At 34.7% G+C, this 144,179-nt stretch overlaps 12 protein-coding genes across 18 annotated transcripts in view; 5 read left to right on the forward strand and 7 right to left on the reverse strand.

Moving 5' to 3' along the window:
* The first annotated feature begins 5,603 nt into the window (after positions 1-5,603).
* LOC101899744 (synaptic vesicle glycoprotein 2B) lies at positions 5,604-10,540 on the forward strand. Its single transcript, XM_059122397.1, has 7 exons — positions 5,604-5,826; positions 5,995-6,319; positions 8,971-9,349; positions 9,411-9,737; positions 9,809-9,950; positions 10,014-10,170; positions 10,246-10,540. The coding sequence occupies exons 1-7, from the start codon at positions 5,733-5,735 to the stop codon at positions 10,451-10,453; spliced, it is 1,632 nt and encodes a 543-aa protein (XP_058978380.1). The 5' UTR covers positions 5,604-5,732; the 3' UTR covers positions 10,454-10,540.
* A 4,084-nt stretch (positions 10,541-14,624) lies between these two features.
* On the reverse strand, positions 14,625-15,097 carry LOC101899917 (peptidyl-prolyl cis-trans isomerase-like). The gene has a single exon (XM_059122399.1). It carries the CDS (start codon positions 14,979-14,981, stop codon positions 14,667-14,669), a length of 315 nt encoding a protein of 104 aa, XP_058978382.1. The 5' UTR covers positions 14,982-15,097; the 3' UTR covers positions 14,625-14,666.
* A 60-nt stretch (positions 15,098-15,157) lies between these two features.
* LOC101898665 (peptidyl-prolyl cis-trans isomerase) lies at positions 15,158-33,390 on the reverse strand. 3 transcript variants are annotated; one of them, XM_020036897.2, is made up of 2 exons: positions 32,973-33,387; positions 15,158-15,667 (listed from the first exon to the last, which is right to left on the reverse strand). In XM_020036897.2, exons 1-2 carry the CDS (start codon positions 33,189-33,191, stop codon positions 15,239-15,241), a joined length of 648 nt encoding a protein of 215 aa, XP_019892456.1. In that variant the 5' UTR covers positions 33,192-33,387; the 3' UTR covers positions 15,158-15,238. The 3 variants fall into 3 exon arrangements, with proteins under 3 accessions (XP_019892456.1, XP_058978381.1, XP_005183997.1); XM_059122398.1 differs by lacking the exon at positions 15,158-15,667 and adding an exon at positions 15,780-16,350 and having other exon boundaries at positions 32,973-33,390; XM_005183940.4 differs by lacking the exon at positions 15,158-15,667 and adding an exon at positions 20,973-21,931 and having other exon boundaries at positions 32,973-33,299.
* LOC131802322 (peptidyl-prolyl cis-trans isomerase A-like) lies at positions 21,946-22,985 on the reverse strand. The gene has a single exon (XM_059122400.1). The coding sequence runs from the start codon at positions 22,639-22,641 to the stop codon at positions 22,315-22,317; it is 327 nt and encodes a 108-aa protein (XP_058978383.1). The 5' UTR covers positions 22,642-22,985; the 3' UTR covers positions 21,946-22,314.
* Positions 33,391-36,047: 2,657 nt separating the features above from the next.
* Positions 36,048-42,027, forward strand: LOC101898954 (hypothetical protein). Its single transcript, XM_005183942.4, has 3 exons — positions 36,048-37,181; positions 37,253-37,478; positions 40,531-42,027. The coding sequence occupies exons 1-3, from the start codon at positions 36,737-36,739 to the stop codon at positions 40,616-40,618; spliced, it is 759 nt and encodes a 252-aa protein (XP_005183999.2). The 5' UTR covers positions 36,048-36,736; the 3' UTR covers positions 40,619-42,027.
* Positions 42,028-43,230: 1,203 nt separating this feature from the next.
* Positions 43,231-56,939, forward strand: LOC101900604 (cell division cycle and apoptosis regulator protein 1). Its single transcript, XM_005183952.4, has 11 exons — positions 43,231-44,462; positions 44,684-45,187; positions 48,308-48,950; positions 49,653-49,758; positions 49,831-50,090; positions 52,964-53,146; positions 53,226-53,830; positions 53,898-54,076; positions 55,280-55,518; positions 55,577-55,680; positions 55,738-56,939. The coding sequence occupies exons 1-11, from the start codon at positions 43,366-43,368 to the stop codon at positions 56,654-56,656; spliced, it is 4,839 nt and encodes a 1,612-aa protein (XP_005184009.2). The 5' UTR covers positions 43,231-43,365; the 3' UTR covers positions 56,657-56,939.
* A 1,516-nt stretch (positions 56,940-58,455) lies between these two features.
* LOC109613649 (band 7 protein AGAP004871-like) lies at positions 58,456-63,781 on the forward strand. Its single transcript, XM_059122533.1, has 6 exons — positions 58,456-58,459; positions 59,458-59,656; positions 59,714-60,082; positions 63,160-63,325; positions 63,386-63,506; positions 63,633-63,781. Exons 1-6 carry the CDS (start codon positions 58,456-58,458, stop codon positions 63,764-63,766), a joined length of 993 nt encoding a protein of 330 aa, XP_058978516.1. The 3' UTR covers positions 63,767-63,781.
* A 20-nt stretch (positions 63,782-63,801) lies between these two features.
* Positions 63,802-70,068, reverse strand: LOC105262168 (uncharacterized). The gene is made up of 2 exons (XM_011296440.3): positions 68,736-70,068; positions 63,802-64,692 (listed from the first exon to the last, which is right to left on the reverse strand). The coding sequence occupies exons 1-2, from the start codon at positions 70,041-70,043 to the stop codon at positions 64,225-64,227; spliced, it is 1,776 nt and encodes a 591-aa protein (XP_011294742.3). The 5' UTR covers positions 70,044-70,068; the 3' UTR covers positions 63,802-64,224.
* Positions 70,069-74,868: 4,800 nt separating this feature from the next.
* Positions 74,869-97,643, reverse strand: LOC101900512 (aminoacylase-1). 2 transcript variants are annotated; one of them, XM_059122401.1, is made up of 7 exons: positions 97,486-97,635; positions 96,886-96,995; positions 85,806-86,150; positions 82,159-82,305; positions 81,810-82,093; positions 79,600-79,736; positions 79,141-79,531 (listed from the first exon to the last, which is right to left on the reverse strand). In XM_059122401.1, exons 2-7 carry the CDS (start codon positions 96,968-96,970, stop codon positions 79,327-79,329), a joined length of 1,203 nt encoding a protein of 400 aa, XP_058978384.1. In that variant the 5' UTR covers positions 96,971-96,995; positions 97,486-97,635; the 3' UTR covers positions 79,141-79,326. The 2 variants fall into 2 exon arrangements, with proteins under 2 accessions (XP_058978385.1, XP_058978384.1); XM_059122402.1 differs by lacking the exons at positions 79,141-79,531; positions 79,600-79,736; positions 81,810-82,093; positions 82,159-82,305; positions 85,806-86,150 and adding exons at positions 74,869-75,154; positions 75,223-75,640; positions 75,706-76,200 and having other exon boundaries at positions 97,486-97,643.
* A 15,680-nt stretch (positions 97,644-113,323) lies between these two features.
* On the forward strand, positions 113,324-116,791 carry LOC101900051 (aminoacylase-1). Its single transcript, XM_059122243.1, has 6 exons — positions 113,324-113,470; positions 113,551-113,895; positions 114,941-115,087; positions 115,140-115,423; positions 116,327-116,463; positions 116,539-116,791. Exons 1-6 carry the CDS (start codon positions 113,386-113,388, stop codon positions 116,741-116,743), a joined length of 1,203 nt encoding a protein of 400 aa, XP_058978226.1. The 5' UTR covers positions 113,324-113,385; the 3' UTR covers positions 116,744-116,791.
* A 3,292-nt stretch (positions 116,792-120,083) lies between these two features.
* LOC131802354 (uncharacterized) lies at positions 120,084-120,461 on the reverse strand. The gene has a single exon (XM_059122534.1). It carries the CDS (start codon positions 120,459-120,461, stop codon positions 120,084-120,086), a length of 378 nt encoding a protein of 125 aa, XP_058978517.1.
* A 341-nt stretch (positions 120,462-120,802) lies between these two features.
* The window catches only part of LOC101899765 (plasma membrane calcium-transporting ATPase 1), a 55,314-nt gene continuing 31,937 nt past the window's right edge, over positions 120,803-144,179 (reverse strand). For 2 of the 4 annotated variants that reach the window (XM_059122405.1, XM_059122406.1), the window contains exons 2-14: positions 136,712-136,877; positions 136,169-136,363; positions 135,802-136,088; positions 135,528-135,738; positions 128,998-129,407; positions 127,467-127,709; positions 127,167-127,408; positions 126,649-127,093; positions 126,483-126,570; positions 122,055-122,368; positions 121,788-121,986; positions 121,497-121,708; positions 120,803-121,412 (exon numbers count right to left, since the gene is read on the reverse strand). In XM_059122405.1, coding sequence (XP_058978388.1) covers positions 121,248-121,412; positions 121,497-121,708; positions 121,788-121,986; positions 122,055-122,368; positions 126,483-126,570; positions 126,649-127,093; positions 127,167-127,408; positions 127,467-127,709; positions 128,998-129,407; positions 135,528-135,738; positions 135,802-136,088; positions 136,169-136,363; positions 136,712-136,868 — 3,168 coding nt within the window. In that variant the 5' untranslated portion in view covers positions 136,869-136,877 and the 3' untranslated portion in view covers positions 120,803-121,247. The remainder of the gene's footprint in view (positions 121,413-121,496; positions 121,709-121,787; positions 121,987-122,054; positions 122,369-126,482; positions 126,571-126,648; positions 127,094-127,166; positions 127,409-127,466; positions 127,710-128,997; positions 129,408-135,527; positions 135,739-135,801; positions 136,089-136,168; positions 136,364-136,711; positions 136,878-144,179) is intronic. The other 2 variants (XM_059122407.1, XM_059122408.1) reach the window with 2 other exon arrangements.

Consider the following 144,179-nt stretch of genomic DNA (forward strand, 5'->3'; position numbering starts at 1 on the left):
TGTGCACCAAATGGCCAATATCATTCCAAATGACCTGAATTTTGGCACATCCGACCGAATTCAGTCTAGAAGCAAGTACATCAAATTTGGTGAAAATCGGTTCAGATATAGCTATAGCTGCCATATATATGTTTCATCCGATTTGGTGTTTAGGTCCCTCACATTCGTAATATGAACCCCACAAGAATGATATTTGGTACCAGATATCAGATACAGCCCAGAAATACCTCTACCAAATTTTGTCAAGATCGATTCAGATATAGCTATAGCTCCCATATATATCTTCACCCGATTTTGGGGTAAATTGTGACCAAATGGCCAATATCATCCCAAATAACCTGAATTTTTGCACATCCGACTGAATTAAGTCTAGAAGTGAGGACATCAAATTTGGTGAAAATCGGTTAAGATATAACTATAGCTGCCATATATATGTTTCATCCGATTTGGTGTTTAGGTCCCTCACATTCGTAATATGCATCGCACAATAATGATATTTGCTACCAGATATCAGATACAGCCAAGAAATACCTCTACCAAATTTTATCAAGATCGGTTCAGATTTGGATATAGGTCCCATATATATCTTCAAACGATTTCAGGTTAATTGTGCACCAAATGGCCAATATCAGTTCAAATGACCTGATTTTTGTCACATCCGATCAAATTCAGGCTAGAAGCAAGTACATCAAATTTGGTGAAAATCGATTCAGATATAGCCATAGCTGTCATATATATGTTTCATCCGATTTGGTGTTTAGGTCCCTCACATTCGTAACATGAACCCCACAAGAATGATATTTGGTACCAGATATCAGATACAGCCCAGAAATACCTCTGGCAAATTTTATCAAGATCGATTAAGATTTGGATATAGCTCCCATATATATCTTCAACCGATTTCGGGGTAAATTGTGCACCAAATGGCCAATATCAGTCCAAATGACCTGCATTTTGGCACATCCGACCGAATTAAGTCTAGAAGTGAGAACATTAAATTTGGAGGAAATAGGTTCAGATATAGCTATAGCTCCCAATATATGTTTCATCCGATTTGGTGTTTAAGTCGTCCCTCACATTCGTGATATGCATTCGACAACAGTGATATTTGGTAGCAGATATCTTATGGAGCTCGGAAAGACCTTTGCCAAATTTTATCGAGATCGTGTAAGATTTGGATATAGCTCCCATAAATATCCTTAATCCGATTTTAGGTTCATTGTGCAAATAATGACTAAATCAGCCTAAATGGAGTGAATTTCGGGACGCACGTTTTCGTCTGGTGGAACTCGGCTCCGATATATATTTTTTTAATATTATTCCCTTTCGAAGTAATATCATGTACTCTATAGCAATGTTATTTGGTATAAAATATAAAAATGTCCCGTCAAATTTAGTGAAAATCGATTCAGAATCGGATATGCCTCTCATATATTAGTTCCCTCTGAAACCAAGTTATAACTGCTCTAAAGCCAAAGGTTGATAGGTGGTATGATCTACATCAAATAAAATCTTTTGTCATGGGAGCTCTACTAAATATGCATAGTGGTGTAGGGTATCATATAGTCGGCCCCGCCCGACTTTTGACTTTTCCTTACTGTTTTTTTTTTTTTTTTTTGTTATGTCAAAAATTTTTGGCACTTAGTGCTAACTATCTGTCCACAAAAAATGTTTCAGGCTACCAAAACCACACGTTGAAAAAAGCATGTGCTATATTTTTGCTCCATAGTATATTATTCATAAATTCTGGAGAAAAATGGATCACTGTCTCTCTTATCTTGGGCTGTGAGATTTAACACGAAATCTCGAAAAAAATGATTGCTCATATACGCGAATATACCATGGAAGAAACATGCTAAGAAGAAATACAATTGATAAAGATAACAAGAAGATAACGTCTTTGTAACGCGATAAACAGATCTCAGCCATAAATGACGACAACAGATGAACGTTTCTTTAAAAAAAAGTAATAAAACAATTTTATCTACGGTCTCAATGCCTTTCAACACATTAAAAAGCATCAAAATCTTTTTAAAACAGCGGCATCTGTTGGTAAATAGTAATAGCATGATATGTAAAAAAACTCTACATAGACACCTGCATATCAATTTATTTGTTGTCAGTGTTAATCATGATATTACTATGCTACACTAGAGGACACTAAGAGTAAATAACATAACGTATTAATGCCATGTTCACATCCTTAGATCATTTGCTGCCTTAGCAGGCGTTTACACATTCTGCAGTATTTTTCAAAGACAGTAAATGTTGACAAATGTTGATATTCCATATAAATATTACAAAAATAAGTCAAACATTAAAAAGATAAATGGGAAAAATTTAAAGGCGAAATGGGAAACATTTTGAAAATTTTAAATTTGTTTAAAACTAAAAAATGATAGCAATTTAAACGTAGATTTTTTAAAACGAGAATTAGGAAACGTTTTTTTTTTCAAGTGCCAACGGAACATGGATTTTTCGGAAATATATTTTTTCAAGGGTCTACAAAACCTGAATTTTTTTTAAATAGTGTCTCATCAAGGACCAGCAAAACGTGAATTTTTCAAAATGCTATTTGTCCAGCGCCTACAAAACCTGGATTTTAATAAGAATATTTTTTAAGGAATCAGTAAAACCAGGATTCAAAACATATGTTTTATTTAAGGTTCTACAAAATGTATTTTTTGGGAATAACTATTCAAAAAAATCGAAAGAAATAAATTCTCTTCGAAGGCTGTTTCCAGCGCCTGCAAAACCTGGATTTTAATAAGAATATTTTTTAAGGAATCAGTAGAACGAGGATTCAAAAAAATATGTTTTTTAAGGTTCTACAAAATGTATTTTTTTGGGAATAACTTTTCAAAAAAAATAGTAGAACCATGGCAAAATCATGGTAGAATCAAGAAGCCAACTTTTTGCATTTTCTGTAACTGAGCTTGTCAAATACAATCGTTCAAATGAACTGTCACAACAAAAAGACTTGTTTATTTACATTTATAAACTATTCAAATATTCATTTAATTTTATGAAATGAATTGTTTGTGGCAAATATTCAAAATAGTTAAAGGTATTACATAGTCTGTTCCATCCACAAATTGAGAATTTTATTCCGGATATCGTCCTTTTTTATCCTGATTAAATTATATTAAATTAATTTTATATATATTTTGTTAGTTAACGTGTACTTCCTGTGACATGGGGTCCCGAAGATTCCCAAATTGCACGTTTTTTTCTTAATTATTTCTAAACATTGATTCGCATAGTCTGTAGTGGACATAACTTCGTTAGCTGCTTCAAAATAAATACTAATATTTGCATCAGGTCTTCGACAGGTGGGAAATGGAGCAATATCGACCCGCTTCTTTGGTCTTCAAATTTCATAGGTCCCAATATTTCTACTAACAAAAGATTGGATATGAAGAACGGATAGAACGGACCACGTGTCTTAACAATAAATTCATACAGGTATCTGCATAAACTCGTATAGTATTGCTTCGTTGCGTAATTTTAGTGAAGCTGCGGGCGGCAGGTGCATCCTTCTTTTTATGCAGGGGACTTGCTCTTGGCATTCCAAGAATTGGTGCACTATCCTATTTTCTACGGCTTGGTTCTGTTCTAGAAAGTTAATGTCATTCCTCATCATGAAGACTAAGGTTGGGAATACATAACGCGCTTACTTGGCGGGCTTAAGTCATCTGTTGGCTTCTTCGAAAATGAACAAAGGAGCAAAATCGAACTAAATCAACCTAAAACTACTTTGCCAGCCTCTGAATTAAGCCAGCCAAATAAGCGCTTTATGTATTCCCAGCTTTCGATCGATCTGAATTCTATAGAGTTATAGATGTTCCTGTTGGGCGATCATCTGTAAATTCCATTACCAATTGTTGGTCTCATTCCTAAACACGATGCCAAGATCTTTCATTGCCATATCCTTAAGGTGAGAATACATAAAACGCTCTTTTGACTGACTAAAGTCAACGGCTGGCTTCTTCGGAAAAGAATAAAGGTGCGTAGGGCCAAAATCGAACTATGTCAAACTAAAACTCGGAATAATAGATAAACAGTTTTACATCCGCCAAGTGTCTTCCTCACTTCCGGAACTGCCTCCGACAGTCGTAGATCCTTTTTTTGGCTTTTTACAGTGCATAGCCCACGCGTCGTCAGAAATCAAATATATCATACAGGATGATTCCGAAGTATTTTATCTTATCGGAAGTTCCAATTAGTGAATTTTAAACCTTGATCGTAGGAATGTATTTCCGGACGCTCGTTTCTGTAGACTGTGATTTGCCTTTGTAAGGCGCACTTTTCACCATAGGATTAAAGGTGAGGATACATAAAACGCGTTTTTGACTGGCATAAGTCTTCGGCATATAAGGATAATTGAGCGTAGGATTAACAAGTATTAATTATGGTCCGAATTTGAGCTAAGTAAACCTAAAGTTCGTTTATTCTTTTACGAAGAAGCCAGTTTTATGTATTCTCACCATAAGTCCGCATTTATTGAAGTGCATCCATGTACTCTTTCAGTCTTCTGCCGATACTACTTCTTGGGCTTATATTTTAGTTTTCTGTTTTAGATTATATTTTTCCTTGATAGATTGAGAATATGGGAAAATCTCAAAATATTTGGTTGGAAATTATTGTAAATTTCATTCCAGTTGTACGCCCATATTTAAGGATGGACTACGACACATAAATCGGAAAATGAAGGGATATCAAATAAAGAAATTGTAATCGTACTATTGCATGATTTCATGTCTAATCTCTTTTATTTTTGATTGATCGGTAGTGTGGTTGACGCGAAGAAAACTCCTCTCCTTTATTTTTAACCTTTATAGGGAATCGTAAGCAAATATAACTAAGATTCGCAACTGCACCTTAACCTTTAAATCTGATTATTTGGGTTTGATGTTTATTTTAAGAAATTTCGAAGAGATAAACTTTTTTTCCTAAAAACGTGCCAGACATGGTGGGCAAACATTATTTTCGGTTTTCTCGATGTCTGAAGATAAAGGTTTAGTGATCTGTTTACTAGTAACCAAAAATAGCGAGCGACACATTAAAAACAAGATTTTGTTAAAAATAATAGTTATTTAATCCCTGCAACAAACAATAACTATCTGAATCGGCCCGCATTGTAGAATATATAAATAAATTGTCTAAGGTCCAATATATGTCTCGAAATAGGTTTTCTTAAGATAAGGTATTATTTTTTTTCTTCTTTTGGACTTGGCAACAGAGTTATGACGGGTCCAAACAACAAACGAAAAACACTTGTTTTCCCATCATGTAATCTGATGTAATCTCATGTTTTTTGTGCAAAAATAACTTGATTACTGTCTGTTCTCTTGTCTAATTATTTACCTGGGACTTAGCAGGCCCCATAAAACCTTCACAAAAAGGTTTATATACGTTCCGTCTAATAACGGGGGCCTGTAAAGGCAAATCCGAGAAAAACACTTCAATAAAAAAAAACGACGAGATAATCAAGGGGAACGCTGCTACCTGTGTGGTTTGGTTGCGCCACCACAATGACAGACGCTGGACAGAAACTATAAAATGTTTGAAGCGCTTGAAAAGCTTTCACACTTCTCATCGGTGATCATTCCAAGGGCAATGTAGTGAAAGTGGTGGCGCATTAGAAAAAAAAAACAAAAAGAAATTCTCCTCGAAGACTGCAAAAACGAGATCAAGCTTTAGAAAAAAATTCAAATTCCAAAAATCTCAAAATGGATAAATCGGAAACTAAAATGGAGAAAAAGGAGCCTACTAAGGTGGAGGCCACAAAAGTTGCCACCATTGATGAGGCCTTAGAGAAAACTCGTGAGTTTGAAAATAATCATTAATCTGTGCCAGAACTGCAAGAATGTAAAAGTTTTTTTTCCAATTTTCCCCTTATGAAAATTGCAAAACTATTAGATTCTTGCCTGTTCTGAAACATGCCCATGTTATCTAAAATCCTGTCCTAATATCCGGTTTTACTTTCTGCAGATTTTGGCAAATTCAATACCCAAATTATTGTCTTCTCTGGTGCGGTATTGAACAATGTCATCTTGGAATCGGTTGGCATGAGTTTTGCCCTGCCCGTGGTGTCGTGTGACCTCGACTTATCCTACCAAGAACAGGGCATATTGGGCGCCATATGTTTTCTGGGCATTATAATTAGTTCACATTTTTGGGGTCTGCTGGCGGACACCATGGGTCGTAAACGTATTATGCAGCCAACTTTGTTCCTGGGATTTGCCGTAACTTTGATTTCCAGTTTTTCGGTTAATTTTACAATGATGGTGATTCTGCGGTTTTTGAATGGCATATTGTAAGTATATGAGATCGCAGACATATATTTTGATTCGTAAGTTTATTGAGAACAAAATTTGATTCATTCGATTTGGGGCAAGGAAGGGATTGTGGTGACCTAATGGGAAATTTTTATCAATGACATCCAGTCGTAGTCTTTAAAAATTTATTGAGAACAAACAAAAATTGATTGGTGTCCAGACTAGATTATCCTGCAGAGAAAAGGATTGATGTTGATACGGCCAAAACCTGCCTAATCGAAAAAACCGTTTAGAAACAATAGATCTCTTTGGACCGAAACCGTTTCAGGACATTTAAAGTCGATCTAACGATGTCCGTCTGTCTGGCTGCTGCGCACGATAACTCTCGAAAGGAGTATCAAATTTGATCCAAACTTGGTACATCGTAATATTATTGTCAAACTAAGATTGAGTTCGTAGATGGGCAGTATCGGTGCACTCCTTCTGGTACCTCCACCCCCCCCCCCCCCCCACAAAATATGAACATTTGCAAAGAAAATAATTTAATGCACAGAAAGGGAAAGGATAATCCAATTTCGCTCCAACTTTGCAAATCCTAATATTTGCATCAGTGCTAGGTCAGGTGCGAAAATGAACAATATCGGACCCTCCCCCACAAAGGGTCAAAATTGTAAATAATTATAACTTTTCTAAAATATGATGTAAGTGTCCTATTGTCTTGAAATTACACACATCACAATATTTTTATTAACCCAAGGTCTGGTGTGAAGATGGAATATATCAGTCCACTCCTTCTGGTACCTCCCCCACAAAGGGTAAAAATTTTGAATATTCATGGAGCTCATAAAACACGAAATTAACATCCGATTCCGATTTGGCACATGTCAATACTTTCATAAACACAAGATCTGTTATGAAGATGGTATAGATCGAACCATTTCTTCTGATACCTCCCCCACAAAGGGTAATAGTTTTGAATAACCAAAACGATTATAAAAACGGAAATAAGCATCAGATTCTCTTCAAATTACACACATCTCATTATTTATCTGGTACCTCCCCCGCAAAGAGTCAACATTTGGAGTAATCATGAAGCTCATAAAAAGCGAAAATAACATCCGATTCCATTAAGTCTTGGTAAATCTCAATATTTCCATAAATACAAGATCTGTTATAAAGATGGTAGAGATCGGATAATTTCTTCTGGTACCTCCCCCACAAAGGGTCGAAGTTTTGAATAACCAAAACGATTATAAAATCCGAAATTAGCATCTGGTTCTTTTCAAATTACACCCATCACAATATTTTTATTAACCCAACGTCTGGTGTGCAGATGGAATATATCGGTCCACTCCTTCGTGTACCTCTCCCACAAAGATTTAAAATTTTGAGTAGCCATGAAGCAGAAAAAAACCGAAAACAACATCCGATTCCATCGGTACATCTCAATATTTCCATCAACACAAGATCTGTTAAAAAAAGATGTTAGAGATGGGAACATTTCTTCTGGTACCTCTCCCACAAAGGGTCCAAGTTTTGAATAACCAAAACGATTATAAAATCCGAAATAGGCTTATAAAACACGAAATTAACATCCGATTCCATTTAGACTTAGTACATCTCAATATTTCCATAAATACAAGATCTGTTATACAGATGGTAGAGATTGGACCATTTCTTCGGGTACTTCTCCCACAATGGGTCGAAGTTTTGAATAACCAAAACGGTTATAAAATCCGACAACTTGTATCGTTTCTTTTTTTATTAAGAACAAAAATTGATCTGACATTAATTCGAAATTGAGATCCGGTCTAAGTTATAGTTCTGAAAAAATTTTAAACATATATACACGTGGTTAACCTCTTAATTCTACCATGGTAACCACCTTAATATAATGCATGTACAGTGCCAAATTGGAGTATTTATCCGGAAAGAAAAATGTGCTTTTTGGCAAATCAAATTCCAGACACCAAAAATAGACTTGCTTACGATAACTTGCAGCGTTTCTTTTTATTGAGAACAAAAATTGATCTTTGCTGATATTTGACCCATGAGCTTTTAAGAGCTTTTTTTCAGATTGCCCATAAATATCCTCCTTGGCAAACCATAAATCACATACATATCCTTCTAGGCAAACCATAAACCTCTTGCCTTGAAAATTGGCCTCAAAAGTCCCCTCAATTGTTGCTTCTCGTAGATAATTATTTCTGTCCACCTGTCTGATTTATGGAACAACCATGGTGTGATTCCAGTTGTACCCTGATGAAATACCTCAATGGTGAAATGCAAATTTTTATTTAAATAAAGCCAAATCTCTTCTAAAGCGACCGTTTACCTCAATTATTAGGCTAACAAAGATAAGGCGAGCAACTCGAGGCGACTTAGAGTCTCTGTCTAAAAATAATTCAAACAATGACAATTTAGAGTCTTCCGTAAAGCATGTAGCACACAAAGATTAAAATATAAAAGTTTATGTCTGCCAAATCTGTGGTGGCATCTTCTTTAATAGAGAATTAGGGGGGATTTGCTCCACGATCACAATTATGTCTAATTAAAAAGTAAAGCCAGATTACTGCTTCGCGTTTTGTAGGTAAACATCTGTACGGCGTCATTTTTTGGATACCCATGTCTCTTATCATCCAAATTCTAATTCTCTAAAATATTTTATTTCTCGCTTTCTTTTTTTCAGTATATCCGGTAGTTCTGCTACCATTTATGCCTATGTGGGAGAATTTCACTGCGAGAAACATCGTAATCGGGCTGTGCTTTATGGATCTTTTATTGCAGCCTTTAGTGCGATTTTCTTCCCCTTGATTGCATGGGTATTCATCAATCAAGAATGGCAGTTTGAGGTGCCCCTGCTGGGCATAACCTATAGACCATGGCGTTTATTTTTCATAGTTTGTGGGCTATCGGGTCTGGTGTGTGGTATTATTTTCCACTATTTGCCGGAGAGTCCCAAATATCTGTTGGGCGCCAATAGGCATGATGAAGCCCTGGACGTGCTGCGCTATATGCACAAGAAAAATACGCAGTCAAATAAAAAACTACAAAATGAGAGCTTTGAGGTAAGTTCTTCCCGGAGAAGTTTTTTTTGTAGAATTTAATAAAAATTATCCTTTTTTTTAGATTACCACATTACTACCGGACCTGGCCGATGTCCCAGCTGTGGATACGCAGACCAAAACAAATGACAAGAAATCTCTAACCTCAATATGTCGGGTGATATGGAATCAAACAGCACCTCTGTTTATGAGTCAGCACATACGCAAAACTGTTCTCTCCTCCGCCATTTTATTCACCACATTTTTCACCGCCCATGGAGTGTATATGTGGTTCCCCTATATTCTCAATAACATTAATTTATATGTGGCCAAATACGATGAACCGAAAAGGCTTTGTGATATTTTAAGATTTGCCCAATCCTCGAATTTTACTTTAGATGGAGACGCAGAGGTAAGGATTTGGTTTGGCTTTTATTTTTTACAGATTTTTTATAGCTACGTTTTCCCTCTCCTTATTCACAGTTTCCAGTAGCTGAGAAAATTTGTGTCACCAAACTGGAAATTGATACCTATAAACATACCCTATCGCTGGAATTTATCTATGTTGGTCTTCTACTTCTGGTCATATATGCCAACCGCAGATTTAACCGCATTCCCATTCTGTGTATGTATTACATCTAAAATATCCTGAAAAAAATTAATTCTAATATTCCTTTTCTTCTTGTAGTTATTGTCCTAACCGTTTGCGGACTATGTGGAATCCTGAGCCTATTGGTCGAAGACCCCATGGTATCGATTTATCTATTTTTAATAATGCTGTGTTCCGGCCTGGGAACAAATGTCATGAATGCCATTGTGGTGGATATTTTTCCCACCAGTTTGAGGTGAGTTTCAATTTCCCCTGTTTAAAATTTATTGAGAACAAAAATTTATTGTTTTCCGTTTTTTTTTCCCTTCAGAGCCATGGCTGTTTGCATATCCCTAATGGTTGGACGCATTGGCAGTGTTACGGGTAGTAATGTGCTGGGTGCCCTCATCGAGACTCATTGTGAAGAGGCCCTTTACAGTTCATCAATAGCCCTGGTGGTGGCAGCTATTTTGGCCTTGCTAATGCCAAAAGCTGCATCTGAAAAGAAGAAAAAAATAAATGTTGAAGAAGCTAATTAGAATATTTATTGTTTATAAATTATTTTCGTATTTATTATTTTATATTTATTTATTTTTAAATAAACGAGTTCGACTCATAAAAATCAATCAATTCTACTTCGGCCTATTTATCAGCAACAGATATGCAATTGGGAATTTTCAATGTGTATCATGAATTATGACGTTTCATGCTAGGTTATAACAAGTAAGGCATGGGACTGGCTGAACTTATCGAAAGCTCCTCGTTTTGTCCAATAAAATTGGAACGATCTGGCCTAGATAAAAGAGACTGCCATTTCTCACCAGGCATATAGTTTAACAGCATGATCTGACAAGGGAATGAACGTGGCGAGCTTCGTCGGTGCCGATTCTAGAATCGGGGAACTGAGATTGGAGATCAACTGTTTGGTAGAGAAGCATAAGGACAAATAGAGTTTGTAATACGGGGAGTGTTTCCACATTCGAATCGATACAAGTAAATTATGGGCAACAGTAAAATCAGTCTCCAATCCAGGGAAAAGAGATGATAGGACCCCAACCAGGTTTAACGATATTATGGTAACTAATCCGAAGAGGTCTAACGATTATTATGCCCTCCATGGAGGGTATATTAACTTTGTCATTTCATTTGTAACTCCTCGAAATACTCATGTCATACCCAACAAGGTATATCTTCCTGAGCAGCGTAAAATTCTAAGACGATTTAGCCCTGCCTGTCCATCGGTCTGTCCGTCCGTCTGTTGTAATCACGATAGAGTCAAAACGAATAAAGATGGGAAGCCAAAATTTTGCACAGATCAGTCTTTTGTCTGCAGACGAAGTCGAATTGTCTGCAGACGAAGATTGTTCCATGATATAGTATAGCCACCATATAACGGTACCTCCCCCAATATTGGGTATTTTGATGATTGTAGCCAAATTTGTCTGAATATCCACAAACGGAGTTCCTTCTAAATACTTCACCCCTTGGAAGAGTATTTTCTATATAGGTCCGCGATATCGTATATCACCCATATGACGGCACCTCCTTATAATCGGTATTTTGACATATTAGCTACATTTTTCCAATGGAATAGTCTAAAAATCCATATTAGACGTTTTTTTTAATCAGGTCCAGGTTTTTAGGTTCACCATATCGTATAGCCCATATACAACGGTAACTCCCGATATTCGATATTTTGACGATTTTAGGGACATTATTTATCGGAGTTGTTTCAAATTTAGAGTTCGTAATGGGAACTACAGTCTATGACAGAAAATTGTCTATGAAAGTCCAGGTCTTCATATAGCCCCGACATAACAGTATCTGTCTATATTCGATATTTTAATGATTTTAGCGACATAATTCATCGAAATTGTTTCAAATTTCATATTTGGAGTTCGTAGTGGGAACTACAGTCTATGACAGAAAATAGCCTAGGTCATCGTATTGGCCCCATATATCAGTGCCTCCCTATATTCGGTATTTTGACGATTTTAGGTACAACATTCACCGAAATTGTTTGAAATTTAGTATTTAAAGTTCCTAATAGGTACTACTGCCTGTGACAGAAAATAGTTTATGCAGGTCCAGGTCTTCCCTATATTCGGCATATTAATGATGATGCTACATTATTACCAGTTTTTTTTTCAAGTTTCGTATAAAAAAAATGTAATGGCTTATGCCAAAAGTTGCCTATGCAGGTCCACGTCTTCCTATAGACCCCAATATAACGGCTATATTCGATTTATATAAGATTTTAACAGATGTTTAAACCGATTTTTTTTTTTTTTTAATTTCCAAATTCAATCCAAATGACGGAGGGTATTCAAAGTTCGACCCGGCAGAACATACTGCTTTTTCACCTGTTCAATTTACTTTTCATTTTTATGCACAATTTTCCTCTTCTCCGTCCTTACAGTTGACCCCAATCACTGACGACAAAGGTCTTCGAAGTTTTACATTTTCGGGAATTTATTGAGAACAAACATTGATTCGTAAAATTTTTTGTACCATCCGCTGACACTATCCCCGTAAGGTTACCTATAAAATTAATTAAACGCATTTTTTTAACTAATTTTTATTTACTATAAACAATTTCTTACTTTTCTTCATTAAAGTTGTCTTCGTTGCCGATTTACTAACCACTAATTCGAGTATATTGAAAATATGTGATCCCTCAACGACTTTCAATTCATTTCAGTTTGTCGATGAATTTTTATTGAGAACAAAAATTGATTTCTTTTAATTTTTTATAATCCAAACTGACATTCCAGCCCCAAATAGTCCTGCCTACAACTCGCCACCTATAAAAAAATTTAATATATATTATTTTAAAAATTATTTCTCATTTTAATTTTTATAGAAGGTTTTCCACTTCTTCTTCTTCGCAGTTGACCCCAATCACTGATGGCAATGGTCTTCGACGTTTTACCCCTTGGAGAATTTATTGAGAGCAAAAATTGATTCGTAAGATTTTTTGCTTCAGCCGCCAGCGACCCTGCTTCCGTAAGGTTACCTAGAAAGTGATTAAATACATATTTTTAACAAATTTTTATTTGTATAAAAATTTCTTTCTCTACTTCCTTAAAATTTGACCAACCAATTGAGGTATATTAAAAATATTTGATTCCTAACCACCAATTGGGGTATATTGAAAATATCTGATTCATCAACGATAAAGATTTCCTAGCCAGTTTGTCGATGAATATTTATTGAGAACAAAAATTGATTTCCTCAATCCATCCATCCATCTGGCCACCTATAAATATTTTAAATATATATTATTTTAAAATTTATCTCTGATTTTTATAGACGATTTTTCACTTCTTCTTCCTCACAGTTGACCCCAATCACTGATGTCAATGGTCTTCGACGTTTTACCCCTTTGAGAATTTATTTAGAACAAAAATTGATTCCTAAGATTTTTTTATACCAGCTGCTAGTGACCCTGCCTCTGTAAAGTTGCCTATAAAGTGATTAAATACATATTTTTAACAAATTTTTATTTGTATAAAAACTTCTTACTCAAATACTTAAAGTTGACCAATGGTTTTCGTGGTTCCTGCCGATTTACTACCCACCAATTGGGGTATATTGAAAATATCTGATTCCTCAACGATAAAGATTTCCTTTCCAGTTTGACGATGAATATTTATTGAGAACAAAAATTGATTTCTTTTAATTTTTAATAATCCAGACTGACATTCCACCCTCAAATTGTCCTGCCTGCAACTCGCCACCTATAAATAAATTAATTATATATTATTTTAAAATTTATTTCTCAATTTTATTTTTATAGACAATTTTCTTCTTCTTCTTCCATAGTTGACCCCAATCACTGATGTCAATGGTCTTCGACGCTTTACCCCTTTGAGAATTTATTGAGAACAAAAATTGATTCCTAAGATTTTTTTATACCAGCTGCTAGTGACCCTCCTTTGTAATGTTACCTAGAAAATGATTAAATACATATTTTTAAAAAAAATTTTATTTGTATAAAAACTTCTTACTCTAATCCTTAAAGTTGACCAATGGTTTTCGTGGGTTATATCGATTTACTAACCACCAATTGAGGTATATTGAAAATATCAGATTCCTCAACGATAAAGATTTCCTAGCCAGTTTGGCGATGAATATTTATTGAGTACAAAAATTGATTTCTTCAATCCATCCATCCATCTGGCCACCTATAACCAAATTAAATATATATTATTTTAAAATTTATCTCTCATTTTTATAGAAGTTTTTCCACTTCTTCTTCCTCAAGTTGACCACAATCACTGATGTCAATGGTCTTCGACATTTTACCCCTTTAAGAATTTATTGAGAACAAAAATTGATTCGTAAGATTTTTTATACCAACTGCTAGTGACACTGCCTCTGTAAAGTTCCCTATAAAGTGATTACATACATATTTTTAGCCAATTTTGATTTAATGCAAAAATTTTCTCACTCTACTTCCTTAAAGTTGACCTATTGTTTTCCTGATTTTTGCCGATTTACTCCCCGAACTCAAGTATATCGTAAATATCTAACTCCCCGACGACTCAAAGACTTCCAAGCTAGTTTGTCGATGGATATTTATTGAGAACAAAAATTGATTTCTTAATTTTTTTTTATTGCCCAGAATGGCAGATTCCAGCTCGAAATAGCCCTGCCTGCAAATAGCCACCTGTAAATAAATTAAATATATAATTCTTGTCAAATCTGTTTCTCATTTTTATTTGTATCAAAAAACTCTCTTCTGTTTTCTTACAGCTGACCACAATCACTGATGACAATGGTCTTCGAGGTTTTACCCGATTGACTACCCATCGATTCGATTTTCTTGACAATATCCAAACCCTCAACGACATGGCCAAAGACGACATGACGATTATCCAACCATGTGGTTTTCACAGTTGTCACAAAAAACTGAGAGCCATTTGTATTGGGTCCTGAGTTGGCCATTGACAAAGTGCCGGCCTCGGTGTGTTTTAAAATGAAGTTTTCATCGTCAAATTTGGCGCCATAAATCGATTTGCCACCGGTACCATTGTGGGCGGTAAAATCACCACCTTGACACATGAAATTTGGTATAACCCTATGAAAGGTGGAACCTTTGTAGCCATAGCCTTTTTCTCCCGTACACAGGGCCCGGAAATTCTCCGAAGTCTTGGGCACAACATCAACACGCAGCTGGAAATGGGAAGCAAAGCATAAAATGAAACAAAAAATTCCATGGGATAGTGTTTATTTTTTTTTTGGTAATACTTTTTTTATTTTAAAATCTGTAACAATTAATTTTTATATTTTCAACAATATCTAACATTTTAATTTTCAAACTATTTCATTTCCCCACAGTCCGCAATAATGATTTCCTTCATGGGACGACCCTCTGGACAGCCATAGGATTCAATTTTCTTCACAACATCCATACCTTGTATGACCTGGCCGAATACCACATGTTGGCCATCCAGCCAGGGAGTTTTCACGGTGCAAATAAAAAATTGCGACCCATTGGTGTTGGGACCAGCATTGGCCATGGACAATACCCCGGGACAGGTGTGCTTAAGTTTGAAGTTTTCATCCTTGAATGTGGTGCCATAAATCGATTTGCCACCAGTACCATCATTTTTGGTAAAATCACCACCCTGGCACATGAAATTCGGTATGACACGATGGAAGGAACAGCCCTTGTAGCCGAAACCTTTTTTACCCGTACATAGTTGGCGAAAATTCTCGGCGGTCTTGGGCACCACATCTTTGCGTAACTGGAAATGTGTTCAAGGTGTTAGTAAAATACCAAAAAACTAAAAAACAATTTGCCAAGCCTGGAAAGCTTTTCTAATTTAAATGCAAAAAATGGATGAAATCAAAACTGGGTTAGTGAGATTTAATGGAAACCAGCCATCAAGATTTTCCACAACTTTATTTTTTATTGAAAAATGCAAATGAAGTCAATGTCAACAAGGGTAATGATAAAAAAATAACATCTCTCGTTGCTCTCTTTCTCTCTCTCCTTCGCTCATTTAATTTCACCACAATCCTGAATGACCACCTTCTTGCTCGGCTTGCCCGAATCACTGCCAAAACTTTCGATCTTCTTTACCACATCCATGCCCTCGATCACACTGCCAAATACCACATGCTTGCCGTTCAGCCATTCCGTTTTTGCGGTGCATATAAAGAATTGCGAACCGTTGGTATTTGCCCCGGCATTTGCCATGGAGAGAATACCGGGACCGGTGTGCTTCAATTGGAAATTCTCATCGGGAAAGCACTCACCATATATCGACTTGCCACCGGTTCCATTGTGACGCGTAAAATCGCCACCCTGGCACATAAATCTGGGTATAATGCGATGAAACACCGAACCCTTATACCCAAATCCCTTTTCGCCAGTGCAGAGGGCACGAAAGTTTTCACATGTTTTGGGCACAATATCTGAGCGTAGCTGCAAGGAAAAACAGATTTTTTTTTTGGAGAAAAATATTAATATTTGTATTTTTTTCCAGATCAGGTGAACACGGGAGGGGCACATTGGAGAACATCAAAACAGGGGATTATTACATGGAACACAGTTACGAAAAAAATGGATTTTTAACATCCAATTATTAAGTGAAAATGTCTGCATCGGACATACTTTGTGTGACTGCGATTAGGTTAAGTTAAATTCATTTTAGTAGTACTTAAAGAAAAAAATTTTAAATAAAATCAGAATTATCTACACCCAAACGAAGCGGCAGTGTTTCTCTTGTCATTTTTACAATTACACCCTAACGAAGCGGTAGTGTTTCTCTCCTCATTTTTACATCGGGTCCTTCGAGCCGAATAGAGAATTGAATTTACACCCTAACGAAGCGGTAGTTTTTTCTTCTTGCCTTTACATTTGCTCCTCGAAGTCGGATAGAGAATTTTTGCATTAGGTTCTTCGAGGCGAAGAGAGAATCGAATCTACATCCTAACGAAGCGGTAGTGTTTCTCTACTCGTCTTCACATTTAGTCTTTCAAGCCGGATAGAGAATCGAATCTACACCCGAATGAAGCGGTAGTGTTTCTCTCCTCATTTTACATTGGGATTTTCGAGTCGAAAAGAGAATTGAACTCACACCCTAACGAAGTGGTAGTGTTTTCTTTCCGTCTTTACATTTGGTCCTTTAAGTCGAATAGAGAATTTTTACATTGGGTTCTTCGAGCCGAATAAAGAATTGAATTTACACCCTAACGAAGTGGTATTTTTGCTGTTCTCATTTTTTACATTTGGTCCTTCGAGCCGTATAGAGAATCTCAGCTACAACCAAACGAAATGGTAGTGTTTCTCTTGACATTTTTACAACCACAAAACCCCTTAAAAGGTCTATGGATAAGTACCAGCTGTTGGGTATGGCAGTCTTATGGAAAGGCAGGTATCACTTCCTGGAAGAGGCTGTTCTTCGCCAGGAAAAGCCTACCTTTTGCTCGATTAAAAGACTTCCTTCTACCAGCTGCTGTTTATGGCAAAATCATTCAAAAACATTTAATAAAATAAAAACCTTATGTTCGGCCGGCCTCTATAGACGATTGTAAACTTCAAGGATTGTCATCTACCAAATCTTCTTAAATAACAAATTTGAAACACAATCGTGGGTAAATGTGACTTGGATTATCAAAATACCGAATATCGGTGGATATCATTATATGTGCGCTATAGGAAAACGTGGACATATATATTCAATGTTCTACCGCCGGAGCTAGAACCCATTATGAACTTCAAATATATGTTTTAAGACAATTCCGTGGGAAAACGTGCCAAAATTTTTCAAAATACCCAACATCGGGAGGTACCTTTATATGGTAGCTATACAAAAACGTGGACCTATACATACAATGTTTCGCCACCGGATCTAGAACCTATTATGACCTACAAATACCCATTTTTAGACAATTCGGTGAAAAAATCTGGCGAAAATCATAAAAATACCAAATATAGGGAGATACTGTTATATGGCGGCTATATCAAAACGTGGACCTATACATACAATGTTTCGCCACCGGATCTAGAACCTATTATGACCTACAAATACCAAATTTTAGACAAATCGGTGGAAAAAATGTGGCGAAAATCATAAAAATACCAAATATCGGAAGGTACCGTTATATGGTGGCTACATCAAAACATGGACCGATATATCTCATTTTCAATACCAATCATCCTAGACACAATACAAATTTTTCTGCCAAATTTTGAAGCTCTAAGTCAAATAATGTGGACTGTATCGTGATTTAAGGAGACAGACAGACGGGCATCGTTAAATCAACTTAGGACTTTATGCTGATTATGAATATATATACCACCTGTTTAAGGTTGAGGGTATAAAAATTAAATCAAATCTTCATCAAAAAAATGTCTGCGTTTTGGCTTGAAGTAAAATAGAAATGTTTACGCCTGAAAGTATGCTTCAATAATTCTTCATCGTTGAAAAACAAAAAATATTCTTATAGAAAAGTTTCCACATAGTGGTAAGGATATTATGTCTTTGTGCATTTGTTTGTAACATGGAATCGACCGTGGCATCAGAATAAATGCCCAATATTATCGCGAAAATATTCTGAAGGGTGCATTGAAGCCATGGGCATTTTGACCGCAGACCTTGGACATTCCAACAGAACTTAGCACCATTGCACTCAGCACGTGCCACCCAAGAATGGTTACAAAATGATGTCCCTCACTTCATTTCCAGCCCACAATGGTCACCAAAATCTCCGGACACCAAGCCGTTGGACTCTTGTATCTGGAGTATTTAGGAAAGCAAGGATGACACTAAAAAAATACCAAAGTGTCGATCAACTCAAGCAAGTGCTTCACCGGGAATGGGCCAAAATACCACAGAGAGCAACATTCGGGCAGTGTGCGACGGTTTCATTGGCCGTTTGAAGGCCATAATTCGTGTCAAAGGTGACCAATTCGAACAAATCTAAATTTATTCTAAAAGTTGATGCTATTTCCGACATTTTTTGCTTTCATTCAATGAAATTAAACAAAAAAAATGTAAAAATTATCGCGTTTGACTTTGTTGCAGTTTCTTTTTTTATATCACCCTTAAAGCCAAATGTTGATAGGTGGTGGTATGATCTACTTAAAATAAATTATTTTGTTACGGGACCTCTACTAAATATACCTTGTTGTTGTGGGGTATCATATAGTTAGCCCCGCCCGACTTTTGACATTTCCTTACTGGTTTTGATAAAAAAATTTATTTTGAAATATTTTCTTTTTTGAAAACAAATTTTTTTTTAAATATTTTTTTAAAGTTTTTTGAAATATTTTTTTTTAAATTTTTTTCTTGAAATATTTTTTTTCAATTTTTTTTGGAAATGTTTTTTTTTTTTTAATATTTTCTTTTTTTAAAACATTTTTTTAATTTTTTTAGATACTTTGGATTTTTTTGAAATATTTCTTTTTTTTTTTTGTTTTGAAATAGTAATTAAATCCTAATAATGACATTTTCGCATCGAAAGTTTTCAAGCCAATACCGAGTCTTTAACAAGTCCACACGTGTCGTCGTTGTCTTGGTAGTTTACAAATATTCCTATTAATAAACCGCGACAATATCTTAATTATTAATCTTGGGAATTTATTACAAACGTAGAAACACACACACTCACCCCGAGGCAAGTGTTTGGCCTAATTAAAATTCAATTTGAATCAATTGAGTTGTGGAAGAAACCCCCACAGACGATATACAGACAACCCAGGAATACACAAGGTGTTAAGAATAAAAAAGTAAAAAGCTGTAAATTCGGCCGGGTCGAACATTAAATACCCTCCACCCCATTTGAACGAATTTGGCAATTTTCAAAAACATAAAATCCGTTAAAAATTCTGTTAAAATCTTAAAAATAGCGAATGTACTATTGTCATAAACCATTACAATATTCAAATGGGAAACTCGAATAAAAAAAATCGGTGAATAATGTACCTATATATGGGGGCTATACGAAGACGTGGACCTGCACAGACAATTTTCCGTCATAGGCTGTAGTACCAATTGCTAACTTCAAATACCAAATTTGAAACATTTACGGTGCATAAAGTTACTTAATTCGCCAAAATATAGAAAATTGGGAGGTACCATTATATGGGGGCTATACGAAGATGTGGACCTGCACAAACAATTTTCTGTCATAGGCTATAGTATTAATTACGAACTTTAAATAGCAATTTTGAAAAAAATCGGGTGAATAATATGGCTTAAATCAACAAAATATCCAAAAAATGGAGGTATCCTTATATGGGGGCTATACAAAGACGTGGACCTGCACAGACAATTTTCTGTCATAGGCTGTAGTACCTATAATGAACTGCAAATACCAAATTTGAAACCATTCCGGTGAATAATGTCACTAAAATCATCAAAATATTGAATATAGGGAGGTACTGTTATATGGGGGCTATACGAAGACATGGACCTGCAAAGAAAATTTTCTGTCATAGGCTGTAGTATCCATTACGAACTTCAAACACCAAATTTGAAACAATTCCGGTAAATAATGTCGCTAAAATCATCAAAATACCGAATATCGGGAGGTACTGTTGTATGGGGGCTATACGAAGACGTGAACCTACACGAACAATTTTCTGTCATAGGCTGTAGTATTAAATACGAACTTCAAATACCAATTTTGAAACAATTCCGGTGAATAATGTAGCTAAAATCATCAAAATACCGAAAATAGGGAGGTTCAATTATATGGGAGCTACACGAAGACGTGGACCTACATGACCCATTTTCAATACCAAAAGTCCTGCAGACCTAATACACATTTGAGTAAAATTTCATCAACCTACTGCATTTTGTTCGGAAGCTAAAGTGACTTCCACAGACGGATAGACGTACGGACATCGTTAAATCGACATCGAATTGTACAAAACGGAGTGACAAACTTAGGGCATAAAAAGCATATCACAAAAAGAAAAACACCAACAAAGCTTGTTCGTTTTTTTTGGACAGGAAAAAAAGTAGAATGTTTTATTTTTGTAAAATAATAAAAAAAAGAATTTCCTTTTTTTCGCGGGGAATTATTATTAAGAGAACATTTTGTTTGTTTTTTTTTTTTTAATATAATTATTATACTTTAAGCATATTTCATTTCATTAAATTGATAATTTTGTTAGAATTTTTTGGGTTGTGAAAGGAATGAGAGATGTGTTGAGGTGGTGGGTATTGGTGTTGTGGGGCAAGCATTTTCAAGGGATTTTTTTGATTTGATTTTCTTGGCGTATTGGAAATGCCATGTAATATACAATATCCATGCATTTCAATCCCGCGCTTGCTCCTCTCCTCAGCAGCTCTGTTCTCTATCTCTCGGCCGGCTGGCCACCAACCACCTACAACACTTCAAAAGGTTTTGTTTATTTTTGTTCTTAGAGAATTTTAAATGCTTCTTCCTTTTGTTGTATTCATCAAATCTTCTGCTTCTCTTTTCTTAAAATTACAATTATTAAAATATAGTTGTTGTTGTTGTTGTGTGTTGCTATTGTTGTTGTTGTTACACAAATTGCATTGCCATCGAATGCAGTTCTGTGCAGCAGCAGCAGTATGTGTGAGGGGGGCAGGCTGTGAAGATGTTTACAAAGCACCACAATCGGCTACAACGATCTTCTTGCTGGTCTTGCCCGACTGAGAACCATAGGATTCGATTTGTTTGACAACATCCATACCATCGACAACCTGGCCGAAAACAACGTGCTTGTTATCCAACCAAGCGGTCTTGACGGTACAAATGAAGAACTGGGAGCCGTTGGTGTTGGCGCCAGCATTGGCCATGGACAAGATGCCGGGGCCGGTGTGCTTTAGGGTGAAGTTTTCATCGGCGAACTTGTTGCCATAGATGGATTTACCGCCAGTGCCGTTGTGGTTTGTGAAATCACCGCCTTGGCACATGAAGTTGGGAATGACACGATGGAAACAGGATCCCTTGTAACCGAAACCCTTTTCGCCGGTGCAGAGAGCACGGAAATTCTCAGCGGTCTTGGGAACAACATCGCTACGGAGCTGTAAGGGAATAAACACATGGATGGACCACAGAAAAAGACATGATTAGATGGTTTTTGGTGTATGAGGTATGGGTATGGTATGTATATGTGTGATGTGAATTAATTACGGAAAGGAGGGATGGATACCAGTGGAGGGGGGTTAGTTTTGTTAACACAAACACACATTTTTACAAAAACTAAACTACTATCTTTCATAAAACAATAGCCAAGGAATTTTCAAAGTAATTCTTGCTTTACTTCCAACGAAAAAGCCTCCTCCAAAAATAATAAAGGTGGTGGTTCAAAATAGTTTTTCCATTCTTTTTATTCAAATTAATCAATCCATCTAACTAATTTATGATATGTACACCAGGAAAGTTCGCTTTTTTTTGTAGTATTCCCCTACACTTTCACATCACACTGACCACAATCGGCTATGACAACTTTCTTGCTCGGCGTACCATTACGCCGGCCCAATTCATCCATTTGTCTCACAACCTCCAAACCTTCAATGACTTTCCCAAACACCACATGACGACCGTCCAGCCATGGCGTTTTGGCCGTACATATAAAGAACTGCGATCCATTCGAATTGGGACCCGAATTTGCCATTGAGAGTATGCCGGGTCCTTCGTGTTTCAGGGTGAAATTTTCATCTTCAAATTTTGCGCCATATATCGACTTGCCACCGGTACCATTGTGAGCCGTAAAATCACCACCCTGACACATAAAATCGGGTATAATGCGATGAAATGTACAACCCTTGTAGCCGTATCCTTTTTCGCCCGTGCACAGGGCACGAAAATTTTCAACGGTTTTGGGTACAACATCACAACGCAACTGTGCATGACCACCACCAGAGCAGAAGACAGGTTGGGCGCGGAGGGTGGTGAGGAAGGATGGATGGAAGGAAGGAAGGAGAGGTAATGAAACAAAAAATAGTTGATTGTGGGCAACAAACAAAAAATCAATAACGATAAAATCTATCAATACTACTACAACAAAACAAATACTACTACTAATTGATATGTATATAAGTCTGTGTATGTGTGTGTGTGCATAAATTATTTGCCCAGGACTGTGGGTGGGTGGAGATTAAGAACAAGGATAAAACCAAACAAAGCAAATTGGCAATGGTGAATTTCTAAAAATTTATCGAAAATAAAAACTTGAATTTTTCAAAACCAAAAAAAAAAAAAAAAATTGGAGATTTTTTACGAAACGTAAAAAAAACGTAGAAAATGTTTTGAATGTTTTTCGAAACAATTACAATGGTTGTAAATTATGGAAAAAATAGTTTGGAATGTCGCGAAAATCATCAAAATACCAAATATAGGGAGGGAGGTACCATTATATAGAGGCTATACGAAGACGTGGACCTACACAGACAATTTTCTGTCACAGGCTGTGGTATTCATTACCAAATTTGAAACAATTCCGTTGAATAATGTAGCTAAAATTATCAAAATACCGAAAGAAGAGAGGTACCATTATATGGGGGCTACACGAAGACGTGGACCTGGACAGCCAATTTTCTTCCTTAGGATGCAGTACCCATTACGAATTTTAAATTCCAAATTTGAAACAATTCCGTTGAATAATGTAGCTAAAATTATCAAAATACCGAATATCCGGAGGTACTGTTGTATGGGGGCTATACGAATACCTGGACCTGCACAGACAATTTTCTGTCATATGCTGCAGTATCCATTACGAACTTAAAATGCCAAATTTGAAACAATTCCGGTGAATAATGTTGCTAAAATCATCAAAATAGGAAATATCGGGAGGTACTGTTGTATGGGGGCTATACGAAGACGTGGACCTACACAGACAATTTTCTGTCATAGGCTGTAGTATCCATTGCGAACTTTAAATACCAAATTTGAAACAATTCAGTTGAATAATGTCGCTAAAATCGTCAAAATACCAAATATAGGGAGGTACTGTTGTATGGGGGCTATATGAAGACGTGGACCTACACAGACAATTTTCTGCCTTAGGCTGTAGTATTCATTACGAACTTCAAACACCAAATTTGAAACAATTCCGATGAATAATGTCGCTAAAATCATCAAAATACCAAATATTGGGAGGTGCTGTTGTATGGGGGCTATACGAATACGTGGACCTACACAGACAATTTTTGGCCTTAGGATACAGTATTCATTACGAACTTCAAATGTCAAATTTAAAACAATTCCGATGAATATTGTCGTTGAAATCATCAAAATACCGAATATCGGGAGGTATCATTATATGGGGGCTATACGAAGACGTGGACCTACATGGCCAATTTTCAATACCAGACATTATACGCATTTGAGTAAAATTTTATCAACCTTCTTCGTTTCGTTCGGAAGCTAGAGTGATTTCCACAGACGAAGCGACGGATCGACATACAATTTTATGCCAATCCCACGGCAGCGGGTTCTACGATACCGGATTGACCCGAAACAACAAGATTCCAGTTTCGGCCAGCGGCTGCCAACCCAGTATGTACATGTTTGTGTTTGTTTATTTTTCTGCATTGGGAGCAGCATATCCCGGAATGCTTGCTCCGGATTTTATTGGTCCGTGCCGGGATTGAGGAAAACCCCGGACCTTGGTTCTGCTCGGTTTGTCAGAACGTCATCCACCACAGATCTGTCTCGGTGCGATGTAATGGATGCAGAGAGTGGGTGCACTTCAAGAACTGTTCCGGATTAAGGCGTTTGCGAGACTACAGCGAAAGGGATTATGTTGCGACTTGCTGCAGTAACGTAGTCCCCAGCGAGTCCTCTTCTTCGTCGTCCTCGTCAGAGACGTCGTCGGAGTATGGCACTCCACCGCAGTCTCCAGAACAGCAACCAACACCGCAGCACCTAACGCCACATGTTGCTGTTCCAACTCCGGATTGTGCGTCATTCTTGCAATTCAATTGCAATGGACTTCGAGGCAAAATAAATGAGATAGTGGAATTTATGAGTCGGAGGAATATTAAGATCGCAGCGGTGCAGGAAACCAAGCTGAATGAAAATTGCAGCCTACAACGTTGTTATGGTTACAACGTACTAAGGAAGGATCGCACCAGAAGTGGAGGTGGGGGATTAGCGTTCCTGTTACACCATTCTGTTCAGTACAGACCTATCTCGCTTGAGCTAGTCTCTAGTGACCCATACATGGAATGTATGGGGGTAGCAGTCAAGTGCGGAACTGCCGAGGTAGAGGTGCTTAATGTGTATATCCCGCCGATTAATAGCTGTGAACCGCGTTATTTGCCTGATATTAGCCCATTATTGGTAGGCAATAACCGCCTGGTACTAGGGGACTTTAATGCCCACCATGAGTTGTGGCATTCCGTCCTAGGTAATGACCAGAGGGGATCAGCGCTGGCAGAGCAGATTGACTGCTCCACATTCTGCACGGTTAACGAGGATGCCCCCACCCGAATAAGAGGAGAGTGTCACAGTTCGCCAGACTTAACCATAGTGTCACCCGGTCTGATAAATGACGTGACTTGGCAACCCGTCATTTCTCTTGGCTCAGACCATCTCCCGATAATCGTCTCCATAAGCAGGTCGCCCGATTTCATAACCTCTGAACGCCGCACTTTCCTTAACCATAGGAAAGCTCACTGGCCAGAGTTCAGAGAATTCACCAACCGCCGCTTCAGAGAACTGCCCAACCCTTCTGATGTTCGGGTAGCAGAAAGGATTTTCCGAAACATCATCAGAGCTGCAGCCGCTCGCTATATACCTGCTGGTCGAATACCCGAGATAAGACCAAACTTCCCAGCAGAGGCAGCGGGAATAGCAAACGAGCGTGATGATCTCCGTCGTACCAACCCTACTGATCCTAGAATCAGTGATTTGACAGTGGAAGTCAACCGGTTGGTACAGGAGCATAAGAGGAAAAAGTGGCTAGATCATCTGAAGTGCTGCAACATTGGAACCGATATGAGTAAGCTGTGGGTAACGGTTAAGTCGCTCTCGAACCCTGGAAAAAAGGATGATAGGACCTCAGTCACTTTTAACGACGTAACGGTGACTGATCCGAAGAGGTGCGCGGAATATTTTAACCGACAATTTGTCGAGCACCCCGAGAGTGATAGGGCGAAGCGAAGAGTACTACGTCGTATCAGATCTCTTCCCGCCGAGGAGGAACCACCACAGTTTACGATGGGTGATGTTGCAAATGTCATCCGTAACGCTAAGTCATCCAAAGCGTTGGGCCCGGACGGAATCTCAATGGTAATGTTGAAGCAGCTGGATACGCCGGGAGTCGAGTACTTAACGAAAGTTCTCAACTTGTCGCTAGCCACCCACATAGTGCCCGAAACCTGGAAAATGGGCCGGGTGGTCCCGCTACTGAAGCCAGGCAAGGATGCCAGCAAAGGCGAATCGTACAGGCCGATTTCGCTCTTGTCGCCAGTAGCAAAGACTCTTGAGGCTTTACTCCTCCCCAGCATTAGAGGAAGCTATACAGTTGCCAACCACCAGCATGGATTCCGTCCACAACATAGTACCACAACAGCATTGCACGCCATTTCCTCACATATTAGTAGAGGACTAAACCAGAACAGGCCGTGTGACAGAACAGTGTTGGTAGCCCTTGACCTATCAAAGGCATTTGATACGGTCAATCATGCCACACTGTTTGAGGACGTACAGAGAACTACCCTCCGGCCAAGTTTGAAACGTTGGATAATCAACTATATGTGTGGACGCCAGTCGTACGTGGAATTCCGGAACAAGAAGTCCAAAGCCCGTAGAGTGAAACAGGGAGTTCCCCAAGGTGGGGTGATATCTCCGGAACTGTTTAACCTCTACCTTTCCGGAATTCCTCGCCCTCCAGACGGCATTGAGATCGTAACGTATGCGGATGATTGTACGATCATGGCGTCGGGTCCAGTGGTCGATGACATATGCGAAAGGTTGAACCCCTATCTCGCGGAGCTTGCCGCATACTTCCACGCGAGGAATATGAAAATATCCGCCACGAAATCAACGGCCACACTCTTTACCACATGGTCTGCGGAGATGAGAACACAGCTGAATGTTCAGGTCGAGGGGAATTTAATACCGACCACGAACTACCCCAAGATTCTTGGGGTAACGTTCGACAGCATGTTCAAGTCGTCCGCGCAAGCCACAGCTATCTGCGACAAGGTGAAAAGTAGGAACAAGGTCCTCAAGGCGCTAGCCGGCAGCTCTTGGGGTGCGGACAAAGAAACCTTGTTGACCTCTTATAACGCGATAGGTCGGTCTGTGGTCAACTATGCGGCTCCAGTGTGGTCTGCGAATACTAGTGCTACGCAGTGGAAGAATATCCAGACCTGCCAGAACGCTGCCCTGAGAACTGCGACAGGGTGCCTCCTCATGACACCAGTGGACCATCTACATGAGGAGGCGAAAGTCCTTCCCTTACGTCAGCATAATCATATGCTTTCGTTGCAGTACCTGCTTGGGTGTTACCGTGAGAGCCATCCTAACCATCATATGGTGGATAACTCTCCCCCACCCAGGCGTGTCAGGAAGGACATACATGATCTAGAGAGGGAGGTCCAGCGCTACAAGTGAGAACCTCTAGATCAAGAAGCCTATCAGGCAGGTCTGAGTGGCATTCACACCGATGCAGTCGCGGATGCTATTAGCAGTTATAAAGTGAATGCCGTCCTCGGAGTCCACCCCCCATCCATTGCAGCCGAAGAACGTCAGCTGCCTAGACAAACCAGGGTAGTTTTGGCGCAATTACGTTCAGGATGGTGTAGTCGCCTCAATTCATATTGGGCACGAATTGATGAAGATGTGCGTGACGCCTGCCCGGCGTGCGATACAGGCCCGCACAATACGCTACACCTTTTTAATTGCTCAGCCAAACCTACCCAACTCACTCCAGAGGATCTCTGGCTACAGCCCGTTAAAGTAGCCGAATTTCTAAACCTGGAGCTGGAACCAGATTAGCAGAACACAAACTCACACATGTACTACTGCTACAACAACAACAACAACAATTTTATGCTGTTGAAGAATATATATACCTTGTGGGATCTAAAATGCATATTTCGAGGTGTTACAAACGGCATGACAAACTTAATATACCCTCCATACTATGGTGGAGGGTATAAAAAAGAACAGAACCAAAAAATTTATATTGATAATTTACTAATCTATCGCACATCGTGCCACCAAACAGGTAATTCGTAGAAAAAAAATTGAAATGACTTTAATTATAACACACATACAAAAAAATAAAAATGAATCATTTCTTTCTACATCATTGTTTGCTAAATATTATTTCACATGCATATGTTTTTTTTTTTTAAATAGAGAATTTATAATAGTTATGACATCAGAGTGTGGTTGGTTGGTCTTGAATATTTCAAACAAGTTCTGTTTTGGTGGTGGTGCAGGAGGAGGAGGTGGAGAAGAGGTAGGAGAGGATTATTAAATCAACATTTTCAAAATGTTGATAATTTAAATAATATATTGAAACAATAAATTAATGTTCGACAATATTGATTGAAAATGTTAAATGTAATGTATGATGATGATTGCAGAAATCCATCAATCAATCGAAAGTCATTTTGTGCAATTTTTTAAAAAGGATATAGAGGGAGGGAGGACGACATGCATATGCTTGGTTGACAATGTCACATGTCCGCTTGGCCTTTTATATATCGTATACACATAAATTGTCCTGAGAATCAAACATTACTTCTTATGGCTTTCATATGTCCTCCCCCTCCAATAAAATTTTCAAATTCAATCGATTTCTGCTATTTATACGAGGGGACCTCAAAAGAAAAAATAGTTTCATTACGAAAAACCTAGTTTTGATCGGGGAGGGAGGGAGGTAGGGTAGAGGTCCGATACAAAATTGCCTAAAATTAATGCATAACTTGTCCAATTAGTAAGTCCAACGGCAGTTAAGGCAATTTGCCTCTGCTCGCATTTAATAATATCCACATGTCATACATATATATGTATATATAACGATATCAATGACATGTGTTGCCCTGCAGTTTTATCGTTGAACTTTGGGCTTTTCCATGGTTTATTATTTCGAAATTTATTATTGCGAAATAATGAGTAAGTAGGTGGCTAGCTAATCTGTCTGGCTGTCCGGCTGCCTGCCCACTGAGGTGGTGGTACTCACTGCCGTCTTACCACCCACATTGATTATATTCTGGGGCGAGTGATAAACAAATAGTTTCGTGTCACAATAAAATATTTAACAATCCTTTTTTTTGGTTTTTAAACATTTATAAGTTCAAATTGTAGGCGGCAAAGAACTGAATCTATAATTTGGCTACATTTATCTGGCTTTTTGGTTCGGTGGGGGTGTGGCGTCCCAACAATGGCATGACATTATTTACAACCTGGTAATTTGGTGCATTCAATAAAAAATGCTGTGAATATGTAACGAAATGTGACCTTTTCTAATGGTATTTAATATTTCATAAATTGGGGTTGCGAATTATTAATAATTCATAGTAATTTGCATTGGTGTTTAAAAGCTTTTTTTCGTACAGAAAAACAATTGTTTTTATATAAAAAAAAGTTTAAAACAATATTGAGAGCAAATATATTAAAATACTGCCCCCTTTTGCTTAGAAAACAGAAAAGATTACAAGTTTCTAAGTTGCCATGGGGGGCTGGGGTTGTGGCTGTGATTACTTATCAAACAAAACTAACAATTCTGGAAAAACAACCGCCAACTGATAATGCTGGAAGAAACAGCAAATGTTTCTATTATTACATTTTACACACGATTTGGAAAAGGTAACTGATAGCCAGTAAAAAAAAGTCAACCACCAATGGTTGGTTCATGATAAGAATTTGTTCCATATCAATAATAATAAATTGTTCCTTTGTAAAAAAATAAAGGGTAAATGAATACGCCGGTCGAATAGATTATGAAGAGATACCTCTAACTATAAATATAATATGGGAAGGTGAATGTAGCAATTGTTAAGTAAACAGTTTATAATAGGTCATCCATTAACCACCTGTTGGTTATTTTTTTATTGATAATTTTAATATACTGAAGAGTATTGAATTACAAATGTCATTATGTCTATAAAAACATAGATATGCACAATTGAGATCTAAATCAATACATAAACAAAATATGTATTCATTAAACTAAACAAGTTGATTGACATGTGGCCAGGCCACTTCATATCATTATTTACATTGCCATTGTGAATGGTATCTTCTATTGTATTGTAATGTAAACACATGCATAACGTTTAACGGAAAGAGAAGGGCGTTGAATAACTGACATTTATCTCACTAAACTCTCTTTCTCCCATAAAATGTACATTTCTTTCAATAAAACTAAAAATAATATTAATTGGTGATGAGGCCTCTTTTTCCATTTCCAAAAAGTAAGGTTTCTTAAACATAAAAATACCTTAAATTTACATTTCTTTTCCTGAAACCAAAAATAATAATAATTGGTGAGATGAGGCTGCACAACCTGTCTCCATCTCCAAAAAGTAGGCTTCTTCAACAAAAATACCAACTAAAAGTTTGAAAAAAAAATCGCTGAAAAGAAGTGTCGCTAAATCATGAAAATATCGAATATCGGGAGGTACCTTTATATGGCAACTATACAAAGACGTGGACCTGCACGGACAATTTTCTGTCATAGGCTGTGTTATCCACTACGAACTTCAAATACCAAATTTGAAACATTTACGGTGAAAAATGCCACCTAAATCAACAAAATACCGAAAATAGGAAGGTACCACTATATGGGGGCTATACCAAAACGTGGACCTACATGGCCCATTTTCAATATCACAAGTCCTGCAGGTATAATATACTTATGTATTGCTAAATCAACATAGAATTTTATGCTGATCAACAATATATAAACTTTGTGGGGTCTTAAATGTACATTTCGTGGCGTTACAAACAGAATGTCAAACTTAACATACCCTCCATACTATGGTAGAGGGTATAAAAAGGCAGGATACAGAGCCATTGTGCTTAACTACTGCGTTCCTGTTGTTGAAGCTACAGAGCAAAGGCTAAATAAATCTACCAAAGTCAGACGCCACAACTTTGCTCTCTTCCAGAACCTGCAAGAATCTACTTGTTTTGCATTTATTTCGACGTCATAAATGGAAAATCATTTATTCACTATTCAGTTGGGTCTTGCAGCAAATGCCTCAAACAAAATGTCATATGAAATGACAGCACAAAATGCCAATTTTTCCTCTCAAAATACCTATTTAAACTCTAAATTTATTGAAAAAAAAAACAAATCTTCATGGCCGCTTAATGTCTGATTATACCAAATTGGGTTATCCTCCATGTCTTACTCCAAAAAGTACTTAAAAAAAAAAAACTTCATTGAAAAAATTGAGTATTTGCCCCTGTCAAACACACCTCACATATGCACTCTATTTTCCCCTTTCATTTTAAGACAATTATTGTATTTGTTTTACACTTCCTTCTTTCTTATTTCCTCTACTTAAAATGATATGATTTTCCTTGATACTTCCTTATTCTTCTTTTAAGTGTTTTTTCATTCGTCTTTCTGGCAATTCGCCAGCCAGGCATTACATCCACTATTGTGAATGATGATTTTCTCTCACCACTCTCACAAGTCACGATTGAGTACAATAGGAATCCAATTGGATTAATATTAAAAACAAATCGTATGAGAAATATGCAATTAAAAGCAATAATAAATGACATATTCGTTAAGAAATGCAGAGATTAATTTCTCCACTTTTCTTTAGAATAGTTTTCAGCCGCCTTATGCCGTTGTGTATTACAACTCATGCGCTTAAACTCAAGGTCATCACTGGTCATTTGCTTGCTTCGGCATGTGTGCAAAAAAAAAAAAAAAACATGATCCAGGTACTTTTACTAAACCAATAAAACCACAGAAAACAGTGGTTCTTGTTTAAAATAAAATTTGCTTTGCAATCTCTACTCTGTTTAAACAAAGAATAAAATATAAACTTTTATCATAGAATACAAATACTCCAAAGAACAAAATGGAATATTCCAAAAAAGAAAAAGTATTAAGGCGGCGCTGCAACAGAAAACGCCGCTGAGGCGCGCGCACTCACACACACATGAATAGGTGAGAACAATAAACACATAGGCCAATAACACGAGGCGGGAACAAGAGAAGACAAAAAATACCAGCAGCAACTACTTGATTAAAATACAAGCAAGTTTTTTTTTTCGTTCATTCGCTCGTTCTTTTTTTCACTTCTTCAAACTTGAAAGTTATACTAATCAAAGCCTCTTACACGCCAACACTAAGGCAGAAAATACCTCCTCCTCGCAAACACATAATGACGCTAAATAGATAACATGACATCAACAATTTCCCGCCGCCGGCCGGCAAGCCTTCATCGAATGATTGATGTTGAGTGTGCCGAATTAAGTTATTTTTGACATGTTTTACTGTACCCCCAAAACAATCTTTAGAATCTCAAAGCAATGGGGTTCCTTTACTCTAAATAAGCAATACCAAAAAATAAAAAGCTGCCAAGAGATGTCCCCCATTGTCTGTCGTTTAATTCTCACGTTTTCTATTACAACGATATGTCATCGGTCGGTCGGTTGGTTGATTCGTTCGTTCACCAACACCACCCGGCGGCCATACCAACACATGCGCATCCTTGCTTTAATCATTTTTTTTTCTTCTTCCAACACCGACCCAGCCAGCCAGCACACATTCACATTTTACAACAAACACAGCGGCGTGTCGTTTGCAATTTTTGCTAACTGCAAGTTGGAATTCTTGCAGAAAAATATAAAATAAAAAACACTATGCTTCAGCCTAACCTCACTTTTTATCGCTGTATTTTGTTCTTTAACCACGAAACAACACACCATTGCAAGCAAATACTTGAAATTCCTTTTGCTATTCCATAAAACACATACGCACACACGCTCATACAAATAACACGCACTCACACATTTACTTCTCTATATCAAATTATTTTTCACTAAGATTTCTTTTGCAAAAAATGTCCTAATAATTAATGACAAAACTTTAATCGAAATTAAAGAAGGCAAACTAAAATGCATTAACTCTCTTACCTCCATAACAATGCGGCCCAAAGGTTGACCATCAGCGGTCATATCAAAGAAGACACGAGGTAAACCCATTTTGCTAGCGAAATTGCGTACACTGAGGAATCCAAATTGCAACTGAGCCGATTTGATTCCAGTTGTCAGCAACGAAAACGAAGCTGAGGAGTTGGTGCTGCCAGCTGTCATCTTGACGCATCGTGCCAGTGTTGCCCCTAGGAACGACATGTTTTCTGTTTCTTATTTACCTGTGTTTAAAGCGACAGCAAATATTTCGAATTGATTGAATTTTCCAATGATACTCTCTGCAAGTTCACGTGCAATGGGCCGGCGTTTTCAAATGCGTTACAGATTAGCGGTAGTTGTTTTTGGAAAAATTGCGTAAGAAAAGGCGGCAAGAGTTACCCACCGTTTAGTGAGTGTGTGTGGAGATTTTCCCCGGCAAAAATGACAAAATCCCTCAAAAGTTTGAGGGAATATGCGCACGTATGGCGTTTGACGTTGGGCGAATGTCGAAAAGCGTTCGAGCGTTTCAATTGACGCAATATGTGAAGTTTTTCTTTATTAAAGGATTTATAGCGAAGTTTATCATAAGAAAAATATGTTAGTACCAGAAAGCTAAGAGCTAAGAGTGTCCATTTTTAGAGGTTTGGAAAAGTGTTTTCGACAAAAATAGCAATATTTTTCAAACGGCTCAGCGTAGCACATGTATAGCATTTGAAGTTAGTTAAATATCGAAAAGCCGTGTGAAATCATAGACGGGAACGTTTTTCTATAGCCCCCATTTATCCATTTTAAGGGAATAGTCCCAAATTTGGTGTTTAGAATTTTTACCCGGGTCTACCTTCTGTTTATGTCCACGTTTTCCCATAAGCTCCATATGATGGTACCTCAGAATATTCAGTATTTTAATGTTTTTAACCACATTTGTCTACGGAATTGTTCCAAATATGGTATGGGAAACACAAAATATTTAACAATTGGTCTGTTCCAGAACCTGCAAGAATCTTCTAGTTTTGCAATTTTTTTCGATATTATAAAGGGAATCGGTTTTCGTAGTAAAAACTTTTACATTATTACAGTTCTGGAACGAACCAAATTCCAATAGCTAAAAATTGTCATTTTGGGCTTACGCTTGGTAGGAGGATTTCGAATTCGAATCAACTCTTAAAATATTAATATGTCAAATTTTTTTTAAAGTATTATTTTTTTCAAAAATATGTAATTTTTTATATGTTTTCTTATACGTCGCCAATTGGAGGTTCTTATGATATGCATTTTTTTTAACAATTTTAACGAATTTGAATATAATTTCATTCAAAATTTTCAATTTCAAAATGAATTTGACAGTTCATTGTCCCAGCAGCTGTGTCGATGCGACTACCTTTATTCTTTTACCATTGCGTTACGTATTGGTATGGTTCCGTAATAGCGATACAACCTTTTTTCCAACGGATTCTTTTGGTATTTTTAAAAAATAGAACTTTTTGAGCTTAACTCTAGTTTAGTAAAAACTCTTCCTTCCTCTTACCCTGAAAAAATTTTATTTAAAAATAATTAAATCAAAAATGTAATTTTATTAACAAAATTTTAAATTCATTAAATTAAATAAATAAATTTTAAGAAAAAAAAATAAATTTTTAGAAAAATCTCTAAATATATTAAATAATTTTAAACTTTTTAAAAAACTAGATTTTTTTTTAATTTTTAAAAAATTTAAAAAAAAATTATGAGAAAGTCCAGGTTCAAGACCCGGTTTAGATCCGAATCCGCTTACCTGATATAGACAAAATAGGTGTCGTTTGAAAGCTTATAAAAATACCTATCTGAGTGAAGGATAATGAAAATTTATTTTAAAAAATGTAAATTTTTAGTAAAATCTCTATTTTCATTAAAAAAATTTAAATTTTTTAAAAAATCTCGATTTATTTTTAAATTTTTAAACATTTAAAAAAAAATATAAGAAAGTCCGGGTTCAAGACCCGGTCTAGATTCGGATCCGCTTACCCGATATAGACAATGTAGGTATCGTTTGAAAGCTTATGAAAATACCTATCCGGCTGAAGGCTTATGAAAATACCTATCGAAGATGAGGTTACTTACTGCTGTTCGGAAATTATAGTCAAATAATCGATTTTTTTGGAAAAGTCGAAAAAGGCCCCATTATGGGGAGTGAACAAAAGTGATGCCAAATTATAGCTGACACCTTTCCAAAATGCTACAATTTTCAATTCTAAAGGTGACGGTACATAACCAGCTTGGCATCATAACTAGACATTTTAATGTCAGATAATTAGGGGAAACGACGACAGGATTCGAGTACGGCTCTGGCATCCCTTTATGTTACTCACACCTTAATTGTTGTATACGTATTTTAAGCTTTCAAACGATACTTATATTGTCTATATCGGGTAAGTGGACATTCGGTTCAAAATTCTGAGGTCTCGTGTCCGTCCCCTAGGAAAAAATGGATTTCCAGAATCAGGATAAAAAACTTACGTCTGGAAAAAACTTCGAAAAAATCTAAGAATTTTTACTAAACTAGAGTTGTTCTCTTAAGACTCCTTTACTTGGTTAAGTTAATCCTAAATTATTAAATCACCGGATTCGGCCATAGAAGAATCAAAAAGGTAAACCCCAAAATTTCATTTTTGTTTTATTCCTATTTATTCAATTTAAGATATTTGAGAACAAATTACAAAAATCAAAGCAAATTGTGAGCATACTTTAAAAGTTACAATTGCAGGGTTGCATATCTTTCATTTCCTTTGAAATTAATCTGCCATACATACTTCTTGTGTCATGAACAAAAAAACATAGGACAACGCAGCATATAAAAGTTGGTTTTTTTACCATTTTTTTAAGAACTGAAAACATTGCAGCGAAAAACAATGGTGCCCTTTAATTCTTGCCATTTACCGTTATTACATTAGATCTTAAATTCCGTTTTCCATCACATTCGCAATAAAATTCTTTGCATTCCTCTTCTCATACAAATTCGCGGCTGCTGCTGCTGTTTCTCTCTCTCTCTCTCCGTTTGCACTCTCTCACTCACACAGCCAAACATTCACACACAATCGGGAAAATTGAAAATTCAACCATTCTTGTAAGTTGTTAAGAGCAGCAGGTTTACACGAACATAAAATAAATAAGTTTATTGCCAATAAAAACTAAAGTTAAAATAAAATAATGAATAATAAAAGAACAGATGTAAAGTGATAAACATTGTGTGCGAACGGAGAATATTGATTACATTATTTGTTTTAACCTTCAACCTTCGGAGAAAAGAAAAAACAAGGAGAAGGTTTAGCTAATTGTTGTCCGTCTCAGGAGAACAAGGATAAGGGAAAATAACTCGGATTATTGTGAACGAAAAAAAACACAAGAAGAAAGAAAGTCGTTATTGTGAATGATTAGCTGAATAGTGATTTCTGTGGTTTCGTTTTATTGTTTTTTAATTCAACTGAAGTTATTTTTAAATGTTTTAATGAGAAGCAAAATAAAAGCAAATTGAATTATTTGTTATTGCTGTTGTGTGCTGTGTAACGAGAAAGACCATTAAAAGCAGCAACAACTACAAGAAGAACAAGTGTATTTACAAAATCTTCAAGAACAACAACAAAAACAACACAGGTGAAAAAGAATAATACAGGTGTTGGGTGGAAATACAAGAAAAATAACAAGAACAACAAAAAAAAAAAACACTACACAACGAAGAAAAAAAGATAATTACGTGGTGATAAAACAACAAAAACAGAAAAAATAAACACACAATGCCATCTTGTGGCGGACCTGTTTATCAGCCCACCACAGTCTCCTATGAGCCACGCTCAAGCAGTGGTAATGGCTCTGGAGGTGGCATGGGCTTTCTAGGACCGGCATCCTCAATGGGAGTTGATTCTCCATTGCGTATTTTTCGCAAACCCAAACCCCAAGTTGCTCTATTGCTGTTCGCATTGATTGCATTGGCTGCCGGTGTGGCCATGCTGGCCAGTGGCTATGTTGATTGGATAGAAGATCAGGAATATGTGCGACAATTAAAGGAGCAAACACCCCCCGTTAATGCCGTAGAAAATACCAAAACAGATAGTGGCGAACAACAAACGGAAGAATCTAGTACAAGTGAGACCCACGAGGCCGTCAATCCTTGTGTGGAAATTCCTTTGGGCATTATATTGGGCGGTGTGTTTATGACATGTTTGGGACTGGCGGCCATGGGTAAGTATAACTACGTGTGTGTGTACATGTTTTGTAAGTAAAGAAATGATTTTTCCTTTGTCATTCCGTAGGCGTTTATCTTAAAGTGGCCGATTGGCGTCGCAGCTGTGTGTGTCCTTGTCCCTTTTTCGACAAGAAACAATCGTTGGCCCGTCAATTACAATGTCAAAATGTGGATGGCGGTTGCGGCGGCCAAGGAATTATGGCCCTGAATCCATCTACAGATCCATTGGTCTCGCACACACAATACGCTCCCGTCTCCGAGCTGCCATCCTTGATGCCAGATAATAAAGATTGGTATGATAATGTGGTATTTGAAAAATATTAGTTAGAGCGCCATAGTCATAAGAGATGGGGTTTGTTTTTGTTTTTTACATTTTTGTGGTTGTTGTTGCTGTTGATGATGTTAAGAGAAAAGTTGCTGTGATTTGTTTTTTCTATAAATAAGGCTATGATTATTCATAAGAATGAGATATATGTAAAGATGTGGATACAACAAATCATTTTAATGGAATTCTGAAAGGGGAACTAGAGAAATAATGAAAATGGAGGTTTTCCTGACAATATTTAAATTGGAATTATATCTTTTTGATGGCATCGATATATAAATATACATGTATTTTAAATTTATGGCACACAATTTGCTATATTAGCAAAAAGTCTGTGTAAATGAATTCAAATTATTATAAAATTATATCTGCTTAGAATTTCTTTCGCAATGATTTAAAATGATTCAGCTCCATGGTATTATACAATGCGGTTATGCTGATGATTCAATTACATCTAATTTAAAGTGTTGATGTGAGCAACAAAGATCAAATCCGATGGCAAATATAAATTACTGGCAATGTTAAGGTCTATTCAGTTTTTTTTTTTTCAATTTCATCCCATACAATCAGAATATTTACCGCATCATATTGTAATTTTACAAAGAATTTAACTTGACGTTGTCTTCTACGAATGAGAGGTCTAAAGTCTTACTTTAGATGGAAGGCCTTTTTTAAATCAATTTAAATTTTAAGAAAATAAGTAAAATAGTATCGGTGGTTTTTGCCGACCCAGCCTTGAGCTGTGATTATTCAAACTGTTGACCCTTTATGGGGGGAAGTTGGGAAGCAGTTGGCCAATATTAACCACTACAATGTGTCAGATTTGGACTAAATCTTCTACTTCCAATACTTTATATGGGATATGTGCCAAGTCTTGGAAATTGTGGAAATATCTAAAACAGATAAAAAATTGGCATTGGGAAATTTGCAGGAAATCGAACATTTATGTCCAATTTTATGCGAAATCATAAATTGCGATAGAATAAATATTCATATCAGATTTCTGGTTAAGAGAAATATTTAGATATCGCAAGTTGTAAAGAATCGCCGATTTGTTTCGCAAGTTATGACAGATATAAGTATTGGAAATTTTGACCTTTTGTGGGTGAGGTACCAGAAGGGGTTGGCAGATAAATATCATCTTCACAACAGATCTTGCGTTAGCAAATATATTTGGATGTGTGAAATTTGAAGAGAGAATTCTGGAGGTACCAGAAGGAGTGTACCGATACATTCCATCTTCACAGCAGGCCTTGGGTTAGTAGAAATATTGTGAGAACTGGATGCTTATTTCGGATTTAATGAACGTTTTGTTCTTTCAAAACGTTGACCCTTTGTGCGGGAGGTACCAGAAGGAATTGTCCGATTTCCACCATCTTTATAACAATTCTTGTGTTGATGGAAATATTGGGATGTGCCAAGTCTGAATGAAATCGGATGTTAATTTCGTGTTTCATGAGCTTCATGAATATTCAATATGTTGACCCTTTGTGGGGGAGGTACCAGAAAAAATAGTCCGATCTCTTCCATCTTCACAGCAGATCTTGTGTTAGTAGAAATAATGGGATGTGTGAAATATGAAGAGAATCGGATGCTTATTTCAGATTTAATGAGCGTTTTGTTTTTCAAAATGATGAACCCTTTGTGGGGGAGGTACCCGAAGGAATGGTCCGATCTTTACCATCTTTATAACAAATCTGGTGGTGATGAAATTATTGAGATGTACCAAGTCTGAATGGTATCGAATGTTAATTTCGCGGGTTATGAGATCGAAGGATACTCAAAATTTTGACCCTTTGTGGGGGAGGTACCAGAAGGAGTGGAGAGATATATTCCATCTTCACACCAGACCTTGGGTAAATAAAAATACTGTAATTTGTGTCATTTGAAGAGAATCGGATGCTTATATCGGATTTTATGCTAGTTTTCGTTATTCAAGACTTTGACCCTTTGTGGGGGAGGTACCAAAAGGAATGGTTCGATCTCCACCTTCTTTGTAACAGATCTGGTGTTGATAGGAATATAGAGATGTACCAAGTCTGAATGGAATCGGATGTTAATTTCGGGTTTTATAAGTTCAAAATTTTGACCATTTACTGGGGAGGTACCATGAGGTATGGTCCGATCATTACCATATTCACAGCAGATCTTGTGTTAGTAGAATTAATGGGATGTGTGAAATACGAAGAGAACCGGATGCTTATTTTAGCTTTTATAATCGTTTTGGTTATTCAAAACTTTGACCCTTTGTAGGGGAGGTACTAGAAGGAATGGTCGGATCTTTACCATCTTTATAACATATTTTGTGTTGATAGAAATATTGAGTTGCGCCAAGTCTGAACGTAATCGGATGATCATTTTGGGTTTTATGAACTTCATGAAGATTCAAAATTTTTGAATTTTTGAGGACGAGGTACCAGAAGGTGTGAACCTATATATTCCATCTTCACGCCAGGACTTGCGTAAATAAAAATAATGAACTGTGTGTAATTTGAAGACAATCGAACACTTACATCACATTTTATAGGAGTTAGATTTATTCAAAATTTTGACACTTTGTGGGGGAGGTACTTGACGGAGTGGACCGATATTATCCATTTTCTCACCTGACCTAGAACTGATGCAAATATTAGGATTTGCAAAGTTGAAGAAAAATCGGATTATTCTTTCTATCTCTGTGCAGTAAAATATTTTCATTGAAAATTTCGACCTTTTGTGAGGGAGGTACCAGAAGGAGTGGATCGATATTGCTCAACTCCGACCTCGATCTATGTTTGACAATAATATTAGGATGTACCAAGTTTGGACCAAATCGGAGACTCCCATCGAGAGTTTGATTAAAAAAGATAAAATATTTTCAAAAATATTTCAAAAAAATATAAAATTTAATTTTTTTTAAATATATTAAATAATTTGTTGATATTTTTTTCAATATTTCTTTTGTTTATAGCTTTTAAATTCTTAAAGAGCATTTTTATTAAAAAAATTGATAATCTAAATTTTTTTCTCATTTTTTGTAGCCTCAGCAGTGCTGAAGAATCTGATCGCATGCTTGAACCAGATCCCCGAATTGTTTTACGTCCCATGGGTCGGGTTGAAGATGCCTAAAGGGACGGATGACTCGTAAAAAAATTACAAACGAATTGGGAGAGCTTGCAGATTTATAAAAACAAACGGCAACAACAAACTTAACGAAACAAAAACAACTTGCAAACAAAAGAAAACAAAAAACAATCAACACCAATTAAAGAAAAAAATAACAACAACAATGGCAACATAATATAATAGAAATTATAAGAATTTTTACTTTATTCGACAACTAAGGAATTCAAAATATTTAAGATTATATTTATTTATTTTTTTTTTGTTTAAAAATTTTTTATTTTATTTATTTTGTCTCAAAATCGAGAGAGATAAAAATGAACACAAATTATGAATATATTTCAAAACGAATTTATTCCTCAAAAATAATTATTATTTAAATAATCACAATTTTTTTTTTCAAAATTATTCATATAAAATATGAATTGCAAAATTTAAAAATTTTATTTAAATATTTATTCAAAATAACAATTACACATGTTCGATTAATATTCAGAAATATTAAGCCAACAATTATTTTGTTCAAAAATACACTAATATCTAAGTAAATAATTACAAAAAAATAATGTAATGTTACACTCACACATACACTTATTATCCTCTACACTGAAAAACAACAAACACACACACACAAATGAATCTCAATATTGTTGAAAATTCCACATTTGAAAAGATTATGTCTGAATTTATTTTTTCCTTTCTTCTATTTATGAAATAGGCTAAGATTAAGGGAAAGCATTTTTATTTTTTTTTTTTTTAATTTTTGACTGATAGTCTTCAATATTTTTTTAATAATTTTGTATGAAAACATTATGCTTTTGATAAGCTATAATCAGTTTTATATTTTACCATAATTTGAGGTTATGCTATGAGATTATTTTTTCTAGGTTAGATTTTTGAATATTTTAAGAATATTTTTTATATCTATTATTGTTTTCATTTTACACTTTAAACTGTATTTTTTAATATGTTGATGATTTCATTAAATCAAAAATAAAAAAGAAATAATTTTTTAAAAACATTTCCAAAACATAAACAACATGTACAAAAAAAGTTATATGGAAACTCCTGCTTTATATTTTCAAAATTTACACTCACTCACTGTTAGCTAATGACATTAAATTATTTTTGGCTAAAGGTTTTTTTGTACTTAAATAATAAAAAACAACAACAACAATATTGCTTGTACTACAACACCACTTGGTAGAATGTATGGCAGCATCAACGTTTAATGCAATACTAAGTATTTAAATAAATATAAATAAAAATTGTATTTAATTTTTTTTTCATTTTCTTATATTTTCTCTTAGCTGTACTATAGAAAAGAAGCCTAACACCATTTCTTAAATTCTTCTTTTTTGGTGGTCACTGTAATTGATTGCTAGTAGGGTGTCTTGATAATAACACAATAAAACTTTTTGTCCAATAAGCTTAGCAAATAATTTATTAATTTGTAACTTATTTCAAACTTTAAAAATAAATAATAAATAAAATATATAAAAGAGTTTCACTTTTCTCTTTGTTGAAAATTTGAGATAGGTAAGATATTGTGACTATATATTTTTAGTTTGTTTTAAAACATAAATCGTTCTGGTTGGAAAATTTTCCATTTAACGTATTTCTACAATTATTTTCTTTTAATATCTTAAGGAGTATGTAAACCAAACAAATTCACAATTATAAAAACTTTTAAATTGAATATTTGCATGAAAACTGCCTTGCAACATCATATTGGCAGCATTGGTGATTGGTAGCACTGCTTGCTTTATTCTGCTAACATGCGCGAGTTATCATTTTGCTGTGAATGTTTCTTGGTTATTTCATTTTAAAACTTCTCCGCGTACACATTGTTTGGGGAATATCCTTGATTTAGTTATTGAAATTATTATCCTCACTATTATTGGTAACATGGCACATAGACAAATGAAGATATAGACAACGAAAAGTTAGTTTTGTCTTTTTATCCAGGTGGCTCTCTTCATGTTTTGCATAGTCAACATGCTGACAACACGCGTTCAACCCACTCGACTTCGACAGCACATTTATCGTTTTTCAAGGATTTCGCTTGATTATTCCGGAATTTTTGGATGTCATCACGTACTTTTCACATTTCTTTTATTATGTAACAATTTTCATAGACAAATAAAATATTTGTTATTTTTAACATTTAAGAATTGAGTGACTTCAATATTTCCGCTCAAACCCCTGAAACGAATAGACGACATCTGCTAATCCGATTTTTTTTTTCGAAGATAAACGGTAAGAGCATTTCGTTGTCTTTATTTTCATTTGTCTATGGCACTGTTTCCTTTATTCTGCAAATTTTCATGAGTTATCATTTTTTGTGAATGTTTTCCTTTACTTCATTCCATACAGATAGGTGGCCTACTTGTTACTTTCGTGGATTTCCTTATTTTATGCGAAGAATAAATTATAAACATCATTATTTGCTCAATGTTTTAAAATCTACTTCGTTATTGGAAGCAATGAATTCCTGTTTGGCAGCACTGTTTCCTTAGCTTCTCAAACTTTCATGTGTTAACACCTTAGTGTGAATGTGACATTCCATGAACACACTGGGCATCATTTTTCGGTGAATTGCTACCTTTTGCAATAAAAATTGGCAGCACTGCAAAAAGTCGGCATTTTTTCGGCTGGTCACATAAAGAATTAATTATTTTTTCCATTAAAAGAGAATAAGTATTTTAAATAATTATTATTTGCAATTAAACAAGTGGAAACAAGAAACGAAAATGTCATTTGGTGGCCAATCAAATGCCTGGCAGCGCAACATGATGCAGGGGCATCCACAATCGACGAATTCCTTTCAACAATATGGTTTTCAGAACAATATGGCTTCTGCATTTCATGGAGGAGGAGGTGGTGGTGGCGGCGGAGGCGGTGGTGGCGGAGGAAATATGTACCCTAATTCAGGTGATGGAGGCATGGGAGGCGGTTCTGTACAATATCCCATACGAACTGGTTTAAATCCAGTTGCCTTTCAAGGTAGTGGTATGGGTGGAGGAGGCGGTGGTGGTGGTATGCAACAACAAAATCGCCACTATAATTCTATTGGAACAATCACCAAGATCAGCAATGATTGTGGTTTGGTCAACAACGAAGTGTTTTTCTATCGCAATGTGTGTAAAGGACCTGAACCAAAACTGGGAGATCGGGTGATATTCGAGGCCAGCTTTTCGAATAGTGGCCAATTCAAATGGAACGCCACCCAGATACAGTTGATGCCATCTAAACCGCCCATGATGAATCAAATGGATACCGGTTATGGTAGTCCGGGGCCGATGTCTAATGACTATCCTCGAGGAGGAGGAGGTGGTGGTCAAATGCAGAGACATCCCTCGCCCAAACGAATGCCGGCCCTATCACCCATTCGTCATGACCGTGGTGATCGTCGGGGTGGTGGTGGTGGTGTAGGAGAAAGAGATAGACATCGCCGTTCCTGGGATCGCGAAGATGATGAACACGAACGCAAAAGACGTCGTGATGACAGGGATCGCATCAGCCGAGATCGCAATAATTCACTTAATCGTGGCGGTGTTGGAGGAGGTGGTGTTGCTGCTAGAGAAAGAGATCGTGATGCGAGACGTAATGATCGAGAACGTGACAGAGATCAACATCATGAACGGGAACGTGAACGTGGCCGTGAAAGGGGAGAGCGAGGCGACAGGGTCGAGAGGGAACGTGAACGTGACCGTGATAAGGAGCGGGAAAAGGAACGTGAGAAGCCCCGTGATGCTGTGGAGAAGAATCAAAGTTTGGTGCCCAAGGGTGGCAGAACTCGGGCCTTACGCCGTTACATGATCCAAATACCTAAACATCTGTTGGCGCTGTAAGTTATGTTTTACATATTTTCCTTTTAAATAAAACTTAAGATGAAAGGGAGACCATTCAAATTTCGTTAGAAATTTAGGCCGTTCAATTTCCAATCATTTCCACAAATGGTGGCTACAGTTAAAGACCTGTTTTTATAATGCTCGTTTATTATAAATCCTACCTACTACCTATTTATGACTAATTATATATCTTCCCGTTTTCTCCCTCTATTTTTAGCAAATATGCCGATATACAAGCTCTGCGTAATCGTTATTCCTCACTTTATATACCATCGGACTTTTTCCATGCCAATGTCAAGTGGACTGAAACTTTTACACCCGACAATCCGTTCTCTTTGCGGCGTCCCTGCCAATTCCATTTAATGGATAAAAATGCTGAATCACCATTTGATCAAAATCAAGATGAACTAGAACCAGCCGATGCTGATTATGTCTATTCGGCCAAAGTCATGCTGCTATCGTTACCACCAATCGCTGAAATCTATAGGAAATGCTTTGAAAACAATGAAGAAGATTTGGATCATCAGCCGATACATTTGTCACGTATTGCTAGTTTTTTGGTTGGTTTGAAGGGTTCCAAAGAACCAATGGCCATTGGTGGGCCATGGTCACCATCATTGGATGGTGAAAATCCCGATACGGATCCATCCGTTTTGATACGTACAGCAATACGTACATGCAAAGCATTGACAAATATCGATTTGTCCAATTGTACGCAATGGTATGTATGAGGAAAGTTATATTTTTTAATTGGGTTTGACTTTCAAATGAATTTGGAATGATATGATTTACTTTTTTTATGTACCAACATAACTAGAGAGTTAGAGATTTTATAGAAGCAAGGATACTTTTTCAATACCAAACAAAAAAAAGATGAGGACAAACTATGAAAAGAAAAGAATTTCAAGGCAAATAATTTTCCAATTGAAATCGAGAAGATGTTGGTAGATTTTTTACAAGGCTGACTGAAACCATATCTCCAATATATGAAACAGCAATATATTATTATATCCTCAGCCATATGGCTAGGGATACAACCAATCAGCAATATATTTTTATACCCTCAGCTACATGGCCAGCTATACCCTCAGCCATATGGCTAGAGAGGGTATATATCATTTGATACGGCCAAAACGTGCCTCATCGAAATATCGATTTTAGACCCTAGGTTTCTTTGGACCAAATCCGTTTTATGACTTTTGGAGTCGATCTAGCGATGTCCGTCCATCTGTCTGGCTGGCTGGTGCGCACGATAACTCTCGAAGGCAGTATTCGATTTGATCCAAACGTGGTACATCGTAATATTGTTGTAATACTTAGATCGAGTTCGGAGATGGGCAATGATGGTCCACTCCTTCTGGTACCTTCCCCACAAAATGTTCAAAAAAATAAGGTAAGAGAAAGGATAATCTGATTTTGCTCCATCCTTGCAAATTCTAATATTTGCATCACTGCTAGGTCAGGTGCGAAAATGGACAATATCGGTCCACTCTATCAAGTACCTCCCCCACAAAGGGTCAACATTTTGAATAGTTATAAATCTTTTAAAATGTGATTTAAGTGTCCTATTTTCTTCAAATTACACACATCACAATATTTTTATTAACCCAAGGTCTGGTGTGAAGATGAAATCTATCGGTCCACTCCTTTTGGTACCTCTCCCACAAAGGGTCAACATTTTGAATATTCATGAAGCTCATAAAACACGAAATTAACATCCGATTCTATTTCGACTTGGCACATCTCAATATTTTCATCAACACAAGATCTGTTATAAAGATGGAAGAAATCGGACCATTCGTTCTGGTACCTCCCCCACAAAGGGCCAAAGTGTAGAATGACAAAAACCGTAATAAAATTAGAAATAAATATCCGATTCCCTTCATATTCTACACATCCCATTATTCCTACTAACATAAGATCTGCTGTGAAGATGGGATACAACGGTCCACTCCTTCTGGTGTTCCTTCTACATATGGTAAAAATTTGGAATATCCATGAAGCTCATAAAACACAAAATTAACATCCGATTCCATTCAGACTTGGCACTTCTCAATATTTCCATCAACACAAGATCTGTTATAAAGATGGTAGAGATCGGACAATTCGTTCTGGTACCTCCCCCACAAAGGGCCAAAGTGCAGAATAACAAAAACCGTAATAAAATTCGTAATAAGTATCCGGTTCCCTTCATATTCTACACATCCCATTATTCCTACTTACACAAGATCTGCTGTGAAGATGGGATATAACGGTCTACTCCTTCTGGTACCTCCCCCACAAAGGGTCAAAATTTTGAATATCCATGAAGCTCATAAAACACGAAATGAACATTCGATTCCTGTTATAAAGATGGTAGAGATCGGACCATTTTTTCTGGTACCTCCCCACATAGGGTTCAAGATTTTGAAAAACAAAACGCTCAAAGAAAGCGAAATAAGAATCTAACTCTCTCCAAACTTCACATGTCCAAATATTTTTGCTAACGCAGGATCTGTTGTGAATGTGATATGTACCTGCGAACCCCTTCGGGTACCTATTATAATTCCACATTTTCAAAAATTTGCACATATCTCTCATATAAAGTATAGGAAGTAGTCGATATAGTCCAAATCTGACAGATACGAAATGGTCTTTATTGGCCAACTGCTTCAGAACCTTGCCTAAAAAGGGTCAAGAGTTTGTATAATCATAACTCAAGGTTGGCAAAACCGATTGATACTACTTTACTTGTTATAACCAAATTCAACATAACCCCATATTTTTTGGTTTTGAGGTTATGTTACATCGTGTGGTTCATCTTCAAGACATAATTGAAATTTTTTGAACTAAGTTTTATCATTATCGTTTTTAAAAAGCTATTCAAAAATTGCTAAATTTTAAGGGTAATAATTTATTTTTTCTCAAAAAAAAAAAAAAAAAAAAAGAAAAATACCCAACATAACCTCACTTTGTTAGAGGTTAGATTTGACCTTCTCGATTTCAATGGGAAATTACAACGCCTGAATCTCACAAAACAAAATTGAATAGTATTTTTAATTCGCAAAATATTGGAAGTTAGTTATAGCCATTAGTTTTTAAGTTTAAATTTTTAGTTTCATTTTTCAAATCTTATCCATTTTTATTTAACCACAAAAAATTAATAAAACTTCACACTTCTTTTTCCAGCTAAGCTATGCACTTTTTTTGTACAAAAAAGTACAAAAAACTGAAATTCAATTTTTGATAATTAAAACAAATTTAAAACCAACTTTTCAAAACTATAGAATTTTTGCCTAGAGTTTGTGCCACATTCCTTATGATTTTTTTCTTTCTTTTTCCATGTTTGTTTACGCGACAAATTTGTACCAAAACTCTATATAAAAAAAATTCAAAAAAATATGTACCAATCAAAACGAAAATAAAACAAACCGACCGATCGATCGACGCAAATTCTTTGCAAACTCAAAACGAAAACACCAACTGCGTTGTATGTGGCTGTGGCTGACGTGATGGCAACTTGTGGGATGGTGGTGAATGCAACAACAATTACCTGGTCCCAAAAAAAAATTGCTGCTCTTGCTGCTGGTTGTCTCAACATCACACCTTCAATGGACCCCGGTTTTTCTGGATTCTCCTTTATGGCCTTGGTTCCCCGATGTTGCCGTGTATTGTGATTTCATTTTCTCGTTGTTCTGTTCTTCTAAACTCATCTACCTTAAACTATTCCGATTGCCGCCCCGATGATGATGCTGATGATGGTTCAACGTTGTTTTTGTTCTTCATTCCACAAATTTGAAACACGAACATTTTTGAAAATTACCTTACCTTCAACCTCCTGCTTCCGATTCCTGTGTGTTAGGTATCGTTTCATGGAAATCTACTATCATCGTTCCGAGTACAAGAACATGGAGAAAGGTGGACCGCCTCGTGTTGAAACTGTGGTTATATTCCTGCCCGATGTCCACTCATGTATGCCTTCGGTAGCTGAATATAATACCATTAGTGGCCTGTACAAGGCCACTGCTGAGAAAATCATTGCTCGACGTGCCACTGCGGCAAACAAGGCCATTGCTGCATCCGGTAATAATGCGGGTGACAAAAATCAATCCTCTGGAAAACCAGCTGAAGGAAACAATGCCGAACAGAATACAGGAGGCAGTGAAGAAGATGCTGCTGCTGCTGATGATGGTGATGATGATAATGGTGGGAATATGGAGGGTGATGGTGATTACAATGACGAAGATGCTGGGGCCAATGATGCCGGCGAAGGCGATGATGAAAACAACGTTGATGGCCAGGAAGCGGAAGAGGAGGAGGGTAATGAGCATCCGGATGATCAAGCCATGGACATGGATAATTCCGCTGTTGATGCTGCCGCCGATGGTGATGGTGATGACTACGACGAAGCCAACCACCCGGAGGATGGTGGTAACAACGATGATGATGCTGATGATGACATGGGCCACAATGAGGACCATGTCGCCGAGGCTGCTGACGAAAATGTAACTTAACCAAGATGGTGATGATATAGATAACGAATCAAAAGTCTCAATTGAATTGACACACTAGCCTAAGTTTTTGTTACATTTTACTTTCATTTTCTAGCCTCTAAAAGATCGAACCTCCAGAACTATTTTTTTCCAATTTTTCACAAGTCAGCGCTAAATAGTCTCTCGAGGACTTTTAGGTATTAACTTTCAAATTTAAAGAAAAACCGTCCGTCTTTTTTCCTCCTGCTCTCTTCAAGACCAAATTCAAAAAAAAAAATATTTCCAAAAAAAAAAGAAATCATAATTTTTATAACAAAATATATCTCAAAACTCATTACTGCCGGCATATAAGTAATTTTCCCTACCGCCAAACCCCCCTCTACTTGCTAAGTTTATTTAATTTTATTTCATTACTTGAGCCTCAAAGGCTCCCTTAACTCAAAATGGAATTTAGATTTTAATACTTTGTCCAACTGTTTTCTGTTTTCTTTCGGAAAACCCAAGAACGGCAGTGTAGTTATTTCAAACCAATTGTTGTTTTTTTTTTTGATTATTGTTGTTCTTGTTGGTTTGAAACAGAGTGTCGTTATTTATTTATTGTTTTATAGAAAAGAGAAGAAAAAATATCTTCATGTTGTTGTATGTTTTGTTGATGTTTTTTGAAAATTGGCTAATTGTTTTAATAACATGTCCATGTGTGCGTGTGTTTTACAGGAGGAACCCACCCCAGAGCCCACACATTATTCGTTGTTGGATTTGAAAAATATGAAGGTTCAAGAAATCAGAGATGAGCTTTTGGCCCGAGATTTATCGGATAAAGGTGGGTGGGGGGTTTCCCAAGTTACTAGAATTCTGTTCTTTATTTTTAATAACATTTTTTTCTCTCTTTCAGGTGTCCGCAACGTGGTCATGGCCCGCCTGGCCAAGGCCTTGAATACCGAAAAGAAGGAGGAAATCAAGGCCAACAATCGTGAGAAATTCCAAAAACAACAACATCAAAAGAATTCAGCCAAAAAATCAACAGCTGATGCCCAGCCGGACAAGGATTCATCGAAAAATGATGATAGCAAAACGGATTGGGCCGATGCCATTGATTTTGAGATGAGCGATATTGTTATATTGGATGAATATGATGCCAGCAAGAACCAGGAGGTAATTTTGCAAAAAAAAAAAAAAAAAATATTCAAAAATATCCATTTAAACCTTGTCCTAAGAGGAAATTCGAGGAAATTTTCTTTTTCTAGAGAAGACGTTCTTGGATAACATTCTGGGAGAAGATTTTGAAGAAATTATATCCAATAGCAACCTAGTAGGGGGGGCTTCTTGGAAGACTTCTATTTTGCTTTTCAAAATCTTGAACCTTATGTGGGGGAGGTACCAGAAGAAATGGTCCGATATATTCCCCCTTCACACCAGACCTTGGCTTCATAAAAATATTGTGATGTGTGTAATTTTAAGAGAACCGGATACTTATTTCGGATTTTATGATCGTTTTGATTATTCAAATTTTGCACCCTTTGTGGAGGAGGTACCAGAAGGTGTGGTCCGATCTCTACCATCTTTACGACAGATCTTGTGTTGATGGAAATATTGAGATGTACCAAGCCTGAATGGAATCGGATGTTAATTTCGCGTATTATGAGCCGGATGGATACTCAAAATGTTGGCCCTTTGTGGGAGAGGTACCAGAAGGAGTGGATCGATATATCCCATCTTGACACCAGACCTTCACTTAATAAAAATATTGTGATGTGTGTAATTTGAAGAGAACCGGATACTTATTTCGGATTTTATGATCGTCTTTGTTATTCAAAACTTTGACCCTTTGTAGGGGAGGTGCCAGAAGGTGTGGTCCGATCTCTACCATCTTTACGACAGATCTTGTGTTGATGGAAATATTGAGATGTACCAAGCCTGAATGGAATCGGATGTTAATTTCGCGTATTATGAGCCGGATGGATACTCAAAATGTTGGCCCTTTGTGGGAGAGGTACCAGAAGGAGTGGATCGATATATCCCATCTTGACACCAGACCTTCACTTAATAAAAATATTGTGATGTGTGTAATTTGAAGAGAACCGGATACTTATTTCGGATTTTATGATCGTCTTTGTTATTCAAAACTTTGACCCTTTGTAGGGGAGGTGCCAGAAGGAATGGTCCAATCTCTACCATATTTATGACAGATCTTGTGTTGATAGAAATATTGAAATGTACCAAGCCTGAATGGAATCGGGTGTTAATTTCGCGTATTATGAGCTGGATGGATACTCAAAATGTTGACCCTTTGTGGGAGAGGTACCAGAAGGTGTGGACCGATATATCCCATCTTCACACCAGACCTTGGCTAAATAAAAATATTGGGATGTGTGTAATCTGAAGAGAACCGGATGCTTATTTCGGATTTTATGATCGTTTTGATTATTCAAAACATTCATCCCTTTGTGGGGGAGGTACCAGAAGGAGTGGTCCGATCTCTACCATCTTTATAATAGATACTGTGTTGATGGAAATATTGAGATGTACCAAGTCTGAATGGCATCGGATGTTAATTTCGTCTTTTATGAGCTTCATGAATCTTCAAAACGTTGACTTTTTGTGGGGGGAAGTACCAGAAGGAATGGTCTGATCTCTACCATCTTTATAACAGATCTTGTGTTGATGGAAATATTGAGATGTACCAAGTCTAAATGGAGTCGGATGTTAATTTCGCGTATTATGAGCCGGATGGATACTCAAAATGTTGGCCCTTTGTGGGAGAGGTACCAGAAGGAGTGGATCGATATATCCCATCTTGACACCAGACCTTCACTTAATAAAAATATTGTGATGTGTGTAATTTGAAGAGAACCGGATACTTATTTCGGATTTTATGATCGTCTTTGTTATTCAAAACTTTGACCCTTTGTAGGGGAGGTGCCAGAAGGAATGGTCCAATCTCTACCATATTTATGACAGATCTTGTGTTGATGGAAATATTGAAATGTACCAAGCCTGAATGGAATCGGGTGTTAATTTCGCGTATTATGAGCTGGATGGATACTCAAAATGTTGACCCTTTGTGGGAGAGGTACCAGAAGGTGTGGACCGATATATCCCATCTTCACACCAGACCTTGGCTAAATAAAAATATTGGGATGTGTGTAATCTGAAGAGAACCGGATGCTTATTTCGGATTTTATGATCGTTTTGATTATTCAAAATTTTCACCCTTTGTGGGGGAGGTACCAGAAGGAATGCTCCGATCTCTACCACCTTTATGGCAGATCTTGTGTTGATGGAAATATTGAGATGTACCAAGTCAGAATGGATTCGGATGTTAATTTCGTGTTTTATGAATCTATCCATAGAAGGCCTCAAGGAGTTTCTACTCAAATGAGATCCTTTTAAGGGATTTCTCTCCGTAAAATGCCTACTTGAAGGGTCTGTGTCCATAGGAGACTTCTTTGGAGGACTTGTATGCACAGAAGACATATCCAAAGGACTTCTATCTATGGAAAATCCCCTTAGAGTGTTTCTAATCTGAGATGACCCTATAACCTCAGTAAACCCTATCCTGAGAAAAACTTTTTGAAGCGCTTCTACCCATAGAAAAGCACTTTGTGAGGTTTCTCTTCATAGATGCCTTTTGGGGGCTTCTATCCTTGTAAAATCCTATTTAAAAACTTCTATCTATTGAGGGCCGCCTTGAAGAACTTTAATCTTTAAGGTTTAAGTCCCTGCCATCTATCTACAGAAGACTTCCTCAAAGGGAGTTTCCCATGGAAAAGTTAAAAATCCTCAAAGTGTCGTCGTTTTAAATCTTCAAAAATATTTCCCAAAATTCTCTTTTTTATTCTGGTCTATGTTTTTTCTAGTCTTAAGACTTCTCAAAGGGGAATTCCCATGTTCAAAATTGCCTCTTTCAAACCTCAAAAAATATTCCTAAAAACCCGCATTTTTATTCTTATCCTTGATTTTTTAGCCTTATACATACCTTATCCCTTTTCCCCGATACTAATTTTTCCATATTTTTTTCATTTTAGGACAAGGAAATGTCCAGACGAGAAAAGGCCAAACTTATTCGCCGCTATACACTGCCATCAACCCCCCAAATTGTGGTGCATCCCAACAAATTGGCCAAGGGTGGTAGTTTTGATTGTGCCCTAATGACGCTGCAAGTTTTGATGGACTATCATCATGCCGATACCAAGGAGAGGATATTTGAGGTAAGTTCCATGAAAGGTCTTTTTAAAACATTGATTTTTCGAATTAAAATATCTCTCTTTTTTTTCCATCCTGTCCCAGTTGTCGCTGTTTGCCGAGCTCTTCAATGAAATGTTGATGCGTGACTTTGCCTTTAACATTTACAAAGAGATACACATTTACAATAGTAAGGAGCACAGCAATGAGGATAATGGCGAGCCAGCCAATGGAGAAGAAACCAAGACCGCAGATGGTGAACAAACTTCAGCTGATGCCAAAGCAGTTGGTGGTGGTGGTGAGAAGGAAAGCGAAAAATCCGATGACAGCAAGTCAAGAAAACGACGCACAAGTACCAAGGATGCCCAAGACGGTGACAAGTCCGAAAGACCACCACCCAAACGTCGCATGAGTACCATTGATGGCCGTGAATTGGCAATTGCCAGCGATGATAATAAGAAGTCACAAAGTCGTAACAGTGCCGGAGATGCGGACGACAACAAATCCTCATCTACGGAAAGTAACAAAAAAGTTGTGGTGGCCAAGCCACATTTACTCTTATCATTCCTCTATTTCGATTCCACACACTGTGGCTACATTTTCGAGCGTGACTTGGAAGATTTGTTTATGGTGTTGGGTTTGAATCTATCGCGATCACAAATCAAAAAAGTTTTGTCAAAAATTGGTAATCGTACGATGGTGCATTATCGGTAAGTTCGTAGAAGGGAAGAAATGATGGGTTTTAGTTTCAATAATTATTTTTGTTTTCCTTTGCAGCAAACTTACGGACAAAAAGGAATCGACCGATGCCTTGGCCAAAATTGAAGATGTCGATGACTTGGAGTTGGAGGAGTTGAAAGATATTGCCGCTGGCAATAATAAATATGAATTTGTATTTGCTGAGGCTCATCACGGCAATTATGCCATACCCATTGAGGGCGATGAGAATAATCAATGTAAGTTTTAAGGGGTTATTATACATAGAGGATGTTCTTAACTTCTACCGTAGTATAGACATAAAACTCTATGCCGATTTGGTGATGTCCGTCTGTCTGTGGAAATCACTTTAGATTCCGAACAAAATTAGGTAGGTTGATAGAATTTTACTCAAATGTATATTATGTCTGTAGGACCTTTGGTATTGAAAATGGGCCATATAGGTCCACGTTTTGGCATAGCCCCCATATAATGGTACCTCTCTATTTTCGGTATTCTCGTGATTTAAGCGACATTATTCACCGGAATTATTTTAAATTTGGTATTTAAAGTTCACAATGGATACCACAGCCTATGACAGAAAATTGTCCGTGCAGGTCGACGCCTTCGTATAGCCCCCATATAACTGTAACTCCCGATATTCGGTATTTTGATGATTTTAGCTACATTATTCACCGAAATTGTTTAAAATTTGGTATTTGAAGTTCATAATAAATACTACAGCCTAAGACAGAAAATTGTCCGAGCAGGTCCACGTCTTCGTATAGCCCCCATATGAAGTCAGCTCCCGATATTCGGTATTCTAATGATTTAAGCGACATTATTCACCTGAATTGTTTGAAATTTGGTATTTGAAGTTCGTAATGGATACCACAGCCTATCACAGAAAATTGTCCGTGCAGGTCGACGCCTTCGTATAGCCCCCATATAACTGTACCTCCCGAAATTCGGTATTTTAATGATTTAAGCGACATTATTCACCGGAAATGTTTCAAATTTGGTATTTGAAGTTCGTAATGGATACCATAGTCTATGACAGAATATTGTCTGTACAGGTCCACGTCTTCGTATAGCCCTCCCGATATTCAGTATTTTGATGATTTTTGCGACGTTATTCGCCGGAATTGTTTCAAACTTGGTATTTGATGTTCGCAATGTATACTACAGCCTATGGCAGAAAATTGTCGGTGTAGGTCCACGTCTTCGTATGGTCCTCAAATAAGGGTACCTCCCGATATTTGGTTTTTTGATGATTTTAGCGACATTTTTTACCGAAATTCTTTCAAGTTTGGTATTAGAAGTTCGTAATGTATACTACAGCCTATGACAGAAAATTGTCCGTGCAGGTCGATGACTTCGTATAGCCTCCAAATAATGGCACTTCCCGATTTTCGGCATTTTGATGATTTTAACAACATTATGTTTTGTTTTCCTCTTTCCAGCTGATCTAGTTCATTACAACGGTGCTGTCATCCATATTGGCAAATTGATGGAACAAATCAAACGTACGGAAAAAGAATTATCCGACACCGAAAAGCTATACAATGATCTAGTGAAAGAGCACAGCGATATGCAAAAGGAACATAGCAAGGCAAAATCCAAAATTAAGGATTTATTGGAAGATTCCAAGAGTTTGAGAAGGAAGTTGACCGATACAAACCAGGAACTTTATACCCTGACGGTAAGTAGGATCAGCATTTTTGAATTAGAATTGAGTTAAATTTTTCTTTTTGTTATAGCGTAAATATCGGGATCAAAACTCAACCCTTTTGTACATCTACACCCGGGTTGAGCCCTATTTCTCCAAGGACAAGGATAAGGAAAAAGATTCCAAAACTGAGAGGTAAAAGGAAGAATATTTTTATTGAGGATGGAGCTTATTTTGTTGTTTTTCTTTTAGCTCACACAAGGACAAGGATGACAAAAAGAAGGACGACAAAGATTCCGAAAAGGACAAACACAAGGATAAACATTCGGATAAGGACCACTCTAAAGAAAAATCCAAAGATAAAGATGGCGATAAGGAAAAGTCCTCTTCGAAATCCGAAAAATCCAAGGAAAAAACTAAGGAATCAGAAAAAGAAAAATGCAAGGATGATGGAAAGGAAAAGTCTGCAGTAAAAGAGGAAAAAGTTGAGGCCATGGAAACAGAGACCAGTGATGAAAAGTCTAAAGAAGAAGAAGTGATTAAAAAAGAAACCGACAAACCTGCAGTCAAAAAGGAAGCAGAAACTCCAAAAAAAGAGGCTGAAGAAAAGGAAGCACCCCCACCAACCAAAAAAGAGGTCGAAAAACCCAAAGAAGAAAAGAAAGTTGTCAAACCCCCTGTTGCTGCTGCTGCTCCTCCAACCAAAGACAATGAAACGGCGGCAAAGGAAGATAAAACCGATGTTAAGGAAGCTGTAACTTCGCAGGAAAAGGAAAAAGAAAAACCCAAGAAACCTGAGGTAGAAAAGAAAGAAACCACTGTGGCCAAAGCTGCGCCAGCAGCTGTGGCAAAAACTGCTCAACCTAGCAACACAACAAATGGGGCCAAGGCCACACCAAGCAAGCCAGCGACGGCGCCTGCTGCCAAGGCCACACCCGCCAAACCAGCAGCTGCTAAGACTCCTGTCACAAAGGCCACACCAGCCAAGACAGCTGGAGCCAACAAACCAGGAGCCGGCACACCCGCCAAACCTGCTGCCAAAACGACAACAACTCCCGCTAAACCAGCTGCTGGCGGCAACAAGGCCACACCCGGAAAAGTGAATCCTAATGCTAAGAAACCTGCAGGAACTGCAAATAAGAAACCAAACACAGATAATTCTCAGAAGTAAAAATGCAAATAAACTACGTCACATACACACCCCTAAGATTTCGCACTGATTGAATTGAGTTTTTGGAAAACTTGTAGCATTTTAGCCAACAACCCATAATTCTTACTTTTTCTCATTTAATGTGTACTAGTACCCCACTACATTTTACTTGCTCTCGGTGTAAAGAATTAACATGAAATATATTATTAATATTATTATTCATAGACAACAACAAAGAAAAAAAAGAACGTTTGAACAAATTTATTATATAAAATAAAAATATATAATATTATTAAAAATCTAACCACCTAAACAATTGTAATTCATAATTTGAAATGTGGCGATTAAGGAGGAGGGGGCAATTTATTGCAGAGAACCAGTTATACTTGATTTTTTGAGAAATGTGTCAAAGAAACAAAATTTTTCAAATAAGAAGAAGGTATTTTATTAACAAAAATTGATGATGTTTTTTTGTGGTACATATTGAGCATACAAATTTCTTTTGTTCAGACACTCACATTGAAATTCGATGTAGAACATTTCCTCCTTTGAAAGCATTCCCAAAGAATTAAGTAGTATGGGAGATTTTTACCTAAAATGGCAAAGTATTAGATTAGCGGTAAAAATTTTAATACATCTAATATTTAAATTTCGAAGGTGATTTTCTCAAAAACCATTAAACCTAGATAAATGGTTTGTTTTGAGATTTATGATGAAATTTTGTGTAGAATTTTTCTTGCTTTAACACTTTTTGCCTACAATGCAATTTTATGTTACTTTCAAGCATCAATACGAAAAAAGGTCAAGGACAAATTGATCCAAAAAAATAAGTAAATTTGTTTCATATATATTTTTTTATATACATTGGAAAAAGAGATTTATTTTCTTTGGTGACTTATGGTGAAATGTTGTATAGATTATTTCTTCCTTTGATACTTTATGCCTAAAATGAAATTTTATGTTACTTTCATGCGTCAACACGAAAAATGTCGAGGAAAATTTGATCCAAAAATGAGCAATTTTTTGTCACGTTTTTTCGCAACATTAATGGGTATATTTTCTCCATATACAATGGAAATGGGGATTTCTTTTCTCCGGTGACTTATAGTGAAATTTTGTGTAGAATATTTCTTCCTTTGACACTTTTTGATAAAAAACATAATTTTATGCTACTTTAATGCATATTCTCAGAAATGGTTGAGGAAGAATTGACCCAAAAAATTGGGAAATGTTTTCACGTTGATGCGTATATTTTCTTGATATACCATGTAAATAGACATTTCTTCTCTGAGGTGACTTGTAGTGAAATTTTGTGTAGAATATTTCTTCCTTTGACACTTTTTGCCTAAAATTAAATTTTATGCTTCTTATGCATAACCTCGAAAATATCGAGTAGGAATTGACCCAAAAATTGTGGAAATATTTTTACGTTTTTTCGGCAACGTTGATATGTGTATTTCTTTGATATACAATGGAAATAGATATTTCTTCTCTAAGATGACACATAGTAAAATTTTGTATAGAATATTTCTTCCTTTGACACTTTATGCCTAAAATGAAATTTTATGCTTCTTATGCATAACCTCAAAAAAGTCGAGGAAGAATTCACCCAAAAATGGTGGAAATTTTTTTTAGGTTTTTTGCATTTTGATGCGTATATTTTCTTGATGTACAATGGAAATAGAACATTTTTCTCTGAGGTGACTTATAGTGAAATTTTGTGTAGAACATTTCTTCTTTTGACAGTATTTGCCTAAAATTAAATTTTATGCGTCTTATGCATAACCTCAGAAAAAGTCGAGGAAGAATTCAACCAAAAAATGAGTAAATGTTTTCACATTTTTTTGGCACGTTGATGGGTATATTTTCTTGATATGCAATAGAAATAGACATTTCTTCTCTGAGGTGACTTATAGTGAAATTTTATGTAGAATATTTCTTCCTTTGTTACTTTTTGCCAAAAACATAATTTTATGCTACTTATATGCATAGCCTCACAAAAAGTCGAGAAAGAATTGACCAAAAAAAATGATGAAATGTTTTTACGTTTTTTCGGCAGGTTGATGCGTATATATCTTTGATATATAATGGAAATGGACATGTCTTCTCCAAGGTGACTTCTAGTGAAATTTTGTGTAGAATATTTCTTCCTTTGACACTTTTTGCCTAAAATTAAATTTTATGCTTCTTATAACCATAAACTCCAAAAAATCAAGTAAGAATTGACCCAAAAAATTTGGAAATATTTTTTACGTTTTTTTCGGCAAAATTGATGCTTATATTTCTTTGATATATAATGGAAATGGACATGTCTTCTCCAAGGTGACTTATAGTGAAATTTTGTGTAGAATATTTCATCCTTTGACACTTTTTACCTAAAATGCAATTTTATGTTACTTTTATGCATCAACACAAAAGGTTGAGGAAAATTTGATCCAAAAAAAGATGAAATATTTTTTAGGTTTTTATTTTTAAAATTGATGTGTATATTTTTTGATATACAGTGGAAGTGGGGATTTCTTTTCTCTTTTCAATACGATACGACAATATTTGTTTTTTTTAATTTGGCAATGTAAACTCAAATGAGTAAAAAGTTTTGAAAAGAAAAATTTGAATGTTTATCAAATTATTTGTTTCATTTTAAATCAAAATCATATAATCTATTTCTGGCCCAATAGATAGTGGTAAACTAAGCTGTGTATCACCATCTTTGGTATCATCCATCTTCCATTTACAAGGAGTAAAACCTGGAAATTTTTTCCGATATGAATCATGAAGTATTGCCGAATTCGCCAAAACCTCACATACGCTCCTGTAAGTAGGAAACTTCTCAGAAAGCAAGAAAAACTTTACTAATGTCTTCTTTTTTATAGCGGATACCACACCGATTCCTTCCGAAAATGCCATTGTATTTCTATCCTACATTTTGCTATACCTGACATTTCCCCTGTCCATATGGTTTTGTTTGCAATCGGTGGCCCATTTTCAAAGGATTGTCATCTTTCGTTTGGGAAGATTGAGGTAAGCGCTGAAATTGTACTACCCCTAATCGAAATTTGTAATTGCTTTGTTTTACAGAAAAGGTGGTGGTGTTCGTGGCCCCGGGCTGGTCTTCCTGTTGCCCTGCGTGGATGACTACATCAAAGTCGATTTGCGTACCCAGTCATTTGATGTTCCGCCCCAAGAAGTTTTGACCCGTGATTCGGTTACCATACAAGTGGATGCAGTGGTCTATTATAGCGTTCGCAATCCCTTGGATGCGGTCATACAAATCCGCAATGTCCATGAGTCGACAAAGCTTTTGGCCCAGACAACGCTACGTAACGTTGTGGGCACTAAGAATTTAATGGAATTACTGACGGCCAAGGAATCAATGTCACGTACAATTGGCATGATATTAGACGAGGCCACAGATCCATGGGGTGTTAAGGTGGAACGGGTGGAGATGTAAGTAGAAAACATATGGGTAATATAGCTTTTGGATGTTCCATTTTTTTGGTGAAAAACATAATTTTATGCTACTTTAATGCATAACCTCAGAAAAAGTCGAGGAAGAATTGCTCCAAAAAATGAGTCAATTTTTTCACGTTTTTTTTGTCAAAATTATTAGGTATTTTTTCTCGATATACAATGAAAATGGGGATTTCTTTTCTCCGGTGACTTATAGTGAAATTTTGTGTAGAATATTTCTTCCTTTGACACTTTCGGCCAAAAACATAATTTTATGCTCCTTTAATGCATAACCTCTGAAAAAGTCGAGGAAAAATTGACCCAAAAAATGAGAAATGTCTTTATGTTTTCGTCAAAATTGATGCGTATATTTTCATAATATACAATGTTAATAGACATTTTTTCTCTGAGGTGACTTATACTGAAATTTTGTGTAGAATATTTCTTCTTTTAACACTTTCCGATTAAAATTAAATTTTATGTTCTCATGCGTCAACAAGAAAAAAGTCGAGGAAGAATTGACCCAAAAAAAGGAGGAAATGTTTTCAGTTTTTTTTTGCACGTTGATGTGTATATTTTCTTGATATACAATGGAAATGGGGATTTCTGTTCTCCGGTGACTTATGGTGAAATTTTTCGTACAATATTTCTTCGTTTGACACTTTCTATCAAAAACTTAATTTTATGCTACTTTAATGCATAACCTAGAAAAAGCCGAGGAAGAATTGGCCCAAAAAATGAAGAAATATTTTCACAGTTTTTTTTGGGCAGGTTGATCCTTATATTTTCTTGATATACAATAGAAATTGACATTTCTTCTCTAAGGTGACTTATAGTCAAATTTTGTGTAGAATATTTCTTTCTTTGACACTTTTTGCCTAAATTGAAATTTTATGTTACTTTAATGCATAACCTCAGAAAAAGTCGGGAAAGAATTGACACAAAAATAGGAAATGCTTTCACTTTTTTTGGCATGTGGATGCGTATATTTTCTTGATATACAATGGGAATAGACATTTCTTCTCTGAGGTGACTTATAGTCAAATTTTGTGTAGAATATTTCTTCCTTTAACACTTTTCGACTAAAGTGAAATTTTATGTTACTTTCATGCGTCAACACGAAAAAGGTCGAGGAAATTTTGATCCAAAAATGAGTAATTTTTTCACGTTTTTTCGGCAACATTGATGCGTACATTTTCTCGATATACAATGGAAATGGGGATTTCTCTTCTCCAGTGACTTATGGTAAAATTTTGTGTAAAATATTTCTTTCTCTGACATTTTTTGCCTAAAATTAAATTTTATGTTACTTTAATGCATAACCTCAAAAAAATCGAGTAAGAATTGACCCAAAAAAGAGTAATTTTTTGTTACGTTTTTTCGGCAACATTGATGTGTATATTTCTTTGATATATAATGGAAATCGACATTTCCTCTCCAAGGTGACTTGTAGTGAAATTTTCTGTAGAATATTTCTTCCTTTGACACTTTTTATCAAAAACTTAATTTTATGCTACTTTAATACATAACCTCAAAAAAGTCGAGGAAGAATTGCTCCAAAAAATGAGTAAATTTTTTCACGTTTTTTTGTCAAAATTAATAGGTATTTTTTCTCTATATACAATGGAAATGGGGATTTCTTTTCTCCGGTGACTTATGGTGAAATTTTGCGTAGAATATTTCTTCCTCTGACATTTTTTGCCTAAAATGACATTTTATGTTATTTTCATGCATAACCTCAGAAAAAGTCGAGGAAGAATTGCTCCAAAAAATGAGTCAATTTTTTCGCGTTTTTTTTTGTCAAAATTGATGTGTATATTTTCGTGATATAGAATGGAAATTGGAATTTCCTTTCTCCGGTGACTTATAGTGAAATTTTGTGTAGAATATTTCTTCCTTTAACACTTTTTGCCTAAAATGAAATTTGAAGCTACTTTTATGCATTAACTCGAATCAAATATAAAAAAATTGATCAAAAATATTAGGAAATATTTCTATGTTTTCTTCGACAACATTAATGCATATATTTTCATGATACGCAATGAAAATAGAGACTTATTTCCGTTGATGACTTATAGTAAAATTTGATGGAGAACATTTTTGTCTTTGACATCATCCTCCTCAATTGATGCTTTGTAGGAGAAATTTGCATAAACTCACATAAGGTACGAGCTTTAACCCTAAAATGTGTTTTTAGTATATATGGATTTCTGGCGTTTAGATAAGCTTTAGGCTTTTAATGTCTTCTGGGACCATAGTAAAATTTCATGACAAATATATTTGTAAAATATTTTGACTTGCTACAATCACGTTTAAGGGGAGTTTTCAGCCATATTTTGAAATAAGGACCAAAAAAGATACCTTTGGTGGCTCCCTTGAGTGTTAAATAAGTCGACAAAACTGATCCTCGTATTGTTATCGGTAATATTGCCAAAGACACTATATACCTAAAATGCCAGGATTCCAAGGAATCTAAAATTCGGAAATTTCAAAAATTCTGAAAGATTTCAAGGGCGTTTAAAAAAATCTGCCTCTTTTTTTATTTTCTTTTGAAATTTTTTCTAATCTTCAATTTTTCAAAATTCCTCACCTGCCACTGTCTGATCCGTTAATTTGCAATTTTCCAGCAAGGATGTGCGCCTTCCCGTTGCCATGCAAAGGGCCATGGCTGCTGAGGCAGAGGCCTTGCGTGAGGCCAAGGCAAAAATTGTGGCTGCCGAGGGGGAGTTAAGTGCCTCGAGGGCCTTAAAAGAGGCCTCGGATGTAATGTCTTCCAATCCCATAACATTACAGGTATGGGTATATTTAGAGTTGCCATTATTCCTACTTCTGACCTACTGCTCTTCTTCTCTACTCCCTCCCTCCCTCCCCATCATTTTTTCAGTTACGTTATTTGCAAACTTTATCGAATATTTCAAGTGAACGAAATTCCACCATTATATTTCCATTTCCCATTGATTTGTTGTCGGTGGCGGGAGCCAACAATACAACAGCAACAACAACAACAACATTATGAACAATTTTTTTGTCCCACCAATATCAGCCCTCGAATTTTCGCCCCCCCTTTTTTGCAGTAAACAAATCCAGTTGCCCCGTGGCATGCAGAGAGCCATGGCCACGGAACGGGAAGCGGAACGTGAGGCCCAGGCAAAAATTGTGGCAGCCAATGGAGAACTGGAAGCCTCCCACAATCTTAGGGAAGCCTCCGATGTCATGCGTGGAAATCCCATGGCTTTGCAGGTAGGTTCCGATTTCAAATGATTAGAAGGGGCTGAAGGATCAATTTTCGAATCCTTGCAGCTGAGGTATTTGCAAACTTTGAACACCATTTCCAATGAGTACAACCATACGATCATATTTCCATTTCCCGTGGATGCGTTGAAAAGGATTTTGGGAAAATATCGGACCGTTGCTTTGGAGGGTAAGTTTGGTAACTAAAAATATGGAATGAAGGTCCTCCGTAGAGTTTCAGAAAATCTGTAAAGAAAAAATATTAAAAAAAATCCACGTCGGTTGCTACTTGAGATTTTTCTTTTATTTTTTTCAGACTACAAAGGATTGCTTTCGATTTATATGAAATTGAAAATTACACAGGGCATCACAAAAAACATTTACGGCGAAAATCCAGCAGATTATGAAAGTAGAGCCAAAAAAAAGAAGACATGTGTATTGGTGTTTTAAAAATTTATATCGGAATGTAAAAAAAAGGGGGAAAGTTCCCTCCTATTACACACTTTTGAAAATTTTCGGATTCGGAAGATTTCTCGGAGTGCGGGCACTTTAGGTATATAAAGTCGTTGGCAATGTTGCAGATAAAAATACGAGGATTATTTTTGTGGAAACTTTTAACCCTCAAGCGAGTCAAGAAAGGGGTCTTTTTGGTCCTTTTTTTAATATAGGTTAAAAAAACTCCCTTAATGTAGGTCTTAGAAAGTCACACGTGTCGCCTTTTTGAAACTCTACTTTCATAATTTTCTAGATTTTTTCCGCAATTATTGAAAATTTGAATTTTTTGGCACAGTGTTATCATCAAATTTTTTTAGGTTAGAATTAATATTTTTTCTTCCCCCGCATCGGGCGACGGAAGAATTCACAGTTTTGGCTGCATTATTTTCCCCATTTCTAGTGCTCCATCCCCCCTATGCCTCCACCTCATCCAGCACATCGGCATTGAGTTTCACCAGCAGCATATTGGCCATGGCTCTCTTGGGCAGGCGGGCCTTCTCCTTCGTCAAATATGTGGTCAGAGCACTGCATGTCCTCTTCACCGTCACCGACTGACCTATGCCAACGGCCAGCACGACTTTCATCAGGATATGTATTTCAGGGTCTTTAATTTGCATTTGCTGCCAATATTCCAAAATATTCGAAGAGTAGGGTAAACGAGGTGCACTTGCCAATTTTTCTAATTTTTGTCGGATGTTGAGACGGATTTCTTCAACAGTTGAATTTCTGGCTATCTGTGGTATTTCGGCTTCCAATATATTATAGGGATCTTCTTGGCGCCCAATTAATTTGGCATTATTTTGACTGTCATAATCATCGGAAATAAGTCTGGTATCGAATTCCAGAGTTTTCATCAGGTCTTGTATGGTCATGATGTGATCCTGAAAGAAAAAAAATGAGTATTCCAATGAGAAAATATTTAAAAAAAAAAATTATAAAAAAAAAACTTTTTTTATTTTTGAAAAAAAATTGTTTAAAAAAAATCTTTTTTTTTGGAAAATATTAAAAAAAAGCAAATTTTTTTGAAGAAAAATATTTAAAAATCCTTTTTGTATTTTTGTGGATTTTTTTAAATCCACGTTTTTTATTCCTATATTCTTTTGGAATTATTTTTTATAAAATTCACGTTTTATATTTTTTTTTGGAATTATTTTTTAAAAAATCCAAGTCCTTTGCTGTTCAAAAAATATTTTTTTAAAATATCCACGTCCTTTGCTGTTCAAAAAATATTTTTTTTTAAAAATCCACGTCTTTTGCTGTTCAAAAAATATTTTTTTAAAAATCCACGTCCTTTGCTTTTCAAAAAATATTTTTTAAAAAATACAAGTCTTTTGTGTTCAAAAAATATTTTTTAAAAAATCCACGTCTTTTTCATAAAATGTTTTTAAAAAATCCACGTCTTTTGCTGTTCAAAAATATTTTTTATAAAATCCACGGCTTCTATTTTTTGCAAAATATTTTTTTAAAAAATCCACTTTATCTATTTTTTGGAAAAAATATTTTTTAAAAAGTCTGCGTATTCTATTTTTTGAAAAAAATATTTTTTAAGAAGTCTGCGTATTCTATTTTTTGGAAAAAAATATTTTTTAAAAAGTCCGCGTATTCTATTTTTTGAAAAAAAAAAAATATTTTTTAAAAAATCCACGTTTTCTATTTTTTTTTGGAAAAGATATTTTTTAAAAAGTCCGCATGTTCTATTTTTTGAAAAAAAAAAAATATTTTTTAAAAAATCCACGTTTTCTATTTTTTTGAAAAAATATTTTTTAAAAAATCCGCGAATTCTATTTTTTGGAAAAATTATTTTTTAAACAATCCACGTTTTCTATTTTTTGGAAAAAATATTTTTTAAAAAATCCACGTTTTCTATTTTTTGAAAAAAAAAAATATTTTTTTAAAAATCCACGTCTTCTATTTTTTGGAAAAAATATTTTAAAAAAAAATCCACGTTTTCTATTTTTTGGAAAAAATATTTTTTTAAAAAATCCGCGTATTCTATTTTTTGGAAAAAATTATTTTTTTAAAATCCACGTTTTCTATTTAAAAAAAAAATTAAAAATCCAAGTCTTCTATTTTTTTGGAAAACATATTTTTTAAAAAATCCACAACATTTGCGGTTCAAAAAATATTTTTAAAAAATCCACGACATTTGCTGTTCAAAAAATTTTTTTAAAAAATCCACGACATTTGCTGTTCAAAAAATATTTTTAAAAAATCCACGACATTTGCTGTTCAAAAAATATTTTTTTTTTTTTAAAATCCACGTCTTTTGCTGTTCAAAAAATATTTTTTTTTTAAAAATCCATGTCCATTGTTGTTCAAAAAATATATTTTTTTAAAAAATCCACATTTTTTGCTGTTCAAAAAATATTTTTTAAAAAATCCACGTCTTTTGCTGTTGAAAAAATATTTTTTAAAAAATCCACGTCTTTTGCTGTTGAAAAAATATTTTTTTAAAAAATCCACGTCTTTTGCTGTTGAAAAAATATTTTTTAAAAAATCCACGTCTTTTGCTGTTCAAAAAAATATTTTTTAAAAAATCCACGTTCACGTCTTTTGCTGTTCAAAAAAATATTTTTTAAAAAATCCACGTTCACGTCTTTTGCTGTTCAAAAAATATTTTTTAAAAAATCCACGTTCACGTCTTTTGCTGTTCAAAAAATATATTTTTTTAAAAAATCCACGTCTTTTGCTATTGAAAAAATATTTTTTTTCAAAAAATCCACGTTTTTGCTGTTGAAAAAATATTTTTTTTTAAAATCCACGTCTTTTGCTGTTCAAAAAATATTTTTTAAAAAATCCAGGCCACGTCCTTTGCTGTTCAAAAAATATTTTTTTTAAAAAATCCAAGCCACGTCCTTTGCTGTTCAAAAAATATTTTTTAAAAAATCCACGTCTTTTGCTGTTCAAAAAATATTTTTTAAAAATTAACCAAAATTCCATTTTTTTAAAAGAAATCCACGTCTTTTGCTATTCAAAAATTATATTTTTTAAAATATCCACCAAAATTCCATTTTTTTTAAATTCACGTCTTTTGCTGTTAAAAAAATATTTTTTAAAACATCCACGTCTATTGCTGTTCAATAATATATTTTTTAAAAAATCCACGCTGTTCAAAAAATATATTTTTTAAAAAATCCACGCTGTTCAAAAAATATATTTTTTAAAAAATCCACGTCTTTTGCTGTGAAAAAATATTTTTTAAAAAATCCAAAAAATATTTTTTAAAAATTCCACGTCTTTTGCTGTTCAAAAAATATTTTTAAAAAAACCCACGTTTTCTACTGTTCAAAAAATATTTTTTAATAAATTCAAAAAATATTTTTAAAAAAACCCACGTTTTCTACTGTTCAAAAAATATTTTTTAATAAATTCAAAAAATATTTTTTAAAAATTCCACGTCTTTTGCTGTGAAAAAATATTTTTTAAAAAATCCAAAAAATATTTTTTAAAAATCCCACGTCTTTTGCTGTTGAAAAAATATTTTTTTAACAAAATCCACGTCTTTTGCTGTTCACAAAATATTTTTTTAACAAAATCCACGTCTTTTGCTGTTCACAAAATATTTTTTAAAAAATCCACGTCTTCTACTGTTCAAAAAATATTTTTTAAAAAATTCACGTCTTTTGCTGCACAAAAAATATTTTTTTTAAAAAATCCACGTCGTTTGCTGTTCAAAAAATATTTTTTTTTAAAAATCCACGTCCTTTGCTGTTCAACAAATATTTTTTTTAAAAATCCACGACATTTGCTGTTCAAAAAATATTTTTTTTAAAAAATCCACGTCTTTTGCTGTTCAAAAAATATTTTTTTAAAAAATCCACGTCTTTTGCTCTTGAAAAAATATATTTTTTTAAAAGATCCACGTCTTTTGCTCTTCAAAAAAATATTTTTTTAAAATTCCACGTCTTTTGCTGAACAATTTTTTTTAAAAAATCCACGTCTTTTGCTGTTCAAAAATATTTTTTATAAAATCCACGTCTTCTATTTTTTGCAAAATATTTTTTTAAAAAATCCACTTTTTCTATTTTTTGGAAAAAATATTTTTTAAAAAGTCTGCGTATTCTATTTTTTGAAAAAAATATTTTTTAAAAAGTCTGATTTCAAGTGGTCACAAGGGTGGGTTTTTAAAAAAACCCACGTTCTCTACTGTTCAAAAAATATATTTTTTAAAAAATCCACGTCTTTTGCTGTGAAAAAATATTTTTTAAAAAATCCAAAAAATATTTTTTAAAAATTCCACGTCTTTTGCTGTTCAAAAAATATTTTTAAAAAAACCCACGTTTTCTACTGTTCAAAAAATATTTTTTAATAAATTCAAAAAATATTTTTTAAAAATTCCACGTCTTTTGCTGTGAAAAAATATTTTTTAAAAAATCCAAAAAATATTTTTTAAAAATCCCACGTCTGTTGCTGTTGAAAAAATATTTTTTTAACAAAATCCACGTCTTTTGCTGTTCACAAAATATTTTTTAAAAATCCACGTCTTTTGCTGTTCAAAAAATATTTTAAAAAAAACCCACGTTTTCTACTGTTCAAAAAATATTTTTTAATAAATTCAAAAAATATTTTTTAAAAATTCCACATCTTTTGCTGTGAAAAAATATTTTTTAAAAAATCCAAAAAATATTTTTTAAAAATCCCACGTCTGTTGCTGTTGAAAAAATATTTTTTTAACAAAATCCACGTCTTTTGCTGTTCACAAAATATTTTTTAAAAATCCACGTCTTTTGCTGTTCAAAAAATATTTTTTAAAAAATCCACGTCTTTTGCTGTTCAAAAAATATTTTTTTAAAAAATCCACGTCTGTTGCTGTTGAAAATATATTTTTTAAAACATCCACGTCTTTTGCTGTTCAAAAAATATTTTTTTTAAATCTGTTGCTACTTTGGTTTTCTTCTGAAATTTTTTTTGTTTCAAAACTCACCACTGCCTGTTTCCTCCTCTCCTCACTGAAATATGGTGAATCCAAATGATTGAATCTTGGATCGAAATACAGTGCCGCATTAAATGCCTCATTATCCAGCAGGTTCTGTTTGACCTCCAGCACGGCCTCCAAAAGATGCATGGCATATTCATTGTCGGACATTTGTTTCAGTCTTGCCTCACACACCAACCAGTCGCGATAGAAGTCACCCACAATATACTGCTGCTGATGCTGCATCAGTTCCAACCACTCCTCCAGTGGCTGGTGAGTTTCCATGAAGAGCCCCAACCAATCCATTTTGCCACGATATTCGGTAACAATTTCGCTGTTTTCAATGAAATCCTTTAGAGATGCCACCATATCAAAGGTGGACTGCCAACGGCTGTCCGAATCCAGGCTGGGCACAAAGTTGTGATTTATGTCCTGTTGACGTATCTGCTGGATGGTGTGGCGACACTCGTTGAGATCACTTTCGATGGAGGTGAAAAATAATCGAGCCGCCAATTCGATAATGTAGGACCCTGAATAGACCACCGAAAGTAGGGGTTTTTCTAATGAATCCTCCATTTCTGCAAGGTACTCACTGCTCATCTCCTCCAGATCTTGCTGCAAAAGTTGTAAGGCTTTTAGAGCCTTGCCACGGCCATCACAGGTTAGGGCATATAATTGCCGGACATCAATTTCGTATTCCTTTAAGGATTTCAACAGTTCTTCCTTCATGAATTTCGGATTCCAACGTTGGCCTTTTTTCAACTCCACCGCACCAATACTGTGGCATATCAATTTATAGTTCTCCATAAATTGAACATGCAGGCCCATTACATTTCGACCTTGGCGACCAACCATGTCGACTTTGAGGCTCAGGAATTTTTTATGGAATTTCCCACGCAAATGAGACTTGACACGTAGTGACCAAAAGTCCAGGCCATCCAGGATATTTTCACTAGTCAACTGCAGAGAATACTCCTGCTGATAGGGTGCAATGAGTTTCTTGAAATACCGCTCATCATCCAATATCCTTAGGGGCAGATTTTTCACGGCAATCAAGCCCACACAACATTTTACGAATCCATTTTTAGTTAATCTGAAAACATTGTCATCCTTGGGCCGAGTCAGGGTATTTATGTGGACCTTGGCCGTTGGCAGATAGTCGCGGGTAAATTTGATATTATGCATGGTCTCATAGTGCCGCTTTATATTACCGATAACCAGACCGCACAGTTCCCGGCGACACAGCAGACATGTGGACTTATTGGTGTCCTTGTTGTAACTTACATAGTTTTCCTTTTTGAACAGAACCGGACGCATAGCTGGGCTCGAAAGTTTTCAGTTGGGCGCCGTTTAACAACTGAAACATCCCCCGGCAGTTGGTGAGGATTTCAAGGCAAATAATTCGCAATAAATTTAAGGGAAACTCACTCAATGACATTTGACTCAATTGAGCGAGCGAACTCAGATGAAGGGAGCATAAATGTTGGCCAATCAAATAATCGGGAATTTATTGCGTGTGGAAAAAAATAAGACAGCCGGATTTAGGCTCCGCCTTTTTTCTAAAGAAACTTGAATAAAACGTGATTTGAAAGATCCGAATAACTTTATTTAGTTTTAAATGGGTTTTAAAGTGGCAACCGATGTGAACTTTAAAAAAAAATTTTAAAAAAAAAAATTAAAAAAAAATTAAAAAAAATTAAAAATATATTTTGGGAAGAAATAACCGACGCAGATTTTTTTAAAATATTTTTTTACAAAAATAAGAGGCGTGGATTTAAAAAAATATATTTTGGCAAAAAATAACAGACGTGGATTTTTTAAAATTATTTTTTGAAATAAAGTGGATTTTTTTCAAATACATTTTTCAAAAAATTAAAAGACGTGGATTATTTAAAAAACACGTGGTTCTTTAAAAATATATTGTTCAATAAAAAAATAAAACACGTGGATTTAAAAAAATATATATTTTGGGAAGATATAACAGACGTGGATTAAAAAATATATATTTTGGGAAGAATTAACGGACGAGAATTTTATAAAAAAATATTTTCGGAAGAAATTATCGACACAATAATTTTTTTTAAAAAAATATTTTTTTTAAAAATTATTTTTTTAACAAAAATAAAAGACGTGGACTTTTTAAAAAATTATTTTGGGAAAAAACCGACGCAGATTTTTTTTTAAAAATTATTTCTCCACAAACATAAATGACGTGGATATTTAAAAAAATAAATAAAATAATACATAAAAAAAATAAAACACGTGGATTTTTTTAAAAAAAAATATTTTATAAAAAATGAACAGACGAGGGTTTTTTTAATGAATTTTTTATTTTTTTTTTTGGGATGAAAAAATCAACGCATATTTTCTTAAAAATTATTTTTCCACAAAAATATTTTTTATTTTTCAAAAAAAAAAAAAAAATATTTTTTGTTTTTCAAAAAAAAAAATATTTTTCGTTAAAAATAAAAAATGGATTTTTTAAAAATAATTTTTCTACAAAAATAAAAGACGTAGATTTTTTAAAAAAATATTTTATGAAAAACTAACAGACTAGGATTTTAAAAAAAAATATTTTATGAAGAACTAACAGACTAGGATTTTAAAAAAAAATATTGTGGGAAGAAAAAATCGACGCAGATTTTTTTTTAATATTTTTCTACAAAAATAGGAGACGTAGATTTTTCAAAAAAAAAAAAAAAAAAAAAAAAAACCGATAAATATAAAAAATGGATTTTTTAAAAATTATTCTTCCACAAAAATAAAAGCCGTGGATTTGTTTAAAAAATATTTTAAGAAGAAGTAACAGAAGAGGATTAAAAAAATATTTTGGAAAGAAAGTACAGATGTGGATTTTTAAAACAAATATTTTTCCACAAAAATTAAAGGCATGGATTTTTTATTTTTGTGCAAAAATATTTTTTTTTTAATCCATGTCTTTAATTTTTGTGGATTTAAAAAAATATTTTATGAAGAATTAACAGACGAGAATTTCTTAAAAAATATTTTGGCAAGAAATTACCGACTCAATAATTTTTTTTTGAAAAAAATATTCTATGGAAGGAAATATATATTTTGAAGGAAATAACAGACATGGATTTTTTTAAATTATTTTTCGATAAAAATAAATAAATGGATGTTTTTAAAAATTATTTTTCCACAAAAATAAAAAGCGTGTTTTTTTTTTAATTATTTTTCTACAAAAATAAAAGACATGGATTTTTTTAAAAATTATTTTTTCACAAAAATAAAAGGCGTGGGTTTTTTTAAATTATTTTTCTAAAAAAATAAAAGACATGGATTTTTTAAAAAATATTTTTTCACAAAAATAAAAGACGTGGACTTTTTAAAAAAATATTTTGGGAAGAAAAAACCGACACAGATTTTTTACAATATTTTTCTATAAAAAATAGAGACGAGGATTTTTCAAAAAATAAAAAAATGGATTTTTTAAATATTATTTCGACAAAAATAAAAGAGGTGGATTTTTTCAAGAAAATATTTTTTGAAGAAATAACGGACGAAGATTTTTTAAAAAAATAGCTTGCAAAGAAGTAGCAGCCACGGATTAAAAAAAAACAAGTAAAAAAGCTGTAAGTTCGGCCGACGTGGACCTGCATCATCAAAATACCGAATATAGGGAAGTACTATTATATGGGAGCTATACGATGACGTGGACTTGCACAGAAAATTATCTGTCTTAGGCTGTAATATCCATTACAAACTTCAAATACAAAATTTGAAACAATTCCGGCTAATAATGTCGCTAAAATCACCAAAATACCGAATATCGGCAGGTACCGATATATGGGGGGGTATATGCTATGGTGGAGGGTATAAAATATTTTGGGATGAAATAAAAGACGTGGATTTTTTAAAAAATATTTGATTTTTTTAAATATTATTTTTCCTCAAAAATAAAAGACGTGGGTTTTTTAAAAATTATTTTCCACCAAAAATTAAAGACGTGTTTTTTTAATTTTTTGGAAAAAATCAAAAAAATGTTTTTTTCACAATAATATTTTTTTATGAAAGGGCATAAAATTACCTCCCACCCTGCAATTATTGAAAAATAACTGGTGGGCGTTTTAAAACGACATGTACGTACCCTCGCCCATATTCAAATGTAGTAATAATTTAATCCTATTATTTGGTTTTTTTCGACAAAAGAATAACAGATGTAAAAGGCGTCAAAAAAGGTTTCATTTCATGTAACCGGATAATTATTCTGAACAAGACCGCCACCGTTTAAATTTCTCCCAATAAGGGTTGTTCCGACAGCATCAGTCATTCATGTCGTCATCTTTGTTGTCTGGTGGTAGTAAATTAGCAAATAATGCCCACAATCTGAATGCGTTTTGGAAATCCCACAATAACTTTGCCGTTTTGCCATATACCACCCGCCCCCAGGGACGTGAGCTTTGGGCGGAAGAGGAAAATTATTTTCTTTTTTTCACTCAATTCCATTGAAATGCTTGGCAATGGTTTGACGTCTTTGGAGTTGGGGGTGGGGGAGTGATATGTGATGTTTTGAGAAATGTCTTTTGAAGATATGAAGGGTTTTTATGGTTGGACCGGTAGCAGCAGGTGCCCTTCTTGAAGGTTTTTTTCGTGGTCTATTTTTTTGAAATAATCCATGCTTGAAATAAATTCTTGATGGACTTATATCTGAAGATCTTTTTGGAGGACTTTTCTCTGAAAAAGAATTTCTCTTCAACTCTCTGGAAAAAAGAGAAGAGCAGAGTCTAAAAAAACTTCCAGTCTTCGAGCAATACTGCTCGCGAGCAAGTTTCGCTACCGAGTAAATATGAGCAAATCTCTGCTCAGGTTTGAAGTAAATGAAGAAAATTAAAATAAAAAATTAAAAAAAAAAAAATAAAAAAATAGAAAAAAAATTAAAAAATAAAAAATTCGGCCGGACCGAACTTTGAATACCCTCCACCATTTGGAACAAATTTGGCAATTTTCCAAAAAAATAAAATCCGTTAAAAATTCTTTTAAAATAATAAAAATGCCGAATATAGTCCCGTTACATTAGGGTCTATATGACGACATGGACCTGCATAAGCCATTACAATAATCAAATGCGAAACTTGAAAAAAAAAAACATCGATGAATAATGTCGCTAAAATCATCAAAATACCGAATATCGGGAGGTACCGTTATATGGTGGCTATACGAAGACGTGGACCTGTACAGAAAATTTTCTGTCTTAGGCTATGATATCCATTACTAACTTCAAATACCAAATTTGAAACAATTCCGGTGAATAATGTCGCTAAAATCATGAAAATACCGAATATCGGGAGGTACCGTTATATGGGGGCTATACGAAGACGTGCACCTGTACAGACAATTTTTTGTCTTAGGCTGTAGTATCCATTACGAATTTCTAATATCAAATTTGCAACAATTCCGGTGAATAATGTCGCCAAAATCCTGAAAATACCGTATATCGGGAGGTACCTCTATATGGGGGCTATACGAAGTCGTGGACATGCTCAGACAATTTTCTGTCATAGGCTGTAGTATCCATTACGAACTTCAAATACCAAATTTGAAACAATTCCGGTGAAGAATGTCGCTAAAATCATCAAAATACCGAATATCGAGAGGTACCCTTATATGGGGGCTATAAGTAGACGTAGACCTGTACAGACAATTTTCTGCCAGAGGCTGTAGTATCCATTACGAACTCCAAATACCAAATTTGAAACAATTCCGGTGAAAAATGTAGCTAAAATCATCAAAATACCGAATATCGGGGGGTACCGTTATATGGGGTCTATACGAAGACGTGGACCTACAAGGCTCATTTTCAATACCATAATTCCTGCAGACATAATATACATTTGAGTAAAATTCTATCGACCTACTTCATTTCTTTCGGAAGCTAGAGTGATTTCCACAGACAGACAGATGCATAGACGGAAAAATCTCTCTCACTCTCTCTCTCTCCTCTACACTAGGTAGCCCTGCAATTCTCTTTTATTACAAAAACATGTTTACCTCCAAGGTCTTTCATTATTTCCCCATCCTTTATTTCCAGATAAATGTTGTCCAGATCCCAATTGTTGCCCCTTAACCTCCTCCAAACTTAACAAGAAGAACCAAACCAAAACGGAAAAGCGTGATATTGGTGTCTGAGAGTATTATTTCGGTAAAATAGTTTATTTCGGAATTTCTGGGAAAATTCTAAATTTGTTTTCTTCTTCAATCGAAATTAACAATTTAATAAATTCAATAAAATTTTGGTGTAGATTTCAATGCCGCGCAAATAGACATCAGCCTGGAGGTACTCATTGTGGTCATGCATAAGAATGGGAGTATTGGGCATGGGAGAAAATCCAATGGAGGGTATGCCAATGGCACGTAAAAATTGGCTATCTGTGCCGCCCGGGAAGACATGGGTCTCCAGAGATAAGTTCCTGAAATTTAAATATGGAGATTTATTAAAAAAAAAATCTTCCCAGAATTCCAAAAAACTCCTTCATACATTTCCTGAAAGGCTTTTTCAAAGGCCAGCCAATAGGGATTGCTGGCATCTGTCTTCGTTTTGGGAGCCGTATCAATTCTCACCAACCATTCCCATTCAATGCCACCACCAGCTTCCTCACACCATTGGCGTAATTGCTGCTCATATTCCTTTAGGTTCACATCCGTGGCAATGCGCATATCGAAACAGGCCTCCAGCATGGCTGGCACCACATTCGATTGGATGCCACCATTGACCATGGTCAAATTAATGGTGGTCACATCGCCCACATGTTTGGTGGGATCCTTGGCCAATATTGCCTCTTGGCCTTGACGATAGGTCATCAATTTATCCAAAAGATAATTGAATTTCTGGCCAGCAGTGTTTTGCAGAAGCAGTGAACCATGGCCTGCCGAGCCCTTGATTTTGAAGTTGATTTCTGAAAAAAAAAAAATAAGTTTTTAAATATTTCCAAAACTTCCGAATCCCCCCCCCCCCACTTACGCCACAAACTCCTCTCCGCATAGTAGGCCACATATCGCTCATCCTCTGTGGCCATACCCTCATCCAAAGCAAAACCCACCTTGAGTTCGCGAAACTCTTTACTTTTGACAAATTCCTGCAGACTCAATTCGCCACCAGTCTCTTCGTCCGGCACAAAAACCACATGGACCGTACGTTGCATTTTCTCATGGCTTTTCTTGAGTACCCTTAACGCAGCCAAATATTGGGCGCCAACACATTTCATATCTTGGGCGCCACGGCCATAAATTCGTCCCTCTTCATCCATGTGGCCGCCAAATGGTGGATGCGTCCATTTCTCTTCATAGACCGGCACAACATCCATGTGGGAGTTTAGCAGAATTGCTGGTAGCTCAGGTTTAGAACCCAACCAGGTTCCCACCAACACCGGTTTGGTACGGTCGCCATTGATGTGATGCACCTGATAGGGGATTTCAAGTTTTTCCAATTGCTGAGAGAGGAATTTTATGCAGGGCTCTGGAAAGAGAGAGAGAGAACAACGGAATTTTAAATAGAATCCGACTCTTATTTCGCATTTTTAGGGCGCTTTGTTATTAAAAAATTAAGCCCTATGTGGGGGAGGTACCAGAAGGTGTGGGCCAATATATCCTATCTTCACAGCAGATCTTGTGTTAGCAAAAAGAATGCGATGTGTGATATATGAAGAGAATCGGATGTTTATTTCGCTTCTTATGTGAGATATAATTATTCAAAATTTTGATCCTTTGTGGGGGAGGTACCAGAAGGTGTGGTTCGATCTCTACCATTGATAGAAATATTGAGATGTGCAAAGTTTGAATGGAATCGGATGTTAATTTCAGGTTTTATGAGCTTCATGGACATTCAAAATTGTGACCCCTTGTGGGGGAGGTACCAGAAGGAGTGGTCCGATATATCCCATCTTCACGGCAGATCTTGTGTTAGTAGAAATAATGGAATGCATTAAACTTAAAGAGAATCGGATGCTTCTTTCGGATTTTATGATCGTTTTGGTTATTCGAAACTTTGATCCTTTGTGTGGGAGGTACCAGCAGGTGTGGTCCGATCTCTACCATCTTCACAGCAAATCTTGTGTTAGTAGAAATAATGGAATGTGTGAAAAATAAAGAGAACCGGATGATTATTTCGGATTTTATAATCGTTTTGGTTATTCCAAACTTTGACCCTTTGTGTGGGAGGTAATAGAAGGAATGGTCTGATCACTACCATCTTCACAGCAGATCTTGTGTTAGTAGAAATAATGGGATGTGTGAAAAATTAAGAGAACCGGATGCTTATTTTGGATTTTATAATCGTTTTGATTATTCCGAACCGTTACCCTTTGTGGGGGAGGTACCAGAAGGAATGGTCCGATCTCTACCATTTTTCTAACAGATATTGTGTTAATGGAAATATTGACATGTGACAAGTTTGAATAGAATCGGAAGTTAATTACGCGTTTTATAAGCTTCATGAATGTTCAAAATTATGACCCTTTGTGTGAGAGGTACCAGCAGGAGTGGTCCGATCTCTACCATCTTCACGGCAGATCTTGTGTTAGTAGAAATAATGGGATGTGAGAAATTTGAAGAGAACCGGATGCTTATTTTGGATTTTATAATCGTTTTGGTTATTCCGAACATTTACCCTTTGTGTGAGAGGTACCAGAAGATGTGGTCCGATCTCTACCATTTTTCTTACAGATATTGTGTTAATGGAAATATTGAGACGTTGCAAGTTTCAATGGAATCGGATATTAATTTCGTGTTTTATTAGCTTCATGGATATTCGAAATTTGGACCCTTCGTGGTGGAGGCAGCAGAAGGTGTGGTCCGATCTCTACCATCTTCACAGCAGATCTTGTGTTAGTAGAAGTAGTGGGATGTGTGAAAAATGAAGATAACCGGATGCTTATTTCGGATTTTATAATTGTTTTGGTTATTCAAAACTTTGGCCCTTTGTGTGGGAGGTACCAGAAGATGTGGTCCGATCTCTACCATCTTCACAGCAGATCTTGTGTTAGTAGAAATAATGGAATGTGTGAAATATGAAGAGAGCCGGATACTTATTTCGGATTTTATAGTCGTTTTGGTTATTCCGAACATTTATCCTTTGTGTGGGAGGTACCAGAAGGTGTTGTCCGATCTCTACCATTTTTATAACAAATATTGTGTTAATATAAATATTGAACTGTGCCAAGTCTGAATGGAATCGGATGATAATTTCCGGTTTTATGAGCTTCGTGCATATTCAAAATTTTGACCCTTTGTGTGGGAGGTACCAGAAGGTGTGGTCCGATCTCTACCATTTTTATAACAGACATTGTGTTAATATAAATATTGAGATTTACAAAGTCTAAATGGAATCGGATGATAAATTCCGGTTTTATGAGCTTCGTGGATATTCAAAATTTTGACCCTTTGTAGGGGAGGTACTAGAAGGAGTGGACCGATCTCTACCATCTTCACACCAGACGTTGGGTTAATAAAAATATTGTTATGTGTGAGGTTTGAAGACAATCGGATTCTTATGTCACATATTATTGGACTTAAAATTATTCAAAATTTTGACCCTTTGTGGGGGAGGTACTTGATAGAGTGGACAGATATTTTCCATTTTCACACCTGACCTAGAACTGATGCAAAAATTAGGATTTGCCAATTTGGAGCAAAATCGGACGATCTTTTCTCTCTATGAGCAGTAAAATATTTTCTTTGAAAATTATGACCTTTTGTGGGGGAGGTACCAGAAGTAGTGGACCAATATTGCCCATCTCCCAGCTCGATCTAAGTTTGATAATAATATGACAATGTACCAAGTTTGGATTAAATCGGATACTCCCTTCGAGAGTTATCGTGCGCACCAGCCAGCCAGTCGGACGGATGGACATCGCTAGATCAACTCCAAATGTCCTGAAACGGATTTGCTCCAAAAAGACATACGGTCTAAAACCTTTATTTCGATGATGCACGTTTTGGCCGTATCAAATTATATGTACCCTCTCTAGCCATATGACAGAGGTTATAATTACAGATAAATAATTAAATAATCGAACATTGGCTGAGGGTATACATCTGTCGGGAAAACCGGCTGATGTTTTTTAATTTGTTTTTTTTTTTTTTATTGTTCGGTGTAAATAAAGCTTAGAAATTGAAATTTGCTGATCAATTAAGTTGGTATCACCAAAAATCGATTACAAAATGTATTTTGCGAAAGTCGATTTAGAGATCCCTAATTCTGATAACAACGCAACTTTCGATTGCCAAAGACCTAAAGAGAGTCTAGGCAAACATCGTTTCTCATATGTCTCCTCATTTCGTTGCGCTCAATTATAGTTCTCTGCAAATTGACATTTTATGAGACAAGCCCCAAACATCATTTATCAGTCCTCGCAAAGGCTCAGCTTCCATCTCACCTAAAAAATAAATAAAACTTCCATTTTACAAGGTCTGTAATCCTTATTTATTTATTCATTCTTCATGTCGTTATTATTATTATCATTATTGTTGTTGTATAATTTTAACAAAGCTTTTAGCGGCGTTAGAAAAAAATTTCAGGTATCTCGTTATGCAGGAATATATCAAAATCAAAGTCACAGTCACCCAGCAATAGCCACAGCATCGTTTAGGCATTCACCACAGCCGGTATGAGTTTTTCATAGATCTCCACGCCACGCAAATAGGTATCAGCCTTTAAGAATTCATCATGATCGTGCAATAGCACCGGTGTATTGATCATGGGTGAGAAACCAATGGAGGGTATGCCAACGTGGCGTATGTGACGGCTATCGGTGCCACCGGGGAAGATTTGTTTGCGTATCTTTAGGCCTCTGTAAACAAATTAAAGGAGGAGGTGGAAATTAAAAGCAAATTTTTATTATGATGTAATTCCGCATACAATTCCTTAACCAAACACTTTTCGAAGGCCACCCAATAGATATTGGAATCATCGATTTTTGTGGGCTCAACTTTGGGTTCCTTTTGTTCGAAATGCAAGACAATGTCGCCACCAGCTTCCTCACACCATTTGCGAACCTAAATGACGGGGAGATGAAAGAGAGAAAAAGTGTAAAATGAAATAAAAAGAAAAAATAATGATGGAAAATGACGAGAATGAGATACATACGAAAGTAAAGTGAAATGAAAAGAAAAAGAAACAAGGGTACAGGTGAGAATACATAAACGCTTTTTTGTGCTGGCTTAAATCATCGGCTGGAGGAGTCAAAGGAGTCTTAGGTTGACTATTATTATTATTATGGCTCTAGACTCCCTTGTTAATTTCCGAATAAGACAGCCGATGGAATCGAATGTTAATTTCGCGTTTTATGAGCTTCATGGATATTCAAAAATTTGAACCCTTTGTGGGGCAGGTACCAGAAGGAGTGGACCGATATATCCCACTTTCACACCAGCCCTTGGATTACTAAAAATATTGTGATGTGTGAAAGATGAAGAGAGCCGAATGCTTATTTCGGATTTTACAATCGTTTTGGTTTTTTTAAATGTTGACCCTTTGTGGGGGAGGTACCAGAAGGAGTATCCCGATCTCATATTATTTATAACAGATTTTGTATTGATGGAAATATTGAGATTTGCCAAGTCTGAATGGAATCGGATGTTAATTTCGTGTTTTATGAGCTTCATGGATATTCAAAATGTTGACCCTTTGTAGGGAAGGTACCAGAAGGAGCGGACCGATAAATCCCATTTTCACACCAGACCTTGAATTACTAAAAATATTCTGATGTGTGAAATATGAAGAGAATCGGATGCTTATTTCGGATTTTATTATCATTTTGGTTATTCCAAACTTTGACCCTTCGTGGGGGATGTACCAGAAGGAATGGTCCAATATCTACCATCTTCATAACAGATCTTGTGTTGATGCAAATATTGAGATGTGCCAAGTCTGAATGGAATCGGATGTTAAATTCGCGTTTTATGAGCTTCATGGATATTCAAAATTTTTGCCCTTTGTGAGGAAGGTACCAGAAGGAGTGGACCGATATATCCCATCTTCACAGCAGATATTCTGTTAGTAGAAACAATGGGAGGTGTGACTTTTTAAGAGAATCGGAAGCTTATTTCCGATTTTATGATCGTTTTGGTTATTCAAAACTTTGACCCTTTTGTGTGGGAGGTACCAGAAGGAGTATCCCGATCTCTACCAACCTTATAACAGATCTTGTGTTTATAGGAATATTGAGATGTGCCAAGTCTGAATGGAATCGGATGTTAATTTCGTGTCTTATGAGCTTCATGGTTATTCAAAATTTTGACCCTTTGTGGGGGAGGTACTTGATAGAGTGGACCGATATTGTCCATCTTCACACCAGACCTCGATCGTATGAAAATATCGCGATGTGTGTAATTTGAAGAGAATCGGACTCTTACAGCACATTTTACAAGAATTATAATTATTCCAAATTTTGACCCTTTTGTGTGGGAGGTACTTGATGGAGTAGACCGATATTGTCCATTTTCGCATATGACATAGGACTGCTGGAAATATTTGGATATGCAAAGTTAGAGCAAAATCGGATTATCCTTTCTCTCATTGTGCAGTAAAATATTTTCTTTGAAAAAATCGACTTTTTGTGGGGGAGGTTCTAGAAGGAGTGGATCGATATTGCCCATCTTCGAACTAGATCTAGGTTTAATAATAATATTACGATTTACCAAGTTTGGACCGAATCGGATACTCCCTTCGAGAGTTCTCGTGTGCACCTGCCTGCCAGATAGAGAGATAGGCGGACAGATATCGCTAAATCGACTCCAAATGTCCTGGATTTGGTCTAAAGGGACCTAGGGTCTAAAGCCCTTATTTCGATGAGGCACGTTTTGGCCGTATCTATTGATATATACCCTGTCTAGCCTCTCTGAGGGTATAAAAATGACAAAAACCTCCCGACATTGAAAATGACTAAAAAAGTAGACTTTGTTAAAAGGTCGTTCCCATTTTGAGCCTGTTCCCATCAGATACAATGTGACCCTAAAAAGTTACTTAAATCATATTAAGCAGGAGTTTAGTTGCCTCTCTCCCTCCTCGTCTTATAACCAAACTTTCCAAACTTTCAAAGAGTAGTGTGCTCTCCATGTTTCCCTTACCTGATTTTCAAATTCCTGATGATCGACGGTAATGGCTAGGCGAATGTCAAAACAGACATCCATAAACGGTGGCACCACATTGCTCTGGACACCACCTTTGATGGTGGTTAAATTCACTGTGGTAACATCACCAATCGACAGGGACGGATCGTTTTCCAGACGCTGGGATTCGTGTTCTCTAAATGCCATCATTTTATTTAAAATATAATGGAGTTTTTCACCGACGGTATTTTTCAACAGCAACGAACCGTGGCCGGCCTGGCCCGAGATTTGGAAGTGGATTTCTGGCAAAAAAAGGAAGGTAATTTTTTTAATTATTTATTTTTAGGATTGAATTTATTTTACTCACGCCAAATGGTTCTCTCGGCATAGTAGACCAAATAACTGTCATCTGTGGCCGCCACGCCCTCATCCAAGGAGAAGCCAACATTGAGCTTTTTAAAGTCATCGGATTTGACAAAGGCCTCCATGCCCAAGTGGCCACCGATTTCTTCATCTGAAATTTTAAGAAATAAAATTAGTTTTCCATTCTCATTTTTCAAAAATATTTTAAATTCCTAACACATATCCTTGGCAGATTCAACACTAACCCTTAATTGCAAGCCTTTTATGGCTGTGAAATCTTTGGCACTCATTGTTGTTTCAAAAAAAGGAAGAGGAGGGGGAGAAGGAGAGTCCATTAACACCATTGCCCTGGCTTTTTGAACAATGTGTCAATTTGATTATCTAATTACCATGCCGGAAAAATTGAAAAGTCCTTGCCCGTAATTATTGATGGTGGAAGGATAATTGGAATATGAAAGCATTTAGTGTCAATTATTGGAAGGATGTATTCTGGGTTCGAGTAAAATTAACCCTTATCACGCACTCACGGAGGTAATGTGAAAAATTTAATAGCAACGTAACAATTATTTCCTCTTGGAAATATTGAATGATCCTTAATCTAAACCTAGTATTAGCCAGAACAAAATTATTGGCAACGCCAAGCCACGCTATTGTGAGTGATCGGTTATTTGCAAAGATATGGCAACGATTGAGCACCGAATTACATAACAAGTGCCGTTATTTGTGTTTTGGGTGTTTGCAAAAACAAATTGAGATGGGCAAGAAAGCTAGAGAAGAGGAGCGCAAAAATTATTTTATACCACCGTCATCAAACCAGATCTTATGCTGAAATTGTGAAAAGAAGCAGATACACTCATCGCAATATAATAAAAAAGTGTTGAGCAGAATAACAATTTGACAAGTAAACCACGAACAGGGCAGCCAGCAAGAAAAGAGTCTGAATATCTCGGAGAAATTAGCAGAGTAATAATTTGACAAGTAAACCACGAACTGGGCGGACATGGGTTCTCAATGCAGAAAGGAGTCTCAAATTATCAGAAAAATTAAAAAGGATCCCAAAAGTGGCCTCACCTCAAGTTTCTGCAGAAGTTAACAAGGAATATTGCAAAGAAATTAATCTAATAACACTGCACCGTGCTGGGTACAAATCGCTGGAAGAAAGTCTCAAATAAGCGACAAAAGAAGAGTCTCAAAATGTTAGAAAAATTAAAAATGACTTCAACTCGAGTTGTTGCAGAAGAGAAGAGTCTCAAATTGTCAGAAAAATTAAAAAGGATCCCAAAAATAACATCAACTCGAGTTGCTGCAGAAGTTGACAAGGAATACGGCGAAGGAGATCATCCAAAAACAATTTGCCGGACAAAGAATTATGCTGGTTACAAAACGAGAATCGCTTGAAGAAAGTCTAACATAAGCGGCTGCGCGACCACGGATGCTCAGTGCAAGAGAAGAGTCTCAATTTGTCAGAAAAATTAGCAGAGCAAATAACCTCGAACTGGGCGGCCACGCATGGTGCTCAATGCAAGAGAATTGTCTCAAATTGTCAGAAAAATTAAAAAGGATCCCAAAAACGACCTCACCTCATGTTTCTGCAGAAGTTAAGAAGAAATATTGCAAAGAGCTTAATAAGAAGCGAGAAAAATTAAAAAGAATCCCTAAAATGACCTCAATTCAAAGTTGTTGCAGAAGTCAAGAAGGAATATGTCAAAGAAATTCATTCAATAACAATTCGCAGGACACTGCATCATGCTGGATACAAAGCGAGTATCAACTGGGTGATCACGGGTGCTAAGGGCAAGAGAAAAAATCTAAAATTGTCAGAAAAATTAAAAAGCATCCAAAAATTACCTCAACTCAAAGTTTCTGCAGAAGTTAACAAGCCATATGGCAAAGAAATTCATCCAATAACAATTCGAAGGAAGAAGAAAGTCTCACATAAGCGACTGGGCGACTAAGTTATCTCAGTGCTAGAGAAGAGTCTTAAATTGTCAGAACAATTAAAAAGGATACCAAAAATGACCTCAACTCAAAGCTGCTGCAGAAGTTAACAAGAAATATGGCAAAGAAATTCTTTCAATAACAGTTCGCAGGACTCTATCCTGCTGGTTACAAAGCGAGCATCGACTGGGTGACCAAGGGTCCACAGTGCAAGAGAAGTGTCTCAAATTGTCAGAAAATTGAAAAAGACTCTCGGTACGAAGAAGGTGGCTGGCCAGACTTTCGGTACAGAGAAGCTGGCTGGCCTGGCTCTCGGTATGGAAAAGCTGGCTGACCGCACTTTCCGTATAGAGAAGTTGGCTGGCCAGACTTTTTGTACAGGGAAGCTAGCTGGCCAGACTTTCGGTTTAGAGAAGCTGGCTAGTCAGACTCTCGGTATGGAAAAGCTGGCTGGCCAAGACTTTCAGTACAGAGAAACTTGTTGGGCAGACTCTCGGGATAAAGAAGCTGGCTGGCCAGACTTTCGTTACAGAGAAGCTGGCTGCTCAGACTCTCGGCATAGAGAAGCTGGCTGCCCAGACTCTCGGCATAGAGAAGCTGGCTGGCCAGACTTCTGGTACAGAGGAGCTAGCTGAGCTTGAAAAAAAAAACAAAGTTGAAAAGATTTTTTGTTCTGGCTTAGGTCTTTGTCTGGCTTCTTCGTAGAGGAACAAAGTAGTTTTAGGTTGATTAAGTTCGATTTAGTCCCCCTTCGTTCTTTTCCGAAGAAATCAGCCGATTACTTAAGCCAGACAAGAAAGCGTTTTATGTATTCTAACCTTAAAGTAGGCACAGTGAAACATGGTGCTTGGAGGTGGCAAAGGGTCCACAGTGCAAGAGAAGTGTCTCAAATTGTAAAAAAAAAAAATAGAAATGATCCCAAAAATAACCTCAATTCAAAGTTGCTGCAGAAGTTAACAAGCTATATGGCAAAAAAATTCATCCAATAACAATACGCAGGATATCGGTAGAAGAAAGCCTCACATAAGCGACATTAACCGAAAAAGGAGATTGAAAAAGTGAGAAGCCGGAAAGAAGACTTCTGAAGCAATGTTTAATTCTCGGATGAAAGTAAATTTCATATTTTTCGTTCGTTAATATTTTTTTGTTCTCGAAAACCGAACTTTGAGGTGTTTTACCGAACTTTGAGGGGTTTCGGACCCATTATTTATACTTGCTCATCCTATGCTCCTTTTTTCTTTTTTCCGAAGAAGCCAGCCGATGACTCAAACCAGTCAAAAAAGCTTTTTATGTATTCTCCTCCTAAGAAGTGGAATATGGCGTTTTTTTCCAAACCCTCAATAATTTACGAAGCCCTGCCATTAGATATCTCTATTTTTTTATCTTATTTGTGCTAGTTGTGCCACTTTGAGATTAGAATAAATGGTGTTATTGCATCTCACTTTTCTTATTTACATTTCAAGACAAACAAACACCAAATTAGCTTATCACTCTGGGCCACATATATTCACCCATATCTTAGGGCCATAAAACTACTTATCTCTAGAAAAGATTTTCTCTCTGCAAGGGATATTGAAAACAATTTAATAGCTAAAAAATGGAATTATCGCCGACGAGGTATTATAAAGATTAGAGTAATTTCAGAGCAGAAAAAAATCTTAAACTCATAAAGATTTGCAGCGATAAAAATTGTGAGGCGATAAGAATACATACCTGCCACAAAGGTTACGTGTATGGTACGCTTCATTTGCACTCCTTTCTTTCGTAAGGCACGTATGGCAGCCAAATATTGCATGCCCACACATTTCATGTCCTGTGAGCCACGGGCAAAAATTCTACCCTCTTCATCCATTTCGGCGGCAAATGGGGGATGGGTCCATTTATCTTCGAAGACGGGCACAACATCCATGTGAGAATTCAATATCACCGAGGGTAATTCCGGTTGGGTTCCCTGCCAGGTTATCACCACAATGGGTTTGGTTTTATCCGCAGGATAATAGACTTTCAGTGGAAGACCCAAATCATTGGCTTGTCTTTGCAGGAATTCTATGCAGGGTTCTAGAAATGAGGAAAAAAAGAGGAAAGAAATTGGATAAAATGGGGGAAAATATTTTTTTTAAAGACCATGAGGTGTTAGAAATTCGATGGGTACATACATGTCAAAGCTTTGGTGTGGTTGTTAATTTTGAGTTTAGTTTTGGACACGGTATACAATTTTTTTTTAAAAAAATATTGAAATAAAGGTGCACTTGTTTTACACAAACTAAATTCAAGACAAATTTTGAAACACTTTGATATACACAAGACTTATGAAATGAAATTAGAAGTATTAGTACGTCCATGGATGGAAGGTGTAGAAAATATTTTTGTACATATTTTTGAGTGCGTTGGAGGCATTGGGAAAAATTAAATAATTAAAAATAAATATTGAAAAAATTCCATAGCCATAGGATATGCTCAGTAATAGATCACTTGAATGAAAAATGAGTAGCCCATGCAATGCGTAAACGGATAAAATATTTTTAAATAAAATCAGATTTGAAACTATACATCCAGACGAAATCTCGAATATGAAGTCCATCAAGCCGGACACTGATAAGTTATGTAAGGTTCGATTAGTTTATGTAGTACTTAAGAAAGATATTTTTAAATAAAATCAGATACCCCAACCAGATTGTGATAAGTTAGATAAGGTCAGATTAGTTTATGTGGTACTTAAGAAAAATAATTTAAAATAAAATTAGATTTGAATCCAAACCCAAACGAAGTCCCAAGGTAAGGTTAAATTAGTTTATGTAGTACTTAAGAAAAATATTTTTCAATAAAATTAGAGCGGAAACTAAACCCGAAAGAAACCTCTAATATATAGTCCTTCAAGCCAGACTGTGATAGGTTAAGTAAGATAAGCTTATGTGGTACTTAAGAAAAAATATTTTTAAATAAAATTAGATTTGAATCTGAAACCAAACGAAATCTCAAAACATTTAGTCCTTCAAGCCGGACACTGATAAGTTAGGTAAAGTTCGATTTGTTTATGTAGTACTTAAGAAAAATATTTTTAAATAAAATTAGATTTGAGACTAAACCCGAACGAAATCTCAAAATATATTGTCCTTCAAGCCACACTGCGATAAGTTAGGTTAAGTAAGATAAGCTTATGTGGTACTTCAAAAAAATATTTTTAAATAAAATTAGATCGGAAACTAAGCCCAAACGAAAAATCCTCCAAATCGAATAGATTTGAAATTATACTCTTAGAAGGTGTGCGTTTTACTCTTCTCACTCTTACCAGCGGGAGTTTTAAAGGTAAAGAAGAGGAAATCACATTATCCGCACATGTGTATTTATTATGTAAATTGGCCATGGGTGTTCAGTGCAAAGGAAGAGCCTCAAATTGTCAAAAAATTCCCAAAAATGACCTAAACTCAAAGGAAAATGAACTCAACTCAACCAAGGAATATGGCAAAGAAATTCATCCAATAACAATTCGCATGCCACTGCCTCATGCTGCTTACAAAGCGAGAATCGCTAGAAGAAAGTCTCAAATAAGAGACAAGAGAAAAAAGTCTCAAATTGTCAGAAAAATTAAAAAATATCCCAAAAATGACCTCAACTCATAGCTGCTGCAGAAGTTGCCAAGGAATATGGTAAGGAAATTCATCCAATAACAATTCGCAGGTCTCTGCACCGTGCTGGGTACACAGCGAGAATCGCTAAAAGAAAGTCTCATAAGTGACTGGGCGACCACGGGTGCTCAGTGCAAGGGAAAGAGAGTGCAAGAAAGAAGACTTCTGGAGCAATGTTTTATTCTCTAATGAAAACGCATTTATTATTTTTTGTTCAGACATTAAGATTTTATTAAGGAGATCTCTCGGTACGGAGAAGGTGGCTGACCAGACTCTCGATATAGAAAAGCTAGCTGGTCAGACTTTCGATACAGAAAGACTGGCTGGTCATACTCTCGGTATGGAAAAACTGGCTGCTCAGGATCTAGGTATGGAAAAAGCTGTCTGGCTAGACTTTCGGTATATGGAAGCTGGCTGGTCAGACTCTCGGTATGGAAAAGCTGGCTGGTCAGACTTTCGTTAGAGAGAAGCTGGCTGATCAGACCTTCGGTACAGAGAATCTGGCTGGTCAGACTCTCGGTATGGAAATGCTAGCTGGTCAGACTTTCGATACAGAGAAGCTGGCTGGTCAGACTATCGGAATGGAAAAGCTGGCTGGTCAGACTCTCGGTATGGAAAAGCTGGCTGGCCAAATTTTCGGTAGAGAGAAGTTGACTGCCCAAACTCTCGGTATGGAAAAGCTGGCTGGCCATACTTTCGGTACAGATAATCTGCCTGGTCAGACTCTCGGTAGCTGTTTGGTCCGACTCTAGGTATGGAAAAGCTGACTGATCAGACTTTCGATACAGAGAAACTGGCTAGTCAGACTCTCGATATGGAAAAGCTGGCTGGTCAGACTTTCGGTATAGAGAAGCTGGCTGACTTTCGGTACAGAAGAGCTGGCTGCCCAGACTCTCGACATAGAAAAGCTGGCTGGCTAGACTTTCGGTATAGAGAAGTTGGCTGGTAAGACTCTCGGTATGGAAAAGCTGGCTGGCCAGACTTTCGGTACAGGGAAGTTGGCTAGTCTGATTCTCGGTATGGAAATAGCTGGTTAGACTCCTGGTATGAAAAAGCTGGCTGGCCAAGTTTTCGGTAGAGAAAAGATGGCTGCCCAGATTCTCGGTATGGAGAAACTGGCTGCTCAGACTATAGGTATGGAAAAGCTGGCTGCTCAGACTCTAGGTTTGGAAAAGCTGGCTGGCCAGACTTTAGATACAGAGAAGCTGGCTCAGACTCTCGGTATGGAAAAGTTGGCTGACCAGACTTTCGGTATAGAGAAGCAGACTGGTCAAACTTTCGTTACAGAGAAGCTGGCTATACAGACTTTCGGTACAGAGAAGCTAGCTGCACAGACTCTCGGTGTGGAAAAGTTGGCTGGCCGGACTTTCGTTACAGAGAACCTGGCTGGTCAGATTCTCGGCATAGAGAAGGTGATTGGCCAGACTCTTGGTACAGAGGAGCTGGCTGAACTTTGAAGAAAAAAAAAAAAACGATAAAGGTGAAAAGTTTTTTTGTTCTGACTTAGGTCTTCGTCTGGCTTCTTGGTAGAGATACAAAGGAGTTTTAGGTTGATTAAGTTCGATTTTGGCCCTACGCTCCTTTGTTCTCTTGCTTCGAAGAAACCAGCCGATGACTTAAGCCAGACAAGAAAGTGTTTTATGTAATCTCACCTTAAAGTAGGCACAGTGAAATACGCTGCTTGGAGGGCTTTAATTTTTGGGGGTCTATGACAGCACCGGATGTGAGTGAACTTGTGTTTATTGATCAGATTATGGACAAGATTCTATATATTTTTCTCAAAACATATAATCCTTTAAGTCGGACAGTGATAAGTTAGGTAAAGTTTGATTAGTTTATGTGGTACTTAAGAAAAATATGTTTAAATAAAATAATATTTGAATCCAAACCCAAACGAAATATCAAAACATATAGTCCCTCAAACCGGACACGGGTAAGTAAGGCAAGGTTTGATTAGTTTATGTAGTATTTAAGAAAAAATATTTTTTAAAAATTTGGATTTGAATTTAAACTCAAACGAAAAATCCTTCAAGCCGAATAGATTTGAAATTATACTCTTAGAAGTTGTGCCTTTTTTATCTTCTCACTCTCAGCAGAGGGAATTGTAAAGGCAAAGAACAAATTACATTACACACACATCTATGTATTTATTTATGTAAATTGAGACCGTTCGACAATGGCCATAATTGAAGGTGACAAAATGCTTCAATTATTTCTCAAATTGCTCGATAGCTTCCGGCAAACGTTTTAGCTTCAAATAATTTCTATTGAATTTTAGAAAATTCAAAAAGCTGTTCCTAAATTTCCAATTATAACTCAATGCTTGGCAGAGAACTACATGTGTAACACAGTAATTGCTCTTCATCAAAAGGGAGAGAAAGAGAGAGAGAGGAAGACAGAGAGCAATTACTTGTAAAAGGTGGTTGGCGTGATTCCAATTGTACAACAAATTAGCATCATACACGTGCTGACATCTCCTTTGTTATCCTAAAAGAAAGGACATTGCTTTCCGTTTGACATAGCTTTCAAAGCGAATTGTTCATTTGTCCTTGCCCCTCAAAAGAAATAATAGAGGTATTGCATTACTAAGGTTTTGGTCCTTTTAAATTCCCCTTTGATTGCTGGTGATTGTTCCTGGAAAGTGGCCTCGGGGCAAATTTCCAGCATTGCAGGACATTCGATTGAACTGTGAAACGAGGATAATTGTTACATGTAATTGTTCCTGGTTTCTTTTTTCATATTCGATGTATTTAGCCGAAAATGTCTAAATCGGAAATCGTGCAGAAGGACTGGGTAATTGTTAGCTGTTCTAAATTATCGGAAGTTAATAAGTCAGCACAATTATCTGCATGAAGATACAAGTTTGAGTTTGTGGCAATTACAAGTCTTTAACTTGTTTTAATTTTGGAAGAAATGTCATAGTTCTGTAGGTAGCTTTAATCTAGGATAATGTATCTCCATTATCCTAACAACGTAGATAATGTATCTACACCATGTTAACAGGGTAGATAATGTATCTACATTATCCTAAAAGCATCTATACTGTCCTAACGGAGTGGATGATGCATCTTCAATATCCCATCACTGCGGATAATGTATCTACATTATCCCAACAACGTGGATAATGTATCTATATATCCTATCACTACAGATAATGTATCTACATTATCCTAATTCCACGAATAATGTATCTGCATCATCCTATCAGCATGGATAATGTATCTACATTATGCAGTAACCATGGATAATGTATCTACATCATCCTATCACCACAGAAAATGTATCTTCATTATCCTATCACCACAGATAATGTATCTAGATTATCCTATCACAACGGATAATGTATCTAAACTATCGTATCACAACGGATAATGTATCTACACTTTGCTAACAGTTTGGATAATGTATCTACAATATCCTATCATCACAAAAAATGTATCTACATTATCCTATCACTGCGGATAATGTATCTACATTATCCTATCATCACAGAAAATGTATCTGCATTATCCTATCACCACAGATAATGTATCTACATTATCCTATTAGCACAAATATGGTATCTACATTATCCTATCATAACGGATAATGTATCTACAATATTCTATCACTGCGGATAATGTATCTACATTATCCTACCACCACAGATAATGTATCTACGATATCCTAGGATCATGGATAATGTATCTACAATATTCTACCACCACAGATAATGTATCTACGATATGCTATGATCACGGGTAATGTATCTACATTATCCTATCCTCACGGATAATGTATCTACAATATCCTATCATCACGGATAATGTATCTACAATATCCTATCACCACGGATAATGTATCTACAATATCCCATCACCACGGATAATGTAAATACAATATCCTATCATAACGGATAATGTATCTACATTATCCTATCATCACAGATACTGTATCTACATTAACCTATAACCACGGATAATGTATCTACACCGTTTTAACAGTCCGGATAATGTATCTACAATATCCTATCATCACGGATAATGTATCTACATCAACCTATAAGCACAGATAATGTATCTACATCAACCTATAAGCACAGATAATGTATCTACGATATCTTATGATCACGGATATTGTATCTACATTATCCTACCACCACAGATAATGTATCTACGATATCCTATGATCTCGGATAATGTACCTACATTATCCTATCATCACAGATAATGTATCTCGATTATCGAAATACCACGGATAATGTATCTACACCATCCTATCACCACGGATAATGTATCTACAATATCCTATCACCACGGATAATGTATCTACATTAACCTCTAACCACGGATAATGTATCTACACCGTTTTAACAGTCCGGATAATGTATCTACAATATCCTATCATCACTGGTAATGTATCTCGATTATCTAAATACCACGGATAATGTATCTACACCATCCTACCACCACGGATAATGTATCTACATTAACCTATAACCACGGATAATGTATCTACACCGTTTTAACAGTCCGGATAATGTATCTACAATATCCTATCACCACGGATAATGTATCTCGATTACCTAAATACCACGGATAATGTATCTACACCATCCTATCACCACGGATAATGTATCTACACTGTTTTAACAGTCCGGATAATGTATCTACAATATCCTATCATCACGGATAATGTATCTCGATTATCTAAATATGTATATACAGTATCCTATTCCTACGGAAAATGTATCTAAATTATCCTATATCCGCGGAAAATGTATCTACATTATCCTATTATCAAAGATAATGTATCTACATTATCTTGCCACCACGGATAATGATCTACGTTATCCTATCCCCATGGATATTGTATCTACACCATTCTAACAGTCCAAATAATGTATCTATATAGTCCTAACAACGTGGGTAATGTATCTACATTATCCTAAAAACGTGAAAAGCGCATCTACATTATTCTAACAAGGTAGCAAATGTATCTACGTTATCCGAACAATGCAAATTATGTATCTACATTATCTAAACAACGGATATAATGTATCTACATTATCCTTACCACATGGATAATGTATCTACATTACCCCAACTAATAAAATTAATATCTACATTATCCAAACCACTTACATGAAGTATCTGCAACGCCCGAACTACTTAGATACTGCATCCACATCACCCCAACTACCTAGATACTGTATCTACAGTATCCAACTGACCTTGGTAATGAATATACCGCGTCTAAAAGGTCACATATAATGTATCTGAGGCATTTGCAAGAACATTTCTTAGTGCTTTTACACTGCAATTTAATTGCAGTCCACATTTCGTTTTCAGTTGGTTTTTTTTGCAAGATTCTCTCAGGGGTCTCACTCAGCCTAAAAGGCTGCATTGATTTTTTGTTTGCTTTGACCCTATTAGCGTATATCCTCTTGATGTGTTTGCAGGAATTTTGTTTATTTAAATGTTTTGCTATTTGTGGACACTGGGGTGTAGTGAAAGCCACAAACTTGTGGAAGATGGAGGGAGACTAAAAGAGGTAATGAGAGAGGAGTTTTTAGGTATTTGGGTAAATTTTTTTATATTTTTTTTCACTAAAAATAGGAAATTTTCATTAAAAGTGAAAATTTGCCATAAAAAAGGAAACGAAACTAAAGCAGAAAAGCGGTCAGAATATAAGAGATTTTTTATTATTCCTTATATCCTCCATTTTATATTTTTAAAATTTTATAGAAAAAATTAATTTATCTAAAAAAAGGCTTTGATATCCCCCATTGTAAACTCCATGCCATGTGTTTTCTGCCGCTCAAATTGAAAACTCTTGCCATCAGTGGTTGGCAGTAGTTGAAAGGTCAAGGAAGTTCTTCAGTTTGGCATGGAACTAAGGAAAAAAATAAATAAACGCTAAAATAACGAGAATTGTTGTCGGCCCTAACATGACCTTGTCTAGGTGTGTTTTTGTTGTTGTTATTGTGGCAGGCAATCAGAATGTTGCTGCCTCATATGTGGGCATGTGTTTCCTTTCTCGCTGAAGAGGGGGGTTACAACATTGTGTCTAAAAGTCAGCTGTTCGTTCATTTGTGTTATTGTTGCAAAAATAATAGATAACAGCTGATTTATAATTATTTGCAATCAATAAAAATTACTAAAGAGGAAGGTGTGCCACAAGGTCGGACAGAAGGGAACACAACAATAAAGGAAAATATTAAAAAAGCTTTACTGGATAAGTTTTACTACAAAAAAAAAAAAAACAGTTTTTGAGGCAAGCGATTGGAGTTAACGACCAAAAAAAACTCCTCCCGGCAATATATGCAATATAGGGATACGTAGGTCGACTTTTGATTAAACGACTTATGTCTCTTACAATTTTGATATAATAGTTTTTGGATATCTGGCATCACTTAAAATGTAAGCATTGAAAAAATTTCAATGTAGGGATATGTAGGTCGACTGTAGGATAAAATGACTTAAAATTTTAAAATAATTGTTTTTCATTATCAGTTCATCATGGTGCCACGTAATCATGGTGCCACCTAAACTTTAAACATTATATTATTGAACAAATTTCAATGTAGGGATTTGTAGGTCGATTTTTGATCGGACGACATATGTCTTTTAGAATTGTAAAAGATTAATTTTAGGATTTTAGGATCACCATCATGGTACGAAACATTCAAGGTAACCTAATTTGGATGCTTTTTTCGCTTACTTTGATCGTTTTGCTTTTCAAAAATCTCGAACGCTATGTGGAGGAGGTACCAGAAGAAATGGTCCGATCTCTACCATCTTTAAAACAGGTCTTGCTTTGCTGAAAATATTGAGATGTGTTAAGTCAGAATGGAATCGGATGATAATTTCGCGTTTTATGAGCTTCATGGATATTCAAAATGTTGACCCTTTGTGGGGGAGGTACCAGAAGGAGTGTACCGATATATCCCATCTTCACACCAGACCCTGGCTTAATAAAAATATTGGGATATGTGAAATTTCAAGACAATCGGACTCTTACATCACATTTTATAAGAGTTGTAATTACTCAAAATTTTGACCCTTTGTGGGGGAGGTACTTGATGGAGTTGATCGATATTGTCCATTTTCGTACCTGGCCTAGCACTGATGCATATATTAGGATATGCAAAGTTGGAACAAAATCGGATTATCGTTTCTCTTTTTGTGCAAAAAATATATATTTTGAAAATTTCGACCTTTTGTGTGGGAGGTACCAGAAGGAGTGGACCGATATATTCCATCTTCACACCAGACCCTGGGGTAATAAAAATATTGAGATGTGTGAAATTTGAAGGCAATCGGACTCTTACATCCCATTTTATAAGAGTTGTGATTACTCAAAATTTTGACCCTTTGTGGGGGAGGTACTTGAAGGAGTGAACCGATATTGTCTGACGCAAATGTTAGGATTTGCAAAGTTGTAACAAAATCGGATTATCGTTTCTCTTTCTGTGCAAAAAATATATTTTTTGAAAATTTTGGTCTTTTGTGGGGAAGGTACCAGAAGGAAGGGCCGATATTGCCCATCTCCGAACTCAATCTAAGTTTGACAATAATATTACGATGTACCAAGTTTGGACCAAATCCGATACTCCCTTCGAGAGTTATCGTGCGCACCAGCCAGCTAGACAGACAGAAGGACGGACAGACATCGCTAGATCGACTCCACATATCCCGAAACGGATTTGATCCAAAGAGATCTAGGGGCTAAGACAGTTATTTCGATGAGGCACGTTTTGGCCGTATCAAATGATATATACCCTCTGTAGCTTCGTAGGGTTTACCGGTCCAAGTAAATTGTAAACTTTCTGTTATTGAACGCACTTAAATATAGGGATACGTAGGTCGACTTTTGATTAAACGACATATGAATCCTTAAATTTTAAAAGAATATTTTTAAGGTTATCAGACGGCTAATCATGATATTACGTACTTTGTAAGCATACTATTATTGCACAAATTTCAATGTAGGGGTGCATAGGTCGATTTTTGATCAAACGACATATGTATCTTAGAATTGTAATGGACTAATTTTAGGATTATCAGACCACTATCACGTAAACTGTTACTGTACAAATATCAATATAGGGATTTGTAGGTCGACTTTTTTTTATCAAATTGTATATTTATCTTAGAATTGTAAAATAATAGTTTGTTGGCGTACCACCTAATACGGCTCTGGTTACCCGGCTTCCAGATACTTATATTGTGTTGCTTCTTATCCTTTCAGGTCCTAAATATTGGTGGACCATGGATTTCTACGATTTATGGCACTGGGTGGACAGATAGGGTCTCATCCACAACCAATCTGCCGCTGATGTTTGTTGGGCTACTTTGGCTGGGCTAAAACAATCTTTGGACAATTTCCGGCTATAGAATCATAAAAAAAATTGGCTGACCTCCTCCGCTCATTAACCTGGAGGGGTCAGTGTAATCGTTTTATTGGTAGATGTGGTTGTCGAGACAACATGTCAAAAAGGACACAAACATTCAATCATCAAAAAATACCCCCCGAATTCTACTACTAACTTTGTTTTGCTCGCATGAACGCAAAAGCGTACACTCCGGTCACAAGTGTTAATTGATACAGAAAATATTTTTTTTTCTTGATTTTTATTTTTTTTTATAAACTTGTGGGATTTTTCTTAAGGGAAATGGTTTCCAAACAAACCTAAGCCAATTTTCCTCCGTTATGCCTTTATATGGCCGCAGCCAGATCAAAAATTTTCTATTTATCTAAAATGTTTGCGCATTTTTTTGACATTTATTATTTTTCCTTTATCTCACCTATTGATCCCTACATTATCCATTGATGCCACGGCGAACTTTATGTATCCGTTTCACTTTTATCCTGGCGGATTTATGAATATGTGCAATTTGAAAATTAGATTAAAAAAAAAATAAATAAATATTTTTATTTTCCCGTTTTTGTGCAAATGACACACAATTTTGTCCATTACTGTATATAAAGAAGGAGATAGAGTTTGTGATGAGATAGAATTTCGTGTTAAGCCATCGAATAATCGAAAAAAAATTGACTTAAGTTTATGATAAGAGATTAAGAAAATTAATTCCAAGCATGGATGGGGGATGGGGAATATTTAAGATTAGTTTTGAAAAGTTTATAAATAAAATAAAATTCCAAAAAAAAAAAATAACACTTACCATAATCAATATCAGGATGGACACTGGGAATGCGTAAATATTCCCGGAACAATTTGATTTCCTCATTATTTTCCCAAGCACTCATTTTCGGGTTTTGTTTTATTCAAAGCCTATAAAATGCAAAGTAATAATATTCAATTTTTTTCAGAATTTGTATACATTTTTATGTTGCGAACACTTGTGGCAATTGTTTTTTGGGGCCTCTATACATTATTATTCTTGTGTTTTTTGTTCTGGGCAATTAATTGATAAATTATTCAAATGTAAATGTTGACGAGAATTTGGACTAATTGACAAATTCGAGAGCATCATAAAAAATATTATTTATTTAGCATCTCTGGCCTATTGAGATGCCGTTTTGCAAATGCCAACAATTTCTGTTGGTATCGTTTTTGCCTGTAGTTGTCACAAAATCAGCTGTTTGCACATTGTAATACAACAACAGCAGCAACAAGACACACACACAATATTTTTCTCTATTGATGAACGGTTTCTATACTCCCGTCGTCTATATACACACACAAACACTTTTCAATAGGGGGGCCACATTGATGTCGTTGTCGTCGTCATATACGACTTTAATCCAATTCGCTTTCTTACTTTTATATTTTTCTTCCTTTCGTTACGTTTCACAACTGTGTGGATCTCTCGACCGACTACTCAGAGCAAACTGAATTATGCCACTCTTAATCGTCAGGTATTTAAACTATTTACCACAGCCCCAGCAAATGGCTGTGTAACAAACACAGTGGCTCCATTATTTCCGTTGTGTGATGTGTGTGTGTCGTGTCGTGTGTAGCAAGAGAAAGAGAGAGTTAGTTTTGATAATAGATTTGCTTTGGAGGAGCCATACGTGTGTGCGTGTGAGTGTGTGTGGTGTGCTTGAATGAAGTAGGGAGGTGGTCGTCGTATACATAAACAAAGGCATAACTTCTCTTTGCCACTTCATTGATAACGGTACTGGTGTTTTGTTTGGAGAGTACAGAGTAGATTGTAGTGGAATGCAATTCGTTTTATTTGTACAGTATGGGGTAAAAGTGAGGTTATGACAATCATGCAGAGGAATAATAATGCAAATAATAATTGAAATAATAATAAAAACGATAATAATAATTATTATAATAATAAAAATAATAAATACAATGAAAATAATAATGATAATAATAATAATAATAATAATATAATAATAATAATAATAATAATAATAATAATAATAATAATAATAATAATAATAATAATAATAATAACAATAATAATAATAATAATAATAATAATAATAATAATAATAATAATAATAATAATAATAATAATAATAATAATAATAATAATAATAATAATAATAATAATACTAATAATAATAATAATAATAATAATAATAATATAATAATAATAATAATAATAATAATAATAATAATAATAATAATAATAATAATAATAATAATAATAATAATAATAATAATAATAATAATAATAATATAATAATATAATAATATAATAATAATAATAATAATAATAATAATAATAATAATAATAATAATAATAATAATAATAATAATAATAATAATAATAATAATAATAATAATAATAATAATAATAATAATAATAATAATAATAATAATAATAATAATAATAATAATAATAATAATAATAATAATAATAATAATAATAATAATAATAATAATAATAATAATATAATAATAATAATAATAATAATAATATAATAATAATAATAATAATATAATAATAATAATAATAATAATAATAATAATAATAATAATAATAATAATAATAATAATAATAATAATAATAATAATAATAATAATAATAATAATAATAATAATAATAATAATAATAATAATAATAATAATATAATAATAATAATAATAATAATAATAATAATAATAATATAATAATAATAATAATAATAATAATAATAATAATAATAATAATAATATAATAATAATAATAATAATAATAATAATAATAATAATAATAATAATAATAATAATAATAATAATAATAATAAAATAATAATAATAATAATAATAATAATAATAATAATATAATAATAATACTAATAATAATAATAATAATAATATAATAATAATAATAATAATAATAATAATAATAATAATAATAATAATAATAATAATAATAATAATAATAATAATAATAATAATAATAATAATAATAATAATAATAATAATAATAATAATAATAATAATAATAATAATATAATAATAATATAATAATAATAATAATAATAATAATAATAATAATAATAATAATAATAATAATAATAATAATAATAATAATAATAATAATAATAATAATATAATAATAATAATAATAATAATAATAATAATAATAATAATAATAATAATAATAATAATAATAATAATAATAATAATAATAATATAATAATAATAATAATAATAATAATAATAATAATAATAATAATAATAATAATAATAATAATAATAATAATAATAATAATAATATAATAATAATAATAATAATAATAATAATAATAATAATAATAATAATAATAATAATAATAATAATAATAATAATAATAATAATAATAATAATAATAATAATAATAATAATAATAATAATAATAATAATAATAATAATAATAATAATAATAATATAATAATAATAATAATAATAATAATAATAATACTAATGATAATAAAAATAATAATAATAATAATAATAATAATAATAATAATAATAATAATAATAATAATAATACTAATGATAATAAAAATAATAATAATAATTCAAAATTTTGACTCTTTGTGGGGGAGGTACCAGAAGGAATGGTCCGTTCTCTACCATCTTTATCACAGATCTTGTGTTGATGGAAATATTGAGATTTGCCAAGTCTGAATGGAATTGGATGTTAAATTTCGCATTTTATGAGCTTCATGGATATTCAAAAAAATTGAACCTTTGTGGGGGAGGTACCAGAAGGAGTAGACCGATATATCTTCATCTTCACACCAGACCTATGGTTAATAAAAATATTGTGATGTGTCAAATATGAAGAGAACCGGATGCTTATTTCGGATTTTATAATCGTTACGGTTATTCAAAACTTTGACCCTTTGTGGGGGAGGTACCAGAAGGAATGATCTGATCTTTACCATCTTTATAACAGATCTTGTGTTGATGGAAATATTGAGATGTACCAAGTCGGAATGAAATTGGATTTCAATTTCGTGTTTTATGAGCTTTATGCATATTCAAAATTTCGGCCCCTTGTGGGGAAGGTACCAGAAGGAGTGCACCTATATATTCCATTTTCACACCAGATCTTGACTAAATAAAAATATTGGGATGTGTGAAATATCAAGACAATCGGACACTTACATCATATTTTAGAAGAGTTGTAAGTATTCAAAATTTTGACCCTCTGTGGGGAAGGTACTTGATAGAGTTGACCGATATTGTCAATTTTCACACCTGATCTAGCACTAATGCACATATTACGATTTGCAAAGTTGGAGCAAAAACGGATTATCCTTTCTCCTTCTGTGCAGTAAATTATTTTCTTTGAAAAATGTTGGCATTTTGTGGGGGAGGTACCAGAAGGAGGAGACCGATATTGCCCATCTTCGAACTCGATCTAAGTTTGGCAATAATATTACGATGTACCAAGTTTGTATCAAATCGGATACTCACTTCGAGAGTTATCGTGCGCACCAGCCTGACAGAAGGGCGGACGAACATTCTTAGATCGACTTCAAATGTCCTGAAACGTATTTTTGGCACGTTTAATTGGCATTTTCCCTGCTCTGGGAACAAAACAAAGTTGATTTTCCCTCTTTTCTCATGTTTTCCCGGATTTTTTTCTCTTTATCTTTTTATGCTTTATTCGCACCTACATTTCCCTACCATTGTCCACTCCATAGTTGTATTCTCCCATGTAAATATGACATGTGGCAACACTGGAATTTTGCAAATGAGACGCCACTTTGCGTATCCCGTTATCTTTTGATTTGGCGGCAGCCAGACAGTCAACTAAGTCAACTTCTTTGTTCCTCTGCAAAAAAAGCCAGCCGATGACTTAAGCCAGCCAAATATGCGCTTTATGTATTCCCACCCTTAGAAAAATTGCTGCTGCTTCATTTTTTTAAAAAATAAAACAATAATTATTTTCAATTTTTTTTTTAATTTTCACAATAACAAATGTGTGAGCATCACTTTTCTCCACCACTGTTGACATGCACTGCGATAGCATTTGGTTGCGTCGACGACGAAGAGCAACCAACGTCAACGTATTTCCATATCGCATTGGTGTTGTGGTTTAATTTAAATTTCATTGCGATAACAACAACAAACAACAATCAACATTGTTTTTTATTGTCAATTGTTTATTATTTTATTGTTTGTTCTTCGTTTGGAATCAGCTCTCCTGTGGTTTCTTGGCGCTCTTATCTCCAGACACCTAAGAGGAAAATTAGGCTTTGTTTGTTCGATATCTGCTGCCATCCATAATTATGGTAAAAAATTTTACCGGGTCGGACCCACAATCAACATTATTTATGTGAATTTACAAGTCCGACAAATGAATGAATGGATGGACGGCCGGACAGACAGATCTCTGTTCATTGTTGCTCGCAACATGCTTTTGTTTGGTTTATGCGTTTTATCTGGTGGGTGATAGTTGGCGTTGTCGTCGTTGTCGTCTCCGAATGTTTGAGGTTCTTAATTGTGATAAGTAGAACTATAAAATAAAAATATTAAATTGTTTTTGTGTGTCATCTAATCTTGGAATGGATACAATATGTATATATATATGTGTGTGTATGTGTGTGAATGGCTCTGATATGATTTTCTTGTGGTTATGTGAAAAAAGAGATTATCTGGCGTTTTTTTAAACTCTTTGTTTTTATTTGAAGAAGAATGTTTTTCAAGGAAAAGTACAAAAATAAAGGCTAATTTTTAGGAGATAAAAATTTAGGAACTCGGTTGAATTTTTAGATAATTCTCAAAATCTGGATCTTTTGAAACTGGGTTCCAAAAAAATGGATCTTTAGAAACTGGGTTCCGAATATTTATTGGGGGGATACACTTAAGTTACAATAAGCTCATGAAGAGCCTGGTGGGCTCGTCGATAAAATAGCCACCGGCCTGGCTTAGGAGAAGGTGGCCGATGGCTTATATCTGGCTAACCTAGACATAAACCAGAAGATACCAGAAGACATGGTCCGATCTCCACCATTTTTATAACAAATTTTGTGTTTATGGAAATATTGAGATGTGCCAAGTTTGACTTGAATCGGATATTAATTTCGTGTTTTATGAGCTTCATAGATATTCAGAATTTTCACCCTTTGTGGGGGAGGTATGAGAAGGAGTGGACCGACATTTTCCATTTTCACAGCAGACCTTGGCTTAATAAAAATATTGCGATGTGTGTAATATGAAGACAACCGGATACTTATTTCGAATTTTATGATCGTTCTGATTATTCAAAACTTTGACCCTTTGTGGGGGAGGTACCAGAAGGAATGGTCCGACCTCTACCCTCTTTATAACAGATCTCGTGTTGATGGAAATATTGAGATGTAACAAGTGTGAATGGAATCGGATGTTAATTTCGTGTTTTATGCGCTTCATAGATATTCAAAATTTTGACCGTTACTGGGGGAGGTACCAGCAGGAGTGGACCTATATATCCCATCTTCACACCAGGCCTTTGGTTAATAAACATATTGTGATTTGTGAAATATGGAGAGAACCGAATGCTTATTTCTAATTTTATGATCGGTTTGGTTATTCAAAATCTTGAACCTTATGTGGGGGAGGTACCAGAAGAAGTGTACCAATATATTCAATCTTCATACCACACCTTGGCTTTAAAAAAAATCTTGTGAACTGCCGAATTTGGTTTTTTCCCTCTCCCATGAGAAAACATTCGTTGTACAGCATTTTGTAAACATACAGAATGATCGAGTTTATTTGGCAAAGAGGAGGTCAGCTGAAAATGTCCACCACCTTCGGTTGGCCACCAGAACTCATGCGCCATAACAGCCGATGGTCGCTCTCCGCTGGTATTAAGCCCACATATTAAACGACCGTGACATCAGAATAAATTCCGAATATTATTGCGAAAATATTCTGTAGGGTGTACTAAAGCCTTGGGCACGCAAATATTTTCGCCGCAGACCTTGGATATTCCAACAGGACTCAGCGCCATCGCACTCAGCAAGAGCCACCCAAGTTATGGTTACAAAATGAGCTTCCTCGCTTCAATTCCAGCGCACAATGGCCACCGTAATCTCCAGATACCAATCCGTTGGACTATTGTGTCTGGAGTATTTTGGGAAACCAAGGTTGGCACTAAAAAATACCAAAGTGTCGAACACCTCAAGCAAGCGCTTCACCGGGAATGGGCCAAAATACCGCAGAGCAACATTCGTGCAGCGTGTGACGGTTTCATTGGCCGTTTGAAGGCCATAATTCGTGCCAAAGGTGACCAATTCGAATAAATCTAAACTTATTCTAAAATTTGATGCTATTTCCGACATTTTTTGCTTTCATTCAATAAGATTTGGAAAAAAAAAAAACGTAAAAATAATGGCGTTTGATTTTGCTGCAGTTTTTTTTATCTCACCCTGTATATTCTTGATCAGCATAAAAATTCTATGTAGACTTAGCGATGTCCGTCCGTCTATCCGTCTGTGGGAATCACTCTAGCTTCCGAACGAAATGAAATAGGTTGATACAATTTTACTCAAATGTATATTATATCTGCAGGACTTTTGGTATTGAAAATGGGTCATGTTGGTTCACGTTTTGGTATAGTTCCCATACAACGGAACCACCCGATATTCGGTATTTTGAAGATTTTAGCTCCATTATTTATCGGAATTGCTTCAAATTTGGTATTTGAAGTTCGTAATGGATACTACAACCTATGACAGAAAATTGTCTGTGCACGTCTACGTCTTCGTATAGCCACCATACAAGGGTACCTACCGATATTCGGTATTTTGGTGATTTTAGCGACATTATTCGCCGGAATTGTTTCAAATTTGGTATTTGGAGTTCCTAATGAATACTACAGCCTATGACAGAAAATTGTCTGTGTAGGTCCACGTCTTCGTATAGCCCCCATATAAAGGTACCTCCCGATATTCGGTATTTTGATGATTTTGACGACATTATTTTCCGGATTTGTTTCAAATTTGGTATTTGAAGTTCGAAATGGATACTACAACCTATGACAGAAAATTTTCTGTGTAGGCCTACGTCTTCGTATAGCCTCCATATAACGGTACCTCCCGATATTCGGTGTTTTGATGATTTCAGCTATATTATTCACCGGAATTGTTTCAAATTTGGTGTTTGAGGTTCGTAATAAATGCCATAGCCTAAGACAGAAAATTGCCTGTATAGGTCCACGTCTTCGTATAGCCCTCCATATAGCCCCCTTTTGATGTTCGGTATTTTGGTGATTTAAGCGACATTATTCATCGGAATTGTTTCAAATTTGGTATTTGAAGTTTGTAATGAATACCACAGCCTAAGACAGAAAATTGTCTGTGTAGGTACATGGGGGTACCTCCCTTTTTTCGGTATTTTGATGATTTTAGCGACATTATTCACCGGAATTGTTTCAAATTCGATATTTGAAGTTCGTAATGGATATCACAGCCTAAGACAGAAAATTGTCTATGCAGGTCCACGTTTTCGTATAGCCCCCATATAATTGTACCTCCCAATATTCGGTATTTTGATGATTTCAGCGACATTATTCACCGGAATTGTTTCAAATTTGGTATTTGAAGTTCGCTATGAATACTTTAGCCTATGACAGAAAATTGTCTGTGTAGGTCTACGTCTTCGTATAGCCTCCATATAACGGTACCTTCCGATATTCGGTATTTTGGTGAATTAAGCGACAATATTCACCGGAATTGTTTCAAATTTGATATTTGAAGTTCGTAATGAATACTTCAGCCTATGGCAGAAAATTGTCAGTGTAGATCTACGTCTTCATATAGCCTCCATATAACGATACCTCCCGATATTCGGTATTTTGAAGATTTAAGCGACATTATTCATCGGAATCGTTTCAAATTCGGTATTTGAAGTTCGCTATGAATACTTCAGCCTATGACAGAAAATTGTCTGTGCAGGTCCACGTCTTCGTATAGCCACCATACAACGGTACCTCCCGATATTCGGTATTTTGATTATTTTAGCGACATTATTCACCGGAATTGTTTCAAATTTGATATTTGATGTTCGTAATGGACGCTACAGCCTATGGCAGAAAATTATCTGTGTAGGTCGGGTTCTTCTTATAGCCCCCATATGAGGGTACCTCCCTATTTTCGGAATTTTGATGATTTTTAACGACATTATTCATCGGAAATGTTTCAAGTTTGGTATTTGATGTTGGTAATGGATACTACAGCCTATGACAGAAAATTGTCTGTGCAGGTCCACGTTTTGGTATATCTCCCATATAATAGTACCTCCCGATATTCGGTATTTTGATGATTTTAACGACATTATTCACCGGAATTGTTTCAAATTTGGTATTTGAAGTTCGTAATGGATACCGAAGTCTATGACAGAAAATTGTCTGTGCAGGTCCACGTCTTCGTATAGCCTCCATATAATTGTACCTCCCGATTTTTAGTATTTTGATTATTTTGGCTACATTATTTACCAGAATTATTTCAAATTTGGAATTTGAAATTCGTAATGGATACTACAGCCTATGGCAGAAAATTGTCTGTGCAGGTCCACGTGTTCGTATAGCCCCCATATAACAGTACCTCCCTATATTCGCTATTTTGGCGATTTAAGCAACATTATTCACCGGAATTGTTTGAAATTTCGTATTTAGAGTTCGTAATGGATACTACAGCCTATGACGGAAAATTGTCTGTGCAGGTCCACGTCTTCGTATAGCCTCCATATAACGATACCTCCCGATATTCGGTATTTTAGGGATTGTAGCGACATTATTCACCGGAATTGTTTCAATTTTGGTATTTAAAGTTCGCTATGAATACTTCAGCCTATGGCAGAAAATTGTATGCGTAGGTCTAAGTCTTCGTATAGTCCCCATATATCAGTACCTCCCGATATTCGGTATTTTGATGATTTTAGCTACATTATTCACCGGAATTGTTTCAAGTTTGGTATTTGAAGTTTGTAATGGACGCTACAGCCTATGACAGAAAATTGTCAGTGCAGGTCCACGTCTTCGTATAGCCCCGAATTTGAAATATATAAATCCAGTATTAAGGTTGATTTTCCTCATTGTGTTGATTTTCCTTAGGTTTTTTTTGCCCTTGCTCCAATTCGAATACTCCACTAAATTTTGGGAATAATTATCCGTGGTGTCTGCTTGGCCTGCTTGTAACTTCACAAGTGGAGCAAGAATTTTTATTTGACTACCCTCCGATTGAATGTTATGTCATTGCATCCATAAGCGATTTGCTTCCATTTTACGATTTTGTCACTCAAAACAGGGTGGAGTTTCAAAAGCAACTCAATGAAATTTTTAGGGGAGTGAATAATGATTATCCTGGGCATTTGGGAGTGTGAGTTCTCCATTCATCAAGCCTGGTATTGGGCAAAAAAAAAAATTGAGTGAAGCGTGCCCAGACAAAGGGGCGTTATTCGGAATTTCATTGCAGACAATGGGGGAAAGGTAGGGAGAGTAATTTAATAAAATTTCAAATTCTATGGCTTCTGGTGTATGTCTGCAGAACAATATGTCTCCCCGACAACATTTTTGAAATTTTCAGGACATTATTTAAATTTATAGATTTTTTTTCATTAAATATTTGAAATCAATTCTCATATTTCTGCCCCCCCCCTGACTTACGGAATGGTCGTCTATACATGAAATTATTATCATCCTCCATAAAAAGCTTAACTATTAATTATCTCCAAAGTTAAATCCTTAAATGCCAGACAAATGCTGCCACAGGATGCAGAATGTGTGTGTGTGTGCGTGTGTGTTTTTCGTTCCAGGACTTGATGATAATTGTACATAATTGATTTCGAAAGAAAAAAACAACAACCCCTTTTAAAAGGAACAATCGCAATGCGTGAGTGTCGCAAAGCATTGCCTGCGGTTTTCTCTAAAGCCTTGTGGGAATTTGGGACCTGTTGTTATCGGCTTAAATTTGAGCACACCAATCTCTGGGGGTAATTTCCAGGGATGAGCAGCCAGCTAAATATTCATGTTAGATGATATTTTAAGCTTATTATTGCGTGAAATTTTACCAATTACAGGGGTGATATGCTGTGAATACCCTACACCATTTGCAACGAATTTGGCAATTCTCCAAAAAAAAAAAAAAAAAATAAAAAAAATAAAAAATGAACAAATAGGCTGTAGTATCCCTGACGAACTTCAAATACCAAATTTGAAATATTTCCGACGAATAATATCGCTACAATCCTAAAAATACCGAATATCGGGAGGTAACGTTAAAAAAGGGCTATATGAGGACCTGAACCTGCACAGACAATTTTCTGTCATAGGCTGTAGTATTCATGACGAACTTCAAATACCAAATTTGAAACAATTCCGGTGAATGATGTCGTCAAAATCATCAAAATACCGAATATCGGGAGGTACCTTTATATGGGGGCTATACGAAGACGTGGACCTACACAGACAATTTTCTGTCATAAGCTGTAGTATTCATTACGAACCTCAAATACCAAATTTGAAACAATTCCGGTGAATAATGTCGCTTAAATCATCAAAATACCGAAAATTGGGAGGTACCATTATATGGGGACCATACCAAAACCTAGTCCTGCACAGACAATTTTCTGTCATAGGCTGTAGTATCCATGACGAACTTCAAATACCAAATTTGAAACAATTCCGGTGAATAATGTCGCTAAAATCATCAAAATATCGAATATCGGGAGGTACCCTTATATGGGGACTATACGAAGACAAAGACCTGCGCAGACAATTTTCTGCCATAGGCTGTAGTATTCCTGACGAACTTCAAATACCAAATTTGAAACAATTCCGGTAAATAATGTCGCTGAAATCATCAAAATACCGAAAATGGGGAGGTACAATTATATGGGGGCTATACGAAGACGTGGACCTGCACAGACAACTTTCCGTCTTAGGCTGTAGTATCTATTACGAACTTCGAATACCAAATTTAAAACAAATTCCGGTGAATAATGTCGCCAAAATCATCAGAATACCGAATATCGGGAGGTACCATTATATGGGAGCTATACGAAGACGTAGGCCTGTACAGACAATTTTCTGTCTTAGGCTGTAGTATCTATGACGAACTTCAAATACTGAATTTGAAACAATTCCGATGAATAGAGACGCTTAAATCCTCAAAATACCCAATATCGGAGGTTACGTTATATGGAGGCTATACGAACACGTAGACCTGCCCGGACTATTTTCTGTCATATGCTGTAGCATCCATTATGAGCTTCAAATACCAAGTTTGAAACAATTCCGGTGAATAATGTCGCTAGAATCATCAAAATACCGAATATGGGTAGGTACCCTTATATGGGCACTATACGAAGACCTGAACCTGTAAGGACAATTTTCGGTCTTAGGCTATAGTATCCATTACGAATTTAAAATACCAAATTCGAAACAATTCCGGTGTATAATGTCGCTAAAATCATCAAAAATACCGAACTACGGGAGGTACACTTATATGGGAGCTGTGCGAAGTCCTTGACATAGGCTGCATTATCCACTACGAACTTCGAATACCAAATTTGAAACAATTCCGGTGAATAATGTCGCTAAAATCATCAAAAAACCAAATATTGGGAGGTACAGTTATATGGGGGCTATACGAAGACGTGCACCTGCAGAGACAATTTTCTGTCATAGGCTGTGGTATCCTTTACGAACTTTAAATACCAAATTTGAAACAATTCCGCTAAATAATATCACTAAAATCATCAAAATACCGAAAATAGGGAGGTACCATTATATGGGGACTATACGAACACGTAGACCTGCACAGACAATTTTCTAACATAGGCTGTAGTATCCATTACGAACTTCAAATACCAAATTTGAAACATTTTCGCTGAATAATGTCGCTAAAATCTTCAAAATACCGAATGCAGGGAGGTACCATTATATGGAAGCTATACGAAGTCCTGGACCTGCATAGACAATTTTCTGTCTGAGGCTGTAGTAGCCATTACAAACTTCAAATACCAAATTTGAAGCAATTCAGGTAAATAATGTCGCTTAAATCCTCAAAATACCGAAAATAGGAAGGTACCGCTGTTGGGGGGTATACCAAAGTGTAGACCTACATGGCCCATTTTAAATACCTGCAGACATAATATATATTTGAGTACAATTTTATCAACCTACTTCATTTCGTTCTCTGTAGCCGTATGGCTGAGGGTATAAAAATATAAGAACTAGAGGTAGGCATTTATTTATTATAAACTGGAGAGCTCAAGCGATACCTAGTCAAATATCTATACGTACGTCTAAGACATTAATTCATCAAATCCCAATTAAAAATCAAAAACATTAAAAAAACTACAAGTCAGTGAGCTCCGCCAAACTATGACAGCAATTAATCATAATTCTCTTACCATGCCTTCGTCTGGAGATAAGAGAAAAATGAAAAACTCATCGGAAAGCTAATTCTTCGGGGGGGAAAACTACAAACAATTAATTTATGCAATGATATTAAATTTCTAAGCTTTGGAAATATACCCAAATTTGTCCTCGTCATTGGCCGAACATTTAGCAAAGATAACTCGAGTCACAGTGGCGCCCAATGCGTCGATTCATTTTTTATAAAAAAATTGAATTACGGAATTTTTAAAACATATTTTTCCCCATACCTATCAGGGCTATAGGTCGTGGATATTTTCAACATATTTTTCCAAAAACCTATCAGACCCAAAAGGCTTGGATTCTTAAAACGCATTTTTCCAACACCTATCAGACTCATAAGGCGTCTGACCTATCAGACTCATAAGGTGTGGATTTTTATACCCTCAGCCATATGGCTAGAGAAGGTATATATAATTTAAAACGGCCAAAACGTGCCTCATCGAAATAACGGTTTTAGACCCATGGTCTCTTTGGACCAAGTCCGTTTCAGGACATTTGGAGTCGATCTAGCGATGTCCATCCGTCTGTCTGTCTGTCTGGCTGGTGCACACGATAACTCTCGAAGGGAATATCCGATTTGATTCAAACTTGGTATATCGTAATATTATTACCAAACTTCGATCGACTTCGAAGATGGGCAATATTGATCCACTCCTTTTGGTACCTTCCCCACAAAAGGTCGAAATATTCAAAAAATGTATTTTCTGCACAGAAGGAGAAAGAATAATCCGAGTTTGCCTAAACTTTGCAAATCCTAACATTTCCATCAGTGCTAGGTCAGGTGCGAAAATGGACAATATCGATCCACTCCATCCAGTACCTCCCCCACAAAGGCCCAAAATTTTGAATAATTATAATTCTTATAAAATGTGATGTAAGAGTCCGATTGTCTTCAATTTTCACACATCGCAATAATTTCATGAACCCAAGGTCTGGTGTGAAGATGAAACATATCGGTCCACTGCTTCTGGTACCTCCCCCACAAAGGGTCAAAATTTCGAATATCCACGAAGCTCGTAAAACGCGAAATTAACATTCGATTCCGTTCAGACTTGGCACATCTCAATATTCTCATCAACACAAGATCTGTTATGAAGATGGTAGAGATCGGACCATTCCTTCTAGTACCTCCCCCACAAAGGGTCAAAGTTTTGAATAACTAAAATGATCATAAAATCCGAAATAAACCTCCGGTTGTCTTCAAATTTCACACACCGCAATATTTTAACTAACACAAGATTTGCTACGAAGATGGAATATATCGGTCCATTCCTTCTGGTACCTCCCCCACAAAGGGTCAGAATTTGGAATATCTATGAAGCTCATAAAACACGAAATTAACATCCGATTCCATTCGGACTTGGTACATCTCAATATTTCCATCATCACAAGATCTGTTACAAAGATGGTAGAGATCGGACCATTCCTTCTGGTACCTCCCCCACAAAGGGTCTAAATTTTGAATAACCAAAACCATCATAAAATCCAAAATAAGCATCCGATTCTCTTCAAATTTCACACATACAAATATTTTTACTAACACAAGATTTGCTGTAAATATGGAAAGTATTGGCTTAGTCCTTCTGGTACCTCCCCCACAAAGGGTCAAAATTTCGAATATCCATGAAGCTCATAAAACGTGAAATTAACATTCGATTCCATTCAGACTTGGCACATCTCAATATTTTCATCAACACAAGATCTGTTATAAAGATGGCAGAGATCCGACCATTCCTTCTGGTACCTCCCCCACAAAGGGTCTAAATTTTGAATAACCAAAATGATCATAAAATCCGAAATAAGCATCCGATTCTCTTCAAATTTCGCACATCCCATTACTTTTACTAACACAAGATCTACTGTGAAAGTGGGATATATCGGCGAACTCCTTCTGGTATCTCCCACACAAAGGGTCAAAATTTCGAATATCCATGAAGGTCATAAAACGCGCAATTAATATCCGATTCCATTCAGACTTGGCACATCTCAATATTTCCATCATCACAAGATCTGTTACAAAGATGGTAGAGATCGGACCATTCCTTCTGGTACCTCCCACCCAAAGGGTCTAAAGTTTGAATAACCAAAACAATCATAAAATCCAAAATAAGCATCCGAATCTCTTAAAATTTCACAAATCCCATTATTTTTACTAAGACAAGATTTGTTGTAAATATGGAATGTATTGGCTCAGTCCTTCTGGTACCTCCCCCACAATGGGTCAAAATTTCGAATATCCATGAATCTCATAAAACGCGAAATTAACATCGGATTCCATTCAGACTTGGTACATTTCCATATTTCCATCAACACAAGACCTGTTATAAATATGGTAGAGATCGGACCATTCCTTCTGGTACCTCCCACACAAAGGGTCTAAATTTTGAATAACTAAAACGGTTATAAAATCCGAAATGAGCATCCGATTCTCTTCAAATTTTACACATGCCATTATTTTTATTAACCCAAGATTTGCTGTAAATGTGGAAAGTATTGGCTCAGTCCTTCTGGTACCTCCCCCACAAAGGGTCTAAATTTTGAAAAACTTAAATGATCATAAAATCCGAAATAAGCATCCGATTCTCTTCAAATTTCACACATGCCATTATTTTTATTAAACCAAGATTTGCTGCAAAGATGAAATTTATTGGCGCACTCCTTCTGCTACCTCCCCCACAAAGGCTCAAAATTCGAATATCCATGAAGCTCATAAAACGCGAAGTTAACATCCGATTACATTTAGACTTGGCACATCTCAATATTTCCATTAATACAAGATCTGTTATGAAGATTGTAGAGATCGGACCATTCCTTGTGGTACCTCCCACACAAAGGGTCAACATTTCGAATAATCAAAATGATCATAAAATCCGAAATAAGCATCCGATTCTCTTCAAATTTCCCACAAGATCTGCTGGTACGTCCTCCACAAAGGGTTCATAAAAATTTCCAATGCAACTTCGATGTAAATACGTTTCTTTAAAATAAAAGTTATGTGAGTTCCCCTAGTTTTGCTCTTCACTGTGAAAAGCATACATTTGCAATTCTCCGATCTCTGTTTCAAAAAAAAAAAAAAAAAAAAAAAAAAAAAAAAACACCTCCTCCACCCGCTCACATATAATAAAAACCGAAATTTCTTGATCACATGCATTTGTATTGAATGCTGAGGGAAATAATTTAAATACCCAGCCATAGAGAGTGGCAAAACTCAGTTAGCTTTGAGCAGTCGTTCGGAGTCCCCCCCCACACAAAGTGAAAGTGAGAGAAGAGAAGATCAAATTGAGAAGAAGATAATTTTTGAAAAGTGTGAGATAGGTTTTTTAAGTATTTTTTTTTTGTTTTTTTTTCTTTTTTTTTGGGGATAATTCACAATTGGGCGCCACTGTCCCATTTAAAGCTATTGAATAAATATTTTTCAAAAAAAAAAAAAAAAAAAAAATTAATAAAAAATAATAAAAATATTTTTTAATTCAAAATTTTTCCAAATCTTCTTTCAATTTTTTTAAATTCCATTGAAATAATTTTTTCGAAAAAAAAAGCAAAAAAACAAAGAAATTATGAATAAAAAACCCTTTTTTTGGGGATAATTAACACTTGGGCGCCACTGTTACTTTTAAAGCCACTGAATTAAAATTTCTCAAAAAAAAAAAATAAAAAAAAAAAATTTAATGCCAATTTTTTCCAAGTCTTTGTTCAATTTTTCTTTTTAATTTCCATCGAAATAATTTTTTCCCAAAAAAAAAAAAAAAAAAAAAATTAAAAAAATAAAAAAACCCTTATCAAGTTTTCAGCAATTAAAAGAAGCAATCTGACAGAACTTATTCCAATTTTTCTTTCACAGATTTTTAAAACAAAAAATGAGTGCCTGGGAAGATAATGAGGAAATTCAATTGTTTCGGGAATATTTACGGATTCCCAGTGTTCATCCAGATATTGATTATGGTTGGTATAAATTTGACTGAAAATTAAATTTTTTGCCGAATAAATTTCCAAAATTAATTTTTTTTAATTTTTTCTCCCAGAACCCTGCATAGAATTCCTGAAAAAGCAAGCCCAAGATTTGGCTCTGCCCATAGAAGTCTACTATCCGGCGGATAAAACCAAACCCGTTGTGGTAATAAGCTGGCAGGGTACCCAGCCCGAATTGCCCTCGGTGATATTGAATTCTCACATGGATGTTGTGCCCGTTTTCGAAGAGAAATGGACGCATCCTCCCTTTGGTGCCGAAATGGATGAGGAGGGAAGAATTTTCGCACGCGGCTCCCAGGACATGAAATGTGTGGGAATGCAATATTTGGCTGCCATTAGAGCTCTAAGGAAGAAGGGAGTGCAAATGAAACGTACCGTGCACATGACCTTCGTGGCGGGTAGGTATATCCGATATTTGTTTTTTTTTTTTTTTGGAATTTTGGATTTTTTTTGAAATGTCATCTTACTTTGCTGGTGATAAATTTTGTTGTCATTGTTTACTTTCTTATCTCCCTTGCAGTGGGAATTTTTGACTCCCTCAGATAAGTAGTTTTATGATCCTAAGATATGTACGGATGCATGTGACCCTGAGTGATAAGCTTATCCGATGTTTGTTCACTTGAAAAGCAAATATGAAAAGTGAGATGAAATTACACTTTAGATTTTATCTCAAAAAAAAAAAACAAAAGAAACTGGTAGCTCTCACGAAAAAGATAACCGAAAAAATATTTTCAAAAATTTATTTAAAAAATCCCAATTTAAAGGTCTGATAGTCCTTTTGAAAATTTATTTAAAAAATCCCCATTTAAAGGTCTGATAGTCCTTTTGAAAATTTATTTAAAAAATCCCCATTTAAAGGTCTGATAGTCCTTTTGAAAATTTACTTAAAAAATCCCCATTTAAAGGTCTGATAGTCCTTTTGAAAATTTATTTAAAAAATCCCCATTTAAAGGTCTGATAGTCCTTTTGAAAATTTATTGAAAAAATCCCCATTTAAAGGTCTGATAGTCCTTTTGAAAATTTATTGAAAAAATCCCCATTTAAAGGCCTTATGGTCCTTCAACAAATTTATTTAAAAAATCCACGTTTAAAGGCCTTATGGTCCTTCAACAAATTTATTTAAAAAATCCACGTTTAAAGGCCTTATGGTCCTTCAACAAATTTATTTAAAAAATCCACGTTTAAAGGCCTTATGGTCCTTCAACAAATTTATTTAAAAAATCCACGTTTAAAGGCCTTATGGTCCTTCAACAAATTTATTTAAAAAATCCAAGATTAGAGGTCTGATAGTCCTTTTCAAAATTTATTTAAAAAATCCACGTTTAAAGGCCTTTTGGTCCTTCAACAAATTTTTTTAATAATCCACTTTTAGGGGCCGGTAGTCCCTCAGAAAAGGTTTTGGAAAAATATTCTGAAAAAAATCCCCTTTGTTCTTCTTTCTAGATGAAGAAATCGGTGGCCATTTGGGCATGGAGGCATTTGTCAAAAGTCCCGATTTTAAAAAGCTCAATGTGGGCTTCTCCCTGGACGAGGGCATTGCTGCCACAGATGATATCTATTCCATATACTATGCTGAGAAAACTATATGGCGTAAGTAGGAAGCACCTCCCACTTCACAAGGACTCAAAATCCTTTGTTCCAGAAATCCAATTCCAAATATCCGGCCAGGCTGGCCATGGTTCATTGCTCCTAAAAAATACCGTTGGAGAGAAACTCAACTATATTTTGGGGAAAATGATGGCCCTAAGAGCGGAGGAATCCAAACGTCTGGAAAATGATCCTTCGCTGACGATAGGTGATGTTACGACCATTAATTTGACCACCATTAACGGTGGAGTCCAGAGTAATGTTGTGCCGCCATTTTTGAGTGTGGGCTTTGACATACGCCTGGCCATTACCGTGGATCATCAGGAATTTGAGAAACAGGTAAGGGAATCAGCTCTGGAATCTTTATTTTTTTCGTAAAATAAATCTGGGAGAAATAATAGCTGGCAAGAAAGAGGAGAGGTTCGTCTCTTCTCTGCCAAGAAAATCAAATTTTCTGCGATGAAACATATGTTTTTGGCAGGCTATTGAAAAATAATTTTTTTTTCGACAATTTTCCTCTTTTTTTAATATTTGAGATCTTTCTCTCCCTCATTTTTCGGAGATTTCTCTTAATTTTTGATTTGTTTCTTATTCTATTTTTTCTTTTTATTTCATTTTATCTTTACATCATTCTAACCTTTTATTATTTTTTCTTTTTATTTCATTTTATCTTTACCTCATTCTACCTTTTAGTTACGTCAATCGTGTGAAGAAGCCGGCATTTATTAGACATTTTTCTCTTTTGAATGTCTGAGATCTTTCTCTCTCATTATTCGGAGATCTCTCTCTCTCTCTCAATTTTTGAATTTTACCCATTTATCATTTTTTCTTTTTATTTCATTTCACTTTTACCTCATTCTCCTTCTTATCTATTCCGATGGTTTTTGAAAAAGCCCACGGCGGCATTAAACATTTTTTTTTCATTAATTTTTTGGAGATACCTTTCTCATTTTTTTAATTCCCAACCCATTTTTCTTTTTATTTCATTTTACCTATCCCTCATTTATTTCATTTCACTTTTTATTTAATTTCACTTTTTTCACATACTCCCTTTTGTCTAATCTAATGGTGTGAAGAAGCCGGTGGCGGCATTGAAATAACATTTTATTTTTTTTTATTTTGTTTGAGAGATCTTTCTCTCTTTCATTTTTATCACATATCTCTCTCATTTTTTTAATTCCCAAGTCATTTTACATTTTTTCTTTTTATTACATTTTACCTTTCTTTGATTCTCCCTTTTAGCTCCGCCAATGGTGCGAAGAAGACGGCGGCGGCATTCAATTGCATTTTGAACATAAGGAACCCAAAGTAGAGGCCACCAAAGTTGACGCCTCCAATATCTATTGGGTGGCCTTTGAAAAGTGTCTAGTCGAGGAGTTGTAAGTCACCAGCGCTCTTAAATGCATGGCTTACTTTAAAGTTTTCTCTTCTCTTTTTTGTTCTTTGTTTTGTAGGGGTCTAAAGATACGCAAACTAGTGTTGCCCGGTGGCACGGATAGTCGTCACATACGTTACGTTGGAATACCTGCAATCGGTTTCTCGCCCATGATTAATACACCAGTTTTGCTGCATGATCATGATGAGCATTTAAAGGCCGACACCTATTTGAGGGGTGTGGAGATCTATGAAAAACTCATACCGGCTTTGTTGAATGCATAAAGTGGACAAGGGAAAGAGATTTTAAAACAAAATTCAATTACAAAAAAAAAATAAATTAAATAAATAAAAAAATAAAATATTGTGTTCATTTGAGATTGATTTTCAAAATTAAACTCAGGAAAATATTAAAGATAAATTTAAGAAAAACCGTCCAATAAATTTTTTTTTTCTTAAACTGGGAAAATTTTCTTTCATTCATTGCCGCGCATTTAAGGTAAACCGCAAGAGAAATCTCTAATTATGGTATCCCATATTTTTTCTTTAATAAGACTAATAAATATAAAACATATTCACCAAAAACTGCAACTATTTGGAAAGAAAACTTCTCTGGCAATAATGGCGCCCAACGGGAAATGAGAAGTAAGGCATATCTATTTCTGATTAGTCGGATAAATGAAAATGATATGATATCTGGGAAACAACTTGTATAAAAACATTTACCGAACTGGGAGAACTCGAGGAGAAGAAAACTTTTATCGTCCAAAATATAAAATTTCCCATAAAATATTAAAAAGCTTTCAATTTAGGTTTTTTTTTCGCATACATGTCCCTGAGCTCATAATTTTGGAACTAGACAGCATATCTGTAGAAAATTAAATATTCCTGAGAGTAGAACATCTCAGCTTTACATTGGCGTAGACTTCATCAAAGTACCTAAATAAATACCAAAGATATCGCTAAAAATGTAAAATACCCCAAAAACTGCATATGTTACGTTTTTTGCCGTAACCGTTTTCTTGGGTTCATAACTTTGAAACTATTGAGTATATCTTTCAAAAGTGAAATATTTGTAAGAGTAGAATAACTCCGCTTTACATTGAAGCAGATTTCATCAATGTATCTAAATAAATGCCAAAGATATCGCCAAAAATGTACAATAACCCAAGAATTGCACGTGTTACGATTTTTTCGGTAACGTCTTTCATGGAACCATAACTTTGTAACTAGTTGGTATATATTTAAAACGTGAAATATTTATAAGAGTAGAATAACTCCGCTTTACACCGATGCAGATTTCATCAACATATCTAAATAAATGCCGAAGATATCGCCAAAAATGTACAATAACCCAAGAATTACAGATTTTACTATTTTTTTCGGTATCATCTTTCATGGGGTCATAACTTTGTAACTATTTGGTATATCTTTAAAAAGTGAAATATTTATAAGAGTAGAGTGCCTCCGCTTCACATTAATGCAGATTTCATCAACGTATCTAAATAAGTGCCAAAGATATCGCCAAAAATGTACAATAACCCAAGAATTGCAGTTGTTACGATTTTTCCGGTAACGCCTTTCATGGGGTCATAACTTTCTAACTAGTTGGTATATCTTTAAAAAGTAAAATATTTTTAAAAGTAAAACAGCTCAGCTTTGCAGTGATGCATATTTCATCAACGTATCTAAATAAATGCCAAAGATATCGCCAAAAATTTACAATAACCCAAGAATGGCAGCTGTTATGATTTTTTTCGGTAACGTCTTTCATGGGGTCATAACTTGTAACTAGTTTGTATATCTTTATAAATTGCAATATATCCGCTTTACATTGATGTAGATTTCATCAACGTATCTAAATAAATTCCCTAGTTATCGTCAAAAATGTACAATAACCCAAAAATTGCAGTTATTAGGATATTTTGCGTAAACATTCCCCTGAGCTCATAGCATCGAAACAGGTCGAAATTTTTTATAAAAAGTGACATATTTTTAAAAGTAGAATAACTCATCCTTGCAATAATGTAGATTTCATTAACGTATCTAAATAAATCCAAAAGATATTGCCAAAAATGTACGATGAGCGTAGGAATTGTGGTCGTTACGATTTTTTCCGTAACCGTTTTCTTGGGATCATAACTTTGGAAATAATAGGTAATTCTACAAAATCTAAATTAATCATGGGAGCTTAACATATTAGCTTTACATTTATGTAGATTATTTGTCAACGTATCTAAACAAATACCAAAGATATAGGTAACAATTTGAAATAACCTATAAATGGAAGTTGTTCATATTTTTTTGGGTAACTGTTTGCCGGTGGATCATAACTTGGAAACTAGTCAATATTTCTTTAAAAGCATAAAATAATTACGAAAGTAGAGAGTATTAGCTTTACACTGATGTAGATTCTACTAATTTATCTAACCAAATACAAAAGATATAGCCGAAAATATAAAATTACCCATATGTTGCATTTTTTAACAATTTTTGCGCATCTGTATTCCGGTGATCATAACTTCGAAACTAGTCGATTATTCCTAAAAATAAATATAGTTGTGAGAGTATAGAGCATCAGCTTTGCACTGATGCAGATTGTACCCATCTAGCTCAATAAATACCAAAGATATCGGCAAAATAACACAATTACCCAAAAATAACTTTAAAATATGTTTTTTCCGCAATGGTTTTCTTGGGGTCATAACTTTGTAATTGGTCGCTATATCTCCAAAAAATGTATTGATACTGAAAGAGTAAGCTCTTAGCTTTAGATTAATGTACATTTATTTTCTATAACCTATCAAAAAATTTGAGTTGTCGCCCAAATGACACAATTACCCAAAGTTACCATTTAAAGGTTATTTTGCGCAAACATTTTCCCTGACCCATAAATGAGGAACCACTTGGTGTATATTCGTAAAAATGTTAAGTTTTTGAAAGAAACACATCTCAGCTTTATATTGAAGCTACTTTGTCACCTATAACTTATCAAATACCAAAGTTATGGTCAAAAGTAGGCAAGTACCTAAAAAAGTATTATTTTTCAAAAGTGGCGCCCAACATACACCCTTATTATGGTTGGCGTTGTCGTAGGCGTTCAAGTGTCGTAGACGTAGTCGTAGGCGTTGTCGTAACTAGAAATGTTTGGTATTATCTACAATTTTCGACTACGTCTTTTTTGTAATAGATATGAAAAAACAGGGTGCTCTGGAACAATAAACATTTTTTGAATTTACGAGCTACCCGGTTAAAAAAAATAAAAGCGTCAGTTGAAATGGTTGAAGTAAAACGATTATTTGTTTAATTAAATATTGAAATATGTTAAGTCCTGGCAATTATTTAGCTGAGTATGAAGATGAGTATATTCAAAATGATTTAAACGTGAGGCGAAAAATAATGCGGGTTATTTGTGCGCACAGACATCCTGGATGACCACAACCTGCTTCTGTTGCATATTTCGGTGTAGTCTGTTTACACTTGGAGGAGTCAGTGTGCAGGGATTATGGTTTTCTTTGTCTTCACTAATTTCAAACCCTTCAAATAGTTCCTCCTCAGTCTCCAGTTCACCAAGTGTTGGACGCTGTTGAATTCAAATTGCTTGGTTCCCTGCACTTACAATTGTCTATAATTGTAACAAGCGTGATGCTGCTTCCTCCGTGTCGCTTAAAGTGAACTGCTTGAATGGCCCTCCACCTGTAGCACGACATTCTGCCTTATTATGAACTAGCTTCTTCCTCAATTTGTATTCGGCCCAGACTTTCATACAAGCCTCGCCTGTTCGAACCGGCGGTCCTAGGATATTGAGTTTTGCACCAACTTTGTTCCATTCTTCCTTGATGTTAATTTTTTTCAAGCCATTGCTGTAACCTCTAGCCAAGTTTTGATTCATTTGCAAGATCTGGATCATTTCGTCAAATTGTTTCTCCGTTGTGACTTTAAATCTAGAAAATCTTCTTAAATCTTCTTGTAATGTTGATGTATACTTTTTATTCAAATCCATTTTGTATATTATTCTGTTGTAATGTCAATTTGGAAAAACTTTTCTGTGTTGTCGGCAACAAAATCTCTAACGACTAATTTTGCGGTGTTTGTCGAATTAGAACGCGTCTTGTGGTACGAAAATTGTAACAGAATTTCATACAGAGTTGTAATTTCTCGCATACGACACACATAATACCAATTAGTCGTTACGACGCGTCTACTTGCTATTTTCGATACGACTACGCCAGCCGTAATAAGGGTGATAAATTGGATGATTTTCCTTCCTCTCTCTCTCCCAAAAAGGCAAGCACGGCTGGGTCATACCTACCCGAATTGATGTAGAAAATGAATGTTAATAAATAAAAAATAAATTCACTTTATTTGAACATTTAAACATTTGAACATTTGCTTTAATGAATAACATGATGAGAAAAAATTTTACTATTTTTCTTCTTCTTCTGCTTCGGCTTCTTTTTCTTTGTTTGCTTTTTGTTTCTCGATTTTGTTGTTGTTTTTTTTTAGTTTAGTTTCTTGTTGTAGCTTAATGTATAGAGTAGAGAGAAGAGAGTATGACTGGTTTTGGTTTTTTTGTTTAGGTTAAATTTTAATATTTTTTTATAGGTTATCTTCTTGGGTTTGCTTGCTTTGATTTTTGTGATATTCTCAGGTCCAGAAAATTTGAAAAAAATACATATGTATGTTTTTGTGGATGTTCTTCGTTCTCCTCCTAACGCTGCTGCAGCTGCTGCTGTGGGTTTCCAGTTATATGGGAGTTTTGTGCGTGAGTTTGAGGGGCCGCCGATGTTCACGACGATGATGACACCATCTTTTCGAATCTCTTGGTAGGCAGTGATGTGATGAGTTGTCCCCAGACCAGGGTGCCCAGACCAAAGAATATGCACCACAACCATTGATCGAGCGAGAGAGCTTTTGTGGAGAAGGCCATTTTGCCGTATTGAACGATTACGACCTATGAGAGAGAGCGAGAGAGAGAGAGGGGAAGAGAGTATTAAAATTCTATTAAATTTCTATGTTTGTGTTCCCTTCATCTCACCTGTGACACAACGGTGGCTATCCAAATGCTGTAGAAAATGGGATTTGTAAAGAATCCCTCGAGGACATTGCGCTGTCCATGGATTTTGCGAGCATTGATTTCATTGAATAATGTCATCATGACAAAGGTGTTGAAAATAATGGTGAAATGTTGAGTGGGACCGGCCGACAAAGGTTGGCCACGGCCCGATTCGATGTCCAAAATCCAGTCACCTATTGAAAAAAAAAAAAAAAAAAACAAAAAAAAAATATTAGAATCCATTTCTAACTCCCCAAAATAATTTTGACCTACCCACAAACAGCAGACCGAAAATAATCACCAACTGATAGAAGGCCTGGCCCAAAATATTCTTCAACATGGTGGCCGAAATCAGGGGTTTCGTACGGCCATAGGGTTTGCGCAGCAATAAATCGGGTGTGGGCATTTCGGTGGCCAAGGCCAGGGAGGCCAGCGTGTCCATAATCAAGTTGACCCATAACATTTGAACGGCCTAAGGCGGGAAAAAAACGAAAAGTTTTTTTGGTTTCTTGATATTTAACAAAAGATTTTCGAACTTACCTTCAATGGTGAATCTTGCACAGCACAGGCACCAATGAATGCCACAATCACCGCCACCACATTTACGGTCAGCTGGAATTGCAAAAATTTCGATATCGAATCGTAGACATTACGACCCCACATAACAGCCTTGACAATACTGCTAAAGTTATCATCGGTCAAGATGATGTCGGAAGCCTCTTTAGCAACATCGGTACCGGCAATACCCATGGCGAAACCAACATCGGCCTTTTTCAAAGCCGGACCATCGTTGGTACCGTCACCTGTGACGGCAACAACTTCACGATTGTCACTGACGGTACTGTCAATGATACCTAAGAGATAGAAAAAATGAAAATAGAGAGAGAAGGAGAGGGAAAACATTAGAAGTTTAAAATGAAATAAAAAGAAAAAAATAAAAAAACTGAGGTGATCCTTTTCCCCAAAGGAAGCCCATCTTCAAGAGCTGGGGAGAATTTTTCTGTCACAATAATATACGGAATATGCTCAACAGCTGAGAAGAGGGATATAACAAAAAAATATCCTCAGCGTCTAAAGAGGATATTTTCTGAGACGGTTTTTCCCAACGGAAAATAATCCTCGGCAGCTAAATAGAATTTTTCTTGACGACCAAATAATTTTCAGCAACCGGTGATTTTTTTCTCAAGTAAAAATATCCTCGGGACATAGGGAGATTTTTTTCATAAAGGAAAAATACTCATCAGCTGTGGAAAAAATTCTGACGTTAGCAAAAATTCGTCCCAGATAGGAAAAAATTCTTTCTTTGGTCTTGACGACCAAATAATTCTCAGCAATTGATGAAAAGCGAAAAATATCCTCAGCAGATTTTTTTCTAAAGGAAAAGTACTCATAAGCTGTTGAAAAAATTCTGACGTTAGAAAAAATTCGTCCCAGATAGGAATAAAATCATTTCCGAAATAAAAAATCTATTCTCTGACAGGACGTGATAGTCTTCCAGAGATGACAGGAAGGAAGGAGGAAACCATCTGCGAAACCAATCAATTTTTGATCTCAATAAATCTTCGACAACCGCCCAAAGGAAACCACCATAGATGGTCTGAAAGATGTCTCTATGGACGACCAGAAGAGAATCTTTGTAGACCATTGGAGAGGAGAATTAGTGTATTCAAATATAATCAGGATAAAATAGACCCAAGTGAAGAAAAAAAAAATAAAATACTAAATTCGTCCTAGATAGGAAAAAATTCTTTCCGAAAGAAAAAATATAACAATCAATTTTTGTTCTCAATAAATCTCCGACAACCGCCCAAAGGAAACCACCATAGATGGTCTGAAAGAAGTCTCCATAGACTACCAGAAGGGGATCTTTGTAGAACATTGGAGAGGAGTATTAGTTAATTTATAGATGATCAGGATGGAGTAGACCCAAGTGAAAAAAAATCCTCATTAGCAGTTGAAAAAATTCTGACGTTAGAAAAAACTCGTCCCAGATAGGGAAAAATCCTGTCCGAAAGAAAAAAATTATTCTCTGAGAGGACGACCGAGTGATGGTCTTCCAGAGATGACAGGAAACGAGTCTCATAAATCATCTGCGAAACCAATTAATTTTTGATCTCAATAAATCTTCGACAACCGCCCATAAGGAAACCACCATAGATGCTCTGAAAGAAGTCTCCATGGACGACCAAAAGGCAATCTTTGTAGACCATTGGAGAGGAGTATTAGTGCATTTATAGATGATCAGGATGAAGTAGACCCAAGTGAAAAAAAAAATACTTATCAGCTGTTGGAAAAAATCTGACGTTAGAAAAAATTCGTCCCAGATAGGAAAAAAATCCTTTCCGAAAGAAAAAATCTTTTCTCTGAGGGGACGACCCAGTGATAGTCTTCCAGAAGTGACAGGAAACGAGTCCCATAAGTCATCTGCGAAACCAATCAATTTTTGATCTCAATAAATCTTCGACAACCGACCATAAGGAAACCACCATAGATGGTCTGAAAGAAGTCCCCAGGACGATCAGAAGGGAATCTTTGTAGACCATTGGAGAGAAGTATTAGTGCATTTATAGATAATCAGGATAAAATAGACCCAAGTGAAAAAAAAATACTCATCAGCTTTTGGAAAAAATCTGACGTTAGAAAAAATTCGTCCCAATTAGAAAAAAATTCTTTCCGAAAGAAAAAATCTATTCTCTGAGAGGACGACCTTCCATAGATGACAGAAAACGAGTCCCCCAAAACATCTGCGAAACCAATCAATTTTGGATCTCAATAAATCTTCAACAACCGACCATAAGGAAACCATCATAGATGGTCTGAAAGAAGTCTCCATGGATGACCAGAAGGGAATCTCTGTAGACCATTGGAGAGGAGTATTACTGTATTTATAGATGATCAGGATGAAGTAGACCCAAGTGAAAAAAATACTCATCAGCAGTTGAAAAAAATCTGACGTTAGAAAAAAATTGTCCAGATTGGAAAAAAATTCTTTCCGAAAGAAAAAATCTATTCTCTGAGAGGAAGGCCGAGTGATAGTCTTCCACAGGTGACAGAAAACGAGTCCCATAAATCATCTGCGAACCAATCAATTTTTGTTCTCAATAAATCTTTGACAACCGACCATAAGGAAACCACCATAAATGGTCTGAAAGAAGTCTCCAGGAAGACCAGAAGGGGATCTTTGTAGAACATTGGAAAGGAGTATTAACTGGGCTTTTTGACAGGGGGTATTCATAGATGATCAGGATGAAATAGACCCATAGAAAGAAGATCGGTGGGCCATAGCCCTAGTAATTAGTTGGGGACAACAGGAAACGAGTCCCATAAACTATCTGCGAATCCAATCAATTTTTGATCTCAATAAATATTTGCCGAATTTTTGCCTGAAGGAAGCCACTATGTATAGCCAGATAGAAGTCTCCATGGAGGACAGAAAACGTGTCCCCCAAACCATATGCGAAACCAAACAATTTTTGAGCTCAATAAATCTTTGCCTGAAGGATGTCACCAGGTATGGCCAGATTGAAGAGGACCAAAAGGGAATATTTATGGACCATTAAAAAGAAGTATTTATGGGCTTTTTGACAGGGGGTATTCGAGGTTTTGACCTATTTCAATTATTAATCGAGAAAAGTTTATAGCGAAAGATTGCTCATTTTTGGATAATTTTTTTGGGTATATTTTTTGTTGATGCATGAAAGTCACACCAAATTTCATTTTAGACAAAAAGTATCAACTGATGAAATATTCTACACAAAATTTCACTATAAGTCACCAGAGAAAAGAGATCCATATTTCCATTGTATATCGTGAAAATATTCGCATGAAAGTTGGGCAAATATTTCCCCATTTATTTCATAAAATTTTCCTCGACCTTTTTTCCTCTTTTGAGTTGATGCATGAAAGTAACATAAAATTTCGTTTAAGGCAGAAAGTGTCAAAGGAAGAAATATTCTATGCAAAATTTCAGTATAAGTCACCTCAGAAGAGAAATCCCTATTTCCATCTCATATCAGGAAAGTATACTCATCAATGTTGCCGAAAAACGCGAAAATATTTCCTTATTTTTTTTATCAATTTCTCCTCGACCTTTTTCGAGTTGATGCACGAATGTAATATAAAATGTTGTTTTAGACAAAAAGTGTCAAAGGAAGAAATATTCTCCACAAAATTTTACTATAAGTCACCAAAGAAAATAGATCCATATTTCCATTGTATATCCTGAAAATATTCGCATCAATGTTGCGCAAATATTTCCTCATTTACTTGAACAATTTTTCCTCGACCTTTTTTTCCAATTTTGAGTTGATGCATGAAAGTCACATAAAATTTCGTTTAAGGCAGAAAATATCAAAGGAAGAAATATTCCTCATCAAATTTTACTATAAGTCACTGAAGAAGAGAAATCCCTATTTCAATCGCATATCAAGAAAATATACGCATCAATGTTGCCGAAAAAACGTGAAAAAAATTTCATCAATTTCTCCTAGACCTTTTTCGAGTTGATGTATGAAAGTCACATAAAATTTCGTTTTAAGCAGAAAAAGTCAAAGAAAAAAATATTCTACACAAAATTTCACTATAAGTCACCGGAGAAGAGAAATCCCTATTTCCATCACATATCAAGAAAATATACGCATTAATGTTGTCGAAAAAACGTGAAAAAATTTCCTCATTTCATCAATTTCTCCTAGACCTTTTTCGAGTTGATGCATGAATGTAATACAAAATTTTATCTTAGACAGAAAGTGTCAAAGGATGAAACATTCTACACAAAATTTCACTATAAATCTCAGAATAAACCATATATGTAGGTATGATGGTTTTTAAGAAAATTTCATTCGAAATTTGTGAAAATTCTGTCAAAGACAAATCGAGGGGAAAATATTATCAAGACCCTAAAAATTGTGGAAGGGGGGAAACATGGGAGGGGAGGAAGGGGAAATAATTTTGAGAACCCATACCCACCTTTAACCAAATTATATTTATCCGTTGGGGAAGAACGAGCCAGGACACGCAACTTGGGCCAGACTTTGTCGATCAAATGTTGTTGAATCTGAAAAAAAAAATTAAAAATCGATTATTCTCTCCTTCCTCTCTCTCTGCCTTTCTCACAACAAAAATTCCCACTCACATTGCCATTATTATCACGAATACGACGATTGAATTCTTTGCCCTCCAGAATTAGGAAATCATCTTCGGGTTTCAAAATACCACATTTCGTGGCAATGGAACGAGCCGTATTGATGTTATCACCGGTAACCATGCGCACAGTAATACCGGCGCGCTGACATTTACGGATGGCTTCGGGCACTTCCGGACGGACAGGATCTTCAATGCCGACAACACAGAGACAGGTCAGGTTTGACATAATATTAGCCTCATCATCCCAGTTGGGTTCACGATCAATCGACACCTCGTTCATGGCTGCCTTGCCGGGCACAAAGTCACGATAGGCAATGCAGATGGTGCGGAGGCCATCACAGGCCATGGGTTCGATGACCTCGCGGATCAGACGTTCCTGCATGTCGGGTGTGAAACGTTCCAAGACACCATTGTGGCCGAAAATGTAGGTACATCTACAGGGCGAGAGGGGAGAGAGAATGATTGATTAGCATTTGGAATAAGAGCGCCGAGCCTCCCCCAACTTACTTAGTGAGCATAATTTCGGAAGCACCTTTACTGAAGAGACGATAACCACCATTGCTTCTAGGAATCACAGTACCCATGCTCTTGCGCACCGAATTGAATGTATAGACCCGGGTGAATTTATCTTCGGTGATTTCATCACGTATGGACTGGTATTTGACACCCAAACCCTGGACAAAACCCAGCAGGGCACATTCCGTTTTGTTACCCACCTGGGTGGGCAGGTCTTCGGGAGTGGGACCAGGCTAAAAAAGGATATCATTAATTAAGGTCCTTAAATTTGAAAGATATTTTGTAGCTTACCATAATATTGGACGTATAGGCGGAATTAACCGAAATACCCTGGGTAATCAAATTGGCCACATTCTGTGGTATGTCGTTGTATTTCGGCAGGACTTTGCATAACTTCTCGCAAATATACGATTGGACGACTGTCATGCGATTTGTTGTTAATGTACCAGTCTTATCGGAACAGATGGCAGTGGCATTACCCATTGTCTCGCAGGCATCCAAGTGGCGTACCAAATTGTTATCTTTCATCATTTTCTGGAAAAGCGAAACAAACAACAAAAGATTAATGAGGGGAAGCAGGAGATGAAGAAAAATAATAAAAATTCGCCCAAGGCGAATATTCGCCCCAGGCGAATATTTTTTCATAGGAAAAAAATTTTCGCCCCAAGGCGATTATTTTTCTATAGGAAAAATATTTTCGCCCCGAGGCGAATATTTTTCCATAGGAAAAAAATTTTCGCCCCAAGGCGAATATTTTTCTATAGGAAAAAAATTTTCGCCTCGAGGCGAGTATTTTTCTATAGGAAAAAAATTTTCGCCTCGAGGCGAGTATTTTTCTATAAGAAAAAAATTTTCGCCTCGAGGCGAGTATTTTTCTATAAGAAAAAAATTTTCGTCTCGAGGCGAGTATTTTTCTATAGGAAAAAATTTTTCGTCTCGAGGCGAGTATTTTTCTATAGGAAAAAAATTTTCGCCCCGAGGCGAATATTTTTTTATAGGAAAAAAATTTTCGCCCCGAGGCGAATGTTTTTCTATAGGAAAAAATTTTTCGCCCCAAAGCGAATATTTTTCTTTAGGAAAATAATTTTCGCCCCAAAGCGAATATTTTTCTTTAGGAAAATAATTTTCGCCCCAAGGCGAATATATTTCTATAGGAAAAATAGTTTCGCCCCGAGGCGAATATGTTTCTATAGGAAAAATAGTTTCGCCCCGAGGCGAATATTTTTCTATAGGAAAAATAGTTTCGCCCCGAGGCGAATATTTTTCTATAGGAAAAATAGTTTCGCCCCGAGGCGAATATTTTTCTATAGGAAAAATAGTTTCGCCCCGAGGCGAATATTTTTCTATAGAAAAAATATTTTCGCGCCAGGCGAATATTTTTCAATAGAAAAAAATTTTCGCCCCGAGGCAAATATTTTTCTATAAGAAAAAAATTTTCGCCCCAAGGCGAATATTTTTCTATAGAACAAAAAAATTTCGCCCCAAAGCGAATATTTTTCTATAGAAAAAAAATTTTCTCCCCAAGGCGAATATTTTTCTATGGAAAAAAATTTTCTCCCCAAGGCGAATGTTTTTCTTTAAAAAAAAATTTCGCCCCAAGGCGAATATTTTTCTATAAAAAAAATTTTCGCCCCGAGGCGAATTTTTTTCTATAGGAAAAAATTTTTCGCCTCGAGGCGAATATTTTTCTATATTCGCCCCAAGCGAATATTTTTCTATGAAAAAAAATTTTCGCCCTGAGGTGAATATTTTTCTATAGGAAAAAATTTTCACCCCGAGGCGAATATTTTTCCATAGGAAAAAAAGAGTATCCCCGCCTTACCTTCACAGAATAGGCCAACGACAGGGTTACAGCCAATGGCAGACCCTCAGGTACAGCTACCACCAAAACGGTGACACCAATAATCAAATGCTTGACAAAGTGATTGGCATAGGTGTTCTTCCATTGCTTCTCCTCGATGACGAATGTCTGGACACAGAATTGGATGACCAAAATGATGACCGTCAGCACGGCAATGGTGGAGCCGGCATAACCGATTTGAATGGCCAGCTTGGTGAGTTTCGATTGCAAGACGGATTTTTCCTTTTTGCCCTCGGATTCGGGGGCCGAACCGGTGGTACTCTGGACATGATTGCCTTCCGTTTCAGACTTGAGACCATCTGAAATGTGAGGAATACTTTTGTTGGGTGGTGGGACTTGTTTCTCCACATCGTCTTCTTCTTCTTCAATAACTAAAAAAGTTTGTGTGTGTGTTTTTTTTTTCAGGGGGGTTGCAGGGTGGAACCGGGGTCGAGAATTTGTAAATAAAATGAAATTAAATGAAAAAATAAAAAAAATGAAAATAAAAAAAAAAAAATAGAAAAAAAAATATGTAAAGCTTAAATCTGAACACGAAGGACCCAGGATCTGGACACAAGATCCCTTGGTTTAGTAGTTTCGACACATTGGGGGTTAGATATTTAGGGTTAAAATTTAGGGAGAAAGAGGGGACTTTACAATGAGTTTTGTTTTTCGTCAGGCAAGCGTGTTCAAATAAAATATGTGGCCAATGTCCAGGATCACTACTGTCACCATCCAATACCTAAGGTATTGTTGGCCCACCTAGGCATAAGTGTTAAGAAAAAACTACAAGGTTCTTTGGACTCACAACCAGGCCTTTAGGGACGACTTCCATTTCGGCCGAATTTCTAACGAAAGTAACGATGGCTGATGGTGCGGCATTCCTTATTGAAAGGGTAGGGGAGGAAAAAATATTTTTTTTTCAAAAATTTATTTATATTCAATTTTACAGAGTTGCCATATTGCTAAATCAACCAGATGGGAGATGTTGTGAATTAGGGGAATAAATGTGTAAGAATTGCCATATTTTAAAAAATTATTTATGTCAGATTTTTCTCGAGATCCCCGACATTTTAATTAACGAAAAAATATTATTTAATAATTTAAAAAAATTATTTAAAAAAAAATGAAATAAAAGTATAACAGTTGAAAAAAAAATAATTTAAAAACATCCACTCTTTGTATAACAATTGGAAAAAAAAATCCACTCCTCGTATAACAGTAAAAAACTATATTTTGAAAAATTCACGCAGTGTATAACAGTTGGAAAAATAATTTAAAAATTCTTCGCCAAGTATAACAGTTGAAAAAAATAATTTTAAAAATCCACTCCTTGTATAAAAGTTAGAAAAAAATTGTAAAAAAAATATTTTAAAAAATTACCGCTGTACATGACAGTTGAAAAAAAATATTTTTAAAAATCCTGATTATGTATAACAGTTGAAAAAAAATAATCTTAAAAAATCCACTTCTTGTATAAAAGTTGGAAAAAATATTTTTAAAAATCCCCGGTAAGTATAACTTTTAGAAGAAATATTTTAAAACGTCCCCGGTAAGTATGACTTTAAGAAGAAATATTTTAAAACGTCCCCGCTAGGTATAACAGTTGGAAAAATATGTTTTAAGAAATCCTGCCTATTTATAAAAGTTAGATAAAATATTTTTAAAAATCCACGTTTGGTATAACAGTTAGTAAAAAATATTTTTAAAAATCCACGACTTGTATAACAATTCAAAAAATAATTTTTAAAACATTAAAATATCTAAAAAAACACGGCTTTTTGAAATATCCTCCTTTAGAGAAAATATTTTTAAAATATCCCAGCTCTGTATAACAGCTAGAAAAAATATTTTTAAAAAATCCTCGTTATGTATAACATTTAGAAAAAATATTTTTTTAAAGGCACAGTAAACAGTTGAAAAAATATGTTTACAAATTCACGACGTGTATAACAGTTGAAAAAAATATTTTTAAAAATTTTGCGCCATGTATAACAGCTAGAAAAAATATTTTTAAAAACTCAGGACATGTATAACAGTTTGAAAAAGTATTTTAAAAAATCCCTGATATGTATAGCAGTTGGAAAAAATACTTTTACAAATTTTACTTTTTTTTTTAAATTAACGCCGTGTTTAACAGTTGAAAAAAATATTTTTTAAAAAAATCCTGGCTATTTATAACAGTTGAAAAAATAGTTTAAAAAAATCATGGCTATTTATAACAGTTGGAAAAATATTTTTAAAAATTCACGCTGTGTATAACAGTTTAACAGTATAACTCACTCACTACGCATAGCTGTTGGAAAAAATAATTTAAAAAAATTCCCGCTAAGTATAACAGTTGAAAAAAATATTTTAAAAAGTCCACGCCGTGTATCACAGTTAAAAAATATTTTAAAAAATCCCAGCTTGACATAAAATTTGGAAAAATTATTAAAAAATATTTTTAAAAGTTCACGTATGACAGTTGGAAAAAATATTTTTAAAAATCCCCACTATGTATAACAGTTAAAAAATTTTAAAAATTCTCGCTGAGTATAACAATTGGAAAAATGTTTTTTTTTTAAATCCCCGCTATGTATAAAAGTTGGAAAAATAATTTTAAAAATTTACGGCGTGTATAACAGTTGGAAAAAATATTTTAAAAAGTCCAAGGCGTGTATAACAGTTATATTTTAAAAAAGCCACGTTTGTTATAACAGTTGGAAAAATGTTTTTTGAAAATCCCCGCTCTGTATAACAGTTCGAAAAAAATCATCGCTTGTATAGCACTTTGAGAAAATATTTTTAAAAAGTCCACGCCTATTGCAACTGTCCGAGAAAATATTTTTGTAAAATCATCGCCTTGCAGTTCGAAAAATATTTTTTAAATATCTAAATATCACAATATCTTAGCCCTGTATAACAGTTAGAGAAAAACATTTTTGAAATATACTCGCCTTGTATACCAGTTAGGGAAAATATTTTTAAAATATACTCGCTTTGTGTAACAGTTAGAGAAAACATTTTTAAAATATTTTCGCCTTGTATAACAGTTAGAGAAAATATTTTTAAAATATTCTCGCCTTGTATAACAGTTAAAGAAAATGTTTTTTTTTTCAAAATCCACGCCTGTTTAAAATATCTTCGTCTTGTATACAGTTAGAGAAAACATTTTTAAAACATCCTCGTCTTGTATAACAGTTAAAGAAAATATTTTTTTTTAAAATCCACGCCTATTTAATAGATCTTCGTCTTGTATAACAGTTAAAGAAAATATTTTTAAAATATTCTCGCCTTGTATAACAGTTAAAGAAAATATTTATTTTTAAAATCCACGCCTGTTTAAAATATTTTTGCCTTGTATAACAGTTAGACAAAATATTTTTAAAATATTCTCGCATTGTATAACAGTTAAAGAAATTTTTTTTTTTAATCCACGACTGTTTAAAATATCTTCGCCTTGTATAACAGTTAGAGAAAATATTTTTAAAATATTCTCGCCTTGTATAACAGTTAGAGAAAATATCTTTTAAAAGATCCCCGCCTTGTATAACAGTTAGAGAAAATATTTTTAAAATGTCTTCGCAATGTATAACAGTTACAGAAAATATTTTTTAAAATATTCTGCCCTTGTATAACAGTTTAACATTTCTACGAAAATATATTTAAAGAAATCGACGACTGTTATAATGTTCGCAAATATTTTTAAAAAAATTCTTGCCTAGTATAACAGTTTTATGTTCATAGTGGGGATTTTTGTTTAAATGGTCCCTAATTTGATATTTCCAACTTTTCCTCTCTTAAGGTCCTCTCCCGAACACACGAAAAGAAATCAAATGCCTCTTAGGTTGGTTAGGGGCACGGTTGCCACTCAAAATTTTTTTTCGGGACCAAAATTCATCAAAAAAAGGACCAATTTGTTTGCAATTTTTTTCGCATATCCTCAATGCTTACAATATTATTTAACAAAACATTTATTTAACACAAAAAGTAAAAATGAAGTGTAAAGATTTCTAAACATTAACAAAAAGTGCTTCAATTCAATTTGCACATAAATACATAAAACAAATTAACATAAAATTTATACAGATATATTGATGTAAATGTATATAATAAAATATAATAAAAATAATATAATATGATGGTGATTCTATTCTAAGCCCAGCCTATGTGTTTTACTGACCAAACATAATGAGGCTCCGATTTTTGCGCACAAAGTTCTTTGGACAGCATTATATTATTGATTGAACTGAACTCTAATTTATTCCTTAATTTGGTTTTGATAAGAGAAAGTTCAAAAAATTTACGTTCTGCTGCCGCCGAACTATGTGGAAGGCTCATTAAATCATATACAAAATCAGTCAATTCTTGAAAACATTTCTCATCCATACCGTTTTTAAATAAACTAACTTTTTCCCAAAATACGCAAACGTCCATATCAGGTTTAAGATTACTGTTTAAAAGTCTTAAGAGTTTCCATTGTGTTAAAATAATATTTATATCACATTTAATTAAATGAGAAAAATTGCTTACTAAAGGCATTATTGAAGTTTCTGTGTCTGATAGAACTTTGTTGGGAGTAATTATGCATAAATTTTTTAAATCAGTTCTTCCAAAGTCAAACCGTTTCTGAATTTGTTTCAAAAATTCAACGTAAAAGTTTAAAATATTTGTTTTAATTGTGATTCGTTGCGAATCCGTAAATTTATCGCTTTCAAGAAAGTTTTCTGCGCTACTTCCTATAAAAATATTTTTAGCTTGCAGATATTTCGTTTTGTCATGTATATTAAAATTTTCTATACAATTAATATTTTTTACAAAGTCGTTATGCATAAAATTACTCAAAAGTAGTTTAAAATGTACTTCAATTTGGGAGTACAAAAAGGGTAAGCGAACTTTTTCAGATTGAAACTCTTTATTCAGGGTATTAATTATTTTCAATACGTAGGCCAAAAACAACATGTAAACTTTTAGTTCCGGATCACCAATTGAATTCGCTAATTCAAATGCACTAATGCCACTTACTTCAAGACACGAGGATAAAAAATATAGTCGAAGCGCTTCCCACTGTTCATTAATCCGTGCAATCACACTTTCCAGAGCGAGCCAACGAGTAAAAGAAATTCCAAGTATTTTATGAGGTTTTACGCCACAATAATCCTGAAATTCCTTGAACTCGTTGATTCGCTTTGGGCTGTGCGAGAAAAATTTGTATATATCTCTACACAGCTTTTCAATTTTTGCTGGTAGCTGTTTGCTGGCGTAGCTCGAACACAAATGTAGCGAGTGGCAAGTGCATTTGATGTAAAATATATTAGTATCATTTTTTAATTTTGTTTTCAGCCCATTTAATTCGCCGGCCATCGTATTGGCTCCGTCAGTTGCTAGCCCTATCAAATTACTTAAAGGTACACTGTGCTTTTCAAAAAATTACTTTATCGTTTGGTATATTGACTCAGAATCGCTTTTGGTAAGTTCAACTAGTGATAAAAATCTGTCACGAATGGTATTCGATAACTTATCAAAATACCTTACCACCAGAACCAGACACTTTGTTGTTGATACGTCCGTGGTTTCGTCCACAATCAAAGAGAATTTACACGTTCTGAGATCCGATACTATTCTCTTCATTGCTTCGTTCCCTAAAATCTCTGCTAGCTGGGTCGATTTGGTTCTGCCGCAGCGTAATGACTGCGCTATTTTTGAGTCCGGACAACACACGGCTAGCAAATTTGGCAAATAATCCATAAGGATAAATGGAAGATTATGTGCCATTATGAACATCACTAAACTGAATTCTGCGTTTCGGATTTGCTTTTCTAAAGTATCATTTTGTTCTTTAAGAAAAGAATCTAACTTCACTTGGCCCTTTTTCTTGATCACATTTTGAACATGGCTTGTTTGCTCTGTACTTGTCCATGGTAAATTATTGTCTAGTTTTACTTTTACACAAACAATTACATTATAAAATATTTGTTACACTGAAGTTAATTTGTCAATTTCTGATTTGTAAACAAAAGAAACAATTGACCAGTGTTGTCAATTTAGCTTTTTCCCGCTAGATTTAGCTTTGTTTTTTGACTGACAGGTAATATTGCCACTTGATTTACTATTGTGGGTTGGTAAAATTTGATTATATTTTCAAGTGTTGTCAACGAATCAAATCTTTCGCTTTATGTGAACCGTGTTGATTTTCGTAAATAAATTTTTAAAGGCGTGATGAAACACTCAAAATTTCTTTGTATCATAATTGTAAACATTTTCATAAAAGGGACCAAATCAGAAAAAAGTGGACCAGTGGACCAAACGTAAAAAAAAGGACCATTTTTGGTCCAATTGGACCAAAGTGGCAACCGTGGTTAGGGGTTTTCTCTTCCTCTCTTTCGCTTTCTCCCAGTGTTAGTTAAGTTAAATAAATATTTTTTTTTTAACAAAAACGTGAGAGTAAAAAATTAGTAAAAAAGAGATTAGTTGTTGAACAGTTAAAGCTTGGAAAAGCCTTTGGATAGATAAAATAAGACTCAGCCTACCCTTCTTCAGCTTCTTCTTTTTGCCCTGGGACTCTTCGTCGGTGGCACCGAGCAGCGTGAGAATAATACCAGACTGAGAGTTGACACCGACGGCGGTGACAACCATTTTACCGCTGCCCTCCATGACATGAGTACCGGACAATACCATGGGATCGAACTCGACACCCTTCTTGACGTGGTCGGATTCGCCGGTCAACGACGATTCATCCACCTGAAATAAAAATAGAGGGAAAATTTATTTTGTTTTGGAAATTTGACGAGTGTCTCCCCCTACCTTCAGGTCATTACTCTGTATCAGAACACCATCGGCCGGCAACAGATCACCGTACTTGATTTGGGCAATATCACCAACCACAATATCTGTCACCGAGATTTGACACACCTCGCCACCGCGTATGACAGAGAATTTGTGTTCGCCCTCTATGCGATTCTGCAGACCACGAAATTGCCGCTCTTTGGAGTAGTCATTGAAGGCGGTGACCAGGACCACCACAACCACGGATATTAGAATGGCCAGGCCTTCAATCCAGCCATAATGGTCGTCTTCTTCTTCCAAAACAGCTGTCAAAGAGAGAGAGAGAGAGAGAGATTTTTTTGGAATGAAAAATGCGGGAGAGGGATTGTGTTTTGTTTGTACTTACGAGCATCTTCATCGGCGGGTTTGTAAAACGACAGAATCAAGGAGACTATCGCAGCTACTTCTAAAATTATGAGGGTCACATCCTGCAATGCTTCCCAGACTAGAGTTAAAAATGTTTTCGGAGGTTTCGGTGGTATGCTATTCGAGCCAAAATTTTCTCGTCTATGTTCGATGTCGGATTTCGATCCACTTAAACCTGGAAGAGGGAGAGAGAAATATTTGAGAGAGTTAAAAATATTCAAAGGAGGAGAGAGAGAGTGCGGGAATTAACTCTCTAGAGATGGGGCCGGACAGAGAGTGTCACTTTCTTCTTCTTTCAATTTTCTTACTCTCTGACAAGCAAAAGAGAACGGACGTAAGAGAAATCACCGCAAACGGTGATAAATGATCTCTGATTACATTAAGAGTGTGCAGAGAGAATAATGTCCATTGAAGGCAGGCATGCCTAACCCCGCTCCCTTAGAGAGAGATTTAAAAATGGAATATTTCAGATATCAAGGGGAGGCTTGAGGTGGTTTTTTTTTTGTATTTTTTTGCTCCTTACCATCTGTGGGGGAAGTGTATAATTTTTTACAGATTTCGTTGACACCGCCCATCTGATCTACCATGTGAACACCTTCGCGACCCCGATGTTCCATGAGGTCGCGCAATTGCCTAAGTGATATCCCATATTGTGCGGGTCGTCCATCGATGGTGGCCATTTGTTATAACTGGAAAAAGAAGAAAATGGAAAAGAAATTGGTTAGAAAAGTGGGAAAAATTGGAAAAAATCTGGGTTTTGGAAAAAAAATCTCAAATGGGTGTAGCCAACAACAAACAAATTTTAATGGGAAAAATTTTGCAATTTTTCCAAATTCAACAAAATTCGAATTCAGTCAGGCTGAATTGTAGATATCAGGATGAAAATTAATTTTGAATTATTTTTTTAAGTTTAAGAGTTTCTAATTAAGTCTAGATGACTTTTAAATATTTGAATCAAAATTAATTTTGAATTATTTTTTAGGTAAGTTCCGAATACTTATAAAAAATATAATTCAGCTGAATTTCAAAAAATTTCATTCAACCTCAAATGCATCAAATTTTTATTTGGAAAGGAAAATTTAAAAAAAATAACAAAAAAAAAAAAATAACCAAAAAAAAAAAAAATAATAAAAAAAAAAAAAAAATATTGAAAATTATTTCTCCTCCAGCATTTCCAATCAATTCAGCCAAGCTCTAGTTGAGTTTATGGAAACATTTTTTTTAAACGATGACTTATTTTTATTTAAAACAAATCCCGTCACCTTAGCCATGCTAAATGACACACAAGCGTAACATAAATTTTGCAAACATTTTTTGCATGACAATTTTGAATGAATACCGTTGCGGTCATAAAGCTAGATTAACTTTAGCTGATTGGAATATTTAATAATTCTGCTAAGTTTTGGGGAAATAAAAAATATACGTATTTTGGTAATTTTAATTTTTTTGAAAATTTCATTTTTTTTTTAATTCAAAAATTTTTAATTACTCTAAGCAGAATTGTGGTAAACACAGATTTTCAGTGAAATTTTTATTTAAAATTTCAAAATGTTTATCAACATTTGGGAAATTTTTAAGTTTGGTTTAGCCGAATTGAGTTTAAACAACAAATATTTAGAATTTTTTGGGGTTTCAATGATTTTTTTTTCAAAATTTCGAAACTTTTTCTTAAAACATGGAATAATTAAAAAAAAAACAAATAGATTTTTTTCGGGGTTTCAATGTTTTTTTTAAATATTTTGTATTTGTTTTTGGAATATGTTAAAATTTTCAAAACTTTTTCAACTTTTTTGATTGAGTGTAAATATGAAATATTGAGGAATTTTTAGAAAAATTCTTAAATTCAGTTAAGTTACAAGGAGCTTTAATGATTTTCTTTTTTCAAAATTTCGGAAAAAAAATTTCAAAATTTCGGAAAAATTTTTCAAAATTTTCAATAATTTTTTTTTTTAAATTTCGAAATTTTTTCTTAAAAATTGGAAAATAAAAAAAAAAAAACAAATAGATTTTTTTCGGGGTTTCAATGTTTTTTTAAATATTTCGGAAAAAAAAAATTCAAAATTTCGGAAAATTTTTTCAAAATTTTTTTAAAGTTTTCTCAGCTGAATTGAGTTTAAACAACAAATAATTAGTATTTTTAGGGGTTTCAATTTTTTTTTTTAATTTTTTTCGAGTTTTTTTGGAAAATGGCTTTCAAAACTTTTTTGATTGAGTGTAAACATGAAATATTGAAGAATTTTTAGAAAAATTCTTAAATTCAGTTAAGTTACAAGGAGCTTTAATGATTTTTTTTTTTCAAAATTTCGGAAAAAAAATTCAAGTTTTTTTTAAAATTTTCTCAACTGAATTGAGTTTAAACACCAAATATTTAGAATTTTTAGGGGTTTCAGGTTTCAACTTTTTTTTTTAGAAAATGGCTTTCAAAACTTTTTCAACTTTTTCATTGAGTCTAAACCTCAAAAGTATTAAGGAATTTTTAATCATTTCGAAAAAAAATTAAAAACAAACTTTTTTTAAGCCGAATCATGTTTAAAATTGTATATATTAACATTTTTTTTGTAAATTTTCCCTAATTTTCAATTTTTTTAACTAGTTTTCATTTAAACAACAAATATTTAACAATTTTGGGGAAATGCCCTTAATTCAGCTTAGCTTAGTCCAATTCAGGCAAGAAATTTTAACCTTTTTTTAATTTTGAAAAAATTTCAAAATTTCAGCAAAAATGTTTGAAAACTTCGACAATAAATAAAAAAATCAGTTTTTATTAGTCGAATTTTGCCTAAAGCCTTAAGTATTGACACATTTTCAAAAAGTTTTTACTTCACCAATTTTTTAATAAAATGTTGCTAAAATTTTAAAATGTTTTTAAATTTTTCTCATTTAAATTGAGTTGTTATACCAAATATTAAAGTATTTCAAGGAAATATCTTTAATTCAGCTAAGGAGTTTTATTGTTTTTTTTATTTTATAGTTTTGAAAATTTTTCAAAATTTTGAAAAAAAAATTCAAAATAAATTAATTTTTCTTAGCACAATTATTCAGAATTTTTTAAAAATAAGAATTATAAAAGTATTTCTATGATTTAACTAGGCTAGAATTCAATGAAGAAGTATTGACTTTTTTCAAAATTTCGAAAATTTTTTTAAGTTTCAAAATTTTTTTTAAAAATTCAAAAAAAAGTTTTAGCTAAGTTATGTCTAATGTCTTAAATATAGACCTTTTTTTGGAAATTTCATTAATTTAACAAATATTTTTTTAAGTAAAGTTTTTTACTAAAATTTTCAAAATGTTTTTTCAGTTTTTCTCAGCTGAATTGAGTTTTAAGATCAAATTTTAAAGAATTTTCAAGAAATTCCTTTAAATCAGCTAAGGGGTTTTAATGTTTTTTTTTTAATTTTGAAAATTTTTCAAAATTTAAATTAAAATCCAAAATAAATTAATTTTTCTTAGTTCAATCGCTCAGAATTTTTTAAAAATGAGAATTTTAAAAGAATTTCTATGATTTAACTAGGCTAGACTAAATTCAATGAAGAAGTATTGATTTTTTTTTTTAAATTTCGAAAAATGTTCAAAGTTTTACATTTTTTTTTTAAATGTCAAAAAGAAAATTTTAGCAAAGTTATATTGCCTTAAATATAGGCCATTTTAGAAATTTTATTTCATTAAGCAAACATTTTTTTTTAATTTTTTTAAACTTTGCTAAATTTTTTGACATGTTTTTTTTTAGCTGAATTGGGTCTTAAGATCAAATATTAAAGAATTTTGAGGAAATTCCATTAATTCAGCTAAGGAGTTTTATTGTTTTAATTTTTTAATTTCGAAAATTTTTCAAAATTTTAAAAAAAAAAAATTCAAAATAAATTAATTTTTTTTCTTAGCTCAATTATTCAGAATTTTTTAAAGATAAGAATTTTAAAAGAATTTATATGATTTAACTAGGCTAGACTGAATTCAATGAGGAAGTACTGACTTGTTTTAAATTTCAAAAATTTTTCAAAGTTTCAAAATTTTTTTCAAAAAAGTCAAAAAAAAAAAAATATAGCAAAATTAGCAAAATTATATTTAAAGTCTTAAATATTGACCCTTTTTTTAGAAAATTTTATTAATTCAGCTAAGGAATTTTAATGTTTTAACTTTTTAATTTCGAAAAATTTAGAAAAAAATTCAAAATAAATTAATTTTTCTTAGCTCAATTATTTAGAATTTTTTAAAAATAAGAATTTTAAAAGAATTTCTATGATTTAACTAGGCTAGAATTCAATGAAGAAGTATTGACTTTTTAAATTTCAAAAATTTTTCAAAGTTTAAAAAAAATTTTTAAAAAAGTCAAAAAAAAAATATTTTTTGCAAAATTAAAAATTAAAGCCTTGAATGTTAACCCTCATAGGAATTTTATTTAATTTAGCAATAAAATAATGTAATTTTTTTTAAACTTTGGTTAAATTTTCGAAATGCTTTTTTTTCTGTATTTCTCAGCTGAATTGACTCTTATGATCTATTTTTTAAGAATTTAGAGGAAATTTCATTAATTCAGCTGAGGAATTTCATTGTTTTAATTTCGAAAGATTTTCAAAATTTTGAAGAAAAAAAAATTCAAAATAAATTAATTTTTCTCTTAATTATTCAGAATTTTTTAAAATTAAAAATTTTAAAAGAATTTGTATGATTTATCTAGGCTAGACTAAATTTAATGAAGAATTTTTGTTTTTTTTTTTAATTTCGAAAAATGTTCAAAGTTTGAAAAAAATTTTCAAAAAGTCAAAAAAAAAAAAAAAAAAACATTAGCAAAACTATGTCTAAAGCCTTAAATATTGACCCTTTTAGGAATTTTATTTAATTTAGCAAACATTTTTTTTTTTTTTTTGAACTTTGCTTAAATTTTCAAAATGTTTTTTTTTCCTGTTTTTCTCAGCTGAATTGAGTTTTAAAATCAAATTTTGAAGAATTTTGAAGAAATTTATTTAATTCTGCTAAGGGGTTTTAATGTAATTTTTTTTTCAAATTTCAAAAAATTTTCAAAATTTCGAAAAAAAAAAATAAAATTTCAAAAAAAAAAACAAAAATAATTTTTCTTAGCTCAATTTTGTGTAAAACTTTAAATATTGAAACTTTTTTTAAAAATTTCTTTAATTCATTTAAATTTTGATTAGTTTTAATTATTTCCAACTCCAGTTTAAGTTTTTTTTCTGAATTCTTTTTTTTTGTAAAAAAACTCCAATTTTTTTTTCAATATTTTCTTCAAAATTCCGAAAAAGTCTATTGTTTTTTTAAGGTTCTCTTCCCCCATTTCCTTGATGACTTCATCAATTCAGTTTTGCTTGATTAGTTTTGCCTTATTTTTTTCAGCCATTAATTTCTTAAAAAAAAAAAAAAAAAAAATCAGAGCTAAGAAAAAAATTCGAAATTCCAAAAAAAAAAAAATCTTATGAAAACATTTTCCCGAAACTTCAAATATTGAAACTTTTTTTTTAAATTTCTTTAATTCATTCAAATTTTATTGAAATAAATTGATTAGTATTAATTATTTCAAACTCCAGTTTAAGTATTTTTTTATATATATCCTTGAAGCTTTCATCAATTCAGTAGAACTGAATCGCATTTTTTGCAATAAATTCTGATTTTTTTTTTTTTTAATTTTTTCTTCAAAATGCCGAAAAAAAGTCTATTGTTTTTTGAGGATCCCTTCTCCTATTTCCTTGATGACTTCATCAATTCAGCTTTGCTTGATTACATTTTTTAATTTCTTTCAAAAAAAAAAAAAAAAAAAAAAAAAAAAAAAAAAATAAATAAATAAAAAAATTTCAAAACTTCGAAAAAAATTTTCATAATTTTTTTTAAAAAAAAACGTTTTTTTCTTATGAAAACATTTTTTCTGAAACTTCAAATATTGCCACTTTTTTTTAAATTTTTAATTTATTTAAATTTTATTGAAATAAAAGCCTTAGAGAAAGCCTTAAAGCTTTTATTAATTCAGTAGAACTGAATTTCATTTTTTTTTAAATTCTGACTTTTTTTCAATATTTTTTTCAAAATTCCAAAAAAAGGTATTGTTTTCAGAGGTTCCTTTCCCCCATTTCCTTGATGACTTCATCAATTCAGCTTTGCTTGATAACTTTTGCCTTAATTTTTCCACCTTTTTTTTTTTCTTTCAAATAAAAATTTCCCCACCTCAGCTTTTCGGAATTGTCTAATAAAAAATAAATTACTTAATTTTTGTTGTTGTTTTTATTTTTTTTTGTAATTTCCTTTTGATACATTAAACTGCCATTAAAATGTCGCAGGCAAATGCCCTGCCATTACCTTTGATATTCTCTGTTTATTTATTTTTTTGCAAAGTTGCCTGCTGCCATTTAGTTGGAAATTCCTCCCTATTTTGCCACGCAAGGTGGCCACCACAAAAAAAAAATGTGCCGGCAAACAAACAGAGCTATTAATTTTTTAGAATTTCTTGCTATTTGCCATTTGGCCAATTAAAATAATCCGTGGCTGATCTGGGAGTAGCCAGCCAGTCCGCCAGCCAGTGCCTTTCCCTCATTGACGTCTGGCCGGGCTTTGTCTATGAAATCTCAAAATAAAGAGTAGAAGACCTTGGGGATTTTATTTTTGCCCTCTCTTTTTGCTTGCCACAAATCTTGTAGGGATTTGGCATTTGCTACCGGCACTTTGTGGCCTTACACGGCTTGAAAAATGTCGGAATATATATATTTTTTGAAATTTTTTTTATCACAATAAAGAAAAAATAAATCGAATAAAAGACTTAAATTTCCTTGAGGAAATGATGAGAAAAAATAATTTAAAAATTATTTTTGAGAGACTCAAATACTCTCAGAGAGGGAGTTTTTAACTCAAAGAGAATAAGAAAAAAATCCACCATCCAGTGAGTGGCCATCATTTGTGTCTGAATGACAGCCAATAAAAAAAATATTTTGCCCAAGATAGACCACGGAAATCTGCAGCCAAAACCAGTTACAGCTGGAACGCTTTTATCTTTGGTTGGCTTTGATAATCGTCATTATTAATCTATGACGTTGTGATGACATGCACATGTAAATGACACACACACGCAATCATCATTCATCTCTGACGTCATGATGATGACACACAGACACACATGTATGTATACGCCGTTAAAATCAGATTCACATTTCTGAAACACGTTTGAATCAATGAATCAATGAAATATTATTGGTCATTTCCAGTTTTATCAGAAAATAACAAAAGAAAGAAAAAAAAAAAAAAAAACACCCACCCTAATGTCGTCATTGGCCAATGGGACAAAATTCAAATAACCGGAGTTTACAAGTTTAAATTAATTACTTGCCAATCTGAAATAATATTGTTATTGTGTTGTCATGCAGGGCTTTTTGGACGTCATAATGTCGGAAAATAAAAAAAATTTTTTTTTTTCAAAAAAAAAAAAGTTTCTCTTCAAATGGTGAAGGGTATTAAAAATTCGATCCGGGCTAACTTAGCTGATTTTTGACTAGCGATTTTTTCAGGGTTTTTAATGTATATTTTTAAAATTAATTACTTCTTTAATATATTGTTTTGTTTTTAATTATTCAAACTGGAAAAATATTTTTTGGAAATATTTTTAATAAAAAAAAAATATTCTCTACAAGTACTTTTTTAATTTTCTTATTTTTTGTTTAAATTGTTATTTTATTTACTTAGTTCTTTAATTTTGGGAAAATATTATCGTCGATATAGTAATAAACTTTTTAATTTCTTAATTAATTTTTCAAACTTCGAAAAGAATATATTAAATTATTATTTTATTGTTTTTTTTTTTAGTTTTGGAAAATATTCTCTTCAATATAGTTTTTTAATATATTTTTTTTTAATTTTTCAAACGGGGGAAAAACTAATATTTTTAATTACAATAATTTATTTTTTTAATTATTAAATTTATTTTTGATTTTATAAAAATGTTCTCTACAAAAAAGTTTTTTTATATTTTCTTCAATTGAAAAACAAAAATAAAATATAAT

Source organism: Musca domestica, unplaced genomic scaffold, assembly GCF_030504385.1.
Source record: "Musca domestica strain aabys unplaced genomic scaffold, Musca_domestica.polishedcontigs.V.1.1 20, whole genome shotgun sequence".
NCBI lineage: Eukaryota > Metazoa > Arthropoda > Insecta > Diptera > Muscidae > Musca > Musca domestica.

Coding starts and splice junctions, on each gene's coding strand:
- LOC101899744 (XM_059122397.1), top strand. CDS start 5,733: ATGGATAAATCGGAAACTAAAATGGAGAAAAAGGAGCCTACTAAGGTG. Junction 6,320..8,970: donor CGGTTTTTGAATGGCATATT/GTAAGTATATGA, acceptor TCTTTTTTTCAG/TATATCCGGTAGTTCTGCTA. Junction 9,738..9,808: donor CTTTAGATGGAGACGCAGAG/GTAAGGATTTGG, acceptor CCTTATTCACAG/TTTCCAGTAGCTGAGAAAAT.
- LOC101899917 (XM_059122399.1), bottom strand. CDS start 14,981: ATGTGTCAAGGTGGTGATTTTACCGCCCACAATGGTACCGGTGGCAAA.
- LOC131802322 (XM_059122400.1), bottom strand. CDS start 22,641: ATGTGTCAGGGTGGTGATTTTACGGCTCACAATGGTACCGGTGGCAAG.
- LOC101898665 (XM_020036897.2), bottom strand. CDS start 33,191: ATGTCGTTCCTAGGGGCAACACTGGCACGATGCGTCAAGATGACAGCT. Junction 15,668..32,972: donor TGGGCCGCATTGTTATGGAG/GTAAGAGAGTTA, acceptor ACACATTTCCAG/TTACGCAAAGATGTGGTGCC.
- LOC101898954 (XM_005183942.4), top strand. CDS start 36,737: ATGCCATCTTGTGGCGGACCTGTTTATCAGCCCACCACAGTCTCCTAT. Junction 37,182..37,252: donor TTTGGGACTGGCGGCCATGG/GTAAGTATAACT, acceptor GTCATTCCGTAG/GCGTTTATCTTAAAGTGGCC. Junction 37,479..40,530: donor ATGCCAGATAATAAAGATTG/GTATGATAATGT, acceptor CATTTTTTGTAG/CCTCAGCAGTGCTGAAGAAT.
- LOC101900604 (XM_005183952.4), top strand. CDS start 43,366: ATGTCATTTGGTGGCCAATCAAATGCCTGGCAGCGCAACATGATGCAG. Junction 53,831..53,897: donor CGTACGATGGTGCATTATCG/GTAAGTTCGTAG, acceptor TTTCCTTTGCAG/CAAACTTACGGACAAAAAGG. Junction 55,681..55,737: donor AAAGATTCCAAAACTGAGAG/GTAAAAGGAAGA, acceptor TTTTTCTTTTAG/CTCACACAAGGACAAGGATG.
- LOC109613649 (XM_059122533.1), top strand. Junction 59,657..59,713: donor TTTCGTTTGGGAAGATTGAG/GTAAGCGCTGAA, acceptor TTTGTTTTACAG/AAAAGGTGGTGGTGTTCGTG. Junction 60,083..63,159: donor AAGGTGGAACGGGTGGAGAT/GTAAGTAGAAAA, acceptor CCTTTTTTGCAG/TAAACAAATCCAGTTGCCCC.
- LOC105262168 (XM_011296440.3), bottom strand. CDS start 70,043: ATGCGTCCGGTTCTGTTCAAAAAGGAAAACTATGTAAGTTACAACAAG. Junction 64,693..68,735: donor AGAGGAGGAAACAGGCAGTG/GTGAGTTTTGAA, acceptor TTTTTCTTTCAG/GATCACATCATGACCATACA.
- LOC101900512 (XM_059122402.1), bottom strand. CDS start 96,970: ATGAGTGCTTGGGAAAATAATGAGGAAATCAAATTGTTCCGGGAATAT. Junction 76,201..96,885: donor CCATCCTGATATTGATTATG/GTAAGTGTTATT, acceptor CTCTCTTTCCAG/AGCCCTGCATAAAATTCCTC. Junction 75,641..75,705: donor TGCGGAGAGGAGTTTGTGGC/GTAAGTGGGGGG, acceptor TTTTTTTTTCAG/AAATCAACTTCAAAATCAAG.
- LOC101900051 (XM_059122243.1), top strand. CDS start 113,386: ATGAGTGCCTGGGAAGATAATGAGGAAATTCAATTGTTTCGGGAATAT. Junction 115,088..115,139: donor TGCTGAGAAAACTATATGGC/GTAAGTAGGAAG, acceptor CCTTTGTTCCAG/AAATCCAATTCCAAATATCC. Junction 115,424..116,326: donor ATCAGGAATTTGAGAAACAG/GTAAGGGAATCA, acceptor TCTCCCTTTTAG/CTCCGCCAATGGTGCGAAGA.
- LOC131802354 (XM_059122534.1), bottom strand. CDS start 120,461: ATGGATTTGAATAAAAAGTATACATCAACATTACAAGAAGATTTAAGA.